Here is a 130,367-nt window from a genome sequence, read left to right on the forward strand (position 1 = left end):
GTCTCTGGTAGTGTCAGAGCGTCCATCAGTGAGAACGAGAACAATTTTGTTTTCTTTCCTCATCCGACTGATTGTGGTGATCAAAGAAAAGCCGAGGGCCTCGCCTGTGTAAGTGGCCTCAGCCAGCCAGCGCAAGCCTCTCACTTCCCTGAAAAACACAGAAACGCACACAGACACAACAGGAAGTTTCATCAACAAGATCAAATGCTTTTATGACAGCAACCATGGATTGATGAAACACATCAAACAGCTAGCAGCCTTTCCCCCAAGCTTTCACTTATTGCAAGATTGCTCTTTTTTTAGATGATGCTGCGTCAGTGACAAGGAAAGACGTGAAGTAAAGCTGTCTACTCAGATTTAAGGCATTGATGATTCAACAAACGCTGACAGCAATGCCAAGAGGAATGCACATGTACCCTGCAGCGCCCTTAACTCTGTGTCCCCTGGACAGAAAAAGTTTTTTTTAAGAAATGTAAAATTCAAATGATATAAAAAAATATTTGATATTGTTTTCATTCCACCAAGAATTTTATAACGAATGCAAGATGAGATGGCAATCTCCTCAACTAATACATCTGTAAAAGTAACTGCTTACATGTTAGACATTATTTATACCCTTCGCACAAATCAGAGCAAAAACCTTGATTGGCATTACAGTAATCAAACCTTTGTTAATCTTTATTATTGCATTTGTATGCATGTTTCCTCTGGCATTTTGACAATTTATCTGTTAATAAGCTCTAAAACATTGAGGCTGAAGTGCCTCCTAACTATCACCCTCATCCGTAGCTCTCTCCACAGATTCTCTTTCAGATTCAGTGTAGGTATTTGGCTGTACCACTCCAAAAGATGAATATTACTTCCAGTCTATAGAAACATGTTAAAATTAAATAGATAAACCTAAATCTGTAAGGTAGGAATAAATTTGGGTTGAAATGCATCGACATATATTCTTGATTGCTTATAAATGGCATAGCTACATTTCATCCTGGCATACAGAACAATATTCATGAATCGTCTAATGCCACATTTAGGCATTGAAATTTCTCTTTTGGTATTTGGTAGAAACACTCATTCTGAGCCATTTCATTTTTGTGTGCAAAATTGTTAAAAAGTTGTCAAAAGATTTACAGCTCATTGTATCAAGCTCGCTGTCACCATGTGCAGTTTAAGACAGGGTTATGTTATGGACCCTGCACTGAAGACATAATACTAAATCAATTTCTCATGATGATTTGCGGTGGCACAGAAACTAGCTGATTGATCACTTGGACTACTTTCATTTGTTAAATGAAATTTGTCAAATATTTTATATTAAATAAGTTTTTCGATAATTGCAGGATTTTTAGCATTTGTTTTCTCAGCATCTTTTTAAAGGGGCTGTGCAGTTGGTAGCTCCTAAGGGGGGCACCGCCCCCCTTAGGGACTATGCACAGATAAGCGGGTACAGACAATGGATGGATGAATAGTTTAAAAAAGAATCTGAAGGACTGTAGTCAGAGTCAAAATCTAGTGAAAACACAAATGTAACATAAACAAGGTTTATTCTCAATTTTTTTAAAAATAAATGATGCTTGTATACTATGCTAAGAAACTCTAATTAGGGTAGATGTATACATTATGTTTACAGGATAACCAGTATCCTTTAAAAGAGCTTGCTGTTGTTTTGTGGGGGTAGGCAGAACCTATCTAAGACCTTTACTCCTCTTGCTCTCAGCAAGAAAATAAAGATAGTGGGAAATCATCATAAAACTGTCTATTTTTACAAGAGAAAAGGCAGACACCTGGTAATTTAAATCACCAAGAAACCAGCGAGTCAAAATGAAAGCCACAAATTGTGTGATAAGAAAGGGTGGGGAACATTTTGTGAACTCACTGTTTAAAGTCAGCGAGGCTGGTAGTTAGTTGAACAGCTTCTTGGGCTTGCGATCCACTGTACTGGACAACACTGACGGTGGACTGGTTCGTTGAGAACTGGAAAGGAAAACATTGAAGCGTCAACGCATGTTTTGGTCTGCTCTGTGCGTGTGTGTCGTTTCTGTGAGCATTCATTTTGCTCTGTCAACGTTTTAGTGTCACACCCATTCTGACTAATTACATCCACACTGGAAGAGCAGAGTCACTGGAAAGACATAAAAGTGTGTTTCCAAGGGAGAAAAAAAAACAATGTGTTTCATTCCCAATTTCTATTCTAAGCATCTGACCTCAGAGGAAGCATTTAGTAAAACCCCAGAAAAACTATCCTAGAGGTTTATGTGAACAATTCACTCCCCAAAGGTCAAATACAAGGCATCCCACTGAGGCTTGGCAAAAAAAGGAAAGATATGAAAACTATGCTGCTGTGTGTGTCAAAACCAGAAATGTTGAAAAGTGAATTGTTCCAAGTTTAAAATCTAATCTCAACTCTATCAGGACCAAGTAAAGGTCAAGTCACAAATCTATGAGGGAAAAAGTTTAGTCAAGTCTCGAGTCTTTCACTACGAGTCCAAGTCAAACCTCAAGTCTTTGAAAGGCAGATCCAAGTCTCTTTAGAGCAAGTCTAAGTCAAGTTTCACATTTTTAGGAGAAAATCCAAGTGAAGTCACAAGTTGCTGAGTGTCAAGTAAAAGTCAAGTTTTAACTCAGTGGAGAGGTTTCAAGTCAAGTCTTTGAGGGGGAAATAAGTTGAGTCTTGAGTCTCTTAAGGCAAAGTCCAAGTGAAGTCTCAAATACCTGAGGGCCAAGTCCAAATCATTCACTTCCACATGTAAAAAACTGTTATTAAACTCTGCACATCATTTAGAAAATTATAAAGAAATATTTACCCCACTAAAAATATAAATGTAAATTAATGGTAACAAACTAGCCGAATAGAGTTCAGAGCTTTAATGTCAATGTTTTGATTCAATTAAACAGAAGGTGTTTTCATTTGTAAAGCTGTTAGTGTCTTCAGATTCAGGTATTTAACACCCGTTAACCCAACTCCCAGACTACGTAGCACATATTTATGGTTTAGAGGCTGTTCCTCTTTGAGAAGAACCTCTGTTAGAGTCACAGTCTGTGACTTATTTATTTTAAATTCCAACTTCATGTTAATGCTGAATAAAAACAGATAAACTTGAAAGCTGTCATTGACTTCTTTTACAGCCACATACCAGTGTTGTAGTCAAGTCACTATGCCTCGAGTCCGAGTCCAGGTTCGAGTCTCCGACTCAAGTCCAAGTCATTAAAAAAAATCAGAGTCGAGTCCGAGTCAAGTCCACTACTCATCCGAGTCAAGTCCGAGTCGAGTCACTATTGATCCAAGTCGAGTCCTTATTGATCAAGTCGAGTCCAAGTTCCGCACTAAAGTAAGCATAGCCTACATGTTTTTAAACAAAAAAAAAATCCACACTCCACCACATTGCACTAATAATTTAGATATTAAAATCTTACACCAAATAATATTCTTATGACATATTAAAATTATAGCCTAATGACATAAAAAAGTCGAGTCTTTTTCTCAATTTCTGAATCAGAATGATCTGAATGTAGGAGTCCGAGTCCAAGTTCGAGTCATCAGTGCTCAAGTCCAAGTCAAGTCACGAGTCTCTAAATTTAGGTAATGACTCGAACTCGAGTTCGAGTCTCGGACTCGAGTTCTACAACACTGCCACATACTGTCAAGGAACATTACGGAGAACTCACATGTACTGTGTGCATTAATATCATAAGAGCCAGTCATTAGTTTACACTATGGTAACTCAGAGGTGACAAGGTTAATTATTACTTGAATTGATCTACACTTAGCGGTTTCCTTTCACCCCCCTAACACAGGATGCATTCAAGAAAGGTGTTACCTTGACTTGATGGTCTTTAACTAGTCTGTCAAGAACTGTGATGATGAAATCTTTGGCGAGTGCAAAGTTTGTTGCACCGATACTCTCTGAGCTGTCCACGATGAACGCCAGGTCCATAGCGGCACACTTGCACTCTGCAAGAAACACAAACACACATACATAAAATCATGAAGATTAAACCATAGAGGGCCCACAGAGAACAAGACATAAGGCACAAACTCCAAACTTACCACAACAAGCTGGGAAGTGATTGAACGTGGATGGAAAGAAAAACAGAAGTAAAAGTTAATCACCTTGGAAGAGGAACATAGAACAGAACATGAGACGAGCGGATGTGAAGCTGAGCCATTAACTTACAGCAAAGTTTCATGATTATATCCAGGATTTCACATTCCTGTGGGGAGAGGTAGAGTATGGGTTACTGTATGGTAATCCACAGCTATATCACATGGCTATTTAAATTCAAAACACAGGAAGATCCCAGAGTTTCAACCTACTCTCAAAGAAAAACAGAATATGACAATGATGATGTTTTACTGAGAAGACCATGACTTCAGGGCTTCGAGAGTTCAGGAAATTGAATGTGGAGCTTGGGCTGTATCAGTTTCAGATTCAAAACTAGCACAGGCTAAAGGAGGAATTAACTGCAAGGTCCTCAGACATCTGAGAATGAGGGCAATGGTTCACATTAAATTAACCAATCTCTTTTTTTTTTTTATACTCACATCAGTTCCTGGTGGTCCAGCAGGCCCAGGAGGACCCTGCAGAAAGACACAAAATGAGCGCAATGAGGTATGACAGAGACATCCTCTGACAGATGTCTGTGTTTATCTGTTTAAAAAAAAAATGTGTCTGGTTCGACTTGGATGAGAGAGCAAGTTTCGTAAGAAGCCTTTTATTTCAGGGGTTTCTTCAGAAAACCATTACCCCTGTGACTGCGAGCCAGATTCCCACTATAACCGAACCCACATCCACACCCGCACATTTGTGTGTGTTGCTTTCGTCCTGAAGCAACCTTTTGAATCTTTCAAAAGTCTACAACCACAGCATTTTGTCTTTTTCACTCAGCCATGTGTTTTGTTTTAGCAGCTATTAAAACCCAGTTTAAGGGCATTCTTTTCTGAGACAAAGACGCCAGCACATCTCGCACAAACAAACACACAACACATGAGAGGGCGAGAAGGGCGGCGCGAAAGAAAGACACAGCTGCTGATTATAGAGAAGAGAAACCTTCCCAAGGACGCGTGATGCAAACACTTAAATATAAAAATATGTAGAGTAGAAACTAAACAGAGGAATGAGGAATGAGGAAGGAGGTAGGAGGGTGAGTAGTTATGGGTTGTTTGACAAACATTTTACATTATACGGTGCTACACTGATGTTAAAACCCATTATAGATTTTTTATTCTTCTGGTTTTGTGTTTTTGGTACAATTAAATATTTCATATCTTTAAACTAAATTTAAAATATCATGCAAAGACAACTTTAGTAGATGCAAAACAGTTTTCAAATGTTAATTTAATTAATTAAGGGAAACCAACCCTAGTCCTTTGTAAAAAAAAGAAATATATATATATATAATTTTACTCTTTGGTGAATCTTTTAAACTTTTATTAACTTTATTTTTTTGGTTGAATTTCGATATCAGCCCCAGGCCTGAATACAGCCAGACTCAGAAACCACTCAAATAGGAGCTGTCTCACATGACGAAGTAGGCTATAAGATCTTAAAAAGTAACACATCTTGCCCTCAATGAAAAAATTAATTCTTAATATTTTGTTTGTAAGTCTTGACAGGTTCTACAAAGCCATCGCTAAGGCTCTGTTACTCAGTGAACCAAAATGAGAGAACAGCATTTGAAGTAATGTTACCATCACTTGCCTCAGTTAAAGGGGACATATTATGCAAAATCCACTTTTTTAGGCCTTAAACACATTTTGTTGTGTATTAGAGGGGTCTCTAGGATTGCAGAAAACCTGAATTTAGTTTCTCCAGGTGCTGCATAGATATCTTTATTATTCTATTTGGGTCATATTTTCTGTTATGTTCTTTGAAGTATTGCATTACAGTATTTGCTGCTTGGCTGATAAACAAGGTAATGGATTTCTGGCTTTTTTTAGTCCAAGCTCAAGGATGCTGCAGCCACAAGCAGATAAGTGAAAATGTTCGGTTGTTGGGTGTATTAACCCACACAATTCATTGCCCCTTCCTCCAGCATACTACAAAAATGGTTAATACAGAGTGGAATGCTGTGCGACCTGGAGAAAGGGGTTAAGTGGTTTAGATTTAAAGAGACAGTACCAAAACGACTTGCTCTCAGAAACACCTCAGAAAAGGGGTGAAAGAAGGACCGTGAGGCAACAATGAATCAAGGAATTCAGATCACAGCATTGCAGTTCCACATTATATAGACCACAACTGAATCATTTAAATGTGAAAAGGAAGAACTGAAAAGCATGACCCCTTTATGCAAAGGCAAAAATTACACTTTTTGCCTAGTCCAATCCATTGGAGAGCTCCAAGGCCAAAACCATTGCTGACCCTTCCAAAAAAATACACGAGCTCACATTTACCAAAATATTATCAGGAGTAAAACCAACAACAGATTTTCAGAATTAAAGCATCATACTTACGGTACAATCAAGGACGGTGGTGTGTGGTCTGGGGCTGCTTTGCTACTTCAGGCCATAGAGGACTTGAGGTAATTGATGGAATCATGGATTCTCTTCTCTACCAGAGAATCCTGTCCCTGACTGTCGTCTATCAATGTTTGGCTTTAGGCTAAAACAGATTTTAGTTGTACAGCAAGACAGTGATCCTAAACTAACAAGCCCACTTCTGAATGGTTTAAAAAAAAATCCAATCAAGGTTTAGGGATGACCTAATCAAAACGTCTGGACTTAAATCTGGTTGAGATGCTGTGAGATGACCCTAAACAGGCCATTTAAAGTAAAAAAAAATTAAACACTTGCAAACAAGAGTGGGGAACAATTACCCCGCAGCAATGTAAAATACTTGCTGCAATTACAAACACTTAATGGCTGTACTTGCCACCAGTGTTGGCACAACCAGTTATTAGGTTTAGAGGGCAATACTTTTTCCAAACAGACCCAGGAGGGTTGGATAGCTTTTTTTCCCCCTTTAAGATTTTTTTATTCTATTTTTTTGCTTTGTGTATCAGGTTATGTTTGACTGATGTTAAAATATGTTTGATGATCTGAAACATTTAAGTGACATAAAAAAAAAAAAAAATCAAAAACAGAATGAACATCTGTAAGGGTGTAAAGACTTTTTCACAGCACCGTATTAGCCTTGCTTAAGAACGGTTGCCTTTCAAACACTCAGCCAAAGCCAAAAAGAACATCACCATCTTTTCCAGGCCTTATCAGGATATTCTTTGTTTTAAGGGAGATTAGCTGATTGGCTTCTCAGTAGCTGTGATGGAATCGGTAGAAAGTTCATGACTACAGGGAGGAATACATCATAGGTCATTCACTGAGGCCATGGGAATCCACCGCGCTGAAATTTAAGACTACATCCACCGACATCCCCTTTGGTTTATAGAGTACTATTTTCAAGTCTCATATTTGGACATTACCACTATGACTCTCAGCAAATTCATTTGGCTCCACAGAGCCATAACTCATGGACACGCCCTGAATAATGCATAGTGTTAACCCTGCTTTTAATTTAAGATAAGTAGTTACTCGCATTGCACACCATCATGATTAAGAAATTTAGCTCCACAATCTAAAACAGTTTTTAGGATCAGGCTGTGTTAATGAGTTAATTTCTGCTGCCAAGTCAGACCCTGTAAACAAAAAAAAAAAAAAAAAAAAAAAAAAACTAGCTATTTAATCATCCACTCTAGTAATAGCATTTTCTATGCTATTACTCATTACTCAGCCAGAAACAGCATAAGAAGGGGTTTTGCTTTAATAAAGCCACAAAACTATTGTTTAGTTGTTTAAATGTTGGTTAATCAACAATATTGTTAACTATTTTGCGCTTGAACATTTCCTTTTAACTTTCAACTTATATGAGAAATTTAAACACACCTATCCAGGGGTGAACAGCTGCTGTAAAATTAAAGGCTTTTCCAAAAAAATCTGGGCTCCTATGCAGAAAAGATTTGCAATGTTTGCCCTCGGGGGTGGGGGTGGGGGGGTGCGGTGGGGACAGGACCTGGTTGTCTGCTGTGTTTGTGCCACACAGTGAGACGCATATCTCTGCACTTCTGTTTTTTATATGACACATGCTTACCATCTGCTTTAAACCTCAGTGTGCACATTGAGGGCCCGTTCCTTTATCACTAAAACTCAGGGCTTATGTGTTGTCATGCATTGTCATGCTTGCCACATCCAGCATGCCCTACATCCCTACTTAGGGAGCCGGATGTCTGACTTTATTCAAAAAAATACATTTTCAGCTCAAGAGCAGGATTTATTTTCCCCCTGCAATGTATTATACTGCTCTTTCACAAATATGTCACTAAACCTTTTTGTCAAATACTTACTCTGTCTCCCTCAAAACTACGTTTCTGCTCTCCAACTGAACGCCTCTAGCAAAAATAGTCTCCCCTCGTTGCTTATGTCCTATTCCCGATGCTCAAACTTCCTTCCCACTCGGGTTAACCTGCTTGTTCGGGTCCGGCTCAGTGATCCTGTTGTTCTCTCACAGACCGAAGTCATAATTTTGGCAACCATCTATTCCAGCTTGTAAAATGATAGCGCGTGACTGCTGCATCGCCGCCTGCCTCCGGGTGGTTTCTAATGAGAACACGGTGGCAGTCAGCAGGCCTCCGTACAATGCATGGCTAAATCGAATCAGCTTGCCATCGTCTGGTGTGAACTCCACGGAAAACAAGCACACCTAAAAGACAGCAGTGGGATCACATTCCTCTCCTTTCATTCAATTGGTTGAAACAGTTACTAGACAGGGCTAGCACTTTAGTCTGCGACAGAGCCACAGAATCCACGAGTAAAGGGGCCAGATCCGAGTGCGCAGACTCAACTTGTGCGGGGAGCGATTTTGAGTGCCAGGAGGAAAGATTTGTGCCCACAGGCTCTCCATTTGGGTCCAGAAAGGGAATTTGAAGAGAGATCAGCTAGAGGGACTTTTTAATGGTGATATTAGAGGTTAGTGAAAGAACAGAACAAAGAGCAAGAAATCCTGCTCCTAAATAGAAAAAAAATATTTATACTTATGATATATATACCTCCATACTAAACGGGATAGAAGTGGTAGAAGTGAAGAATAGAAAGAAAGTTCGAATTGCTGCAGCTTTCATGTTGGATTGATAACCACGTAATTAAAGGAGAACAGTTTGTATTGTTTTCAAAGTGAACACTTTAAAAATAAGTCATCTTAAGATGAGTTACGAGTTTAGTTTAGAGGATTTTTACCTATTGGGAACAAGGAAATGTGAAGAAGAGGCTATTTTAAGGGTTGACATCGTGTTGACACGTGTTGACATATTCTGACAAATTCAGAATATGTCAACACAGTCAGAAGAACTGAGCCATAATGTAAAATAAGCTGAGGTGCTGTTTCTTTTTTTTGCCCTTCATCTTATTATCATTTTGGCGTTTTAGTCGTTTTGTACACAGTTTTGTTCGTGATGAAGAGGAGCTGTCTACGAGGACGTTTCTTGAAGACAAATGTGTTATAGGTGCAATAGGAACATTTTGGAAATGATTGTTTTATATGATCGTCATTTATGTTTGATCAGAGATCATAATCCAATATATTTGATGGGTCAACTAACCCCAATAGTGATAAAATTTGACTTTTTTCCATTGATTGTGGCACTCTTAAGCAAACATTATTTGCGTTATCTACATTTGTTCTCAGATCGGAGCATTTCTATTGTTATTTATCTCCATGGAAGGAGAAATATACTTATATTCACTGGTTAAGTACAAGAGTAAATGCAAGGAAAGGAACAACACAGGCTTGGGGAAGAGCCATGCAAATGCTATGTAATGACATGACTAATAGGCTCTGATGAATGGTGGCATTTACAAATATTCCTTTCCCAGTTTTTGTCTGATTTATAGGACATTTTAAAGTATCAACGTATCATGATTCTACTTGAAAGATATTTGTCTGAGGTGTGTTAGAAGCTGCAGAGGAATTCTTTGGTTGTGTGGAAATATACAAGTGACAGAAAATTAGCAATGTTGATAAATGCACAGATATCTGAGCATTTATCAACATAAACAAAGACCTTTAGGTATGGTGTTCATGTTCTTATTTCTTTACTAAACAGAGAACCAGAATCTTTTAGAATGTATTTTAGAAAATGTTCATCCAACTTCAATATAACATCATAGACTCTTTTCAAGCAGTCACAGAAATCTAATTGTAGCTTTACTTCCAGTTTTAAAGCATATACAGTATAGTTTCAACCATTCTGGGCCAGATAAAGATTCTGACACTTCTTGCGCCCAGAAAAAACAATCCATCAACACAAAGACTCGCACACTAAGAAGAGTGTTCAGGGTATTCTTACCGGTCTGCCCTCGGTTCCTCTGTGACCTTTGGCCCCTTTGGGTCCAGGAGGCCCTAGCTCGTTATTCTGTAACAAGAGAAAGAGCAGAGATCAAGACAAAGGTTTCCAACAGATTTTTTCCCCCCAATAAATGCAGTCCTGTTATGAAGTGCTGCTAAGAAACAGTCATGTTCTGTAATGTTAGACATGTTTCATTGCATTGTGACAAGTTTTGTTCCATAGATTCTTTTTTTCTTTTGCATAACATTGTACAGGATTATTTTATCATCTTTAGGACAGCAAAAAGTACCACTGGTTGCAGCCTTAACAAGGAAGAGCCTCTGTTGACAGCATGAGAGCATATTTCACTTTGAAAAATGCCAGTGGATTTAAGGACTTCTCCACTACTTTGATTTCAACAGAAAGATGTAGTGCAAGTCACTGAATGGAAAACTGGATTTGATTCTTAAGAATATTTCTTTTTTAATGAAATCTATAATGGATGCTAAGAATTTGCTGTGAGTAACCATGCTACGACGGGGCCTGAAGATGCTCCTGAAGAGGAGAAAGATCCAGTAAGGCATAAGGTTTTTCACAAATATAGCACGATGCAAATGCATTTCTACTCCTGTCAGTTTTTCACATTTCGTCACCATACAACCAAAACCCCAAAGTGAAAATTCTGCTCTATCTAGCTAAAGCCCAGTCAGACTGGATGTAGAGCCTTTGTGATAATCCTTTTTAAGTCCTGCACTATATTCTGAATTATTCTGGCTCTGCTGTATGTTCAGGGTCATTGTCCGTCTGGAAGGCGATCCTCTATCCCAGTCTCACGTCTTTTGCAGCATCTGCAGGTTTTCTTCCAGCATTGTCCTGTATTCAGTTCCACACATCTTTCCATCTGACCAACATCCCTGCCCGGGCTTAAGAAAAGCATCCCTACCATCACCACCACTATAGTTTATTCAAGAAATGTTCACTATCACCTGTCTGCCATACACATATGTTTGGGTTCCTCTCTGTGATTGTAACTTCCTATGGCCTCTTACTGAACAACAGCGGCTCTCTTCTTGCCACTATTTGTGGAGTACATGACAGTAGTCCTATGAAGTATTATCTAAAACTGAGCTGCGGCTCTCTGCTGCTCCTCCAAAGTTACCATAGACTTCTTGGCTGCTTACTAACTGAGTGACTTTTGAGGGCAGACAGCCACAGGGAATTTATTCACTGGTTTTATTTGTAAAATCATGCATCAGTTTTCCTCCGCCGCAGCTATGCGCTATACTGAGTTGAGCTACCACCTTAAATCCAAATAAAATGCAATGAATTAGGTGGCTGTCGTGTGACAACATGTGAAAACATGTCCCACAGAATTAATGCAAGACACTGTAAAAAGAAAAATGGATCAACGGTATAAAGACCCACTTGTTTCACAGAGGATACTGCACTAATTCGGCTGCTTCACCATTTAGTGGAACAAATACAATAGGAGCTTGGCTGTCCAATAATGTGTTAAAAAAGGTTTTTCAGAAGACTGTAATAAAATAACGTTTTCAATAAGTTATGCCAATCTGAAAATTGTAGACCCGTTTCAGATAGAACAGCTGCAGGCAGGGAGAGAAGTCAAACCATCTGCAGCTGCTGCGCTCGCACCGATGACTAATCTTTCTTCGCTCTAATCTTTAGTCTTTGCTAGACTGCAATCAGAACAAAAAGTTACAAACTATAAATCAAAAGAAAGAAGAAAACTCTGTCTTCTAATTTCACCTTCCCACATACAGACAAGTAGGCGATGTTGGTTTTGGAAAAGGAGCCTGGGAAATCAGAAATGTGCAATGAAACGCAACTGGTGAATCAGAGCAGATAGCCCCGCTCAATTCAAAATGGCTTCCAAAAACACATATTTCTGCTTAGTTAAGACAATTTACCTTCTTAGAAGCAGTGCAAACTCTTTGTACAGGCTCATTTAGCATGATGTTGATTGAAAAATATTCATTTCAGTGATTTGGTAAAGCAGACACGTGACTGTGCATTAAAGAACATCAAATTAATCAAACAACCCGGTTCCTTTCCTGCAAAGTCACATAAATCTTTTCAGCTCTTTGATCTGTGCAGAAAGTCGACCCAGACGAGCCGATCTGGTCTTCCACAGAACAACCATCAACCACAGCAGACACATCTGAGAAAGAGGAGACAAAGAAGGTAATGCGAACCACCTGGCTTTCAGCGCGCACACATGTCAGCTTTAAGCAGGAAAACACCAACGTCTCAGCGCCCCTTCACAAAACACGTGCTTCCAATCACGGCAAATTCTCAACTTCAAACACGCTGATGTGAAGAACATGGGCTACATCATTCACAGCTACAAACAAACACACTTCCTGACTTTGATTTTCATGCCGTCTAGCTCGATGAGCCCCGGCCAGATGATCGGCCGCTTGTTACCCTTGATCTGTCCGTGCCTAAAGTCATATTCACGGCAGGAAACCTGAACTGAACGGGCAGGAAAGTCAGAGTGGGTTTATCTTTACATTCATCCACCCCGACACATCCTGGTGTTTAACCTCCAGTCCTCTCTGGTCAGATGAAGGCAAAAGCTTGCAGAAAGAAATTAACTTTAATTCACTCTCATTTGTAAAAGTATTCATAGCTATTGATTTAATTTACATTTCGTCACCTTACAACCTCAAACCTTATTGTGTCTCTGGGATTTTCTGCGAGAGACCAAAAAAAAGCTAGTGTATAACTGTTAAGTGGAATGGAAATTGTTCTTGGTTTGTAAATCAAGAAAGGTTTTGCACAGATCCAGACACCCTGAGTCAGCATTGAACCATCTTCCACCGCAGCAACAGCTGGAAGACCTTTGGGGGATCTCTCTCTCTCTCTCTCTCTGCCAGTTTTGCACTTCAAGAGACTGGCATGTTTACACATCCTTTATTCCTAATTGCTCAACCTCATGCAGAAAATGAATTTCCAAGTTTTTCCTAGAGATTCTCAATTGGATTTATGCCTGGGCTTTGACTAAAACATGACTATGAGTTGATCTAAAGTGTTCAATTTGCTGTGATATTAATTCTGCTGGAGGAAAAACTTTTGCCCCATTTTCAAGTCAAACAGATTTGCTTCCAGAATTACCCAGTATTTAACTCTTATCAATGCTGACCAGCTCCCTGTCCCTTCTGAAGAGAAACACCTCCACAGCACCACCACCACGTGTAACCAGACTTTTCTCCGTTTGAGCTGAGAATCTCTGCAGCTCCCCCAGAGTTCTCACGGGCCTCTTCTCTGGCTTTCCTATTACTGCGCTTCTTGCCTAGCCTGTCAATTTACTGGAGAGCTCACAAGGGCTGGGTTATTGTTTTATACCCCAACTCTGCTCCATCCTTGATCCGTCATCTGCGGTTCCTGGTCATGATGAAGCTGTTCTGTTCCCTAATACTCTCTAGCAAACCTCTGAGGCCTTCACAGAGCAGCTGTGTTCAAAGTGAGATGACTCACAGGTAGACAGCATGTAATAATTAGGCAACTTAGGCAATTAAAGGAGTGGTAAATACCTAAGGACATCACACTTTTCAAAGTTTTATTTGTGCACGATCTGTTATAGTTTCCCTTCCACTTCCTAGTTTTACTCAGCTATGTGTTGGTTAATCAGAAAATCTCAATGAAAACCATGAAGCTTGTGGTTACAACATATGACAAAAGGTGGGAAAGGATAGTTCTGTAAAGCAGTGTAGCAAGAGGCAGTAGAAATGTGTGTAAAATCGCTTTAAGCAGCTGGTATATCATGAGTTTCTTCATTGCAGTGTGCACATCTGTGAATGATAGCGTGTGCTGAGAAAAAGGAAAACAGGGGAATGGGTGTAATTGGTTAATATGTTTTATATGAAAAAGATTAAAAATGGTCTCCACAGGGAACTCATTCATGGTCTGACCCAGTGAGCTGTAGCTGCAGAGAAAGTACCATATCTGGCTAAAATTACTTTTTCATCATCACCAAAATTATACTTTCTTGATTTGTTGAAAGAGCAAGCTGTCAGCACCTCAGTACTTAAGCATTAAAGACGCAGCAATTAAGCCTCGCTGCTTTATAAGACTGAAAACAGATGAACCACTCGAATGGAACAAACTAAAGGGCAATGACCGCAGCCCATTGAGACAAAAATGGTTTTGCAACATATGTGGCTCTGCTTTTTGGGGTTCAATTCACGATGCTTTCTGGAATATTTTGCCGTGTAATCAAATTCATAATATGTATTGCAATGTGTAAAAATTATGTAGTTTTCAACATTCAATTTACAGCAAACTATAAATTATAAACTATTTTCGATTTTCTTTTGCCGAATCACAACATCAGATGACCAGTGTATCATCAGAACAGGTGAAGCTGAGAAATCAGCAGACTGGTTGCATAAAACAGGGACGATGATGCTGAAATCATTGTCTTCGTGTTTCAGCAGTAGTTAACAAAGAAAGGCGTTCAACGATGGCCATGTGAACAGAAGCACAGCAAGACAGACGCTTCTATTCACGAAAAGCATCAAAGACTGACTGAAATGCTGCAGGAAATGCAAAGATGTATTTTTTTATCTGAGAAACTCTCCTTCTGATTGTTTTGGGACATCTGGAAAATCATCTGTTGAGAGATGGAAAAGGTCACTGCGCTGCAGCAACAGCGAAGAATCCTGATAAGATCCATGTGTCGGGTTGCTCCTGATCCAAAGCAGAGCGCTTCTTTACAGTCCTGTCAGTAGACTTTGCCCTGAATAAAGATCTCATAAGTCCGCAAAACAAAATTTCTTTCAACAATCCCGGCTCAGCACGTTGAGGATTTGTGTGGAACACCGAGTCAAAAGCAGAAATGTATTATGCAGCACTTCGTATTGAAAAAGTAGAGTTGACACAGGAAGTATAAACTCATCCCATAAATTTGTTGTGCTGCTCATAAAAGGTAACCTGACTCTAGCCAGATGGATTTCGCTCCGCTTAGCTCCACTCACATCCATCTAGGACCTCTCCATAGGAATTGCCTTTATTGAAGGCTGGGCCTTATCAAAAATCCTTGCATATGATTGGATAAGCCACTTGTCTGTCATCTTTATTGACGTGCTATTTCAACCACTCACACCGAAGCTAACCCGTGACGCTGTGAGAGCGACACAGGAAAAAACAAAAAAATTTTTTTTTTTAAATGTGTTTGCGGCTCTAGTGGCACGCGTTTTATTGACAGTGAGCTGACAGGAAGAGGGGGGAAGACAGGCGGCAAAGCGCCGCGCGTTGGAGTCGATCCCGGGCCGACCGCGTCGAGGACTAAAGGCCTCCTAATATGGTTTACGCTAACCGCTAACCGCTCCGCCACGGGCGCGCCCTGGAAAACAAAACTTGCCAAATCTGGTCGGGAGAAGGACGAAAACATGGTTTCCACCAACAAAAGCCTTCAGAGGCGTTCTCTGATGTTCTTTTAATGAAACAATATTAGGTAGATTGGACAACACGGAAGAAATAGCAGCATCAATGTTAACGCTTGCTTCCTCGACGAGCCGCCATTGCTATCAAAACAGTCTCACGTCACGGTCGCTTCTCAACTACATCACATCTATGAAACTCCAGCCCTGCGTCCTGATTGGCTGGACAATAAAATTGGTTGGAGAAATCACTCTCTATGGGAGAGGTCCCAGATGGACGTGAGTGGAGCTAGGCGGAGCGACATCAGTCTGGCTAGAGTCAGGTTACATAAAAGGAGCTGTGTTGGGAAAATGGGCTTTCAAAATTATGAGAGAACCCCCATCCCAATTAACTTTTTGCAGCCATCTAACAGTTTCTCATATCAAAAGCAGAACTACCTAAACTCGCTGATTTCTGCCCTAAACTGTTAAAATGCTATTCTTCTTTTAAGATTATACAATGGGTATCATTGCACTTGTTTTAGATATTATGTTTTTTTAATTTCTATCATATCCGACGATTCAAAAGTTTTAAATTTGTAATTTCACTGCAACAGATCTTCTATGTGCGCGTAATAATGTAAGTCGGGTCGCAAAAACATTTCCCGCAATGCATCATGGGCCACAGGCATAACGAGGCCATGAGGAGGATGAGTCTAGATTTTTCTTCTGCTGCCAGATGTAACACACAGATTTGCTCCACAGCAACGTCTACAGTTTAAAGTGGGAACTGCGATAATGGTAGCTGCCTGAAACGGCGGTATAAAGGGCACCGCGGTTTGTTCTGACACCAAAACCGGCTCGCGAAACGACCTGCTATCATAACCGCAGCCACACAGCTTTGCCTATAAGTTCTGAGGCCGCTTTCCTTACAGACAAAAAAGAAACAAAACTCAGAAACAAGACAGGACAATGTTTCCAAGGAGAGATGACTTATAAGACTCCCCGCATGCTGACCAATGTAAACTGAAGCAGCACTGTAAATCTAAAGCTGAGGTTGTGTGACTGCTGTAAAACAAAGGGCGGAGCTACAATGATGTACAGATGCAGGGGAAATGCATACATGTGGAAGTGTTTATATGTCACAACAGTGAAACCTTGGGAAACATAGTAATTTTACCGTAAACACACTCAGGTTGAACGAGAGGTTAAAACATGTCAGCTGCAGGAACACGCATGGTCCACACATGCACATTTACTCAGACATACACACGAGCAGAAATGCAGCTGCTGCATCGTCTGCGCTCATTTCCTAGTATCCCTGACAACGACATATACACAGCTGCATCAGCTCAAAGCCCTCTGCCCTAATGGCACACACATTCACAGAAAAATGCTCAGTTGTTCTGAAAAAAAAAAAAAAAAAAAAAAAAAAAAAGATTTCCAGCTGCAGAACAGAAGGGCCGAGTGGAAACAAGATGGATGGACACCAGAAATAAGTTAAATACAAAATATGCTAAGTATGAGCAAAAGGCAGATAGCTTAGTTGCCAAGTTAAATACCTAAAAAAGACAGCATTTAAGATTTTAATGCGATAAAGGAGAATTATTTACTTTCATAATTTAAGTAATGTGTCTCATGTCCTGTCAGCAACAGCTGCCAAAACAGGATCCAGGGTGAGAAAAAAGCAAAGAAGTGTGAGGCAGACTTACATCTAGGCCTGAATCTCCGGGCTCTCCATCATCTCCTTTGGGTCCGGGCGTTCCTTTGGATCCCTAAAGGTCAAACAGCAAATGTGCAGAGGTCACACGCATGAATATCAGCATGACAACCGATTTTCCACTGAAGTCGCTTCAAACGAGCCTGTTGGCACTCAGGGGTGCATTGAGTGGCATTAGTTAAAATCAGTTAAGAGTGAATTTAAAAGATGACCCACCGGTTCACCAATATCTCCGCGGGACCCAGGGTAACCCTATAAAAAAACACATAGACCCTCAGAAATGTTCCTCATATTCTAATTCACATAACAGACGGTTCATGCACAAAATCAAATAACAAACTGCAAGTTATACTTGGAAGCCAGGACAGCCTTGTGTGCCATTTCCTGGTTTACCAGGCTCTCCCTGAAATAAAACAAAAGAAACAAAAAAATCATAAAACAGCCTGATTTCTAGATCCATGATGGACGTCTCACATTTATCTCTGCAGAGTCTCCCAGACTTACCCTCTCCCCCATGGGGCCTCTTTCTCCTGGTGCTCCTTTGATCCCTGTCTCTCCTTTGGGCCCCTGGTGATAAAAACAAAAATTAGAAACAAGACCTGTGTTCTCTAGAGTTATCAACGGGGCAGAGGGACGTAACGAAAACCCTTACCAACCATTTTACAATGGTTTGGCAAAAACCTAAAGCAACCTTCTTGCTTTTATCATGAGGTTGTTCTAGTGGGGAAACGTTGGACGAGTGCTTAAGATTCAGTCATTGCAGTCTGATTGCCTTCCTGGCTTGGAAGATAAGCAGTGTTGAGTAAGTTGAATAGTTTTGTGGATGTAGATGCTTAAAAAACGAGATCAGATGTTTTTAATCTGATGTGGCAACTGCTCAGTGTTAAGTATTCACAGCAACATTAGCTGGTTTACATAGCTGAAGTAGAGCTTCTCTGCATTAGCCTTAGTTAATTGGGTTCCTGCTTTGTCTAAACGAGCCTTGTCCACTTGAGGAAGAGCGCCTGAATTGCGCCTACAAATTTTTTTCACCTCATGTGACATTATGACTTTACTCTAAAATCAGTGTTGACCATATAGTTCATAATGAGAAAGGGAAAACATGTTGAGCGATAGACTGGCGACCTTTCCAGGGTGTACCCCGCCTCTCGCCCATTGACAGCTGGAGATAGGCACCAGTAACCCTCACGATCCCAACAGGGATAGGCGTGTTAGGAAATGGATGGATGGATGGATGGATGGATGGATGGTAAATAAGTTTCCACACCAATGGCCTAATGTTTTTGTGCAACAGCTCTAGCATTACTGACAGCCGCGAGTCTGCGAGGGTTTGGGTCTGTAAGGTTGGCATAGCTATTTTGGCTGTGTTGTCCCATTCTTCTCAGCAGATCATCCTATGCTCAGTCCAGTCGGACGGGTAGTGTAAGTAGGCAGTGATTTTTAAATTTTTCCAGTGAAGTTCTGTTGGAATAAAGTCTGGACTCTGGTTGGGCTGCTCAAGGACAATCACGGGTAGCTCCTAAAGCCCTTGTTATCATGGCTATAGCCTTCAGGCCTTTGTCGTGTTGGAAGATTGTTACGGCTGCAGTCAGTCCTGGCCTTATTTTCCTTGTAGGGTTTGAGAGACAGGCCTTCTGCATGTGGTATGCATTTCCCTGATTGGTGCTCTGCTGCTTTAAAGCTGCTATGCATGCAGCAGAGGAGAGGCTCTCTTCCTGCTCCCCCTCCTCAATACCCCATTATGTTTGGTTTGTAGCTTATCTTATGGTTGGGTTTTGTTAGGTTTGTTCTGCGTTTGCTTATTTCTAGTTAGTTGTGGGTTTTGCATTAATCAATTTTGGTTTCTTATTTCAGGTATTCCCTCTTCAGGTTTTATTTCTTTAGTATAATTTAACAATTTTTAATTTAACCAGAAAATCCTTTGTGTAGTCTCTAATGTTGCCCCACCAAACGAGCCTGGTGGACGTAACAAAGATGGATCCTCACCTTGGTCCAGAACACACTTTAGCTGCTGCCTTTTCATTGTTACATGGCTCTCCACTGGATGCTGACACTACCATGCTTCATCATAGTAAGGGGGTTTGCTAGACGATGGGCAGTGTCAGATTTTCTAAAGAATTCCCTATTGGACTTCAAAACAAACATCTTTATTTTGTTTTCTGCAGAACAGAGATATTTGCTTTTCCTGATCTGATATTCTCTAAGACACCTTTTAACTAAATTTAAACGGGCCACAATGTGTCTTTTACTGAGAAGTGAGGTATGCCTGGCCCCTCTGCCATGAAGGCCAGACTAATGGAGTACAATTGCAACAATCAATCTTCCGGTTGGCTCTCCTATCCCCACTTGAGTCTTCCTAAATCTCCAGTAGATTCTTAGCAGTCTCTCTGACCAAGGCCATTCTTTCCAGGTTACTCAGCTTGGCTGAGTGGTCAGGTCTTAGGAAGGTCCTGGTGGTTCCCAACTTCTATAGTTTACAAATAATTGGGGATAAAGTGCTTTGTGGGATGCTCTGCGCTGCCAAAATTCTTGTGTCTCTTCCCAGAGTGTTGCTTTGATACAATCCAGTCTGCAGACGATTCCTTTGACTATATCACTCGATTTCTGCTCTGATTTACACTGTCAGCTGTAAGCCCTTATATAGACAAAAATGCTATACTCCAAATCATGCTTTATCAGCAGAATTCACAACAGTGGATCAACATTTCAGCGCTGATCATTGGAAATCAGAGTTACCAGAGCTAAATTTTGAGTGTCATATAAAGAGGGTGTGAATACCTTTGTATCTATTATTTTAAAATATTAAAAAAAAAAATCTAAATTGCCTAAACTGTCTCAAAACATGTTCATCTTCTAGTTGTGAGCTATCTTGTGTGGATTACAAAACCATACTCAAATCTATGTAATGACGAGTCTGTGAAATACCGAAGGGGTGTGAATACTTTGTGATGGTACAGTAAGTAAGAGAGGGTCTGCCAGCACCATAAATAAAGACCTCTTAAATGCAATGACAACAATGAGTTTAGGATATCTTAGGTAAAAGTAGGATTGCCAATGAGAACGTAATGAGGACAATACATCCTTTGGGCCTTTGAGAACTGGACCGGGAATGGGACCCACCTCTGGTCCCAATGGACCTTCGTCTCCCCTGTAGCCAGGAGGGCCGTTTCTTCCTGGGTCTCCCTGGAAACCAGAATTAACGAGAAAGTTAAAACACCTGAAAAGTGAAAACATTGTTATTTTGTACAATTATGAGTTAAAAAAACAATTCATATTCAGATACAAAATTATGGCCACAAAGATGGTTTGCACTGTTACAAACAATATAAAGTATCGGCCCCTTAAACAGCACCTATAAAAAAGTAACTAAAGGATTTTTACACATCCTTTATTTATCAAGATAAAAAATATTTCACTGAGAAAAAAACCCCTCTTGCAAATGGATCTGTGCAAAGATAGATCCATTTCCCTTAGCCACTCTGTAAAATGAGAAAGAAAACTTAGCATGCTATTCCTGAAAAGCAGATGTGTGCTGATCATAAGTGAGAAAATAGCTACAGAAAATGGCTAATCATCTAAACGTGCCCAAAACTGCAAGACAATCAAAGGGGAAATCAAAATGTTTAAAACCATGGGGTCTGTGAAGGGCCCGGTGGATGACCCACACTTATTAGGGGAGCTTTGTCATGATATGATGTTATGTCACAGATATTTGCTGTTAAACCAATAAACAATTCCTGATTGCTGCGATATCATCTGCCCATCTAACGCTAATTTTTACATTGATGTCAACTCACAAAAAAACAAAAAGAAATATGATTTGACAATTTTATTTCTAAGCTCTTACATGTATCAGGGGTTTAAATAAAAAAATAATTTGTCTAATTTAAAAATAATATTAATGTTCACTGTAGTCTCATGCCTGAATTTCAAAATAAAGGCGTATCTTAAAAATTATAATAGGGATTGATATGGATTGGATTGATTTAATTGGATGACTAATCATTTAATCAATATATTTCTGTAGATCGATGTATTGTTACACCCTTAATATTTATCTGGCACTCTAACCAGGATAGTAAGGGAGGTAAAAGGAAAAAGCTCAGTGTTAGAGAACTGCAGGAGAGGGTGGCATCTTGGGATCACCAAGTCTCCATAGCAACAATCAGAGGCTATCAAAAATGTCACCTGGTGTTTAGTGACAGCAGGAAAGGGACTAAGATTTTGCCTTTTGACAACAATCAAATGTATGCTCTTTGAAAATGTTAGATTCATGGCATCAAGCAGCATCAAGATATTGCTGTGAATCAGTCCAGCTTCACCTTCATTAACAGGCTTTGTTGTCCTTCTCTGCTCGATAATATATAAGAGCACCGGTACGTTTTTCTTAACATAAGAGCTAATTTGCCTTCTTGTTTACTTTCTCTATTGATTCCTGAAGTTACCATAAGGTTTAGGGACCCTTAAATCAGGTAGACAAATTATTTATGTCACTTCCTTTAACAAACTGTTTTATACTGAAGACGCCATTAAGTAATTTGCAACCTGATTCTGGTGTGAGTTTCAGACAGATTTTAAACTGATTTCTATTGTAAAATATGGTCTATGTGAAACTGGGATTAAATCTTATGTGTTCAAACTGAAACCCTCTGGTGATGTGTTCATGTAAATTGTAATTATTTCTAACTCTTGTTTACAAAGCTGGGATGCTGCGCGTGTACGTACGTGCATGTGAGTAGCTGCCACTCAGGCCTTAGCCCCTCCCTCCCCATCGTGTACATTCTTTACTTGACAAAAAGTGTAAAATTGAAGCAGACAGCCTGGTCTATTGCTTAGATTTTGGAGGTAGAGAGAGGCGTGGCTTGCCACACATCTTGTTGTGGTCTACAGACAGTGTTCAATACTGCCCCTAGTGGTGACATTCACTTATTGCTCCTTTAAAGTACATACAGTTAAGTACTCTTAGAAATATCAGAAGACTTTGTATGAAAATCTAGTGAAGGCTGACAGTAAACTATTGAGTCTTTTGGGAGAAAAAATATCACCAGACAATGCATATTTCTTCCATAGCCATCTCAGTCCACGGACCAAAACCCAGACTGTCTGGAGCATGGGTCTGCAACCTTTACAATCCAAAGAGCCATTTTGTGTTTGTCCTCTGTCCAACTAAATAAAACTTTTTCAGAACCACTAATGCTAGCTGACCTGTTGAAACAGGACAATTTATAATCTTGGATAAATATCCACTGAAGGAAATTTGTTATAATTTTTGAATTTACCGGTTTTGTTATGTTTTGAGGTTTTAAAATAAAGAAAAAGCTGAAACATTTGCAATAGAAGGATGGTTACACTTTCGTCTATGGGATGTTGAGATTTGTAGAAATCGATGCTGAAAACACGCAGGTATTTTCCAACTTAATGACGCGAGAGCAACAGATCTAAATAATATTCACTTTTAGTGTGATTCTTTTGTGGAAATTCAATCCAATTATGACATCAAAAATCAGAAAAACTGCTTAAACATGCATTTGTTATGGTATTTATATTTCTTTATCATTATAGGCAAGGTTATTAATAGCTGTTGTGGAAGGTCCAGAGAGCTGCAGGTTGCAGACCCCTGGTCTGGAGAGACCGTCCAAAGAGGAATGGACGCAGATGTATCTCTCTCTGTATGCTCCAACCTCATGAAATGCTATAGGAGACGGCTTATTGACAAAAGGTGGGTGTAAAGAAGCTATTAACGATGGCAGCAATTGTGGTAAAGGAGAGTTCATGTAGAAATGAATTGTTTTGCATAGACCTACAGCAACTGCCGTGGAATGCTTAGAAAATGCTAATTTATGTTGTATCATCAATACAAACAGCGATTCCTTAAATCAGAGTACAAATGAGTTTGGGTGCGAACATAAATGCATGCTGAGGTGACGCTTTGTACAGTGGAAGAGCTACTCAGACGTTCCGTGTGTTCTCGGCTGCTCTGATGAGAAAAGGAGTCCCGCTCAAAAGAACCATTGAAGAGTTCGGACGTCACAGAAGTTACCACTGCTAATGCTAGTAATGCCTCATTTTTATTGCTCTGCCCGGTGCCTCGTCAAGGAAACCAAACTGAGGGTTTGGCTCGAGCAGGTGGAGAGAAGAACTGAGTCAGAGGGGAAAGAGTGAGCGATGGCGCAGTAAAGAGGAGTAAGCGGAGGAGGAGTGGGCAGCACTCTGGGGCCTCAGCCAGGTTCGCCCCTGCTAAGGCATCTACCCTGTGAGCTTCCACTTAACAGGAAACATAAACGCACATGCTCGGGTGCTCATACTGTATGTCCAGACACATTAGGAAACTACCTTTACAAAGTGCTTATGTATGTGTGTGTGTGTGTCTTACAGGGTCTCCATTTTCCCCTGCTGAGCCCTCCCTTCCTTGCTCTCCACGTGGTCCTGGGTCCCCCTGCCAGGAAAAAAAACAATTTTGTAAAGTGACCTAAAATAAAACACATTAAGCCATTCTGCACACAGCTATATCAGCAGGAGCCGATGAGGAGCTATGCAAACAGCAGTTGTGTTAAGGCCAATGCGCTGGTTGTGGATTTAGCTCTGCGGCCAAGCTGCTTTTCCTCAGAATTTCAGAGAAACACAGGCTGGAGTAACAGAAATCAAGTGGGAACATAGATCTACTTTGACTCCCTCCTCATCCACGCCAGAATCACTTACGGGATCTCCTCTGGGGCCTCTTTTTCCTCGGGAACCTTGCTCCCCCTTGTCGCCGTTTTGTCCCTGCGTGGGATTTCAAAGACGTTGACACAAACTCAGACTTCTCTGGGACTCAAAAACCAAATAAGTAAATATTAACTCTGCTAACCCGTTCTCCGTCGGGTCCGTCAGCTCCAGTTGGTCCCTGAAACACACAGGGACCAGGGAATTAATAGCAGGATTGAAAAGGCATTGAAGGCTATGTTTTCGGCGTGCACAAGTGAGGTCACCTACATCATCACCGCGCTCCCCTTTGTCTCCAGGAGGTCCGGGATCACCTTTGTCTCCCTGTCACGGTTAAACAGAAATGTTTGACAGCTGCAGCTCACTCTTTGGTCACGCTTCAGCGGTTCTCCTGACTTACCGGACGTCCCTGAGGTCCATAGTTTCCAGGTCGTCCCGGCTCACCGTTCCTTCCTGGATCTCCCTAAAAGATCACCAGGGTCTTAAAAGCGGCCACCTAAAGGAAATCTGAGAATTTGTGACTGATAAATTCTTATATCTCACTCTGTCCCCCTTTTTTCCATAAGGGCCAGGGTCCCCCTTTGGTCCAGGCTCTCCCTGCTGGCCCTGGAGACACACACCAGGAAGCAGGAAGACGGTTTCAGTGAACGATGGGGAGAAGCAGCCAGAGCCAAAACGACGTCAGCCAACTGTACTTGCATGATCATTTAAGGTCATGCGCAGATTTGTTTACAGTGAGACACTGCGGCTTCACTAAGTCAGTCTGACAGCAGAAAATGTAAACAAAGCCATGATTGAAGAGGCAGGGGCTTCTGTGCGTGGGCCTAATGGGACACAGGCTCAGGGACATTCCCCAACATAAAACTGGGCCTCATAGCCTAATAGCTAGTCGTTAAACAAAGAAGCTGAGAGTTCGGGCGGATCCGGAAGTGGTTCGTCTAGATGTGTTTGTGTTCATTTCCTAAACATCTGCTGTATTTACGGTCTTTTAAACTTCTTAGTTAGACCCAGGGAACGCAATACATGCAATTTATTCATATCTGATTTACTGACATTTTAATCTTTATTTAATCTTTAGGAAGTAGGGATTTAAGTATGCTTTCATACACAGAGCCATGCAAATGTTTTCATGCTTCTTCAATGTCTCATTGCAAACAATTTCATTATCAGTGTGGAATTTTACTTGACAAATCAATAACTATGAGCTTCCTTTTGTTGACAGCCCCCAGAGTCAGAACCACTTTGTACCTTCAACTTTCACTGTAACTACAGCTACAAGTCTTTTGGAGTATGTCTCGAACAGTTTTTGCACATATACAGACAGATTTCTTTTTCCTTTTTTTTCCCAAATAGCTAAATGGATTGGAAAGCATCTGTGAATTAAAAGTTTCAAGTCTTCAGAATCATAGTTAGATTTAGGTCTGGACCTCACCTGGGCCGTTCCAACACAGGAAGATGCTTTAATCAAAACCATTTCCTCCATGCCAGAGTCAAGTCTTTTGATGCCTCGAACATGTTTTCTTCCAGAAATTAACTCTGCTTAGCTTCATCCATCTCCCATTAACTCTGACCAGCTTCCCTGATCCCCCTAAGCATAGCATCCCCGCACCATGCTGCTACCACCACTGTGTTTCCCAGTGGGGATGTGTGTTTAAATTGAGGTGCAGGAGTGTTTTGCATGTAAGCCAAAAAGCTGCATTTTGATGTTATCTGATCAGATGTGTCTCTCCCCTAGGTGGCTTATGGCAAACCTATGGTTTTCTTGTAATGTAGGCTTTCTTCTTGCCAGTTCTCCATAAAGGCCAAACTTGTGGGGCACATGACCAATCATGATATTTTCAATAGATTCTTCCACCTGAGCTGCAGATCCCTGGAACTCCCTCAGAATTACAATGGCCCTCTTGGCTGTTTCTTTGATTACTGCCATATTCCCAGCTTGTCAGTTCAGGTTTGTCCTGGTAGGTTTGTGGTTGTGCCATTTTCTCACCATGTTCAGCTGATGGATTGAACAGAGCTCCTCAAGAGGCTTGAACCTTAGGTAGTGTTTTTTTTAGTGTTGCGCCGATGCCATTTTTTGTCCCCGATACCTGGCTGTGCAGTATTGGCCGATACTGACACCATCTGTTTGAAATTGATGTGTGTGTATATATGAAGAACTGCATACTACTTAGGGTAGTAGAGCTTTTTATTGCCTACCTGGAATGGGTGACAATAGTTCAATAAACCTTTGGCTCTCAAAGGCCAAAATAGTGCAACTTTCATGAACTTATATAACATGTATAATAGTAGTCGGGAGAGAGAAGGCTGCGTTCAAGTGACATACATCAAAATGGTATCTCGATGCCCTATTTGTTGGTACTCGCCGATGCCGATACCATATTAGTGCTGGATCGGGGCCCCGTCCCATACAGGTATTGGTATGGGTGCAACACTAGTTTTTTTTATGACCTAGCTGTGCTTAAGACTTCTCCGCACCTTCATCCCTGACCTGTCTGCTTGACTTCTACCAAACACCTTTAGAGAAGCCTTTAGAGAACAGCTGGATTTGTGTGGAGATTAAATTACTCTGTTGGTGGACTCTACTTAATAATTCGGTCACTTGTAATTCGGTCGTTGGTTGCACTGCATTAGTGCAATGAATACAAACGCACGTCATCCTTTTTTATATCTTCCAGTTCATAATTATAAAAAAATGCTTACTTATACAAAACAGTTTTTCATATTTATCTATCTACAATATCCATAAGTGAAACTGTAACCCTTATCTTAATTTGCCAAACTTGAATGATCTGCTCAGATGCCACTTTGGCCACAATCATGATTATTTTATTTTTATCTGGATTTCTAGTTGAATCAGATATTATAAAGCATTTATTAGCCAACACCATAGGATGCTGATAATATCAGAAATTTGTGCTTCCTGATTGGCTACGGTCTAAACTGCCTGGTATGTGTGACACAAATGCGATTAGAGAGCAAGTCCAAACCGTAACAACAAGATGTCTCTGGTTTCAAGTCATTACACTCACATCTGATCCAGAAGCACCTTTACAGCCAGGAAGGCCAGCGAAACCTGGTTCACCCTGATGAGAATAAACACATAAACACTTCCTGAAACACATTCATTCAAAGAAACAAGAAAAGGACGCGCTGTGGCTGGTTGCGCTGCTCTTACCTTACGTCCGTCGGTTCCATCCAACCCTCTTATACCTTTGTCACCCTGAAAAGCAGGAACAGATGGAAGAAATGTAAATCAGAATGCGGATAATGGATAAAAAACATTGTCAGACCAAAGAGAAGACAGTCAAGAATAGCTCACCTTGAAGCCTTTGTGTCCCCTTTCACCCTACAGAAAAACACACCATGAATCTTACAGAACTGACCATATTCAAAATGCTGTTGGAAAACAATGAAAGTTGTTATATTCAACAGTACCTTGTCTCCTCTGGGACCGCGGTCTCCCTAAAAGCAGAAAGACACACAACAGTTTTGTCATAATCGTGCAACCTAAAGCATGGTGGACAGTGCTAAGACGGATATGGATAATTGTACTCTAGACAGAGATTCAGTTCTATCCTGTGTTTGAAAACAACAATGAATCTTTGTTTAATTCGTAGGGCCACCTCTGAATTAGACAATCATAAAAATTGCAGTATAGGGAGAGCTCAAACCCAGGGTGGAATACATTATACCAACTACATATTCTTTAACACAAACGTTTGATTTTTAAAACCTGCACTATGTTTTTGAAAACATAGTGCCAAAATCTTGATTTAAAATGGGTCTGGATTGAACTGTACTCAACTGGAATGAACTAGACCTGCTGAATTTTCAATGTGGCAAAGAGATATTATCCTATTTATGAATCGGAACCATTGCGAAATACTAATCTAAGCTAATAATCAGATATCAAAGGAAGTCACCGGTATGAAGCACAACCTGAGTATCTGTGTTTTCCTGGTGGACAATAACAAATAAAGTTATTATATAATCCATCTGTTGGTGTTAGTGTATTCAGTAGTAAAATAACACACTGTTGATGCTAGATGTTAGCCTAGCTGGCCTGTCTGATGTTTTTCTACAACCATTTCAGTGCCTATGAGTAATTTTCATGGTTTATGTTGATGGTTGTTCTTGTTATAGGAAAACCTGCCAGAGGATAGGCAATACCTCACAGACACCATCACAAGGCTGTAAACGCTTGAGCACACCTAGCCAAGTCTTTGTAAGAACAGAAAAACATTTAAAAAAAAGTTTTCATCCACATAAATCCATACAAATTCCCCACTAAGCATTGTTTTAAACATGCCGAACACATAGGGGGCAGTGTACTGCAAAGCTAAAACCTATATCAGCCAGTCAGAATCCTTCAAAATAATGGCGACATTGAACGGCATTGTGCCTCTGTATTGGGAGGAAGAGTTGGTGTAAAACAGCTGACCTCCAAGCGCTCTTTCTCCATTGCACCGCAATGTATTGGAGCATTTGGGGTTGTAAAAACAAACAGACAAAAAACGTCTAAACCAACTTCTAAACTAATGTTTATAACGTTCCATGTACGCTTTTACTTTGAAGGCTCAATTACCGAGGTGAAGACAGTGTTGTGTCGAGGTACCGGCTCCATCAATATACCTCTAATTATAGTTCCTAGCTTCTGTTCCTAGAGCTTTCACGGGCTCAACAGTAAGGACTCTATCATAAATAGGAGAGGAGCTTCAGATCGCTGTGCCGATTTCGGACATCCTTTAACTCCGACATCATTACGTGACGGAAACGCAGAGGGATAAAGCGAATCAAATCTGGGCCTGCAGCCTTCCAAAAATGAACTACAAAGTGCTCGTTCTTTTCTTTCTGGACATTCTCGTTCATTTCCATGAGGTGGGCTGTGCTTATACGTCATGTCACGCAAAGGATTGTGGGATTCCTTATAGCACCTTGGCACTGGTAAGGGACATTGCTAAAGTAGCTACGAGAGGATGCATACAGGCTCCTTTTTCTACCTCCTTCCTTACTGCACTATTCAGACAGCGCTTATCATGGCAACTTGGTGATAGCATTAATTTTTTACTCCACTGCATGGCCAGGTCTATAAACAATGTTCACACATGATTTCAGCGCCGCATTACTTGTTGCAGATTGTGACACGCAGGACCACAAAAGTTTGTCTTATCATGTACACGCGTGGGCTCAAAAACGTGAGTTTTTAAGAAATCTCTTCTTTGGCTGGATTTCTCAGAATTATTTGTTTTTAGAGATGAGTTTATGTGTGGATGAAAGGCCTAACCACATAAAAATGTATTTGTTTTCCCAGATATCCGGCTACATGTGGACTAGGCCTAAGTTTCTGAAAGTAAACATTTATCTCCTATTTTTGTCCACCTTAAGACTGCAGAACTAGTCTAATTTACCTACAAGCCACTAGATAATAATAGATATAATAATTAGAAGAAAGGGTATTGGAATTTGTCAGAGTCTTGCTCAGGCTAATGTCATCATGGTGATGTTAACTTCTAGATCTCCTTATTGAACTTTACCTTCATCCCACTGTAACCAACTGGACCAGGATCACCAACATTGCCCTGTGACAAACAGACACACAAATTACCTCACTTCGAAGGGGTAAAACAGATTTAAAGAAACGTGCTGACAGCTTCATCATTGTGCAAGCATGTCAACTGGTTAGGAAAGAAGGTGGAGGGGACCTACCACAGGGCCGATATCTCCTTTCTCTCCTGGCATTCCCGGTCGACCCATCTCTCCCTGAAGAAGGAGCAAAAGTCAATGTGAGTTTTCATGTTTTAGCCTTTCCATTGGTTTCTGTTTTAATTACAAATTGCCCACATTGGCGCCAGTATCCCCATCTGGTCCTTTTGGTCCCCCAGGAGCCTGCAATTGTCAACAAAGATAACATTTGAATACAACATAGGACAAAGATAAGAGTTCATTTTAGTACACGAACAATGCATTAATACTTACATTGCAGTCAAAGGAGCAGCACTGCAAGAGGAGAAGAGAAATGTTAAAACAGGAAAGAGCTGGAAAACATACATCAGATATTTACAATATAACTTCCACATCAAAGGAAGGGAAAAAGAAGCCAAATAGTCGCAATCTCAGCCATCTTAATTAGCGTTTCCAAGTAATTTCAGCTTCTTACATGCTTCCTTAGCAACCATTCCCTGTTTCCGGACAGTGTGAGAGTTAGACAGAGTTTGGACCTGAGTAGACCCAGGCACTGACAAAACCCAGCCTGACAAGGGAATCGCCACACTCCATAAATGGACTACTTTATCTTTATGGTTACAGAATATATCAGGTAGGATTAATCTTTAAACACAAGTGTTTAATGGTCATGTCTGGTTTTAGACTGCTACAATAAACCGATAGCAGTTGAGATAAAATAGATAATGACGCAGGAAAACTAAAACGTAAAACTTTAAATATTGTCTCCAGCCTCATCTGAGGCCCCAATCTAAGGCTGTCCTATGCTACAGAAATGAATGCCATTAATAACTGACTATAAAATACTTTCTACTAAACATTAAAGAATTGTCTACCCCATAATGTTATTAGGATAACTTACCACATCCTTGGTCTCATTTGTCTGTAAAGTACAAGAAGTAGAAACCAATTAGTTCTGTGCAAACTTGTTGTATAAAGATAAGAAAAAAACAAGAGAAATACATACAATTATATCTATGATGGTTCGAATAGTTTTCATCTTGGTGGACCTGGTTTCGTCGGCGGCAGTGAAGTTCTGCCTGTAGGTCTGGTCTGTGGCGATGAGGGACAGTCTGGTGTCCTGGTGATACCAAAAACATTTAGCTTCACATCTAAAAAAAACCTGCTATAACCGTACCTCCGTGGTCCAAGAAGATTTCTATTGAGCCTCCTCCAGTGGTAGCTTCTACATAGGAAAGCTGCAAATTGTCTCTAATCCTTTGTACGGATGTTTGCTTAACTGAACTTGCCCTGCAGGCTAAAAGTTGGTGAGCAAAGGATCACAAAAGAGATCAGAGTTTCATAAGTATACTTTGTTTGCACCAGATAAACATACGTTTTGGGTCTTCCTTACTTAGATTTCCTTTCTTCAATGGGGAACCAATAGCATGACGTACGTACAGCACACAATATGAAAAATATGATTCCTTAACCTTTGCACTGAAATCAAAATTTTCTTGAGCCCCAAAATAACATTAATCCAGCTGTCAAAATGAATGTATGGTATATCTAAGAATCATGAATGTTTTATTGTCACCATGTCTTACCATGGTGACATTACCTTTGAGGCAGACACTGACTTAGGATACACACAAATGACATGGTACACATACACACCAGACTTATTATTTACAGCCCCCCACCCACATACACATTAGAGCATTTAAGTTTGTATCAAGTTCGAGTGCGATGGCTCTGATATCAGTCCCTTTCGAATGATATGAGCCATGTTACATGGATGAGCGCTTCCTTCATGAATCTCAAGTAATGAGGTCATTTTTGTGCAGTGATCTTGAGACTTCATTTACAGATTTGTGCAATTTGATATTCCTGAGAATAAAAAAAGTGCAAATAGGCAATGAAAGTGGTGTGATTGTAACATGATGGACCACACGTTTCTCAGCAGGGGGTCAATAGCTCTCACAGCTCTTGGAAAGAAGCTGTTTCTGAGTTTATTAGTTCTGGATTTGATGCTTCTAAAGTGTTTATCTGATGGGCGAGAGGCAAACAGTGCATTGCCTGGCACCAAATTTCGTTTATCCAAGGGTAAATGAAGTGTATGAAGCAGATTATTGCTTCACTGTATAAGAAACCCCATTATCCATGTGGTGCAATGTATCACAATCACAATTGCATGAATGTGACACTTAATATCAGTCTAATCTTTTTGTTTTTGGGTGATTTCGTCTGTGTCAGCTACTCTCTTATCACCGGTATCTTATCTTTTCTCCTTCTATTAAACAAATACGATTGAGTGGAAAATGCGTTTGGTAAACCATATGGCTCAGTTCAAAATCTCAGCAGAGCAGTACATAGAAAAACAGCACCAGTCTACTCCCTCAGTGGATATTAAAGAGTTGGAAAATAGTTTTATTATTAACTTGCAAAATGACTTGGATTTATAATGATGTGGATCTGTTTATGCAGTCATTTGAATTACTTTGTTAAATAAGCTCTGGAAATTAAAAAAGCTGACATAGGTACTTTCAGTTTTCTTTGTTCTCTCAATACGTAATGTACATTTAGGATCTGTTTGAAAAAAATAACAAATGTAATAGATAAATCAGGATGATATGAGCCGTTGTTTCATCCTGTATTACTTTGAGTTAATGCTTGATAATTGGGTTGTTTCTTTCTCTTTTTGTCAAATAATGATATTAAAAAAGCTTGATGTATACTAGGCATGTCCATAGTGTGGCCCGGGGGCCATTTGTGGCCCCTGTACTGATCTTGGATGGCCTCCCATGTGGATTTCAAGAAAGATTTGGTCCAAGTGTCTAGTGCAGATGGAAGATTTTAGTTTTTAATTAGAGCAAAATTATTACAGAAAAGTTAAAATCCTACAATTTAAAATGTTAAGTACGACAAATTATTCATCTTTTAATAAACACAATTTTAATATCGTCTTTAATGTCATATTAACATCTGTCCAATGATATTAAGTAACTCAAATGCAGACTTTGGTGCATTAAAATCTGCTTTTAATTCAATTATTAAAATTCACTGTGTTTTCAAAAAGCAATTGACCCAAATACTGTATGTATACTGTGAGAGTCAAATTAAATTATTCTAAATAATTTGTAAACTGGATGACCATCTTATATATATATATATATATATTTTTTTTTTTGGATCTACAATGATTTACACATTCAATTCCTACAAAATCTCTGACTAATTTATTTATTTAAAATGATCATATTTTGCATGTACCAAAACGTTTGGTACACCCCTGATCTATACTCATTGAAGATTGTAGCAGGTTGTCAAGAAGTTCCATCTGACTCCAATCCAGAATGCATACAGTGAGAAATGCTCCAGAACAGCTGTACCACCTCTACAATCTGTCATATTGTATGACCTAAACACGTTTTTATGGTGTGTGGTTTCAATACTAAGCTTAATAAAGATTAAATAAAACTGTCTTAAAGTTCCCAAAGCATAGTTGTTAACAATGTCAACACAAGCTCAAAGAATATATTTGATCCTATGGTGAAAAATCTGTAGGTGCAGCTGAAATCAGCTCTGATCAGTATCTTCAACCTGTTTTTCCCCTTTTTTTCTTGCACTGATACACACATAGAATACAAAAACGCATTATATTGCTGGGACCCTGTCTCATTTCTGATTTGTATGATTGTTGGATATTTCTGCTCTCTTAATAGTGGAATAGAATTGTTTGATCGAATAAAGGCGTCACCTTGCCCTCCCGAGGATAAACCCCAACTTGTGGAGGGCCACAATTCACTTCCTGATCTCTTGGCTGCTTTTTTTTTTTTTTTTTTTGATTTTCAAATAATGTCATACAAGGAAGCGATCTGTTTGAGATGTTGCATTAAAATACATCCAGCGGTTACAAATTCAGAGGTATGATAATCTTAGTGTATGTAAACGTCATCTTCACTTTGTCTTATTTAATGTCAGGTTATGTTTATGCAGTGCGTCTAAATGTCTGATTTAAAGGAGCTATAAGTAAGATATTTATTGTGAAATTAACCTAACTAATTTTCATTTGTCACCTGCGATGGAAGTAACATTCCTAATAAACAATTGGTCCTCTCCCTCAACAACGTCTTAGTCATGTTTTTCTCCTTTCAAACTTAGAGGTACGGTCTAGAACTACTTTGTTTCAGAGTGTAGTCCGTGTTTACTTCCTGGTTCCTCAGCTAATCTTATGAGAGTTCCCAGGGTTCCCAACAAAGAGCACAGCATTTGGTATTTTATCTTGGCAAAAAGAGCAGCAGCCTGCAAACATGGAAGACAGTAAGAGAAACGGACCAGAAATAGAACATAATACAACATTTACGTATCCTGTGTTGGTAAAAATCCACAACAGCAACACACCATTTAAAAACAGCATATTGGATTATTGTGATTGGTAAGCTGTTGTACTGATTTGAGCCACAAGGTGTCAGTATTACTTATAGCTCCTTTAACTGTGCATTTCAATTTTCAGGTATATGCTAAATATTGGGATAAGGTATGGTTGTTGAGGAGTGTTTCATGTAAAATTGATCGATGAGCGTTTTATACCTCCTGGTCAGGTGAGATGGCCACAGCAAACACTTTAACTCCATGCTGCTTGGCCTCGTTAGCAGCCTCCTGCACACCCCCACATGGCTCTTTGTAACCCGTGATAGGATGGCCGTCAGTCACTACCACAATGTACTTGTTTTCATGGTAGTGGGAGCCCCTGCAAGAATGCAAGCACGCAGTCAGATACGACAAGAGCGTCATGTTCCACGGTGTAAGCCCACGTGTTGTGTGTCTGCTACCCAACGAGCAGCTCTGCCAGGCCCCTCTTGATGGCGCAGTCAGTGTGGGTGCCCTTGCCAATGTAGGTGATGCGGTCGATGTCATTCTTCAGGGCCTGGCGTTGGGAGCGCATGTCGCTCAGCTCTCGCACCAGGACGACGTCGTCACTGTAGTGCAGGGCTCCTGAGTTCCACATCAGGACGCGGTCACACTGGTGGATCCTGGAATAGAGATGTGGAAACTCAGGCCAGGCAGGGTGAAGAGAGGACACAGAAGCAGAGGTGCATCCAGAAAGTATCTGAAGGCCTGGCCAGATGGGGGTCACACACTAAAATTAGACTAGATTAAAGCATTTCACTTTTGGGACTAACATAACATCTAATCCAGTTTTATCTAATCCACAGTCATATTCAATACATTAGAATATGTGTCTTAAAGAGGCTTGTTTGTCAAATCAAAAGTACCTTTTGAGTTACTGTGTTAAATGAACTTTGTAATGATATTCTAATTTATTGAAAATGTCTGCAGATTATATTAGATTAGATCATATTAGATGCTATGTTAGTCCCAAAATTTAAATGCTTTTTGTTTGGTACGATATAACACAAATTAATGTGAAGAGAATAGACAAAAAAAAAATAACAATATGAAATTTTAAACTACATTTACATTGCAAAACAACAGAAAGGTATACACATTAAATATAATAAGAATAAGCAAATAAAGATGAGTTGAATAATGAAATGGGAAATATAAATACAACAGTCAGAAGAACAAAGAATGTTTTTTTTTACAGATTATTTACAGACAAGATGTAGAAGTTGTTTGCAGAAAGTTTTAATTTTACCTGTTGTAAACTATTTATAGATATAACACCAAGTGAATGTACAGATAAATCTAAAATTTCAGTAGTTTTTCAATGCTATAGTCATATATGGAGGGGGATGGGATTTACATGGGCAGGTATTCAATAAGAGTGTACTATAAATGTCACCAAACTGTCATAGTGATTAATAAACCTAGATTTAAAACTCAAAATGTACATATTTGATTGCCAGTCCAGTGGTGGCCATCACATTTATAGGTGTGGCTAATATCCCGCTACCAGCTGCCTTCTTTGGTGGCGCAACAATCCAAAAGATCTTTTTAATAAACCTGCTATCCTGGCGATGTGTCTCTCATGAGTGTTTCGTTCACATACAAGGCAAGGCAAGTTAATTCTTAAAGCACTTTCCATTAACGAGACGATTCAAAGTGCCGACTCATTTGTGTAAACAAACTGAATCGAATCACTTCAATAACTGATCCGTTACTTTCTCAGTTCAGTGAAAGTCCGCACGACCCGGTCGGGAGAGTTCTGTGACTCACACAACAGCGTCTGTTATTTCAGGTTTACGACTAAAGTTAGCCTTGAGTAAGTCAAGATTTGTCATGCCAACCTAGTTACCTGACTCCGCCAGATAGATTTGCTCCGCATATCCATCTGGAAACCTTCCGTTGAAGTAATTTTGGGAAGGGGCGAAAATACTGGTTAGCTGATTGGCCTATGTTGGTGATAGACGGGCCAAATAAACCAATCAGAAAACACAATCACAAGCCAAGCTACTCTTGCTGCTGCAGGTAAAGGCTCGTTAGCTCAGCAAAGAAATATTCTGTAATTCCGATAAAACTTGCTCGATAGCCACGCTAACGCTAGTTTCATCGGCTGAAGCCGCCATGTTCTTTAGACTGAACTGTCGCGCTTCTCGTTGCGTCACACCTCAACCCGTCTCAAAGCCAACGCTGATTGGACGTTCGTTTGGAGAACGGCTCCAAATTTTATTTAATGGAAAGTAGCCAGACTGATCTGCGAGTGAAACCTTGAAAGCTTGCGAGATCAGGATGGTCTCACGAGGCTACCAACCTAGTGGACACACAGAGAAATACTGCTGAGGAGTGAGTCACCAAGTAGTGCTGTACTGGAAACAGCACAGTTTCACTCACCCTTGTACTGCATGAATCAGTTCGTGATTCGTTTGAGCTGTGACGGCACTGATTCATTCACTCACCTACTTCACAAATCAGTAGGTGATTCGTTCACATTGTCACTGAGTCAAGATTCAGGAACCTACAGGACACACAGTACTGCTGCTTAGGAGCGATTTGCCAACTAGTACTGTAATGAAAGGTGTCCCTAATTCACTCACTCTTGTACTAAAGAAATTAGTAAGTGAGTCATTCAAAGCGTCACTGAGTCAAGAGTCCCTACTGGACACACAGAGTACTGCAGCTGAGAACTGATTTACCAGGTAGTATTGTACTACTGCTGGAAGTGGCGTTGTACAGGACAAACAAATCATGACCTAAATTAGGTAAAATTATGCTCTGATTTGTGCAGTTCACATATTGTACTGTAAGTGGTGTTGTGTCTCTTACTCACATACTGCACCAGTGGACTGAGATAGGATGGCCATGATTTGGGATAGATTATACAGTGATTTGTGCAATAGATTTACTTTCCGACGTAATCTGGAATCCTATATTTTTCAGAAGGGATCAATTTTTCATCCATAAGTCATATTTAGAGTGGTATCTTATTCTTTTTCATCTGAGCCGGCTAACTTCCAATTGCTAGAACTTCAAAATAAAGGTAAAGAGAAAGTCTGAAAAGTCCATCTGATCTTTATTAAAGGAACCAAATAGGCAATTAAAGTTCTATGAATAGCATACTTGGTGTCACTAAAACCATGCTTTTTGCCTATTTGTGTTTATGTTATTAGGAACAACTGCATGTTGTTAAGGAACAGAAAATACACTTAAAGCTCTATAAAAATAACCTTAAATATGACCTAAGCCTACTAATTGTCTGTTAACTGAATCAAAAATGTAATTACATGAACTGAGGGATTCTGTGACCAAATCTTTTCAACAAATCATTTTAATGAACTGCTTCTAGTGATTCAGTTCACTGTTGCCATCACTATGCAACCCCTCTAATATATAATATGAACAGCAATATAGATGAAGCTAGTATAGAAATTATGGGTGATAACACGGCAACACCACATAAGGTCCACAACTGCCATCATCTGTGGTGGGCGTGGCCAAATGTGATGCACCTTTACCCTTGTCCAAAGGAGATGTCAAACAGTTTGCCCACATTTTCACTTTGTTTCCACAGTGATGCTTTAATATTGTATATTGCTTGTGTCCCCATTGTCCTACAGCACAATTAAATGAGTTGAATGTATTTGGTCTCCACAGAGGTGGTCTGTGTATGTCTGAGCATCTTTGTGTGTTTATCTTACATTTCCCGGAGCTCATCTACGAAGCGTTTTGTGAAATCTTTGATCTGGTCGATATAAAAGTTGGGAGGCTTCTGTCTGAGGGCGACACTCTCAGATGTATCCAGCACAAAGAAGAGGTCGACAGGACAGTCTGTTTACAAAGCAAAACAAAAATCAGTGAATGAAAAGAAAAAATATATATACATGAGTAAAATTAAAAGTTTATCTCCCAGGGAAAAGGTCTTAAATTTTTACTCCATCCCTTTAGAGCTGGGGGTAGAGCCTGGGCATGACCACAGAAAGCCTGCCTGCAGGCCAACATATCAAGGTAGGTTTGAGCATCACTTCGGGTTTCATTGAGCTCATTTGTCATATTTAGAAAAGTTTAATTGCACTTTAAAAAAAGAAACAGACTTAAAGCACAGTTTCAGCATTGTTTTAGACCAGTTTTCACATACTATCATACATCTAGGACTTACAGGCCCACTCAGATTGATCAAATATGGTAGGGTGCCATTCGGTCCTCACTTTAATCTGCTTTTGCGCCTTTGCGCTAATTCTAGGACGCAACTGTAAAAGCCTTTAACTTTAGGAAATTTGATCTAGCAGAAAGCGTGACAACAGTGAGCAAGGATTTAGATGGGCCATAATGTATTGGACCCCAAGTAGAATAATTTTGAGTTTAGAGCAATATATTCCAAGCAGACTTACCCGCAAAGGAGGGTTTGCCGATCTGAATTTGCGCACCAGCCAGGAGAGCGCAGAGAAGCGCAAGGAGACATCGGAGAGTCTTCATGATTGAACTGTAAGCAAATTCACCTCGAAAGCCCGATCATACGACACTCCGGTACCCCCCCCAAAAACACTAAACTGAGCCTCCACGACCCAGATTCGGACTCCTCTGCAAATAATTCGGTCACCTTTTTTGGAGACCGAACGTTCCCCGCAGTTTGTCCGGGGCGAAGAGCCAGAGCGCGCAGAGGAGGACCAGAGAGCGCACGGTGAGGGAGGAGAAGGAGGAGGAGTTCCCAGGCTTACTTTGAGGAGGATAGACGGGTGTGGATGCGCCAGAGCGCGCACGGAATAAAAGTCTACAATAGATTCAAACTTCTGCACATTTCCTTAAAGCTGCCTGCGGGATTTCCCCCCAAAATCAAACTCACTTTAGATTCAGTTTGTCACCTATAGAGTTACACATCAGTAACATCCCCCCTTTTACTTTTATAGTTTATAATTTATAATAATAATAATATTGTGTTCATAATTAGGCCGAACATAAATATCCATAGAACAAATTTCCACAGAGAACTGATGACGTCACAGCAGGCAAAAGGCAAATGATCAGAGTTCTCTTGACATTATACATTTGTACGTTCCCCGTCTTTTTCCTCCTTGGGTCACATGCTTTTTATCACATTGCTCCATCAAAGGAGTTTACTTGTACTCTGCAGCAAAACATCTGTGCTGTATGAGGCAAAACTGCAAGGACTGCAGAAAAATTAGGCAAGAAGAAAAGGAAACATGAGAGGAGTCTGTGAAGAGGGACTAGAAAAGGTGGAATGGACGTTGTAGCGATCAGAATGTATGTCTAATGTGAAGTTACTCCATATGGTGTTTTAACAAGCTAAGTGATCCGTATAGATTGTGTGCATTTAGCAATCTTTACAAACAACAATTAAAAAAAGCACAGTTTTTGTTTCTTCGGGGCGCTTTATAAAAGCATTGCAAGTTGTGAGATCCAACTGTGGAAATCCATGTTTCATTACCCAGCAGCGTTTTTGTCGTTAGTGTATATTTGTTAGTGAATAGTAAACACATTGGATAGTGATGGGACTCCACTGGGATGGGTTGCCACGCACTAGAATAAATGACGCAGTGATAATGGGATTGACTACTTTAGGGGTGGACGTGACAAGTGTTAAAATCTTTAATGGGCTCAGAAGGTTATAGTCAGGAAGAGAGTTGGCTCTGATTTCACACTTAGATCATAGTTTTACTTGGATGTTTTATACAGAAAGAAAAAAACACAACTGCAGAGCTGAAAAAAGATGGCCACTGGTGTAAATGAAAAGCAGCTGAGAAACATCAAGGGCTCGTTTTGTCTTCTGGTTCTGGTAAACGGCTCTTGTTTCTTGTGGAAGATGGAGTGGGTGGAGACCTCGGTGTCCAGGCCTGACCTGAACCCAACAGTGAGCAGGAGGAGACACAGCGCCATCTAGTGCTCTGTATGTGTTGATCTTGGAATTCGGTATGGAAAAAAAATAAATCATTGGAGTTTGTGCAGAGGGGGATAAAAGGCGTGGGCGTGTTAACTTGGAAAGGGTGAGGGGGGGTGGATGCTGAACGATTGCTCTTGCCATATGTGCATGTGTTTGTGCTCCGAGTGTGTGACTGTAGGAAAAGGTCTGGCTCGGAATCAGAGTTTCCACTGAGATCACTGAAGGAAAGAGGGAAGAGAGGGAGGTAGGGCGAGGGAAAAGCGGGAACATCTGGTAATGATCCATCCGTATTCGCAGGCTCTCATAGTAAATCTGGTGGATTTTTTGCAGCTGTGGGGCTCCTTCAATGCTGTAATGCATACAGTTTGAAACGTCTCAATAAAGGCTTTCATCGTGAAACTTTTATATGCTTTAGAAAGCCTGAGGAATGTAGCCTCTCAGCTATTTATTTATGTTTTTCAGCATCTAGTGTTTCTTGAAGGCTCTCATGTTGCATTTCCTCCACATATTGTAGCTAAGGCAAACCACAAGTTGCCACAAATTTATGATATAATATAAATGCATAGACATCAGCTCCAAGGGAAAGTGTTGCAACTTTGTCAGAGCATCCAGACGTTCTGAGAAGATTTGCAGCTTCTGCGCTTCATAGAAAAGGCATGCGTCTGAGGGCAGCCAGCGCCTCCAGTCTGCAGATATGAACATCTTGCAACATTTAACGCACCGCCACATGCATCTTTTGCAGCTGCCCTTCCCTGTGACACCCATGCAGATGGCTGCATCCAAGGGAAGTGACTCAAAATGTGGATCTGCAGAATTGATCAGATGAAAAACCACAAGCTTGCACAGAAGAAGGAACTAAACTGTGAACATGAAGGAATATTATCAACCTTTACAGGCACAGGGTTGCCCCCCTTCTTGTTCAGTACAGTGGGCTACAGTTGCTCCTTATAACATAAACATCAGTTCTTTGGAACAGTTACGAGTCAAAACACGGGGAGATTGCAGGCAAATGAAGCTTTAAAAAAATGTTGGGAGGAAATTGGCCCAAAATAATTCCAAATAACTTCCCACAACGCAGCTATTTTATCCTGCAGGAAAGTAAATGTTTGATGAAAGGAGCGAGAGAGAACATAGATCAACCATTGATGGAAAAATGCTTTTTGGTTACATGCTGCCATCTAGTGAAACCCTGATTTATTCAGTGTGTAAACCCATACAATGCCTTGCAAAACTATCCACAGCCCCCTCAATCTTTCTTCTTCTCATTTTTAAACGGCACAACCACAAACTTCAATGACTTTCGTGTGGGGGACCAACACAAAGTAGAGCATATGTGCAAAGCTGAAAGGATTAGACATTTTGCATCACTTTATAAATGAACTGAAAAGTGTGGCGTGCTTTTGTATTAAGCCCTTTTTAATTTGATACTGCTAAATAAAATGCAGTGCAACCCACTGACCTCCAGAAGTCACCTAAAAAGAAAATAAGAGTCCAAGGTCAGGAAGGTAGTTATTGAGAAGTTGAAAGCAAGGGTCAGATTTTCTAATTATATTCCAATCATAAGACACCCAACGGACAACTAGTCCGTGACCTGAAAAAGGAAAGAGTACGGTACACCTAGAAAAACCTACCAAGACATGGCCACAGCTCAGGTGGGACAATCTGTTTACAGGGCGACTATTGGGCTTTCCACAAATCTGCCACTTATGGAAGAGTAGCAAAAAGTAAGACTTGGCTGAAATAAAACCAGAAGTGCCGTTAGGGACACTGCAAATGAGTGGAAGGAAGTGCTCTGGTCAAGTGAGACTGACATTTAAGTCTTTGCCCTAGATGAAAAGTGCAAATGTAGAGGAAAACTAACATTGAACACCACTCTTAAAAAAAGAAAAGAAAGAAAAAAAGTCTGACAAAATCTTGTGGTGGCATCGCAATGCTTTGTGAAAGTGTTTTCTCAGCAGCTATGGGCAAGTTTGCCCTGTTTTTTAAGATGGATGGAGCTAAACCTGGAAGGAAATTTCTCTAATCCAATCCACTTTATTTATAAAGCACTGAATTCAGACCAAAGCACATCCATGTAATAAAATGGCCTAGTCAAAGTTTAGACCTCCAATTAGGGACTCTTTGCCAAGACGTGCCGTTCAGACGCTCTCCACCCTCTGAAAGGCTAAAACCCAAATGAAGGCCATTTATCTGATTTTTAAGTGTAAATATAAAGCTATGAACATTTTTACCTTCCATTTCCACTTAATGTGGGTCTATCATGGAAAATCCCAATAAGACTGTGGGTCGCAGGGAAAGGAGGGCACTCGTACAATAATTCTCAAGCCTTCATCTATTTTTTCAGGGTAGGAGAAAAAAGACGAAGCATTAAGTAATCAAACTAATTTAATGTGAAACTCAGACCTCAAAAACAAAAAAAAACAAAAACAAAAAACAACTGAAGAAATACAAAAGGCCCACAGCAAAAAAAAAAAAAAAAAAAGTTGTCGCAAGACAGTTATTTTTACATTGTGCCTTCAGTATATATGATCTGACAATTACAAATGGAGACTTTCAATGTATTTAACGAGGCCTTTCCCAAACATACTTCTGTCAATATTACAAGTTCAGCACATATACACGATGACTGGATGGTCCACATCAAAATGCATTGCAGTGTCTGGCAGTATTGCGACAGGTGAGCATTCACTGGGTGCATGCACAACTCGCCCTCTGCTGGCCGGATCCGTAACTACACCGGGTAACACGCAGCCTCATGCCGGGTCAGAACCTGTTTGGGCTGTGGAAACTCCTGTGGTGGCTACCACTAGCTATGATAATATGGATCAGGGTTCTCTTTACACATCAGAGACAAAATAGCTTTCACTGAAGGAGTGTAAAGGTAGTTTCACCCCTTTAGTTCTCCTGGAACTCAGGAAAGTGTCACCTGGTCAACTCATGAGTTTAGAAGTAATGTAGAGACATAAGAAAAAGCTTATTAGGGGTAAAGAAGACGGTTGTTTGTGCTGGTTGTAATAGTCTGTGCTTGCTTTTGCATTGCAAAGACAAAAAGACACACTTCCACTTTCACACCGACAACCACACGGCCTCGTTCCATTATCTATATTGCAGGCTCAGTTAGTCAAATAAAAACTTAAGTACCGTTTCTTCTTTCGTATCACAAGTGCAGAAAACTAATATGTCCCGTTCAGCATGTCGCCCCCGTGCCAGACTCAGTTCATGCTGGAGTGGCTCTTCAGGTGCCTCCTCAGGTGGTTCAGACAGGTGTAGGTCTTGGGGCAGATCTGGCAGTGGTACGGCCGGACCCCCGAGTGGTTCAGCATGTGCTGCTTCAGCACGCTGCCGTCCGAGAAGGCTTTGCCGCACTGGGAGCACACGTACGGCCGCTCTCCGGTGTGCACGCGCATGTGGACCGTCACTTTGTGGGCCATGGTGAACCCCTTGCCGCATATGCTGCACTTGAAGGGCCTCTCCCCCGTGTGGGTGAGTCTGTGGGTGCGCATGGCCCCCATCTGGGAGAAAGCCTTCCCGCAGTCCGGGCACACGTGAGGCTTCTCCCCCGTGTGGACCCTGGTGTGACTGCGCAGGCCCCCTGCCGTGGAGAAGCACTGCGAGCAGTGGGTGCACTGGTAGGGCCGCTCCCCCGTGTGGGTGCGCATGTGCTGCTTCAGGTCGTAGCGGTTCCTGAAGCCGCGGCCGCAGACCAGGCAGCTCTCGGGCCGGTCGTCGTTGTGCCGCTGCTCGTGATTGGCCAGGCATTTCTCGGACAGGAAGCACTTGCCGCATTCCTGGCACTGGTAGGGCTTCTCGTGGTCCACCCTCTGGTGATACTTGAGCTCGCTGATGCCGGGGAACGTCTCGTCGCAGTACCGGCAGCGGAAGCGATGGTTGGGGCTGTACGGCAGCTGGTGCTCGCTCATTTGGTGGTTCCGGAGCAGGTGGGCCATCTTGAAGGTCTTGCCGCAGTGGGAGCACTCGTATTTGGTCAGCAGCTGCACGCACTGGTGCCGCACGCGCTCGTGCAGAGACCTGAACTGGCAGCCGCACTTGGTGCAGATGTGGGCGGCGTTCTTGCACTTCCTCTTCCTGTGGCCGGACAGGTGGGCCTCCGTCCGGAAAGCTTTGCCGCACTGGGAGCACTTGTAGGGCTTCACCGCCGTGTGGAACCGCTGGTGTTCCAGGAACTCAAAACGGTACTTGAAGCTCCGCCCACACAGCGGACAGTTGTGGGTGATCCTCCCCCCGGGGTAGATGGCCTTAACAGACATCTTCCTGAAGGACAGAGACACCGAAGAGGTGCGGTGGCTCGGCACGCTTTTGCCGTGCTTCCCTCCGCTCATCGACTTGACCGTCTCCATGTCGCCGCCTTCTTCGTGCCGCTGCTGGTGCTTGGCTAAAGACTTGGAGGAGATGAAGCTCTTCCCACACTGTTTGCACTGGTAAGGCTTGTCGTGGTCCACCTGCTGATGATATTTCAGGTCACCGATTCCTGAAAAGCCGGCGCCGCAGTGGCTGCATTTGAAAAGCCGGCTTTGAACGTGAGTTAGGAGGTGCTCCTTCAGGCCGCTGGACTTCGGGAAGCTCTTGCCGCACTGCACGCAGTCGTGGCTCCGCCTTCGCTTGGGGCAGTGGTGCCGGAACTTCTCCAGCGAGGTGGGAAAGCTGTCGCCGCATTTGATGCAAATGTACGCCGCGTTTTTACACTTGCGCAGCCGGTGACCGGCCAGCAGAGTGGCCGTCCTGAAGGCCCGCCCGCACTCGGAGCAGTTGTACGGCTGCAGGCCGCTGTGGAGTCTCTGGTGCTCGATGAGGACGGAGTGGTGCTTGAAGCATTTGTCGCACTCCGGACATTTGTGGATTCCTGACTGATGCCTCCTGCGGGGAGACGACGCGCCGTCGGTCCGTTTTGGCGATTCAGGAAAGTCCGTGGAAGTGGAGGGATTCGTGGAAAGCTCCTCGTCGAACATGACGATCTGCGGGACGTCGGTGTTTTCGTCGTCGCAGGCACTTGGGTGGGAAGCGATGGCCACTTCCAGAGACGGAGGGAGAGACAGAGACGGTATCAGAAGATCTTCTGACTGAAAAGGAGCTGCTGGGACAAAAATGAATAGGAATCCTTCAGTTTTCCATGTGCCGATTAAACGGGTAACACTTTATATGTAGGGAACATGGAGACTCACCAACAGTGGTCTTTGCCAGCTTTCCATGGCACTGTTTGCTCTGGAGTAGAAATTTAAGATCGTCCCCATTTGAGACACACTGCATGTATTCCTCTAACACAGCAGGGGCAGCACTCACCCAGGTTGCAGTCTAAAAATAGAAATTCAAGTTGATAGGGCATTTTTCATTTGCTCTGCAAACTTAAAAAAAACCAACAACAATGTTATACCTGTTTGAAATCCGGTATGGGCAGAAGCTCCTCCAGTCTTGTGAAGAACTCACACACGAGTGTCTCTAACGCTGTGTCAAAGTCCGGGCCGTACTCCACAGGAAACACATTCTGTTAGAAATAACAGCCACATCCCCACGTTAATATACAGACAATATGACAGTGCTTTGCTAGCGAAAAGACGACTTGAACTTGTTTTTCTTTTCACACATTAAAAAAAACGCAACCTTTATTTTATATCATCGACATATGCGATACACTAACACAAAATAGCTCATAATTATGTGAAGTGAAACAAAAAAAAAAGGATAGTTTTCAAAAAAAAAAAGGTAATAAAAACCTGTAAGGTGATGTGCGTATTAGGCCCTTTAATTGGAGAAACTCCAAGTACTGTTGCTGTACATAAAGATGGCCGATGCCAAGAGGGACAAACCATAGAGGAGATTAACAGGACGGGTTCCAGTCAAAACAGGCCTCACCGTGGTCCACCAAAGAAATTGAGCACAGTTGCTCAGTGTCATATCCAGAGGTCGTCCTTTGAAAACAGAGGGACGATTCCAGCCAGCGTTGAAGGTTGAAGGGATGGGGCGGTCAGCCTGTCGGTGGTCAGACCAGACGCTTCACACCGCCTCAAACTGGTCTGCATGGCTGTCGCCCCAGAAAGAAGCCTCTTCTAAAGATGATGCACAAGAAGCCCGCAAACAAGTTTGCTGAAGACAAGCAGGCTAAGGACATGGATTACTGGAACCAAAGTCTGATGAGACCAAGATAAACTTATTTGGTTCAGATGGGGTCAAGCCTGTGTGGCGACCACCAGGTGAGGAGCACACAGCCTAGTGTGTCCTGCCTACAGCCGAGCACGGTGGAGGGAGTGTCATGGTTCAGGGCTGCATGAGTGCTGCCAGCTGTGGGGGATATGATACATGCTGACGCGGTTCTTCATGCCCTCCTGTCAGAAACTGGGTGCTGGACTAGCCAAGCATGTGTCCAGACCTTAACCCCGTGGAGCATCTGTGGGACATTCGCAGTGATCAGTGCTGGGATAGAAGGGTGGCCACACAAAAGCACAAGGTGAGCATTTCCACTTAGGCGTGTCCTCACTTTTGTTGCCAGTGGCTTAGGCATACATGGTTGGGTGTTCAGTCATGTTGAGGGGACAGCAAATTCACATTATTGTAGAAGCTGCACATCAACCACTTTACATTGCATCAATCTGTGATATTTTCAGGACTGACCCATGAAAAGATGTAATAAAATACTTACAAAATGTGAGGGGTGTACTCACTTTTGTAACATGTAGTTAGAAAAGGTAAATAATGATGAGAAGGGTTAGATTGCTGTAATACCAAAAAATATTACTCCACTGGTATTTGAAAGGATTCCAAAAATATTTTTTTTCTTTACATACTTATATTTTTTTCTTCTGTTATTTAATTGTCTTTTACGTGGTTTTATCTTTTGAGAGATGGCCGTCTCCATTCCCATCAGGAACAATCTCCTTGGTTCAATCAAAATCAATCTACATCTGAATTTACCAGGGGTATGAATAATCTTGGTCTGAACTCCACATATAAACTTTGGTCGTAACATAAAAAAAAATGTGAAAATGTTCTGTATGACTTCAAATATTTTAGGTCACACCAAAAAAAAAAATTGTCGCAACACACAAATTGTCGTATTTACCTTGAGAAAGTGCTCCCTGCCATCAGTGTCTTCGATAAGGCCCTGGACAAGCTTCATGAAGTTAGCTTCTGGAGCTTCGATTACTGGATCATTTGTCTGGATGGCAAAACAAATCATCAGTCACATCATAGTTCAGCTTTAAAAAGTCCATATAGGTTTTTTTTTTTTTGGGGGGGGGGGGGGGGGGGGGAACATATCAGTATTGATCTGATATGTGAAACTGGGTCCATATTAACAGCCAATGTTTATTTCCATGCCGTCTGTGTACGAGGATCGGGATGTGGAGGGGGGGTGGGTGGCCACGTAGAATTTGTTTGGGTGTTTGGGACAATGATGTGATGCAGCGCAGGGTTGTATAGGGCGTTAAACTGAAGCCGAGAAGCAATGTCAGCAGTGTGGTCATTTTTCCCACGGTGTCCAAAAGGTAGGGAAATACATACAATATTAAAAAATACAAATAAATATCAGTTATCACAGATAACAGCCCCATGAATGTTGGATATCAACATCGGCCAAATAAATCAGTGAATGCTTACTAAAAATAATTGTTACACCGGGGCTAATTCTATTGTCGATCCTGTTCATAATTAGTGTTGCACCGATGTCAGTATGGGACGGGGCCCAGATCCAGCACTAAAATGGTGGTATCGGCATCGGCGAGTACCAACAAATAGGCATCGATACCATTTTGATGTTTTTATGTCACTTGAACGCAGCCTTCTCTCTCCCGACTAGTATTACACGTGTTATATAAATTCATGAAAGTTGCACTATTTTGGCCTTTGAGAGCCAAAACTCAGGGTTTAAAGAGATTATTCAATTATTAATGTAATTTTACTGTCTTACTGTTGCACTACTATTACACATGTTATAATTTCACGAATGTTGCACTATTTTTGGCCTTTGAGAGCCAAAAGTTTATTCAACTATTGTCACCCATTCCAGGTAGGCAATAAAAAGCTCTACTACCCTAAGTAGTATGCAGTTCTTCATATATACACACACATCAATTTCAAACAGATGGTATCGGTACCAATACTGCACAGCCAGGTATCGGGGCCAAAAAATGGCATCGGCGCAATACTACTCATAATACATATTAAAAAAACAAACATCAAAACAACATATTACTAAAATACCTAAGGACTAGATATAAGTTACCATTTTTGCTGAATTAACCAAGGAGTCAGCTCATAGTTAGAAATTTAAGGCCGTCCCTCACCTCTTCCATGCAAGAAGTTCGGATCCGGTTGAGATGAGTCTCTACGGCCTTCAGGTCTTCTGGGTGTTCAGAGCGCAGCAGCTCGAGGGTCGTCTAAAGGGAACGCAGTTATTGAGCGGCCTGCTGTGGGGTCTCTGCAGTATTTACTGTCAGACCCTAACACCTCACTCACCCTCGCTCTGAGGCCCAGCGACAGGAGCCTCCCCTCCCGCTTGCTCATCAGCTCAGGTACGGCATCCGTGACCATGGAAACAAACTCCTCCAGCTTGCCGTAGTGCTTTATGTTCCGCTGCCGGACCACTTCCCACATCACCGCCGACATCAGGCGCAGCGGTGGGACCAGGAGAGCCAGCGAGGACAGGGGGACACTGAATTCTTAAAGCAGAGACGAAGACTCATTCAGTCAAACGCAAAAACAGAACCTGAACTAAGAACCACAGGTTGCCGTCTTTTAATACAGGAAATGCAGACATTTGCTGGAAATAGTCGCCCGTGGTAGGACTTGAAAAGTTTCATCTTAGGAGGAAAGTCAGAAGGTCACATGCGCTGACTGACGGCTGGGGATGTTTGTTTACATAGGTACAGCGTTGTGCCGCCGCTCCGCCCACGTAAACACAAGCAGCCCCTCAGGAATGGGGGGCTTGATCCTGAGGTTTCCGTGCAGTTTTAAGCCTTTCAGTGCAGAGCTTCAAAATTAAGACAAACGCTTTGTTGTTTTGCACCGACAGCATTGCACACATCAGACTCTGGTTTGCATGTTTTATGGTTACGAGTCCGCTGCTTCACCAGCTATTTGCAGAACGCCGTTTCACTTGACGTCTGCCAACTCCTCTGAAATTAACATATAGTTAAATGGTCGCTGCGATGCTAAAGTTGTACTGAGTTTCGTGGATGCTACAAACATTCAACTCCGCTTTGCGGTGCGGCGTTTTGTGACACGGTAGCTAACGCTAGCATGTTAGCGCCGAGGCCGCGAGCGCGTACAGCGAAACCGGCTCGTTGCAGAGCGGAACAGTTTTTGTTCCAGGGATTAGTCGAGGCCTGCTAACACTCGCCTCACTCCGCGCTTTAGCTAGCTCGGCTAAGCACAGCGGCGCCAAAGGCAGATGATACTGCTAAGTAGCAAACGGTAATACGTACCCATATCATTCATCTTGTATTTAATCCGCAACGCCAGACATAAAAATCAATATAACAGATTATCTGGCATATTTGCGGTTAGCGTGCTAGCTGCCCGAATACGCAGCGTCAGGCGCCAACTTCTTCCTGAAACACGCAGTTCATCAAGAAGAGCGTTGGCTGGTGAAGTGACGTTTGATTTGCCTCACAGGGCAGTCCGGATGAGAACACCGCCGAAACGACAAGCACCGCTTTGCGGGACAACCGAAGAGCACATCGGCCCAAACTGATCAAACTTTTTTTTGCCATGTATGCTAAACGTAAAGATTTACTATACATTGTACAATAAATACAGCTCTAGGTTTTTTTTATTAAGTACTATGGAAGGAAGGAACACGTTACTCTTGTAAAAGAAATCTTTTGAGCTCAATGGGACAACAAACTTGATTAAATAAAGGCTATTATTATTATTATTATTATTATTATTATTATTATTATTATTATTATTATTATTATTATTATTATTATTATTATTGTTGTTGTTGTTGTTATTATTTAATTTTAGATGAACCTTTTTTACTGTAATAAATCCACAAAATATTGCCAATGATTCCTCTGCAACTTATTTATTTATTTTTATTTAGCATTTAGAGCTGTGTTTTAAACAGAATTACACTGGTATGTAGCCAATTTGCACCAGATCACTTTAAAGCTACTATTTTCCTATCAAACATTAGATATTTTGTCAACTACAGAATTTGGTCTGGTTCTTCTATTAGTTTCTATTTTTATTATGTTAAAATGTTATTGAATCAAGATAAAACGTACCCTACCAAAACAAGCTTGTACTGGGGATAAGGCATATTGCAATTGACAGACTTTTGACTGCCCTGCCCTGATTTGACTTTGATTGATTCAAACTCTAAAAGCAAAAACAGGGTTACTACACTTTATGAATGGATGGATGGATGGATGGATGGGACCTTTAGACGAGGACATAGATAACACCCTCTTAAAAAAACAAATAATTTTTTCCACACCCTATTTTTGTTTCCCATACTTCATCATCCAGATATTGCAGGAACCCTATAAAATTGCTTAATTTTTCAGACTGAGCTGTAAATGCGTCATGTGTCCATGTGGTGGCAGTGGAGGAAATGAAAAAAAACTGTGGCTCAGAGAGCACTTATCCTTAACAGAGGATTCATAGGACAAGTAATTAGATGGTGCTTCATCAGGCCATCTGTGCTCTGTTAGCCACCATGACTAAGTAAATCCCTGCACTGCATGGTACAGACAGGGAACGTCTGCACCTAAAAGGCTCTTTCTTTTTTTAATTTATTAAATTCCCTGGCTTTTATGGGTTCAGCCTTGTTCAGAAACTCCCAACTGCATCCCGCAGGCCAACAGCAATATTTTAAGATTTAATGTCCACAAATTTAGGCGGAAAACCTCTTTGCACGGAAAGGTGTTCTGGTTTATGGATGGGAACTGAGAGCCAATTACCTAATCCAAGTAAAAGATCTCACTCTCAACCTGTCAAAGGCTGAATGGCCATTTCAGACTACTTGGAAACAATTCATTTTAGAGCAAGGAAGATCATTTATGGGTGAAAAATGTACAAGAAACCTGCACATCTACCCAGGAGATGAAATTCCTTCAACGTATCACAAAGATGGCCCACTGTGCAATGGTAGATAAAAACATTCAAACGGATCTAAAACCACTTGCTATATCCCAGATGCTACTTAAGGTGTTATATGGTGAAACATATGACGCTGGTTTTACAGAAGGATCAGTTTTGAAGAGTTACCAGGAGAAGAAACATAGTATCTGAATTGTAGAGTTGCATCTGAACAAACCCAATTCTTTTGTAACAATTTCCTTTGACAAAACGGTTTCCCACAATGCACAGCTCCGTGTGTGGTGACAGCCGAAACACAAAATATCAGCACAAACATCTAATACCAATTATCATGCACAGTTGTGGATGGGTGATGATCTGGGCTTGTTTTGTAAAGCGACTGTCGTGCAACTTGACAGTGAATCCCAGCCCAGCAGCAAATAACCTGCAACAGGATCTAATCTGTAAAGAAGGAAGGTGCCCTGTTGTTGCTGAGATCTCAGAGCTATTTTCACAGGGCGGGGCTTTGAAGGCTGAGCATAAAGGAGTAATACTTCAAACTACAATTATATTATGAAGCAACGCAGTAAAGGACTGTCATGGAAAAGTTTATTGATGTATGTAACTCTGATCATACCTGCATAACTTTCCCGTGTGAAAGAAGCTCAGCTCACATGCTTACAGATTTATTATTGCGTTTTCTTTAACCAAGGAAACAGAGAGGAGATGTGTTAGATAGGAACTAGATCGTACCAGTGGCTGCACTCCTCTGAAGATTACATCCACTTCCTATGTTAACCCAGAATGTATAAAAATTTAGTGTGTCTTTTTTCTCTCGCTCTGCTAGACTGCGCTGGGGGACAGGGACATTCAAACGCTTCATGCCTTTGAATAAATTTACAAAGACAAATATGCCTCTTTCTCTTAACTAAATGAGTGACGTACTTCCCTCTTTGATAATATCATCCACAGGACACTGGGGGAAATTTCATCCACGAGATTTTCAGGGACTAAAATACAACTTCAGGGTATTGCTGCTAATAATGCTGCAGACCATTGAATCCTGAGGTGTTCTCAAAATCTTCACAAGCTAAAATGCACTAGGTTGTACTTGTTTTCAAATTCACCACTTACAGACACTGCAATGAAAATAGGTGGACAGAAAGAAAAGAAAAAAAAAGGAATTTACGGCAGATTATTTCTTTACTGTAACAATGTATCTCGGCAATAAATTCCATGCTTCTAAATCCTCTTTGCTTCTCTTTAAAATGTGACACATTTATAAGAAAGATGCATTTGTATGTTGAGAGGCATTTCTTGGACAGGATGATTGGCTTTGAAGCAATAAGACATCTTTGGAATCAAACTGATCATTTATTTAACATGCAGGGCGATATGTCATGTACAAGAGAAATGTTCCTAACCATAACAGCCAGCCTGCTCTTCCTTATGCTGGTCATCAGGTTGGTCACACACTGATGTGGGATAGTTCCCATTCTTCAGTCACTATTTGCTGCAACTCAGCCATAGTGGATGTGTTGGTCTGATGGCAGGATTAGCTTATTTAGTGGGTGCTTTTAGCTTATTTAAGTGTTTAGTGGGGCTGAGATTTGAACTGTAGGCAGGCTATCCTCTCCACTGCTAAATTCTGGAGGTGGCCTGTCGTGAAACCCACTGTTTAGGAGTGACCACTGACATTTTGTAGGACCGAGTTCATTCCCTTTGAGTTTTCTTCCAGATATGGCAAAAGTTTGTAAAAAGGTTTTAAATCAGTTAAAACTCTTGTTGACAATAAACATTATTGCAACAAAATTATTTTAAACTAAACTCAAATATCCTAATTCTTTGCTCTGTGACAAATTTTTCAAGACCCCTACAGAAGAAAGGTGAACATATTCACGTCCAATTGTTTCCTAATGAAAAAAGTGTGTGTGTGTTTTTCAAATTTTGCATCATGAGAATACATTTTTTATGGAGTGTCGCTGGCATGCTCTGTTTGTACACAGTTGATCTGCAAATTATTACAGTGACATTGCTGTGTTTTACTGCATGCTGTTACATTTTTGCAATTAGACATAGTGCCTTTCTAATCTTCTAAAAAATAATTTCCCTTACTGACAACGCTTTAATCTGCACCACATGTACAAACGCTTAAAAAAAAATTTCAGATCAATTACCAAGGCACATTGAGTCAAGTCACATTTTTTCCCCTGGCTTTTTATACATGGATCCAAATTAAATGTTGTGTAATTATGAGGATGGATTGCAAAAAGTGCATGTGATGAATTTGTTTATGCATGTAACTGAACATGCAGATTATATGCATAAGTGTGCATGCGTGTGTGTGTGTGTGTGTGTGAGAGAGAGGATGGGAAAAAAAGACAGTGTCTGTATTTGTGTGTATGTGAGTGTGTAATTAAAACAAGTGATTTTTTTTTAACATACAGATTATCCTTCTATCCCAGCTGGTCAGAGTTGGATTTGACCACCCTGACAACCAGAGAGAGGAAATCTCTTCAGGGACAAATCCAAATTGGCATCCTTGTTGATATAATTTTTTTAATATTTTCCTTTAAACCAAAAACCTGGGAGCCCTAAAACATGAACTTGAATGCATTGTTGATTGACAGATAAAAGTCCTTATGAAAAAAACTAAATTGAGAATGCAATAATTGCAATGTGGTTTAAATCAACTAACTTGCTTCTTCTGTAACATGCACTCACAACTGCAGCCCAGAAATATGAGAAAAGAGTTTTATTACAACAGAATAAAACAACCTATGAACTGGTTTTCATAAATGTGATATGGACAATCATCTTCTGAAGGATAACATATTTCATACAAAAATGAACCTATTATTTTTACGCAATCTGGTTGTACTTAGCTCTGGTCATGATGAACGACCACACATTACAAAAAGTAGCTGAAATTGGCTTTACATACAATGCCGCCTCAGACCTCTTCACAAACTTATAAAAATGTGGTTTCAGTGCATTGACTCCGCTCCAAAAATCCACATCCACCAGAACAAATTCAGCAACCTAAAGAGATTCAGGGAAGTGTGTGGCCAACGATCAAAATTAGGCACATGAATTAGGGATAGTCAGTACACACGGCCCTGCTTAAAAACAGACATGCATTCCTTTTTTGATGTGTTAAATATGGCCCTGTTTGCTGAAGTACAACTACACAGCAAGGATTGTGCTTCTTTTTCAGTCCTAAGAGAAAAGGGCATTTAATTAGATATTTTTAATGTAAATAATGTAACTTAAATATGTAATATTTCTTTGGGTTAAAAAAAAATAGGACAACTTCTCATGTCATGAACATGCAACAAAATATCAGCTTTGGTTAAATTATACCATTAAGACATTAGCTAACTCCTAATATTGGGTAGATTCCGATAACCTGCTAGCTAAAGCGGTGGTTTAAAAAAATACTTTTGCTCCTGTACCCTGTATTAAAGGGGACATATCATGCAATCTACCTTTTTAGTCCTTAAATATTTTATTGTGTACATGGAGTTTCTAGGAGTGCATAAAATTTGAATGTAGTCTGTCCAGGTACTGCGCAGAGTGGTGGCCCGATACGATACTGTTATCGGTATCGGGTTCAATACCAGCGTCAAGTACTCGTACTCGTACTTGTTAGAACAACTAGATACTCTGAACCGATAACAATTTTGTGCTTGATTTTCCTCCTGGGCTGGGCTATGCTGCAACTCAAAGGCTAGAGGCTAGATACCGCTTGATACCAGGTAGTGGTGCTATAAACCAAAAGGTCGTTTGCTGACCCTCCAAAAGAAAAAAAGGAGAGAGGATAACTGAAGCTCGAAACCAAATTCATCGCCCTTGATTATCAATTCTTTTCAATGGTCAATGCTATTGTTAAGTTATTTGTGATCTATAAGTACCAATTAATTAAAGTACACAGTATTGGTACTTGGAATCTGCAAGTATCTGAAGTGAAGTACTTGTACTCGGTCTGGAAAAAACTGGTATCAGGACACCCCTAGTGTAGATATCTATATATTCTGTTTGGGTAATATTTTTCAAGCCTTTCAGTTTTCTCTATTCTCTAATAATCCTTTTGAAAAATTATGTAAGTATTTGCTGTGGAACTGCTAAACAAAGTCATGGACTTCCGCTTACCAATTTCGCGAATCTGCCGTTTTAATTTTTTTTCGTCGCAATTTTGTAATCCAAGCTCAAGGATGCCAAAGCTACAAGTGGACATGTTTGGTTGTTGGGTGTATTAAGCAACACATTTCATTACATCATCCCCCACTATTAGGTTTATCATGATACTAAAACTTAAAATTCAATATCAATACTAAGAATGGATATACTATTGTCGATACCACAGCAACATTTCTTGAAGGCACATGTTTTTTTCTGGCTGTATGAAGAAAAAAAATAAATAAATAAAAAACATTATTTACAAATGACAAACTTAATTTTTTTTGATCTGGACAAAATCAATAAGTATGTGAACACTGTGGAGGAGGGAAACTGACAGAATTAAAGAAAAAAAGCAGAACTATATAAAATGTACCAATAAATGTATCACTACAAGGTTGCTCTTAATGATTTAAAACTAGTTTTTTTATATTGGAAATAAACAGAGAAAAAAACACATGAAGGTAAATCAAATTATAAAAACTGGTAATGTAAATAAATGAGATATTTCTTTAACAAAGACATAAAATTAATTTCATTTTTTAAAATTTTTTACATTTTATACGTATTGGTTTATTTACATATACATAAAGACATATTTCCAGTTTCATTTTTAATTCTGTCAGTTTTGTTCCTCCATACTTTCAGTGTATAATTTAAGTCCCACTTCCCTGTTTGGTAAAACAGTAGACAAGATAAGACTAATAGTGTGAGTGTTAATTGTTAACATCCTTTATGGAAGTTTTCCATCTTTGATTCAGTCATACAAATATCTTACTTTATTATTGATGCTTATCTTTAATGTGCCACTGTATGCTTTAATTTGTCTGTCAATTTACCAATGATACAAACATTTTTACTACTGAAGGACAACTACAGTGTAACTAAGGATCTGGTTTTGCAGCAGCAGCTCCGTACAACTGCATAACTGTAGCACATCATTCTCGTCATTTTGCACAATATTTTATTTAGTGATTAACCATGGCATCGGGGTTGATTGTTGCGGGTTCTTATTTTTTTGTGCTCTAATAGTCAGTTTCAAATAATAAGTCTTTTAGTATCGATTATGTTGAGGTATTTTTGACAACTGTACCTCAACATACCACAGAAATGGCTGAACGGGATGGGATGCTCTGCGACTTGGAGGGGGGCAGGACGTACCTCCTTTGCATTTAAAGAGACCGCACCAAAACAATGCACACCTCAGAGCAGGAGCAATAGAGGTCCTGGAAAAGGACTGCAGTTCCACATAAACACCACAGATTGAATGATATTAATGTGAAAAGGAAGGCATTAAAAGCCTGATATGTCCCCTTTACAACATAGTAGTAAAAACATTTTTGAAAAAGCTTCAATAAATTCTTTGGGTTGAGGCAAAATACTTTGCAATAAAGTTCAATTGATTAAGGGTGACTTAATAGTAACGGTTTGGTATTGCATAGATTAATAAATGCTCTAAAATAAATGTTTAGCAATTGCTTTCTTTTCCATTTAACAGCAATAGGCTTGTGGTGTTTTATACCACTTTATTTTATTCCAGCTTCTCCTATAAAGCTGTTGCAATGTTTCTACATCTGGAAGTGGCCATTGGTCAACACGGGTTTGAAAATGTTGGACATTGTCATTAATGCTTAATCATACATATAGTTTTTATAATCTGTCCTCAGCTCTGTAGAAGACATGTAACAAACAATTAGCCAGATAATTATTATCTTTTTATGATAAAAAAGTTTAAAGGCCTTCATTATTAGTTAGCTTTTTCACACATCATCTCTTACTACCTTCACTTTTGGTTCCGAACATTTCTGTGAGCAGATTCCTAGTAAACATAATTCATTAAAAAGTAGACTGAAACGTCCTCTAAAAATAATTTTGCAGACTTAAAAGATATTTTTCCAGCTTTGGGCTGAGCTCAGGCAAAAGCCTCCGCTCAGAGGTTACACCTACAGTTCATTGATGCACAGAAATCTGATAAATATTTAAAAATGCAGATAACAGGATCATCACAAAGGTTTTATGAGAAAACAATTGTTTTCAGTGAGTACAGAGTCACTGGAAAGTTTGAACCTTCTACATTTTTGCATGCAGAACATCGCAGGTTTTCTCGCAAGTCATGAAAAGCAGGGAGAAGGCAACCTACTCAAAGGAGATCTGAATAAAAGGAAGAAATGCATTTTAAAGCACTTTGCAGGTCGAACACCAGCAGGAATCCTTTACCTTGGAAATGATTTATGATTACAGATCTGTGCGTGCCAAATGTGTGGGGAATTTAAAGGATAACACTTAATATGAGTAATTACGTGTTTATACAATCAACAGAATGACCACCCAGTGTTTTAGTTAAAGTGCAGATAAGCTGTTTCAAAATCCTTAACAAATGATGGCGCGGTGTATGTGAGCAACACTGCATGTAAAATCTGCTGTTAGAGTTGTACTGATATCATGTCTGGCATTTAAATATTGACCTTCAGATCACTGTCAATATAAGAACATTCCTCCAACCTTTCTAGAGGGGTCTTAAAATATTATCTATAGAACCTATTGTCGATGTGAAAATTACATCTATTTAGGATCGTCTTTCTACTAAAATCGAGGCAATGAGCTCCATAAAAAATTGCATATATCCTCTGCATCTTATAAAACCTTAAAAAAAACTGCTTAATGTGTAGTATTGTTCAATCAAAGCTCGTTGCTGTGAATAAAGCTGACAATCGCTCTCCATACGGTCTCAAAGAAATGTTTCCTCATAGCTTTCAGCCGGGTCCCTGAGTTCAGGGCCTCTGGATGCGGTTCTGATTGTAGCAGAGGGGTTCATGCAGGCCCCCCAAGTAGCAGTATCGTATGATGGTGGTGAGGACGACAGCATGTCCTCCACTGTCTCTTCAACTTGAACCGCCATGGGACCAAAGTGCTCTATCATGGAAGCTATGAGCCCCTCCGTCTCAGGAGCATTCTCCACATCCACCACAGTCTCGTAGTTGATTTGTCTGTAGAGGTAAGACGCCTGCTTCATTTGCCGTCGCATCAGATGTCTCCTGTAGCACCTCTGGATGATGACTGCAGACACCTCCTCCATTTTATGGCGTAACGTGGAAGTGATGGGCTCGTGGGCGACTTTAGAGGGGTTGGTCATCATGAACTTTTCCTCCATCTGCTGTTTGAGGGTGTCCATGTCCCCTGACTCGCCCAGTACGCGTTTCGTAAACGCAAACAAGATGTCCAGGCAGTGGATCTTGTCCCCGCTGACCATGGGAAGGTCCATGGAAATCAGCTGGATCTTGTTGGGCTTTGCAATCCGCAACGGCTCCGACAGCGCGTCGGCGAACCTTTCCAGCATCGAGAACTCTATGAACTGAGTGGCCTCGGAGTCGAACTTCTCCCAGACCTCGTAAAACATTTCAAAGTCATCCTCGCTCAGAGGTTCTGTGCTCTCCTCGGTGGCGACGCTGAAGTTCTCCAGGATGATAGCTATGTACATGTTTACCACAATGAGGAAAGAGATGATGATGTAACTTACAAAGAAAGCGATGCCCACCGACGGGTTCCCACAGTTTCCTCGGGCATTGGTGCCAGTGTTAACAAAATGGATGTCGCACTCCTCTGGGGAGCTTGACATAATGGGGCTCAGGAGGTTGTCCCAGCCTGCTGAGGTGCTGATCTGAAAAAGGCAGATAATGCTGTTCCCAAAGGTCTCAAAGTTAAACATGTCGTCAATCCCATCTTGTTTCTTCACGTAGGCAAAGTTTGCCATGCCAAAGATGGCATAGATGAACATGACAAGAAAAAGCAGGAGGCCAATGTTGAACAGTGCTGGCATGGACATCATTAAGGCAAACAGTAACGTCCTTATTCCTTTGGCTGCACGGATAAGTCGAAGCACGCGTCCTATCCTTGCCAGTCGGATGACTCGAAACAGGGTCGGAGATACAAAGTACTTCTCGATGATATCAGCGAGGACGATCCCTGAAATGAAAGGAAAACCAAACAAGGAAATATGAGGTAGATCCCAAAAGGATGAAAGTGTATTTTAATCTAACAATGAAATATTAATAGAGATACACCAATAAATGACCAGAATCAGGAGATTTAATGCTGAATTGTGACTTGGTCACTGATCAACTGGACGTATCCTTTTCCCATTCAATGAAACACACTATTTATAATTTCGTGCAGGTTGTACTGACCCAACATTATTTGGAAGTCATATGGATGTTGTCACTGAGAGAAGAAGTCTAAATGATAACTAATTTTAACATCAATGGTGTTTTTATAAGTGAAGTTGGTAAGCTTCAAGAAGGAAAGAGGAAAACTGTATTCTGAACCGAGGCATGTCTGCTGCTTATTTTAAACAGGGTGAGACTTTAGCAAATAAAAGAAAGCTAAATGTACGTCAGTAAAGTTTTTCTGTTTCGTCATTTGGAGAGCTCCAGTTGTATCTGCCTGACAACAGGCTGGCTCATGAAGCATTTTGGCAATCTCACGGTTAAGATAAGGGTCTACTCTGTAGAGCTGTGCAATGCCCACTCCTATCTCTCACATACTGCATGTTGTCTCTCGTCCTAAGTTCTTGCTTGTTTGGAAAATGTTGTGCTTCCACATTTTAAGGTGTGCAATAAAATAAACTAAAAAAGCTCACTAACTAAAAAAGTTAGTGAGCTGTATTATGGTTAGTAAAGATATGTGATATGCTGTAATTGTTTTAATTATTTGTACCAATACCACTGCTGCATATCCGATTCTATTTATACTCCTTGTATTTGTAAACTCCTGATTTTATTTTACTATAAAAAAAATATTCTTGTTGCGATCGTTACCTTGTCAATGTAGCAAAGTATTTTGTTGTTACTGATAGTATTTAAAAAACAAAACAAAAATCAGAATAGGCTAAAACTGCCATCTTTACGTCAGAGCTTTACAAAATGGACCAGAAAAGGGTCTTGACCCACTGGATGGAGGACAACCGGCTAAGCTGTGATGTGTGGAGCAGGCTTTGATTTGATGATTCTTACCCACAATAGAGAGAATTATGACCACAAAGTCAAAAATATTCCATGCAACAGTGAAGAAGTAACATCGGAGAGCAAAGAGCTTAATCAGGCATTCAGTTGTGAAGATAACGATGAAGACCAGGTTGATAATGTTGAGAGCGGACTCCATTCGCTCTGACTGCTCGTCGGTTTCCACCATCATGGTCACCATGTTGACAATGATGAGCATCATGATCATGATGTCGAAGGCTTGCTTGGACACCAGATCAAAGAAGAAGGCTTGGAGAATGTTCTAAGATTGGAGAGCAAAAAGACTCGGTCTGTAAAAACCTCGCATCATAACAACAGTTCATGGTGGAGAAAATTTCCCATACAAGGGTTAACACTGGAGAATGTTAAATTTTACCGCAGGTCTTGGTATTGGCTTTTGAGGTTTCTTAGATCCCAACTTTTTCATAGCATTGTAGTATTTCTTCTGTTCCTCAGTCATGAAGATATCCTGCCCACCTAAGTATAAAAGAAAAAATATATGTTTTTGTTACACTCGGCTCTTTTCTAGATAAAAGTTAAGTAGGAGAAAAGATCAAATAATTAAACCAGTATACATTTTTATTAATTTATACATTATCTTTTAGTAGGCATGGGAACTTTTTTCAGGCAGAACTAGAGTTTACAGTAATGAGAAAAACTAAGTCCACCCCATGAAGTAGCTGCTAGGACCACCTTTAGCAGCAGAAACTTAAAGTCAGGCAAGGCTAATTTAATTGTGTAGCACATTTCAGTACAAAGACAATGCAAAGTGTTTTACATAATTAAAATATAGGAAAATTTAACAGAAGAAAAAGCAAGTTGGAATAAAATGTAGAAACAAAATAAAACATGGAAAAAGAGAACCTAAAAGCAAACATTAAAACCAGTTAGACTACAAAGTTGAACTAATGATGTTTCAGTAAAACAGTTTAACTAGAACAGTCGAAGGCAAACCCAACCAAATGTATTTTCAGTTTTAAGTAGTCATTATCTGATGACTTTAAGACTTTCACATAATTTTGAAGGAAGTTTGATCTAATCTTCTTTATAATGTTTCCTCAGTTCATTTAAAAAATCCTGCTTTTGTAGAAGTGGTCACACCGATAGTGATCATCTAATCAGGTGCATTCAATCCATCTAAGTAAGCAAACGGATTGCAGCATATGCATGTTTCTTAAACAAGAAAAAGATTTTATCCATACTTGACAAGGGTACTTTAAATACTTATCTTTCTTTTCTGCTGATTAAAATTGTCGATGATGACTCCAATGAAGAGGTTGAGGGTGAAAAAGGAGCCAAATATGATGAAGATAACAAAGTAGAGGTACATGTAGAGGTTGATTTCTCTGCTGGGTTGTTCCTCCACCTGTAAATGGTTATATAAGTTAAATGTTTGCTAAAAAAAAATTTGTTAAAATAATGTTTACACCCCGGACAAAGATGGACATACTTACTCCTCTCGAATCGACGGCAGCGTTCATTATTTCCATCCATCCTTTAAATGTTGCCTAAAAACACAACACAACCTCACTGTCTCATCAGAGCAATTTGTTAATCAATGAATCGTTCATCATGTAAATATTTTTCTGAGCTACATTATTGGCGGTTAAAATACATTAAAAACCTATTGTTAATCTATATAAACTGATCTGTCTACATGAGTAGACTACAGGACTCAATCTGGTGACTCATAAAAAATATTGTTTGCTGATTGGGCTCTTTTTGCGCTATGAGTGATTCCAGGAAGCAAAAATGGGCCTAATTAATATTAAGATTTGAGAAAAAAGAAGACTTTAACAGTAGAAAGAAACTTACCACTTGCAGAAGGGAAAGGTAGCCGAGTCCGACGTTGTCAAAGTTGACCTTCACCTTTGTCCAGTAGAACTGGGTGTCATTCATTGCAAGACAGTCTGACTTGTTGTTGACCACCGAGACACTGTGGATAAAGCCTGTTCTGTTCACACACTTCCCAAACTTGCCAGCGAACAGGTTGACTCCCATAATACTGAAGATGAGCCAGAAGATAAGACACACGAGCAGCACGTTCATAATGGAGGGGATGGCTCCTATAAGAGCATTCACAACAACCTGCAGAAAGACAAAAGAAGCAATAATTATTTAAAGTTACTACAAACCATTTACTTCATCTTATTTTTTCATGTTTACATTAAATCAATTCAGTTTATTTATGTAGTGCCAATTCACAACACATCTCATCTCAAGGCACTTTACAAAGTCAGTTCCCACTGCTGGATGTGAAGGGGTTTTAATGATAATGATCTGACAGTCTAACAAAGGAGAAGTTGTTAAAGACTAATAATCCTCTGAAATCTGTTTTATTAAAGCAATTAAAACAGATTCCAGAGAATTATCTGCAAGTTAAATACTCATTGCTTCAAAAACTCTCTAAAGAAATTATTTTGTTAAACTAAAGCTTAAAACTGACTCACTTTAAATTATGTAACTTAATTTCAAATGGCATTGGGCAGAACAAAATTGCTACCAACTCTGTGAGGCTAACTACAGCTAAATGCTAATAACAGAACGGCAGCAAAGTATCCGTTTGAATACAAAGGTGTGCCGATGACACAAGATTATTGAACTAAAACATTTTCTGGGGGCATAGTATTTAAACGATAGTCTGCAGTCTCTTTGTTCATGATATTGCCTTTAAAATCCAATTAAATCAATTTATTGTCCTTTCTTCAAGTATAAAAAAGCAAACTACAAAGCTAGAAACTCTCTGAGATCTTCAAAAAGCAGTGTGGAAGAGGTTTATACTTTGAGGAACTCAATGCTATCTGCTGTTTCTATTGTTGCTTATGACTGGGGGTGCTAATGACCTTCAGAAGCCAATGACCATTCATTTTGTCCACACAAAGCACCAGGTTGCTTTTACTGCACCATCCCTCTTGCTGTCTGACTTCCTTCCTCTATTTTGATTCACCATTTAAAAATTGAATGATCAGGTTTTCCTTATGAGTCAACAGTGTAAACAGCAATGGGCTTAGCATACAATCTTGAGTAGTCGCAAGATTCACCACAGTGGAGTTGACGATGCTTTGATTTTCAATGCGGACTGATTATAGTCAGAAAGATCGAAATCCAAAGATAAAAAAAAATGTTGAGATATTTTTTTTTCTAGTATTGAGGTCAAGATTTTTATTTAATCTGGGGAAAGAAATAATTAAATGTGTGGCTATAATTTATGAGTTGATTTAGTAGATTAAACAAAATAGTTCTAAACTTGGTCTGCACTTAAACTTAAAAGGTAACCATGGACCTCATGACATGGTTTCCTGTGAAAAAAAAAAAAAAAACCTCGGAGAATCAGGGTTGGTTGTGATGTCTCAGCCTGTACCGAAAATACAGTTTTCATACAGTAGAGCAATAAAGAAAATTGACGTATTACCTTATTGCTGTGGGTAAGAGTCATTACACAATTTTACAATACAGAATTAGTGTTAAACAGCAATGGCTTTGCACAGACAGCAGCAGACATACATTTCAGTCTCTTACCCTCATGCCTTCAAATCTGGACAGAGCTCTGAGAGGTCTCAAAGCCCGGAGGGTTCTTAGTGACTTGATGGCAGCGAAGTCAGAATATCCAAGTGAATTTGCAACCAGGCTTATCAGAGACACCTAAACAGACACCATAAAACACAAACCTCTGTTAGAGACTAAAGTATTTGAAATGCAAACGTCAGTATTGTATTTAACCCAGTGACAAGAAGCTGAAATATCAACAAGACTAAACAGAAGAAATGCATAGAATAAATAGCTGAATACTGGTTTTAATGTTTACAGAGCCATATTTGGTGTTTTTGTGCACCTTTGGGACATTCCACAGTTAGGAAGACACCTACTAGACTTTGAGGTTTAGATTTGGTTTGTCTTTTTGTCATCTTCTAGCTAATTTAAACTTCCACTCTATTCTACATCCAGAACAGACAAAACAAAATGACATTCCTCTGTTGAATGACCCATGGATGGAAGCTATACATGAAAATGACATGATATAAATGACAGACAGAGGAAACTCATGTCATGACTGATGATGACAAAACACAGACAAGTATGCACATATGGTCAACGGAGTCCATGCATGCATACTCAGCTATATATGCATATATAGATATGTATATATATCAAATAGAGGGAGTTTTATAAAGAACTTCTAAGTCTTTGCCAAATTGTTTCCAAATTTGTATTAAATTGATCAAATCTGTAAATTAAAACCAATTTAGGGCTCATAGGTAACCAATGTCCTGAATTTCTTTATAAAAGTCTATTTAGAGATGCGTTGGTCCAATATATCTAAAGAAGATACTCAATTAGTTTATCTGGAGAGACAACTTTGTCTCCAAAAGATTTCAAGAACAAAAAAATGAAAACAGAACAAAAATATGTATATATAAGTGGCATTATTACAGTCTGACCCCCAAAAAAATAGGTAAACGATTCGTTGCACAGTAATGACACAAAACAGAGAAGATATCAGTTCAACTGATGCATTCCCACATACAAAATTTATGGTGACCAATGGGTGCAAATGTGCCACAAACGGCCAAACGCGATGCACGCACGATAAACACACAAGCACAAAAAACAAATGGAAAAAAATATGCAATCCCAGAAAATAGACAGAAGCTACATGAAAAATACTGTAAGTACAAAAAACAACAGCACGCTAAAAAAGGTGCAAACTCGCTTTACGTAATGGAAGTGCACCAGACCACTAAGGGGACCACAAGGAAGTAGCTCTCCGTTTCAAAAAGGTTGGCGACCCCTGACCTAGATGGATGTGTTGACGTTCTATAATAAAAGATTACAACCACGTTACGAAAAACATGCTTTTTTTCCCCCTCAAACTTTCTTTTGGGCATCCCGTTAATGTCTTTACTGATGGTATAGTCCCATTAGACTCTCCCTAGTGGTCTGGCACACCCAGTTTTGTAAAGTGAGTTTGCACCTTTTTTAACTTGCTGTGTTTGCAGCATTTTTTAATTTTGGTTCTGTCCATTTTTCTTTGATTGCAGCATTTTTCTTTTGGAGTGTTTTTCTGTCGTATTTGTTTTTTGTACTTGGACGTTTTGGAGTTTGCATCATTTGTGTGTGCAGTGCTTTTGGCTGCTTGTGGCGAGTTCGGCTACAGTAACAACTACAGGAAAAAAAACCCCGCCATACCTTGCAAAATCATCCATAACTTTTAAACCTTTCCACATTTCGTTAAATTACAACCACTTTTTATTGAGACTTGATTTAACAGATGAAAACAAGGTAACACATAATTGGTGGTAGGAAAGTGATATATTGGTTTCAACAATGTTTTACATATATGAATCTGAACTAATAAATGAAGAAGATAAAACATATGTTAATAAATGTGGTGTGCATTTGCAATCAGCCCATTCAGTCATTACTTTGTAGAATTACCCTTTGCTGCAGTCACATCTGTAAGTGCTTTGAGATGTGTCCCTACCAGATTTACACATTTAAAGATTCAAACTTTGCCCATTCCTTTTTTGCAAAATAACTCAAGCTCAGTCAGATCGGATAAAAAGTGTCTTTGAACATCAATTTTCAAGTCTTAGCGAAGATTGTCACTTGGATTTAGGTCTGGACTTTGACCAAATAGACAAAATAGATCCATTGTAGCTCTGGCTGTATGTTTAGAATCACTGTCCTGCTGGAAGATGAACCTCTGCCACTGACTAAAGTCTTTTGCAGCCTCTAATCAATTTTCTTCCAGAGTTGGCCTCTTTTTAGCTCCACCCATCTTCCTATCAGTCCTGAGCAGCTTGAAAAGAATTGCCACATGAAGATGCTGCTATATTTCACGGTGGGAATGGTGTGTTTAGAGAGATTGGTAGTGTTAGTTTTCCAACACAGTATTTTGTATGTAGTCTTCATGATGCAACCCCGTGCAGCCTCAAGAGAACATCTGAATCTACTGAAATCAAATCACATTTAGTTGGACTTTGTTTAACAATTCAGTTACTTCTGAGGGCAACTGGTTGCGCTTCATTTTATTTAGGTTAAAAGAGGAGGAATGCAAATGTGCTTCATTATTCCTCCTGCCCATTTTGTTACTAGCTCTGGAATTCACTCCCACCAGATCTCCGTAACACAGACTCATTACCACATTTCAAGTCCAAACTCAAAACTAATCTGTTTAAAGTATCTTATGCACTGTGATTGCAAATGCACTGTCTTGTTTAAATCCTATTTTGTACTTATTTTAACTATGTAAGGTGACATTGAGTGTCAAGAAAGGCACCTACAAATAAAATTTATTATTATTAATTATATTTCCCCTCTACAATTATGCTCTAACTTGTGCTTATATGTCATATAAAAATTACCCAAAAGTACATTTGACCTTTTACTCACAAAAAATACTTTCCATCAAAATCCCTAGAAAATATCTTGACAGACCTCTTAGATAAGTTTTAGCACCTTTAGAGCAACGCGGGTTACTTTTCTATGTGGAAAAGTTGAAGGGGTAAGAATTTTGTTGCAAGGCCCTGTATAATCAGATTTCACAGCTTTATTGTACTTTGCAGAGTAAACAAGATCTTCTGTAGATAATCCTCAGTGTACATTGTTGCTGCATTTGTTTTTGATATAAAAGCCAAACAAAGAGTAGTTCTACATCAAAGCATATTTTATTTTCATCACATTTCATATCCAATCGATTTGTTTGGTGACAAGATTGAGGCCTTAATATCACAACAAAGCAGCAGTTACAAGTGAATGAAACACATAGGCTTTTGTGATGCAGATGCCAGCGTTCGATCCCAGAGCTCACACTCACCTGGGACCTGCTAACTACAACTTACCCTAACAATAGCGCGGTCTGTGGCAATCTGTGTAACAGCAGGTGAAATTAGAAGAGGTCAAGTCAGGCCTCTGGCTGCAGGCCTTGGCCACGTTGGATGTGCGTGGACTACAGAGCCACTCTAATTGAATCCTAATATGTTTTAACCATCACAGGGACTAACATTAGTCCCTTTATTGCAGAACCCATGTCAGAAACAAAGTGTTCAAGGTAATGATTGTTTCAGTGTAATTTGGGAATCAGTACTCTGGTTAGCTGCTTCAGCAACATAAAACTACTTAGTTTGATTAAGCACTGGAAAAGACAGGGGTGGCACTTTTTATAGACTCAAGACGAAAATGACCTGACAGACATTTTTGTTTTCTGACAATACAGTGCATTACAAAATAATTCATAACACATTAACTTTATGTCCTGTTACAATCACAAACCCCAGTGTGTTTTATTTGGCTTTTATGTGATGGACCAACACAAAGCATTATTATTAGCTAGGGAAAAAAAGGCTTGTACTTGTATAGCGCTTTGACTAAGCCGACGACCTCAAAGCGGTTTACACTACAGTCATGACGGTAGTGAGCTACTAACATAGCTCACCACTGTCCTTTTCAGAGGTATGAAAAGTATTCACAGTTATTACTCAAGCAGAAGTATAGATACTAGGGTTTAAAACACTTCTGTAGAAGCTGAAATATCAACTCACACTTTTTACAAAAGTAAATTTATAAAAGTACCGGTTTCACAAATGCATTTAAAGCTACAGTTGGTAGTCCTGTTCAGAAACACTTTTTGTTATGCTGGGTAAAATGGTCCTTCCATCCTGACAGTAGTCAATACATCACGCATTCAGAAAAGGAAGGCTAAAAAAATGTTATCTCTCTGAAAGATGCAGACCTGTGAAAACTTAAACCAATCCCTGCTGTTTGGTCCCAATGGCAGGGATTGGTCAGAGTTTTGTTCCTGCTGTAACCCCTCTCTGTTCCTCAAACTCCGGGGGTATCACCTTGTCTATTGGTTGTCCCACATGCCAATCATTCTGACACGCTCACGTAACGCCAGTGTGTGTGCACGTTCCTTGCTAGTTTTCGCTTGATGGCTGCGGATGCATAGCCTCGTGAGACCATCCTGATCTCGCAAGCTTTCAAGGTTTCAATCGCAGATCAGTCTGGCTACTCTCCGTTAAAGAAAATTTGGAGCCGTTCACCAAACGAACGTCCAATCAGCGTTGGCTTTGAGGCGGATTGAGGTGTGACGCAACTAAAAGCGCGACAGTTCAGTCTAAAGAACATGGCGGCTTCAGCCGATGAAACTAGCGTTAGCGTGGCTATCGAGCAAGTTTTATCGGAATTACAGAGTATTTCTTTGCTGAGCTAACGAGCCTTTACCTGCAGCAGCAAGAGTAGCTTGGCTTGTGGTTGTGTTTTCGTCGTCGCTCGTAACGGGGCGACGACGAATCTGATTGGTTCATTTGGCCCTTCTATCACCAACATAGGCCAATCAGCTAACCAGTATTTTCGCCCCTTCCCAAAATTACTTCAACGGAAGGTTTCCAGATGGATATGCGGAGCAAATCTATCTGGCGGAGTCAGGTAAGCGGATGCACACTTCTGTTTATGTATCCGGTTAGCTTAGCGGTTAGCTTCAATGTTAGCCGTTAATTGTAGCTCCACTGCTTTCACCGTAGACTTTGAACATGGCTGAGAGCAAGAAGCAAACCGCGTTCATGTTTATGAGAGGAAGAGGGAGATTTTTTCCACACGATCCCCCCCAGGAGTGGAAGACCAGGTAAGACGGTGATGTACATGCACAGTTATTCAAAAAGGGACTGGGGGAAAATCGCTGACTCTACCTTTAAGGACAAAAGCTTAGGCCACATCAAAGGGGCCTATAGTGCATCCCCCCAAAAAACATTTCTAAAGGCCATTATGACTATAATGTTTTATTAGGATGCTACTGTTAAAAATTTTGGGATAGCCTATCTGTTTCACCTGCATATATGTCCATTGAAAATGAACAATTTCAGCACAGCGCATATATACAGGAGACAGTGTGATCAAAATGAATGATTAATCCAAGTGATTAATCAAAAAATTAAAACTAACTAATAATCCTGATAGATAAATTCCTGATATGTACTATAGCTAACGCATCCATGTCAAATTTAACTTTGCACACAAGTAACAAGGCTATTTTCAAAATGTAAGGAGTAAAAAGTACAGATAACTGTAAATGTAAGTAGTAGAAGTTAAACATTGGCTAAAAAATAATTAGTCCAGTAGAGTATAGATAACCAAAATGTCTAGTTAAGTAAGGTAACAAAATATTTGTACTTTGTTACCTGACACCTATGCTTTTTTTTTAAATTCCAGTACAACCAACTAGAGGAGCTGCAGAGATTCACAGTTAATGGGAGAGAATAATGTGTAAAGTTCACCGCAAGTCATTTAAAGGACACAGTAATCACGTGGAAGAAAGTGTTTGGTATTCTTTCGTATACTTGCTAAAAATCACAATGAACACACCATTCAGAGTTGATGCAAAGATGTATAGAGATAAATATAGGCCAATACTTGTGATAGAAGTAGCAAACAACTTGAGCCTGAGGCAAAAGTTACATTTTCATGAGGGAAACAATTCCAAATATACAGCCTCAGCTACAATGGGATGGTGAAAGTGTGTTAGAATGGCCCAGTCAAAGTCCAGACTTAAGTCCAGATGGGAATATTTGGTAAGACTTAAAAAGTCTTGCTCAGAGTTACTGCTTCCAGTCTGATTAAACTTGCGGTATTTTGTTTAACTTGTTGAAAACCTGCAATTGTAACTACAGTGAAAGGTTGTTCTATAAACTACTGATGCATTACGTAGAGAGTTACAGAGAATACAAATGCCCACCGTACATTTCAGATTTTTATTTGTAATAAATAAATAAATAAATTAGAAAATCATGTATTTTTTTCCACTTATACTTCACATTTATGCACCAATTTATTTTGGAGTATGACAAAAAAATCTCACGAAAATAAAACGATATTTGTGATTGAAACATGATAAAAAAAACACTGAAAAGTTGTGAATACTTTTGGAATGCACTGTAACAAAGAAGCCACCCAGCAGCTTATTCCAGAAATGTAGCTATAGTGAGAGGAATCACAATCCAACCTGAAATACTAGTGTTGCAATTAATAACAACTTTATAACATGCAAAAAAAAATAAAATCACAAAGACGATAGTGAAATTATCACTCACGTCCACAATGAGAAAGTCGAGCCAGCACCAGTAGTTGGTGAAATATTTCTTGAAGCCGTATGCTATCCACTTGAGGAACATTTCCAGCACGAAGATGTAGGAGAAGACTTTGTCAGCATATTCCAACAGCACTTTAACAACCTTTCTCCTCTCAATGTAGATATCTTCAAATGCCTGTCGTAAAAGAGGACAACACATGATTAGATCACTGGGAGACTAAACAACACTCCAAACAGTTTCAGAAAGATTTCGTGCTTGCATAGACCCCTGGCCGGCTTACCAGGGCCCCGCTGCTGAGCAGGATCATGAAGATGATGAAGGTCTCGAACCAGCTGTGCTCTACGATCTGGTAGCAGGTCTTCCTCAGCCTCCACCAGGCTTGACCCAGCCCCCGGCTAGTGTCGACGTCACAGCACTGGCAGTGCCTCAAACACACTGTCACAACAGTGACATATTGCCACACAAACAGTATGTTAGACAAAAGTGAGCGTTTCTAGAAAACAACTAGCTTCAGCTCTAAACAAGTAGTTTTGCTTGACATGATTGATATTGTCAACACGTTCGTATAGCAATAGGCTACCATCATAATAAACGCTTTAAGTGTTTCTCCGGAGGTCAGTTCAGACCATGAGATCGCCTGTGCTTCCCTTTATGTGTTTTTACAGTGGTTACGTTCAGCTGTTAGACTATCCCACCATATTATTCCTTAATGTGAAATTGATTTTTTGTTGTTGTTGCATGTTTCTCATGTGTTTCAGAACATCATACAAACTTACATATCAGTCAAAGACAACACAAGTAAACACAAAATGCAGTTTTAAAATGAAGGTTTTATATTTCGTCATTTTGGCCACCACGCCCCTCCGCGTGGCTGAAAGTTTCTGCTCTGCGCACCTAGAAAAATTCCTAACCACACGGACATTCCAATGTGGGAAAACAAAGCGGACGAGCAAGCGCTCTCTCTGCTGGAGGTTCAGAAATATAGACATGTTTATGATTCAGCCTATAAAGGTCACTGGGATCAACAATTTTTTTATAATTCCTGGTGAGAAATCTGCATCACTCTTGGAAGAAAGGAAGAGGCTTCAAAATGTTGGAAACAGTTACGTTTTCCAATTTTTCCTGTAGTGGAGTGTAGTACACTTGGCGTAAATGCACCACACTGCCCTCTAGCATCTAGGAGAAGATTAAAGGAAAACACTATGGAGCATAAATGCTACAGATATTGTGCCCGTACATCTAATTTCTACGCGGAACATGCATCAAGCATGAACCAGCCTTTGACTGGAAAAGACTCACTGCAGTGCTGTGGAGGAATTTTGCAGAATTATTGTAATTCAGCCACCATGGAGGATTTTCAAGCAAGAACGCCTTTTTAAGGTCATGACACAGCATCTCTTTAGGATTCAGGTCCGGACTTGAACCAGGCCACCACAAACTCTACATTTTGTTTTCCTTCAGCCGTTCAGAGGTGAACTTGCTGGTGTGTTTTGGATCATTGTCCTGCTGCAAAACCCAAATTCCCTTCAACTTAAGGTCACAAACACATGGCTGAAACTTCTCCTTCAGGGTTTTTTGGTAGACAGCAGAATTCATGGTTCCATTTATCACAGCAAGTCTTTCAGGTTCTGCAGCAGCAGAACAGCCCCAGACCATCACACTACCACCGCCATGTTTTACTAGTTTACTTGTATTATGGCTATGATGTTCTTTTTCTAAAATGCAGTGTTATTTTTACGTTATTTTTTATGTTGTTTTCAAAATTGTTCAAAGCTTACTCACACTCGGGGAAACAATCCTCTGGCTCCATGGTGTCATCTTCCAGCTCTGACAGGTCATCTTCCTCCTCTCCAGGCTTCCTCATGTCTACTGTGCTGCCCTCCGAAAGGCTAATCTTCTCCTGGAGACGGAGGTTAGTCAGTGTTACTATACAATTCTCTTAAAATGAACCAATAAATGCATAACATACAGCACAACGGTGATAGGATGTTATCAATTTACATTACAGAAAAACCTGACCTGTGGGAGCCAGTGAAGTTTGATCTCATTAAGACTGGCATGCCAAGTTGCTTAGCTCTGCCTTTCAGACTCATCTAGGCTGTAATACAATTTTGATGAGATTTTTCTGCTTACTAAGGGCAACATATTTTTTGAATGGTGAGGTGCAGAATCAATCCAATAAAAAGGTATGAAGTTTAATCCAGCAATACCCACAGGACCTAGGGACCTAGATTACTGGCACCACCAATTTTACTGTTTATAAACGGAGCTAGAACAATAGTGTTGTGACAACAGAGCATATTACAATAGGATAAGCAACAGTGATATGTCAAAAAATGCAATTATCAGACTGTAAGAGTTTCTGCGGCTAACCAATTACCAACCATATTCCAGTCAATTGTGTGTGCACATAATGCTGTATTCATGCAGAATTCCTTCCTGTTTTTACTGTGAGCAGCTGCTGATGTACGGATAAGCTGATGGTGAGTTGAAGGAGGGTCGTGTGATGTGGACCACAGACAGCAGGCTGTTCGTGTTCGGCTCAGCCTGGCCTCGTCTGGCTCTCCTCAGCTGCGGGAGCTTAATCTGCTCTACAAAGCCTGGCTTCACATCTGGCCCGCTCCTGTCTGCTAGCCAGACAGACAGACAGGCAGGAAAAGGAAAAGGAAAAGGAAAAGGCATAACCTCCACCTTAAGACAAACCACAGGCTCTGGATTCCTTTTACAGCTTTCCAACGAATACAACATACTTTTAAATCTAATTGGAAAGCGCAGGTGACGTCATGATATGGGATGTGTCAAACAAATAGGCCTTAACATGTTGCATTTATTAAAGGAATAAACAAATAGATTTAACTAAGAATTACATTTTTAAGTACACAATTAAACCAGTCCATTTGACCACGACAAACAGCAGTGCTCGTATTGCCAAAGCTTCTCAGAGTCCTCTCACAGGGCTCTTATCTCAAACTAAAAATTCCTGTCAAGGAGTTTTATCTTAACTGATTCAGATAACTGCTGGGATCAACTCTGAGTTAATACACAACATAATTTTTTTAATCTTTGTGAAGAGATGTGGTTGACCCCTTTGCTAGGTGTCATGCTTTCTTCTAAGAGCTGTGATTGGTTGATACAAGATACAAAGAACAACACAAATGTGCTCCTTGTGTTCAGAGGAGAAGAAATTAACAGATAAGACTGGATTAAGAAATGTGTGACATGATGATGAAACTTAGCTACATTAAATAATTGGCACGGCATCAAAATGTTTGAATGTACTGCATTTACATCATCGTGATTATTTTGATTTGCTTGTTATGTTTACTCACCACACTGGTCACTTTACTACTTCGTCTATTTGATATTAATGTGTTCTCATCTGTCAGCATTTTACGGGGATTGCCTGCTTGTATAGGTGCTTTGATTTGGCCAAACGGCCGACATAAAATGAAGAAAAGAAGGTTGAGAAAATTGAACTGGACAGAGGAGCAGCGCATCTGTTAGCGCAGCTCTGGAAGGAGATTTGAGTAGCATTAAATCACGGCGCAAAGAGGTGGACTTTTACGCGCCAGCCTGAAAAGTCAGAATCAAAAGCCAGAAAGGAGACAGCGTCACAAAGTGAATTTTTATATGACCATCTAGGCTTAGGATACTGACTTTGTACAACAAATACTTTTTCAACTGTTTTACTGTCATGATCTCGGCACTGATGCTGGTCTGATTACTCACTCTACACACCTTCACACTTTCTCCGCCCTGTTTCTAAATACCTCTCACCCGATCCACTTGCACCTGCCAGTATATAACCAGCCTTCAGACCAGGCACCAGTGCCAGATTATTTCCAGCCATCCGGTGAGACTTATTCCAGCGTTCTGTATCCAGACTTCTGATTGCCTGTTTCCTGACCTGTTCTGCCACTCGACCTCTGAGCCTGCCTGATCCCTGCCTGACCTGACTGCCCGTTTGATGTACCTGACCTCTGCCCGATCCGGACCCTGTCTCACCCCTGCCTGCTCGGACTGCCTATGTACCGGGCTAGACCTGCTACCTGACATCTGAGCCTGCTTGACCCCGTTCTGATCGTAAGCCTGCCTGTGTACTGAACCCTGAACTGTGCCCCGACCTTGTCATGGATTTCCCTCTGGCGCTTCATCGGACATCTGTCCACCTGGCTCTGACCTCGGACCTCGTCCCCAACATCAGCTTCTAGTTTGCCCTCCTGATCATCCTGCCTGTGATAGTCTCAATGGTTCTGACCCTCTTCCTGTTCCCTGACCACTGTTCACCTGCAAGAGCTCCGTTCTGGGACTTCCTGAGTTGCGTTAACAACGTTAACACGACAGTCAGCCGGCTCAAACCTACACTTGTGGTTTCCCCCGGACTGAGCACAGAGAAAAGGTTAGTGACCATTACGTTTGTGACTAGTCCTCACTGCAAGATAAACGTGGTCACTAACCAGCTGTCTCTGCTTTCAAAGGTTCCTGCCATAGATGCTGCCGCAGCCTGCCGCAGTTTAGTTTTTAATAAACATTTTTAAATCATACACACTTTTTTCTGGCTCGAATTCTGGGTCTGTATATTCCGTTCTTAACATTTACGTCTTTCCTCTATCTACATAGAGTGTATATTACTGTACTTTATCTTGTCTGGAGTGTGCTTTGTTTTGTATGTTTTTTCTGCAACTTTTTCCCATTTCTCTTAAAATGTTTATTGTTGTAAGCATTTTACAGGCTACAGATATTAAAATTCCTCTTTACTATATTTTTTCGTAATTTTTTTTCCAATATTTTCCTATTTATCTATCCTCAATAAAATTGCGATGCTAGAGCACCTTTAACCCATCCTCCCACTGAAACTAATTAAAATCCCCCGTTGGGGATAATAAACATTACCTTATCGACATATTAATAATTGTATGATTGTTAAAGAAGTCTATGTTGTATATCTGGAGCGTGTAATGAAAATAATTTCCCTCTGGGATTATTAAAGTATTTCTGATTCTGATCTAATGTGCTCATTTTCTCCACTGTTAGATGGTAGATCAGCCAATCGGCTCTCTTTGTTTCCACCATCTTCCTGCTTCAGACGTCTTCTAAAGGTCCTTCTCACTACTCCTAATATTTTCACTTTAGGAGCTCTCTTAAGGCCTAAGATGCTTTTTGAATCTTACAGAGGTGAAATTCTAAGAAATATCATAGAATTTGGGAAATTCTAAGATTTTTCCTAAAATGATGTCACTAAGAGCTACTTTTGGTCTTAAGATTCTTTGTGAATAATTGGGTATGTTGCTACCAACCATTCATATCTGGAGACAAAAGTTCCTGCCAGGATTCTTTGCAAAATAGCTTAAGCAGAAGGGTTGCCTTAAAAGCATCCGTGAACATCAATTTCCATGTCTACATAAAAGATTCAGAATTTGATTCACTGGAGTTTAACTGGGGCATTCTAATAAATGAAGGATTTTTGATCCAAAACATGGGATTGTCTGCCTTGTCCTGCTGTAAGCCAAGTCTTAAAGTTTTTTTTCAGTATTTCCCTGCCTTAGCTTTATCAATGCTCCATTTAATTCTGACCAGCAATTCCCAAAAAAGCATCCTTACAGCAGGATGCTGCCACCACCACCATGCTTTACCAGGGGAGTAGAGTGTTTAGGGAGATGTGCCATGTCAGATTTCTTCCAAACAAAACATTTTACATACAGGTCAAAAAGTTCAGTTTTCATGTCTCTCTCCTGATAATCTCTTATGTCTTTTTTCTTTCAACGACAACAACTCCCGAGCCCAGTTTTAAACTCCTCTGGAACTTTATCCCTGTTGTGTTCCTTGGTCTTCATGATGCTTAGTATTGGAAAGTATTGGAAATATACTTAGATCAAATTATACACATTAGGTGTATTTCACGCAGAAGCACCGTGGGGTGTTAGTACAAATTTAAGCCACACTTTTCAGAATTTTTTTTAAAGCTTATATTCTTATTTGCTCCAAAGTGCATACATCGTTCTGGAACTCCCACCACCTCTTGTTTTGCAATAAAATCAGCCAACTGTCTTCTGTGTCTCTCATCAGCACAAGTTTAGGTCTAGTCAGCCCATGAGCCTTGCTTAGTCTTAATGGGAGATCCTAAACAGACTATTCTTGACTCAGGGTGAGATTGATTTTGAATTACAAAGATCATCATTCCCCACAATAAGCACCTCAGGTCAGTCATTATTGGCATGTCCAGGACAAGTTATTCACAGAAGCAGAGAAATGTGAGTTCCGCTGCTTCACAATGTCATTTCTTGGCTTTATTATTTCCCAATATCAGATCTCCATAGACCCTGAGAAGGTCTCGCCAGTGACTAGTTGGTTGGAAGTCACATATATGAAACAACTACAGGGATTTCTAGGTGATGGCAACTTTTGTAGAAGGTTTATTAGGAACTATAGCCGAGTTGTTGCTCCTCTTCTTGCCCTCATGTCTTCCAAATCCAAGTCAACCTGGAATGAACAAGCTGATCAGGCATTCAAAACATTAGCTAAACATTGTGTATCTGCTCTAGTTCTTCATTATCCAAATCTTAGACATCAGCTCATCATTAAAGTGGACACATCCGATATTGGTGTGGAAGTCTTTTTCAGTCCAAGAAGCAATAATGTTCACCCATATGCTTTCTATTCTAAGAACTTGCAGAAAGGAAGTATGATGTTGGAAACCTGAAACATCAAACTGCCTTTAAAAGACTGGATACATTGGCTAAAAGGAACAGAGACACCCTTTCTCATCTGGAAGGACCACAAGAATTTGGAATAAATTAAGTTCACCAAGAGACTGAACCCACGTCAGGAAAGATTGATATTATTTTTTTAGTTGCTTCAAATTCAACTTGTCTGTTATACCCAGGACCAAGAATATCAAGCCAGATGTGCTCTGCAGGACCTTGGAACCCTCTGCCAATAACAGAACAGTAACAAGGAGGGATTCATCCTTCCTAGATCTGTAAAGCTGGCAGTCATGGACTTTATCACAGTTCTATACCCATGTGATTGCCACATGGTTATCCTGACCCTAGCTGATGGATTCTCCAAGATGATTTACCTGCTTACCTTGAAAAAAAAAACTATATTCTGCCAATGGATCCTGGCCCAAAAGATGTTCCTTCTTAATGGAATACCCTGTGACATTGTCTCACAGTTTTGGAGAGAGTTTTGTGACCTGCTTGGCATCTAGTTGAGCCTTCTTCTTCTTTCTACCCACAGACTGATAGTCAGACAGAGAGGTTGAATCAGGACATGGAAATCATGCTTTGCACATTTTCCGAAAAAAATACTACCAAGTGTTCACAGAATCTCCCATGGGTCAAGCACACCATCAACTCCCATCCATCCAGTACCACTGGTCTGGGCCTTTTACAGACTGTGTATGGAATTCTATCCACTGGTGTTCGCCATCCAAGTGAGAGTCCACAGTAGCCTCTATTAATGCAGCAGCCTTACGGTGCCTACAAATCCGGAAAAAGGTCAGAAACAGTCTCTCAGGCCTGGTGTATACTCCATGTCAGCCAACCATTAATGTACTTCAGCTCCTCAATACATTGTGGGTCAGAGGGAATAGCAACCCACTGGGGACATTTTCAATTCAATTCAATTTTATTTATATTGCGCCAATTCATGAAACATGTCATCTCGAGGCACTTTACAAAGTCAGAATCAGTCAGATTATACAGATTGGTCAAAAATTTCCTATATGAGGGAACCAGTTGATTGCTTCAAAGTCCCGACAAGCAGCATTCACTCCTGAGAAACGTAGAGCCACAGGGAGAGTCGTCTGCATTGTCCATGCTTTGCAGCAATCCCTCATACTGAGCAAGCATGAAGCGACAGTGGAAAGAAAAACTCCCCTTTAACAGGAAGGAAAACCTCCAGCAGAACCGGGCTCAGTATGAACGGTCATCTGCCTCGACCGACTGGGGGTTACAGAAGACAGAGCAGAACTCTCAAGATCACTCTCAAGATGGACTAGCATGAAACTTACCCTGTGTTTCATTGGTCCATTTCTCATCTCCAAAGTGATTAACTGCCTGCAACTCCCCAGGCTCCCTGCATTAATTCCACCCTCCATGTGTCACAGGTAAAACATCACATCCTCTCTAGACTTGTGCAATTCTCCAGATGCCCTCTTCTCACCCTGTCATCAATGGGGCACCAGCCTATACAGTCAAACTCCTGTTCAGTCATTGATCCTGCCCTTCTGCTTCCCCGTTTCTTTGACTGTTCATGTTCACTGACAACCAAGCTCATTCAGCACACCTCTGACTCCTAATTTCACTCATGCCACTGACATGTTTCACCTGGTACCTGTTCCTTCCAGCCACAAACTCCTCAACAGATTATTGAAAGCCTTAGTGTGAGTAAATGTCACACTATGTAGAAAAAATTTCTAATCTGTGGATGTGCCTGGTCTTTCAATCATCTTGTTACTGAAAAGTGCTATACAGATAAACTTGCCTTACCTTGATCACTGCTGCCAATCTAGACTTTGTCTACATATTTAGTGACTTTTCAGATCTAGCAACGTTTTTCAAAAAAGTGAATGGCTACGAATCAATCTACTTTTTTCTGTTATTGGTGACTTCCCGTTAAAGCACCAATCGTTATGCAGATCAGCAGCAAGGGCTGCTGTCAGCCCCTTCCCTTTCCCCAGGCGCTGTCTAACAGGCAGTTGCAGCTGCCTCGTCCTGAAACCCCTGTCTGCAGTCACAGCAAAGAGAGCAGAGAGAAGATCTATTCCGTTTCCACATTGCAAATGTATTCCGGCTTGGATTACAAAGCGGGATAAAGTAAGTTTTTATTGTAGTCTTTTTCTTCTCTGATACTGTTGCATTAAAATAATTCCCTGAATTTGATTCATACACAGCTTCAGTCACTTATGGGATCGATACACAGGGAGAGACAGATGACAGTGACTAATGGCTTTTATCGCCACTGCGGTAAAGACTATTCTACAAAAGAAATATACAACTGGGTTCATCCTATATTACTGACAAGGGCACAGCAAAGAGAATATCATCATTTTAACGACACACCTTACAGCTGATCCAGATAAATGGCTGTAGTGCCAAGCGACAGTTACAAAAGTTGAACATTTCATGAAGTTCATTTGTAGATCCAAGCAAATGTATTAATTATTGAGAAATAAATATGTTCACTAATTTTTTCCCCTGAGATTTAATTATTAAACTAATTTAACAAAAACAAACATTTATTATGGCATCATAATCGTTGGCCAATTGATCGGAACACCTCATCAACAGTAATATTGTCACAAAACCACAGCAGCCTTGATGTCCAAAATAATGCAAGCAAAATACACCAACACAGCAAAAACAATATAGATGCCATTTAGTGTTGAATTAAAGTTCATTAAGCAAATTAGAGCATTGAAATTAGCTAAAGCCTATTTTCTTGAAAAACTCTATTGAGAACAAAATATAGGATGACAGAGAATCTGAGCTTACTGGTTTGTTGTCTTCATCCTCTGATGACTCTGAGTTCTCTTCTTCAAGAAACTCCACATCTGACTCTCCAGGAGCGATGGGAACAATAACAGTCAGTTTCGGGTTGGTCATGTAACTATCCTCTTCAGGAACTATGTACTTTTCTCCATAGCTTCCAATAATTCCTCCGTTGCTTTCTATGTGGTTTCCAACTATTTGCTCAGCCTGACTGGCCTCTTTGGCCTTCTGCTTTTGACTTCCCAATCCATGGCTGAAGAAGTCCCCAACACTCCGAAAGAGCCAGGATATGCCGCCGTGGATGCGGCCGATGGCAACCTGAATGTTGTTCAAGTCGCCATCTTCTTCCGGAGCGGAGAGGTTGTCGGAGCTGAAGGAGCTGAGCAGCAGGGCAAGAAAAAGATTCAACACCTGTGGAAGGACAAACATGTTATTTTACACATGGATTCAACGCTTGGTTAAAACAAAACACTCAGATGATTATTCACCATTAAAATCCTTGCAAAAAACATCCATAGGCCTTGAACTTTTCCAAGATTTTCCCACTTTATAACCACAAACTTAAATGCATTTGGAGGGAGGGTATGTAATACACAATGTTTAGAAAAATGCTAGATGGTTTTCAAATAAAAAATAACAAAATATGCAACCGATTGTCTTTGGAAAACACTTTATTACTAGAGACCAGAGAAAATGAGTGATCCAACAGTATTGTCGAAACTAAAGAACACAGTTAAAAGCAAAACCTATGATCTACATGGTGTAATGCAGCAGAGAGGCAGGAGACCAAAAATTCAAACTGGACATGCTGTTGTGTTTTGTAAAAAGCTTTACCAGCAAAAACCAGGATGACAATAAGAGATCTTCTGCAGGATCAAGTAAGAGATCCTGCAGAAAGGCAGGTAGATCCAAGAGGCAAGGTTTGTAGTCATGTGAACAGCCCAGGTCGTCGTTCAGAGAAAATCCAGAAAATGTGGTCATTGTCAGAACACGCATTGAGAACACTGAACTACTACTCACTGAAAGCCTTCAATAGTCTGGCACTGACTGTCTGTGAAGAGCTTAAGAAGAGCAGGAAACAGGTGTGTGGAACAAAATTGATTGCAGGGCAGCAGAGAGACAGGCTTGCAGGTGCAGTGCTTGAAGCGTAGTTAACATAGCATGGGAGGAGTGACAGGATGAAGACAGCAGACAGGCCAGATCATAACCCAAACCAACCCTCCACATCACCCTGAACACACAATCTCCATGGTGATGTAACGCAGTGCAGCATCATACTGAGGTGAGGCGATCCTCTGCAGCGACAGAGAAAGATGGAGGGAACTAAATACGGGGCGATTGTGGATGAAAACTTGGTTAAAAGCTTTAAAAACCAAGGCAGGGTGTGGTGGTGGCACAAGGGTAGAGCCCATGAACCTTTGCCAGATGGTTCCCCTCTCTCAACCCCATTTCCTGTAAGCCTACTCTCAAATAAAGGCCACAGGTGCCAAAAGAATACAATTAAATAACAGTAAAAAGCAGCCCCCCCCCCTCAAACACCCCTAAACATACAGGCAGAGCATGAATGGAGTGGTTTAGATCAAAGCATATTAATGTGTTAGAATGGCCCTGTCCAATTGAGATTCTGTGACAAGATTTGGAAAATCTACTTGGCAAAGCAGAATGTGGAAAAGGTCAGTTTTATCACTGCAATATAACAAAATGTGACAAAGCACAGGGTACATTAATATATTTAAAAGGCACTGTGCAATTCTTATGTAAAAGCACAGCATGAAACAGCCGTTGTACAAAAGGATAAGTAAGAATAACACCAGACCTGTACTATATATTTGTCAACATTAGTAAATCCTGGCTGGTAATTCAGAAGGATATTCAACAACATTGGCTCAAAACCCATAGGATCAGCAGTTACAGCCCCCCTCAAGTCAAGGTTTAAAGCATATAGCTCAAAAGTAATCTACTGGTTTATTGTGTGTGGGCTGTTTGCACGCTCATTCTTCCTGTGCACATCTCTCTGGTGATATGCACAGTTGATAAGGATCATCTTTAGTTGCTCAGCCAGTCCATGATGGGAAGCACAAGCAGATGATTTGTGATAAACGCCCTCTTGTCGCCCCAGGCATCCTGGATTATCCCTTAGATAGACTGCTTCCCCATGATTATCATGTAGAGAAGGTTTCTATGCAATAAATCCAATAAGAGCACTGTTTTGATTAGGTTTTTGACCTAACATGGCAGCGGTAAGGCCATAAGGACATCTGGATATAAAACTGTAATGCAATAGAAACTACTAAATGCTGTTCAAGTCTAAAGTATTTCCCAGTGTTTACAGCTGCTTTATAAGCTGGTCACACAAACTATAGACTACCACAGTTGGTCAGCCAGGGGCATAAGCAGTAATGTGTCTTTGTTAAAACTGAGAGAAATGCTGCAAAAAATCTGCCACTTATATCTGAAGTATTATTTAGTTTAATATTATTGACTGAGTTGGAACCTGACCAGATGTTGTCTACCAAGATAAAAAATAAAAATGTTTTCTTTAGTGTAGGGAGTCGATGACATTGACTGCAGGCTGGATTTTTGTGGTATGTGTGCCTTCTCAAACACACAGGAACTGGATATGGCTGTAACATGGGGTGAGGACTGCAGCGGAGATTAAGCATTTTTCATTTAATTTTCATGGTCGACAATGCCATGATATGTTGTGCTTTTTTTCTCTCTCTTATTGCGTCTTTGCTCTGTCTTCTGTAACCCGCAGTCGGTCGAGGCAGATGACCGTGCACACTGAGCCTGGTTCTGGTTCTGCTGGAGGTTTTTCCCTCCCGTTAAAGGGGAGTTTTCCTTTCCACTGTCACTTCATGCTTGCTCGGTATGAGGGATTGCTGCAAAGCCATGGACAATGCAGACGACTCTCCCTGTAGCTCTACGCTCCATCAGGAGTGAATGCTGCTTGCCAAGACAATCTACTGAGTTTCCTTAGATAGGATTTTTTTTTTTTTTTATCAATCTGTATAATCTGATTGAATTTGACTTTGGAAAGTGCCTTGAGATGACATGTTTCATAAATTGCAGCTATATAAATAAAATTGAATTGAATTGAAGACAAGCTGATAGTGTATAGAGACTGCAAGCTTTGGGACGTTATGTAGACAAATGTGTTCTAAATCATATTCGAGTCAACAGAATTTTAATGTGTGAAAAAAAATGGCTTTTGATGCTCATCCTACAGTTTTTTCCTGTTTACAGTCTTTGTCCAAAGAATATTGCTGTTACAGACCACAGTGGTTAATTGAAGATTATTTTAAATGTTTTAAAACTACAAGGAGAGAATAAGCATTACACGTTTGTGCATATCACAGTTCAACCACATGTAATTTGTATCTGATGAAGCTTCTTCTTGTTTCCTTAAAATGTAAACAAATGCTGCTTACTACTCAGTCACACAAGCAAAAGCCAAACATTTTTTCACAAAATTACATCTTTTCACATCAGGTTTTATATAGTCACAGGTGGCATGCTGCCTCCTAGTGATGTTTCCCATGGTAAATACAAATCTATTGTAAACTTAAAGATGATTTAAATGGGCATTCAAATCATTAAAATAAACAGCTTTCTGGACTTTGAGATTGAGGATGTTTTAAGATGGTAGATATCTGAAGATGCCCAGAGAGTTACTGCAGCCTGTCTGCAGAACCTCATTTCAAAGACCCTAAACTGTCACTTGAAGGGAGGTAAATGTATGTTGTGCATGAGATTGCAATTTCAGTATTGCCTAAAACTCACATTCTAAGTTATCTTGAGTTTGAGAATAAGTTAAAAAAAACAGATAATTATTGACATGGTTCAGAAGTGCGTATGGAAGCAAGCGCATGGTGCAAGATTGAGTCAAAATGAACACAGCAGTTGTCACTGTCATTGAACTTACCACCAGGTTCCCTATGACCATGACCAGCATGAACACCAGGATGCAGATAGGCTGCCCAGCCACTTCCATACAGTCCCACATGGTCTCGATCCACTCTCCGCACAAAACCCGGAAAACAATCAGGAAGGAGTGGAAGAAGTCCTTCATGTGCCAGCGGGGCAGAGTACAGTCAAAGGAGATCTTACACACACAGTCTTGGTAGTTCTTGCCAAACAGCTGCATGCCCACCACCGCAAAGATGAAGACAATGATGGCCAACACCAGTGTGAGGTTTCCAAGGGCGCCCACTGAATTACCAATGATCTTGATCAGAGTGTTGAGAGTGGGCCAGGACTTCGCCAGCTTAAAGACTCTTAACTGATGAAAAAAAAAATAATAATAATTTATATGTTTTAAGTACCATCAGTGCAAAGCTAAAACAAATGCTACATGATCTGAGAGCTAAATATTTCTTATACCAGTCTGAAAGAGCGCAAGACAGAAAGTCCCTCTACAGTGGAAAGGCCCAGCTCCATCAGACTGAGGCAGACAATGACGCCGTCAAAGATGTTCCAGCCCTGTTGGAAGTAGTAATAGGGGTCCAGGGCGACGAGCTTCAGCACCATCTCAGCTGTAAAGATCCCTGTGAAAACCTGGGAAAAACACGGAGGGAAAATATGTTAGAAATCCTTTAATCGCACATCTATATCTGAGAATACAACAGTCACCTTTTAGGGTTCATGGCCAACAAAAAGTTTACAGATCAATAGCACTTTATTGTTTTTAAACATGCAACCCAAGAACTGCTAATAAGAAATTAAGGGATAAAGTTACTGCCTTGAACAATATAAAAGAGAACCACTCAGTAGAATTTTGCGACTTGGGGCTAGGAGAGTAGAAAGCGTGGTAAGGCACACTTCAGTATACCTGAAGTGAGGTAATGTTAAAAGTTGTAAGGAGACAATATCTTATCTGCAGTAACTACATCTCTTCATGTCTTTATTAAGTACAAATCCAGATTAGTTGGTTCCCAAGGTAGACGGCAATAGCTAGTCCGAAAGTGGCCAAGACTAAAACAGACTTCAACCCTCTTGAAACAAACTCTAATCTTAAAAATGTCAAAGTGGGTTAGGCACACTACGCCATTCAGTGATTTATAGAGTAACAAGTATTTTAAAGTCTGTTCTCTGAGATACAGGAAGCCAGTGTAAGGACTTTAAAGCTGGGGTGATGTGCTCAAGACTCTACCCCAGCCAAATGCCTCTTTTTCAAATGTTTCTAAGTTTTGGCTAAAATAGGTCTTTAGTTTTATTCCTGACAATTTAAAACAAAGTTTAAACTTTCACGTTTAGACCAATTACCAAATAAAGGTCTATGGGCAATTTAGATACCGTTAAGAAATATTTGTAGCAATTTGCTTGTTGGGTATGTTCTGCATGTAAGATATAAACTACAATGTCCTAAAAATATCTGACTCCAACTATCCCGTTAATGTGGTTGCTCGCCACATGCCCACCAGATGTTATCGCTACATGCCTAGCATTTGAAAAGGTTGATGATATCTTCTTTTGAATCTTTAGCAGTTAACATATTTTTTAAACCTTATGACATTGACCTTCCAGTGTATAATTATCTTTTACCAGAAAATATCAACATACAAGTGCACAAAATGGGCCCCCCTTTCCTAATATAACATTGCTACTTGTGAGGTAAATTTGTCAACAGCCTCTTTGACACAGTATCAGTGTGGAGGCTAAAAAAAACATTCATGTTTAGTGTTTGAAATACAATAGCTGTATGAAAACCATTTTCCTCTTCAGCCTGTTCCTATGCACTAATCTACCACCTGACAGCACTTGAGAGAAAGTGGGTTAAATGCAGGAAATGTTCCTGTTCTTATCATCAAAGAGCCTCTTACCAGATTGCCCACTGAGAGCATGGTGTTGAACTCATCAGTCATGGGGTAATGCTCCAGGGCCATGAACAGGGTGTTCAGCACAATGCATATGGTGATCCCGAGATCCAGGAAAGGATCCATCACCATTAACTTCACATACTCCTTTAACTTTAGCCACCAGGGGCAGCAGTCCCATATCAAATACTTCTTGGCAAACAAGTACCAGCAAGGGGGACACTTTTGCCTTGATTCCTCCAGCTCTGCGAAGAGAAACCCAAGTGTAGATATCTAGTGAAATTTAAAACAATTGTAATCAGCCCCTTTTACTCTGGGTTCCACTGTAACCAACTGTGTGTAGAAGTCAGTAAATAGTGACAACTTGTATGCAATTCAACCATCAGAGGTTTGTTAGAGAATACCGGCGAACGAACATTGTCATGAAGACCTAGGAAGACCACAGACAATTGTTTTAGGTTGTAAAACAAGATCCCAGTCTTTGAACATCTCATAGAGCATTTTTCTATCTATTTTCTGCACACAGGACGAGTATGGTATGAGTGCACAACAAAACATGATCCACTAAACCTGATATGCCAGGCAAAAAGGCCATCACTCAGAAAAGCGTTTAGGTGTAATATTCAGCGCCTCTGTCTGTCCTGGTTGAAAGTTGCCTGCAGTGACGTCACTCCCTTCCTGCTCTGCACAGCGCCTGCAATCAGCACTGAGCAGCAACACCTGCAGCGGCTCCAATTATGGGTGTCGCTACACCTGTGAACCTGACTATATATTCCTGCCTCTCACTTAGTCTTGCTGCCAGATTGTTGAAAGCCATCGTGTGAGCAGACCCTATAACGTTCTTGGTTTGCCTGTCTGATATCGACCAGTTCTGGTTTGTGGATTTCTGCCTGTCTGCCTTGCTCTTGTCGGGCTCTCGGATTCTGAATGTCGAAAACCTGACTCGCCCTCTGAGCAAGCCTGTTTTGCCTGAGCCCTTTGAAAACCTCTGCCTGTCTCTTCATTAGCGTGTATGAGCCAAGCCCGGATTACGGATTCCCCTTCTGCCTTAGCCCCACAGGCGATTCTGTTGCCCGTTAAAGTCACATGCACACCTGGAGCCCGTGGATCACTTAATCAGGACCAGCGCAACTTCCCGGCATCTGAGGAGTTTGTCTCGGCCACTAACTTTTCTCTCTCCTTTACAGTGCTTTCAGGGTGTGGTCCACCCTGTTTCCTATCCTGCTACACCTATTATTCAATAAACCTTTTAAACCGCCCCTGTTGTCTGACTGAATTATCGGGTCACCAGTTTCAAAGCTGTTACAGCAAATCTGACCTTCATGGAAGAGTAATGAAGACAAAGCCAGTTTTAAAATTTAAATTTTGTCTGGTCATATGAGATAACAATTAAGCTTTATGCCTTCATGTAAAACACTATGTTCTGTGGTGATTAACACACACATCAACTGGTACCACAACAGTCCCACAATGGGACATGGCGGTGGCAGCATCATGCTGTGGGAATGCAGAGTTGGGAAGTCAAGTAAAGAGGCCAGTAAATGCAGGGAAAGGTGGTTCTTTAAAGTGCTGACTCAGAAGCTGAATGCTTATGTAACCTGCTGTTTTCAGAACGTTTTGATAACCATGTTTAGTTTTTGTTCTGAATCAGTGAGTTTGTAATAGTTGCCCCTTGTGGTGGTTTTTCGTTACTGCAGTTATATACCCAGGTTTTTCAGTGTGCATACATACAGCACAGCAGGCTATACCACAGAGAGTCAGTTGCTTAAAAATCCTGGAGCGGAACCAACAGTGAGTATAAGCATAGTTGGTTCTTATTGTTGTTTCTTACCCCTCCGTTTTATTTTGTAGCATTGGAGGGAGCTGTTTTCAAGTTTTAAAACCGTGCTAATAATGCTAATTGCGAAGCTAACCGCTAGCGTGAGGCTATTTAGGATGCTAAGGCTAATTAAGTTCACTGTTGAGCTTCATATTTGTTGTGTTGGTGAACGTGCTGCATTTTGTTTGATGATTATTTCTTGTAATGTAACTGAGTGTATTTACAGGAATTTAAACTGCTAAAGTAGTTTATATATCTAAAATGTAATACATTGCATATTTCTTTTGTATTGCAGTTTTACAAAAATTAACTGAGAAGGTTCAGTAAAGCAGCCTCAATCAAATCTACTGGGTCTCTCATTTTGTTCGCTATCTGTCAGCCAGGACAGAATAGTTTTCCTTCCACTTCGCAGTAAAGCTTTACTTGTTAGTCTTTCACTCACAATTCCAACAAAAAAACGCTGAAATTTATGGTTGTATCATAACTTATAACAATGAAATTTACTCATTAATCATTGTATCGTAAATGAAACAAAACCAAGGGTTATACTTTTGCATAGTACCTTGAATAGGGATAGAAGGTTCAATCAATAGAAGGTTGTGTATCTCTTAACCAGTGTTGGAAACAAAACATGCAAAATAACAGAAACATATTTTTAGGCTGAATTATTTACAAGTTGTCACCATTTACTGACATTGAGAAAACTTAAAAAAAAAAAAGTTCACTTCCCTGCTTTGTGTTGAGTTATAAAATCTCAATAAAGCACAATGAAGTTTGTGCTTCTGATGTGACAAAATGTTTATTTTTTGTTTACCTATAATGTGTAAATTAATTTGTGACTTTACCAAACACTAGCAAGGAGTACTTTGACTTTTCTGACTTCTGAATGGATTTCTAGGATATTATTCTAGCAAAGAAAAGGACGCACCCTCCATGGCATCGCTGAAGAAGCTGAAGGAGCTGTGAGCTCTTTTCCTGCGCACAGAGCATTGCTCTGAGACTGTGGGCGAAGGCTGCAGGAGAAGTCTGGGAGCTGTGTCCACTCCGCTGCCAGGCTTCTGGTAGACAAGAAATATATGTGATGCTTTCTGAATTTGCTTTGGTCGATATTTAACATGAAAGAGCTTCCATTTAATGGAAAAGCGTGCATGCCTTTTATCTCTTCCAGCATGTCCTCATCACAAGGCCTGCATACTCACAGTTTCTTCCCTGAATCTCTCCATGCTGTGAACCGGCATGGACGGGGTCAGCAGACCCATGGTGGTGATGCCGTTCTGGTCCAGGAAGATGTTCAGTCGGCCGTTGACGTTGAGACTAGGCGTCAACACTTGGGAGCAGTGGCTTCTAACGCTCCCCTTCCTCTTCTTCCAGGGCGTTGCAGTCGAACTGGTGCGACTCCTGAAGACATCCCCGTGGACGCTGTACTCATCGTCCCCGAAGTCAGCCTCTGAGTTTTTGCGAGCACGGACAGAGCTGAAGATGCTGTTCTGGCTTCCTCTCCTGGTGCTGAGGGGGTGAGAGGAGAGCGTGGCCAGCAAAGGGTGGAATGGCAGGGGGGACAGAGGAGGCTACAGACAGAGACACAAAAGAAGGCATTAGCTCCTATAGTGCACAACACCAACAACTATGTAAAAACTGCTTGCTTGGAGCTGTTTTGTACCACAGCTTCATCCACAGGCTCCAGCTTCTCCTCAGTGGCTTCAGCTGTTGTCTCCTCCGAAAGAGTCCTGTGAGATCTTCTTCTTCTGCTGCTGCTGCGGCGTATACTTCCTGCTTTCACGCAGAACGGCGAAAGCTCTGGGGACACAACGGAGTCCGTCTCCTGTGTTTGTCTTTTGGATGCCATCTTCAAGGAGACAGAAATATTGTGACAGAGAATTAGGAGTATTTATTGTCTTCTGAAGCTGAAAGCACACACACACACACACACACACACACACACACACACACACACACACACACGCACACACCCAGGAGGACCCTGCGCCTACTCTTTGCTCTTGTCTGAGATGCTCCATGGCCAGCTGAAACTCCCTTTCTTTCTGCCAGGCTTCAGCAATGGTTGCCTGATTCTGCTCCTCGTAGGCCATGGCCACCACGGCCAGGATCAGGTTCACCAGGTAGAAGGAGCCGAGGAAGATCACCAGCACAAAGAAAACCATGTAGGTTTTCCCTGCAGAGCGCAGAGTCTGAGGACAAGAAAGATGTTAATAACAGTTTTATGGTCATTATCAGTGCAGAACAGATAATCCCTCATTTCACCCACAGAAAATACTGAAAAATATAATATCAGGAATACAATATCTTGCAAAAGTATTCTTCCCAATTAACCACCCCCTCCCCCCATTTTTAAGTCACGGCACATTATTTTTTAGAAGAAAGAAAATTATACATGGTTTTCGAATTCTCTTACAAAACAAGACTGTGGTAGTTGCATTAAGTCCCCATGGGTCAATACTTTGGAAAATTATCTAGGGCTGCAAATATAGCTGTAAGCCTTTTAGAGCATAAATGGTTTTTACGATTTGACTGTATAGTCTCCTTGACTATACAGTCAAGCTTAGACTGATTGGATTGAGAATGTCAATAAACAAGATATTTTCAATTATTTTTTAGAATATCAGTTTGATTCAGGTCCGGCCAATATCTTTTGATCAAATCCATTCCATTGTCGCTCTGACTGTATGTTTAAAGTATGTTTCTTGGTCTTCTTGCTAAATTAAATTACACATAGGTGGGCTCTGGTTACTGATTAGGTGACTTCTGAAGGCAAATGGTTGCACTAGATTGTATTTGGGGACATCAAATTAAAGGGGCCAGAACTCATATGCTCATCAGTTTTTTTTTCTGTAATACATTTTAAAAACTACATATTGTAAAAGTACTTTTGCAGGCCACTGTTTAGATTGGATTTTTCATATACAATTTTTCATGGACAAACAATGTTCTTTTTTTATAACCTCAAAAATATCAGTATAAAATAACTTTGCACCGGAAGGACAGGTGCAAAAAAAAATACTTCTTTGTGTTTGGATTAAATTTGATCAAATTTGTATAAACTTTCTTCAATGTACAGCCGCTGTACCTGGTGGAACAGCTCCTCCCAATAGTCTTGGGTCATGAGTCGAAACAGTGCCAGAAAAGCCCAGCCGAAGGTATCAAAACTGGTGTAGTCGTAGTTTGGATTTCTTCCCACTTTGAGACAATCAAATCCCTCTGGGCACTTCCTGTGATGGATATAAAAGGGGGGAGCAGAAGACAGACTATTAAATAACAGGGCTGATAAATCAGGAGCCATCAGGACAGATACTGCTCCGTCGGCACTCAGGCTACTTAAGAGTAAAAAAAAACATCTCTCGTATCTACATGTTCCCTCTGAGCGTTTGACTGCACAAAGAAGCGAAGCGGAGATGATACAGTAAGTGCATGCAGTGCCTTTAACACCATTTTTCTTTTTTTTTTTAACTGAATACACCACTTGAAACCTGTTTCAGAATGAACCTCTAAAATGCACCAGAGTTAAAGGGATTACACTCGGCCAGATGGATATCAAATAGCAGTTCCAAAAATGTTTGGCTCCATGCCCTGATTTTCATTGTTAGCACAGTGGCATTACAGCAAATATTTAAGTCCTGAAGCAGAGAACAAGCTGCGCTTCCATGTTAATGTGAGAGTGGAATAATTTCATAATGGCTGGCAAACATCTGGGCGGTAGAGCACGGCTGTGAGAACAGCTGCAGATCTCACCAGGATGCTAAGCAGGAATTCTGACTGACGTCCAGAGCGGGCGAAGTATGTGTGAGGCTGGAAACATTTTCCTGTCACGCCGCACGGTTTTACCTGGTCTCCTATTTATTCTAATATAGCTGATGCTACAGATATGGAAAGAGCATTGATTGGCAACCCACCAGTTTGGAATGTCTTTTGTTATATTGTTAAAGGCAGTTTTCTTGAATCTCCAAGAGGCCTTAAAAATATGTTTTTTTTATTGTTCTTTTAACGGAAAGTACAAAGTCCCAGTTGTGGTTTTTAATCCCGTTTAGAGTTTTTGCAAATGAGCCGTATGAGGGAACCGGACAGAACTCAAAGCCCGATACTGACTGCTGGTGTGCCATAATTTGTGTCAGCCACATCTGTGCTGTGTGGCCCCTTTTTAAGTGATCAGTTCATAAAAATCAGCGCCTTATTTGGTGTGCGTGGCAGAAATAGATTAAAAACTGTTGATATTGTGATGCTGGTGTAACAAATCTTGGTTTCAATTTAAGAGTTTTCAACATTTTACAAAGACGTTGATAGTGAAAGAGAGACTGTTTTGGCTGATGTAGCTCCCAGTCTGTCTGTACCATGTAGCCTGATTTGCCTGTGTTGGTGGCTTAAAACACCAAACCTATTACAGTAAATCAACATGCTAGGTTTATGAAGAACACGGAGAGTAATTATGTTTCTGTACATTTTGCCCACAAATGATTAACTTGAACTGTACTGAAATACATTATTGACAGGTCATATCAAAACAACAACTGCACAGGCTAGCATTAGCCTAGCACCCTCAGCAAACCGCTGCAGTTGAAAATGTCAGCAGGGCACGAGATGTGAGTTTACTAAAGACTGGAGCTGTCAGATTTATTATCTGTAAAAATAACTAATAGAGTTGTATGCATTCATGTGCTGTGTTATCTGAACATTACAGCCTGATGTTGAGTTTGCCTCTTCTTGAAGCAGAATAATAAGAGCGTCATGAGAACCAGGGTGCCATGCAAAAAGTTTTATTAGGGAAAAAAATGCAGTGTAGCCGCCAAGAAAATGAAAAGCAGAAATGCAGCATCGTGCACAATGTTGATGAGTAAGTTAAGTTTTACTGAATCACAACACTGAAGTAAACCATGTAAAAATGATGAAACGGTGTTTTTATATGAATTCAAAGAAGTATCAAACAGGGACTTTGTATCTGCAAATGTCTACTCAGATCGGTAGGCTACTATCCCTATTTTTCTCATTTCCAAATAGTAAATAGTTTTTGGATAATCCCTGTTTATTCAAGCTCTCCATGCCTTTTTATTTACAAATGTTTCTATGACTTCATGAAATTTATCAACAAGCTCAAATGTGCTAGAATGTTCTAAATTTAGAACATTTAGATTAGAGCTGGGCGAATGATCAAACTCCTATTTTTGGAGTGCATAACTAATAATACATAACTGTATATACATAATACATAATAATACATGCATAATAATGCATAACTAATAGTCTCGTCAAAGTCTCCCTTCTGGATCGTGGATCTCTGCAGCTCCTCCAGAGTTGCCATGTGCCTCTTGGTTGTTTTTCTGACTAATGTTCTCCTTCCCCTGCCTGTGAGATTACGTGCATGGCCATGTCTTGGTCGGTTTGAGGATGTACTAGCCGCTTTCCATTTTCAGATGATAGATTGGACAGTGCTCTGTGATAGGTTTAGAGCTAAAGGATATTATTTTGTGACCTAAGCCTACTTTAAACTTTTCCATAACCTTATCCCTGACCTGTCTGCTGGGTTCCTCAATCAGCATTATGCTGTCTGTTCACTGTTGTTCTCTAACAAACCTCTGGGGCCTTCGCAGATCAGCTGGCTTTACAGTGAGCTTGCATGACACACGGCTGGACTCTGCTTAAAAATTAGGTGCTTTCCAAAGCCATGGTTGCGTAAGATTTTGTTTAGGGGTATCAGAGTAATCTTTTTTTTTTTTACTTTTCAATTTTGTATTTGTAAAAGATATTTAAAGCCAAGCATTATTTTTCCTTCTGCTTTACAAATATGCACCATGCTGACTTGGTTACCTTATTATTGCTATTTTATTTCAAGAGTTCAAATCAATACCATTGCAGTTTATGTAAAGAGTAGCAGTAGAAAATGCAACTTTATTTACCAGGGAGAGCTAAAGCAGTGGGTTTCTATGCTCACATCAGCAAAAGTTGAAAATGTCTGTATGATCAGTAATAATCCTAAATGCACACTGGAGATTAAGATACAAGAGGATGAGCACAGGCCCAAACGCTACAGTAGGAGCGATGAAATACGTCCTGAACTGTTAATGCAAATGACATATAACAAACTTTGTGACCAGACTGAGAGAAGCATTTGAATTAGCACAAGTCTGTGTTTATGACCGCTCAGTAGTGTCTGCTTCAGCGCATGCGTGTCACAGTGTGTGTCATCATAACGTATCCAGAGCTTTAATTTGGAAATCTACTCAGGGATTACTTGTTGGAATACACTCAAAAGATTAAGCATCCTCTATGTTTTACGTCCTCCGTCCTGACCTGCTTAGTATCTTGCCCGTCTCCACAGCCCGCCGCAGAAAGTTGCGTCAGAGATGCCACATAAGTTAAAAGCCTTCCGCAGAAATTTGCAAACAAACACATAAGCTACCTTATAGCTCAGTTGACCTATAATCTGTCATCCATGTTGTGGCTCTGCGTTGTGTCATTTGGTAGCTGCTTAACAGCTAAAAAAAAAAAAAAAAGGAAAGAATGCAATATACGCTGCATGTCACTGCTGATGTTACTGTAATGTTAAAATCAAAGCAAGATGGCAATACTAATTGATAAAAAATCAGAAAATCAACTGATGACAGGTCCAAAAAAAAGTTTAGCTGCAGTGAGTCAAAGGTGGAGCAGCTATTTAGCTTGTTATGATATTGATGTTGATATTTTGATCTCATAAGCACACTTTAAATAGCTGTGTGACATCACTTCCACCCAAAAAGGCCCTCCCATGTTTCCTCCTTTCACTCTGACCTCAACAGAAATTACTGGATCAGATTTTCCTTCTTGAGGGGATTAAGTTCCTATGTTTTTTTTGGGAGGCTGCTGCCCAAGTGAGATTAAAAACTGCAAAGTTGTTGGTCTCTGATGAGTGACAATTGTGTGACTTACTACCTCCTTGGGGTCTATAGTAAAACAGCAGCCTTTACTGTTCTCTGGCCAATATATAGGGTAAATCTTAGCAGCTGTAGTTCTTCTTTATTATTCTTAATAAAGAATCTTCTAGAGTAGATAATGAAATCCCTTTGAATATTGTGTATTTTTTCACAGCTCAAGGAACACGGCAGACATATATGAGGATGGTTAAAGCAGAGGGAGCACTTAAAGACGTTTAAAGCATGCTCACTCCTCCTGGATGAGCATGTAGCGATGGTGGACAGTCGCTTGCATTGCGCCGTTAGCTTTGCAGCAATCCCTCATACCAGTCATGTATGTAGCGACAATGGAGAGGAAAACTCCCCTTTAACGGGAAGAACTCCCCAGAACCAGGCTCAGTGTGACCGTCCATCTGTGTGTGTATATATATATATATATATATATATATATTTATTCTCTTATATGATGTGCCTTTAGGTTAAACAGTTGAAATAAACTTATTTTTCAGACACACCAAGTGGTATTTAAGTGCTCGGTAGTAGTCCTTTCTTTCAGAATTTTTGAAAGTTAACAGCACGTTGATGCTTAGTAGAGGTCAATCAGGTCACCCCTGTGATTAAGTTGTGTTTAGTTTGTCAGAATCTTCTTTCAGTTTTACTTCTAAAAATATCCGGAGCAAAAAGTCAACCAGTGACTGTAACCAGAGAACTTGTCTTAGACTGAATGACTGATTGAGTCGTACCTGCGAACAGGTCACACTGACAACAGCCCTCTTCTGTGTGGATGCTGACACTGCTAAAGGAAGACTCACAGCTGGCTGTTTTCAGTCAGCTGTTAAACAATGAGGTCAGAGGAGGTACAGCAATGTAAGAAGCTATCTAAAGAGGAAAGTTTTCCTCCTGTGTCGTGCCAAAATACAGTTTGTCTGTGCTTAATTCAAGCTGCAATAGTGTGAGCAAGAGCGAGACTTTTAGTAGATAACAGGAAGGCTGAATGTATTAAAGCAAAGTTGACCTGTTTGCCTCTTTTAGCTTGTCTTTAATGGAACATGCTGTAAGGATCTTTTTTCTCCAGGCCATAGAACCAGATACTGCTTTTTACACTCAGTGATGCTGGCCACACTAAGTAGGCAAATCACTAATATAGGACACTAAACAAAGTTAACTTGGTTATCATTTTTTCTTTCTTTTAATATAGTGACACCTTACAGTTCTTAAAGAGAAATTTTAATACTAGCTACACAACCCATGCTAACCTCTAATATAAAATGGCAATCACAGTTTGACATGCCAACTCTATAATCATGTTGTACCTGGTAAAACCCTGGTTTACGACAGCTCCTCTCGCACAAAGCGGCATGATGCATCTGCTCTACTGCTAATATAAAAAACATAAATGACTACCGATCACTCATGGCTGGAAGGCTAATACAAACATTTTGAATCTTATATTCTTATTGTAGTTCTAGTTGTTAAATAATATCCGAATTGACTAAAATTTGTCTCAGGAGATCCAAGCTTAACAAGTTCTAATCACCGCACCTTCAATACTTTCTACAATGACCACTTTCTGACCTGTGAAGAAAGTGTAATAATGACACATTTGTACCAGTTTCTCATAAGCATCACCATCCTGGTTTTTATTTGGTATCCCTCTCTATCATTTGGTCCTAACCAGAACACCTCATGAGGGCCGACTGTTGCAGCCGCAGGCTTTCACATTCCCACAGATGGATGTTTAGCTCACTATAACCCTTCGAACTAGGGCTGGCAGAGGGAAGAGTCGCTCTGTTGTGCTTGTTTCAAAGGCATTAGGATTTGCAGGATTATTCAGTGCGTAGGCTGAGTGGCAATATCTGGATGGCCACACACTGCACCTTCGATTAGGAACACCATCGACCATTCAAAAGGGAAAAAAGGGTATTTACATCTAGATTTAAATAAAGTTGTTTGGAACGACAGGGTATATATAAATTAAATCCACTATGTCAAATAAAGTGCTGATTTTAGATTTTAACTGGTAATAGTAGTAAGTACAGCATTAGTCCAAACACTAAGGTAGCACAATTGTAAAGGGATCTGATCTGTTACAGTTAACCTAATTATTTTATGTGGCTTTCTGGACGATACAATCCGGCAAGATAGCTCTCTCCAGCTGTCAGCTTTTCTAAGTAAAGGCAGAGAAGACATGATTATCCACACCATATGCAGCTTTGTTCATGGTACACCCGTTCCTCTGATGAGTTCACGGCCCTATACGTTAAGCCTCACAGGGAATGTAACGTTAAAACCAACAGGAAATCCGCTGTTGCTGCATTCTCCTGCCACTGTGAAAACTGTGAAACTCTCCGCTTAACTCAGCGCACAAGCTTCCATGTCCCATTGTGCACACGGCATGCAGGGGATCAGAGGCCATAATGGTGGTAAACATTTTATCATTATGTAACAGCCTACAGCTTGTTAATGAGCACAGATTCACTTACCCTGCATCGCTTCCATAGCCACATATTAAAGCATCCTTCTGTCCTTCAACTTTGTAAAAATTATCTAAGGAAAGAGGAGCAACAGTTCAGTAAGTTCAGAGCTGTGCAGCGGTTTCAGACAGCAGTCACATTTGTTCAGCGCTGACCCTCATCGCTGAGAAAGTCCGCTGGTGAGCTCCAGGTCCTGTTGTTGCAGGTGAAGGTCGTGTTTGGGCTATATGAGGAGTTGATGCAATGACTGAGGCTCCGGACGCACTTTTGCCGCAGGAGACCCATGAAAAGCTGCAGGCCAATGAGGGCAAACACGCTGAGACAGAAGACGGTCAGGATCATCACGTCGGCCAGCTTCCTCACAGACTGGATCAGAGCGCCAACGATCGTCTTCAGACCTGGATGGAGGAGGAAATGCAGAAAATCATCGGTGAATGCAGATGTTTCATAGTGTTAATTGCACTATAATGGGAATAAGAATAAGACAGGGGACAGAGAAAACGGCCTGACGGTCGCCTCACCTGGAATAACTGAGATGGTTTTCAGGGCTCGGAGCACTCTGAAGGTTCTTAGTGCAGAGACATTTCCAAGGTCGACAAACTCTGTAACATATCTAGAATTTGGTACAAAGAGTGGAAGAGGTGGGGGCTTTTAGGTCATACAGGTTTATCACAATAGAAACAGAAGAGGTGTAATTTCAAGATGGACTGCATTAAGAGTTTACTTTAAAACTCAGTTGTATAGTTGTCCCAGCTTGTCCAATTGTGTCTTTGTTTTATTATAATAAATCATTACCAGTGCAGAAAACCATGAGGTAATGTACAGCAAAAAATAAAATTTAATAATTCTCAAAAATAAATCAAGGATTTTATATAAGAAGACAAAATTGTTTATGGCCAATAAAGCAAAAACAAGGCAAAGTTCTTCATTGCTTTCTGGGCAAAGTATACCTTCCGATAAAGTAATATATTAAACAGATTTGATTAAATTGAACTTGATAAATACTATATATATATAAAGCAAATTCAGATGCTAAAATGAACAACAGGTTTTTAGTATTTTTAGCATCCAGTGAACGAGATTATACAGTCCTGTTAAATATATCTCCATCTGTCGCTGCTCCAGTTGGGACTGAAATTATTCATACCCCTGACAGATTTAGGTTCAAATTAATATTTTAGTTTACCAACATGTTTCTTCCAAAAGACAGTAATATTAACATTTTGGAGTGGCCGAGCCAGAGTCTCCCATCTTGAATTAGATAGATAGTGCTACTTAAAATATTCATGTCAACAAAGATAAATCACCAAAATACCAGTGGAAATATGCAAAAACCTTCTCAAAAATGGAAAAAAGGTTTTGTTGTACTAAATATTTTTCCAATGATTATTGAGAATGGTATATTTTTCAAATTGCCATTTTTAATTAATTGTAAATAAAAACTGTTAAATTACTTTTTTCAAAATGTGCTCCTTTTACATTGTTTTTACCTTTTAAGGCTACCTGCCTCCTTTCCTCACAGAAACAAACTTCTTAGTTGAATAGAAATTATTTTAAAGGGGTCATATCATGCAACGTCCATTTTCTTTAGACCTTAAATGCATTTTGTTGTGCAGTTGGAGGCGCTAGGAATTTGAATGCAGAAAATTTGAATGTAGTCTCTCCAGAAGCTGTGTAGATATATCTCTATTCTGTTTGGGTCATATTTCTCAATTCGTTCAGTTTTCTCTAGTCTTTATTATATTTTTTTAACAATTGCGTGACAGATTTTACTTCGGAAATGCTAAACAACGTCACGGGCCTCCAGTAAACCTATTGCACAAAGCTGCTATTCTTATTTCTTGCCACATTTTTGTAGTGCAAACTGAAGGATGCTGAAGCTGCAAATGGATAAGTGAAAATGTTAAGATATTAACACACACAATTCACTACACTGTCCACCAGCATACTGCTAAAATGGCCGAATGGGGTAGAGTGGAATGCTCTACAAACTGTAAGGGGGCGGGGTGTGAAGTACCTTCTTTAAATTTAAAGACACAGCACTAAAACTAATTGCTCTCAGACTCAGTTCAGGACAAGGTCAAAAAAGGGGCTGTGGGGCAACAGCGACGAGGAATTCAGACCAAAGCATTGCAGTTCCACTTTATATAGACCACAACTGAATGATTTCAATTTGAAAGGAAGGATTTGAAACCATGATATGTCCCCTTTAAGGCAAAATCTGTAAAAACTCATAGAACTTTGGCTCCTCCCTGTGTTACTGTAGCTGCTGTCACAATATTATTTTATGTTGTCACATGTGTTTAACATGTGCCCAAATGTAAAAAAAATATTAAGTACATCATCCTCCTCATCATCTGGATTGTTCATGAATTATATGAATGATTTATGATGCAGTTAGTTACTTCTGCTGTGATGCCATGTCTCAATAGATTTTTCCACACATGCCTACTTAATGATCACCTGACTATCTTGGGCTAAAAGTTTAATACTCTCTAACGGTCAGTGTGCCCTAGTGCTCAAATAGATATCCGCCAAACTACTCAGAAGAAAAAGCTAACTCCGCTGCAGTGGGAGTTACTACAGGCAAATTTCCATCAGTGCAGACAGTGCATCTACATGGCGTAGCATGAGATTAGGTAACATTATTAACAGATCACTGATGTATTTTTTTGTTTTTAAAACAACAACAAACCAAAAAAGCTATGGAAGCATTGTTTAGCAAGCGATCACATTACATACGATGCAGTTTCAGGTGTGTAGAAAGGACTTGTGGGAGTGTTATTTACTTAAAGCCGTATATTTCCAAAAGGCATAAAAATATACAGCTGATATGCAAATAGTGTTATGATAGTATCATTTACCTGGTGAAGTCTGCCTTCTGTGGCCAAAGGCAATGATACAACCCCACTAATAGTGTTGCTGCTGTTTATCTGTGACTATCATCTTTAACATACGGTTAGTAATGTGATTTACCATTGTTTGGTATCTGTAAGATGAAGCTATTTAGCTGACTGGTTCATAATGAATCAAAATCTCTGACTGTACTAGCAGCTGTCAGTCTATTTAGATAAAAAAGGGATTTTGTCCCTTCTATTTTATGTAAATAAAAAAAGGGGATTTAGTGTCGCTGTTATCAGACAAAGCCAATGTTCAGTCTGGAACAATTGATCTCAGAGAAATTAGCAACACTAAGCAATCATAGATCTAATGTACATCCTGCATCACAGATCCTTTTTGTCATGCTCATCTTTCCAGGTTGTACTATATCGAGATTATTTGACTAAACTCTGCCTGTTTCAGTGTCAGTGTGCAGCAGCAAGTCTCCATTCACTGCCAAAGTCAAATGGACTATCAGCGTTTTGAAACAGCTACTCACGCCATGACGATGACGGTGAAGTCGAGCCAGTTCCACGGGTCTCTCAGGAAGGTGAACGGCACTAAACAGAATCCTCTCGCAAAAATCTTTATTGCCGACTCGAAAGTGTAAATGCCAGTGAAGGTGTACCTGGAAATCATTAGAAAAAAGGTCGATGAACATCCCGTCTTAACACTGAACGCACACAGATCCCTGCTTTAAAATGAACAACAACAGCAGCAGTGTGGCCCGACGAGACACCGACAAATAATATGTAAAGCAACAATTATGATGAAATAATAAAACAGCCAGAGAAGAAATAACATGCTGAAAGAGTTTAGAACAAAAAGAATGCCTGTATGGGACACTGTTACATGTATAAATCTGTTTTCAGCTTTGGAAACACAACATGGAGCAGCAGCAGCATGTGGGTGAAGTAAAAGCATGAAGCCTCCCCCAGCAGCCAAACATTTGCTTGTAGTTGTAAGTTTACTTGAAGCTAAACCAAGTTTGACTGAATGTGCAATTATATATATTTTTATAACATAAAGATGCTACATGAAATTTTCAAGCGCAGAATGTAGATTTTAATCCCTACGAAGAAACTATTTTGTATTGCCTGTTGAAGAATGAATATCTGCTCTAAATCTGATGCTTACAATATGTTTTTAAAAAAAAGATGGGCTATTAGCAACAACCTTCTGGAAAATTATCTCAAAATCAGAAACGTTAAGCAGTAGGGATGGAGGATGCATTAATGTCTCTGTGAAAGAGAAGGGGCTCAAACAGTTCAACAATTTAAGATGACTGTTTTCCAGTCCATAACGTACAGGATTTGTGGATTTGTGGACAGATTTGTTGCCCTTCTTGCGAAATATGTGTAAAAAGACTTATAATAAAATATCTTTTGTAACAGTAAAACAATAGAAAACAATAGATGTGCTTAAATTAAAATCTTTAATTTAAGCACATCTATTTTAACATGTACTTGTGCTAAGAAATAATTTGTGTTTGCAACAAAATCAAATTTGGCACTACTGTTGTACCCGTATAGTTTATACCTTTGCAGATAGGAGACAAGTTAGTCTTCTCCTGTAACATTTCTGCCTGGCACAAACAGAGAGAGATCTTTGCACTTTGGAAGAGAAACAGGGGCTTTTCCACGTATTCATCCCATGTTTTAAATCAGATCAGAGAGATTGGTGCTGGGAAGCTCAATCTGAAAAGTTTTTGTCAATCTGACAAAAAAAACTGTATTGGTCTTAATCAAGCTTAGTGGATAGTAGCTAATAGAGAGCATATTTAGCCTCCAGAGAAAGAGAAATTCAATAAAGGTTCTTAGAATATCTGCAAGTGGTTAAATTAATAAATGCACAAGGTCCATGTATTTTGAAGGAATTGTTAGGGCCAACAATTATTGTGCCATTAGTGATTTTGTTAACCTGGCCTGACAGTTGGCTCCTTTATGTTGCTGTAAAAATCAGACATGTAATTATCAAAACTGCCAACACCTAAAAAATGCAATGACCTCATGAAAATGACCTCTTCACTTTCTTACTAGCAGTGATGATCAGTAAGTTACAGAAAAAAATACTCTGGATGTTTCAAATCAAACTAACTAGCCTGCCCTGCTCTGTTTAAAGAATGAAATGTTAAAACTTTGACTCTCAGGTTTGGTGGGCAAAAGGACATTTCCAGTATCTCTGGTCTTTGTAATCTTGTCAGCAGTTGAGTCCTGTAAATTATTGGCTACCTGTCCATTTTTATCTAAACCCTTGGGAATGTTTTCTCTCTTAAACATGTAAAAGAAAAGTTGTTTTTAATGTCACAAGTTAAGAATCATCTGATGATAAATGGTTGAACTGAATCTTTCACATCATGCACAGCATGGTGGTCCTTCAAACATGTTCAAAGCTTTTCTCATTCCACAGCATGCCGATGTGGTGTTCAGAGCTGCATGAACATGACATGCATCACGTGTAAAGTACACATACTTACATTTTTTTGTAATTCTGCAGAAGTCACTGATAAATCAACAGACCCCAGCAACTCCCCATTAGAACACATATAGCAAAGCATGTGATCAAGAAACACCTTGAGCAGAGAGAGAGCGAGTTGAAGCGTACTTACTCCAGGTATTTGGTCCATGTTGGCGGATCGGACATGGCCATGAAGAAACAGTTGGTCAGGATGGTGAACATTATGAAATAGCTAAATAATGTGGAAATAGTTCAGGAAAGTGTGGCGTGGCACAGAAAGACACAACATAAGATCTACGTTCATTATTCTATAATAAGCTGACCATCAACCAAAACATAGTGGGATAAAGACATTGTATTGCAGTAAATTAATATTAAACTAGGTGAAAATATTTTTTTATGATCGCCTACCATACTGGACAGTGTCTTGCAAAAGTATTCATACCTCTTTAACTTTTTTACATTTGTTGCGTTACAAACTCTGATGTGTCTTATTATCTATGTGATGTATCAACAGTGCAACATAGAAGTGAAAAGATACATTGGTTCCCTATTTTTTTTTTTATAAAAATCTAAAAAGTGGAGTATGCTTTTGTATTTAGGTTCTTCAGGTAATTTTCTGCAGAACAATTTTATTTTCAAGTCTTGCCGCTGATCCTCAAGTGGATTTGGGTCTTTGTTTGGCTGCTGAAAGGTGATCCAGCGAGTTCTGGGTCCTCTCCAGCATGTCTTCCCAGTAGGGCATGCCCAGAAATAAAGGAACATCCTGATCAGATGTTCAAACCACCACAACTGACCCGTGTCGATGCAGAGGCGCAGCAGCTCTACTTTGAGCTTTTGATCCTTTCTCTAAGGCTGAGCCCGACCCCGGCCCATTGGAGGAAACTCATGTCTGCTGCTAGTATCCAGGATCTCGACCTTTTGATCATAATGAAGACCTCGTGACCATAGGTGAGGGTTGAAGTGTAGATGGACCAGTGAATCGAGAGCTTTCCTTTTTAACTCAGCTCACACAGTAGACCAAGGAGAAGCATCAGCATCCTCTTGTTCCATCCTACCATCAGTGGTGAAGAATACACTGAAATTCTTAAACTTGACGCGGACACTGACCCCAAACCCAAAGGGTGCAGGGGATAGCATGTTCATGATATTGTGCAATCTTAGGTTTTTAGTAAATGTAGCATTTTACACATGGACTGAAAGTTCATTTGTGGCTTTATCTGACCAGAGCAACTTTTTTTCTACCTGTGCATGCATGACTACTAGTCAAAAGACTTCCTCGCCTGTAAGGAACTCCTGTAGAGTTATCGCTAGCCTCTTGATTGCCTTCTTGACTAACACCCTCCTTCCCAGGCTGTCAACTGAGGTGGATGGCTCAGTTGACAGCTTGCAGTTGTGCTATAGTCTGGTCCCCATGATTGTTCAATCGTTCTAATAAATCTCTGAGGCCCACACAAAACAGCTGACATTACTGAGAACACTGAGAACAGCTGTAAATGTGTTGATGGTTTTTCAAGTTACGTTGAAAAAGGAGTGTGAATACATTAGCAAGTCACTGTATGTCTGTCCCCATGACTAAAATGATTGTAGAACACTGAATAAGATCAGTGCTTTTTAAAACATACTGAGGGGGAAGGAAATTAACCATCATCTATTACTTATAGAGCACAGTTTCTTTGGAGAAAAAAAAACAGACAATACAGGGGAAGACCCCACAAGTCATTAAGTTTGAAGTTGGATTATCTCGCAGAGAAAGACATTTATTCACATAAGACACAAAGTGTCACATAAGACACAAAGAACAGTTTCATCTTCATTTTAGATTTAACTTCAGAGACAAGATGTCAAACTCTGGTTCACATTATCGGCCCTGCTTGCCTCAACATCCTGTCCTGACTCATAAAAGCATATCTTAATAAACAGGGTTACAGAAATAAAATAAAAAAAAATCTATCTATATATCTATATCTATATCTATCTCTCTCTCTCTCTCTCTCTCTCTCTCTCCATATATATATATATATATATATATATATATATATATATATATAAAAGCACAGACATGCACAGACACTAGTGGACCAGCCAGAAAGGATATGCATGGACTAAAATCTTTATGGCGATTGATCTGATGAAGTGAAAAGGACTTAATATGTAAAGTGCAGACGTGGCGCTGAATCTGAAGAGGGCCTTCCCTTTGTTAAGTACTATAAAAGTCTGCAAAGAGAAGCAAAGGATAAACATCACTGTTGGGGGAAAAAGATTACATTTTTGAACGTTGTTCTTTACATAGGAAATCTGTTCAGCTAGGGCCACAACACTATCAGCAGTACAGAGAAGCTAAACATCAGCCGTTCTGCTGTTTCATTTTCCCGAGCGGGGATGATAGTACATCCGCAGCGTTGAGTTAGCCTCTCTGCCTACCATCTGTGTTAACTTCCACTACAGGCAGCCATCGGAGCAAGTTGAGATAATGGAGGCAACTCCAAAGGGGACTGAATGTTTAGCCAACAGATGTGGCATTTATTTAAATATTTCTCGGCCTTTGGATAATCCTCCCATTCCGCAGCTCATCACATGCCAAAACAAAGAGACCCTGAGAATGGCTGCCATGCCCTGTTTTCATCTCTCCATTAATGGGCGGCAGCCTGATCTACTAGCTCAGCAAATCAAAACTTGCTAATCCTATTTGAGCGTCCTCCAGAGATCTAAAGAGATGCAGACAGGCCGTCTTAGTCCCAGTGAGCTGCCCCCAAGGAATGATGTGAACAATCACCAACATTTGATGTTCAAAAGCCCAAAGAAAGGTTTTATTTATTTTCTCACAAACAAAAACTAGTTGTCTCTAAATGCATTTCAAAATTAAACTTTACCCCTGGTTATTTGTATTTTTGATTAAATGTATAGAAATTGTTATCATATATCAACAAATATGGAATTAAAATTTTGTAGAACTATATTTGGGTTATATTAACAAATTAATATTGACTGTCATGTTTCTTGTCTCATTGTACTTTCAATATGCGTCCTTGACATTGACAGTTTTTCTCTATTTGTTTTTTATCTGTTTTTGCCCGGTTTAAAATTTTTAACTTACTATTTTAACTTTAAAGATTTTTCATCCTATTTTGTTTTACAATAGAAATCTTGTTTTTGAAATAAAAAAACATCTACTTTTAAAAGTAAATTTCTATTTGGTGACCTGTGATTGATCAGTGTGATGGGAGTCAGATCAAAGGTGGTTTATGGCTAATTTTAAGCAGCAACATGAATTTTTCTTCCAGTAATTAGATCAGCTGATTATATCACCCTGCTGGCAGAGGTTATCATCTGCAATTTGCCTTGATGGAACATTCTTCTACAATTTTTAAACATGCATATCTTTTTGGAAGCACATTATTAATTAATCTCATTTTTCTGTAGTCAGACATTAGATTGTTGTAATGTACGTGTGGTCATCACTTTTTTTCTGGGCTTGGGGTTAGGTTTAGGACTATGGTGTCAATTAGCTTTAGGGTAGGGTTAGGTATATACTGGTAAAGGTTAGGGTTAGGGTCAGGGTTAGGCCGTAGTGTTGTGCCATCAAGCCATGAGGAAAAATCAGAATGGGTTGTATGCAAAGGAATTTCACACTGCTGCATCCACGCAGGGACTGCCTCCCTCAGCAGGGTGCCCTGCTGTGAAGCCAGGCTACACTTCACTTATCTTTCTTCTTGCCTGTGGACTCTCAAGGAGAGGATCCGCGCTGGGGAGACCAGCCACCCATGTGGGCCCCATGGGACTCAAAGACTCACAAGCATCTGCAGGGTCGACCAAGCTGAGTAAAATCTGCTTTCTGTGAAACTCAGTCCCGTTGTTCCTGCCTGGAGTCACAAAAGGGGGATTCTCTTCGTCCAGAGGACCTGACCGGGCTCTGAGAACTGCAGGCTGGATCAAAGCTAAGCCTGCAGTCTAACTTCTGTGTGCCCAGATGCCGAAGTAATAGAATTCACATGCCGAAACCAGCTTTGTTTATTTTTCTCATCTGTTGCAGGAAAACTGACTCGAGACGGCGTGGAGCTGTCTCCTTTTCTCACCAGGCCAGGCTGAGACGAGAGACTGATCTGAAGTCGGCCGCTGCAGGCCTGGGTTTCACATGGCGGGACCACTATGACCCGGGAACACCTTCTAACAGCTACGTTTCGGCTAGCCCATAGCCGCAGAGCCGCATGCTAGCCGCTGCCCGTTGCTGAAATAACCAACTTTCCCTTGGAGTAATTCAACTGCTTCCAACTGGATGCCCAAAGTGAAGCGAACTGACACAGAGGCACCGACAAGTTGGCAGAGAAATAAACAGGGAAAGTTAAATGGTTTATTTAGAACGGTTTACTTAATGCATTTTCACAGTGTTTTTGAAACACGTGGATCTTACAGGGTAGATAACAAACGTTATCTCCACAAGGGTGTTATACATTGATGGGATATTGATGTTTGCGTTAGCTGGTCCGCTCATTACGACCAAAAAAAAAGCCGAAGCTTTTTTAAATTAGCGCACAATGTCCATTAGCCTAATGCTATTAGCTTCCGGTAACTTCCACTCTTCCTGGATATGTAACTACAGTTCGTTTCAAACATAAGGTTTGTTTCGTTTCGCTCCGCCGTTGTTCGATAGTGCTATGAATGTTAATTGCCGCATTAATATGGAAAATTAATGTTGATTTAATGGTGTTTTTGTATGAGTTTAGGATCAACCGATTTTAGTGACCGATCGCTAGAACGACCCCTAGGTATGATCGCATTAATAAAATCGAGCGTTTGCTGATTTTACTGAGAAAATCATTCTTTAAAACGTTATTTTATCAAATAATGTTTTATCTTCATGTTGCTTAGTAGTTTTAGTTAAGTTTCACTAGCCTGGTAGAGAGGATTTAGTGATTGAAATATAGTGTTAATTCAGATAAACAGCATTCTATAGTGATGTTCTCTGGATGTTCATTCTATTTATGTTAATACATTTTTGAACTGGAAGAGAAGTTGTCACTCCTTTATTCTATATGTGTGCAGAGTTTGCTGTTAAAAGAATGCCAGTGCTCAAATCATTCCTTTCAACTATTGTCCTAATATCAGCTCTTGAGCTGATATTCACCAGACAATACCTAACAGAGAGTTATTTATTAAACATTAAATAGCTTTAAACACTGTGTAAAAGCACAACAATAGAAAGGGTTTAAAATTAATAGAAGTCAATAGAACTCAAGACACGGTCCTCACAGTGTACTTTAAACAAGGTTGTGTGTGTGTTTCAAATAGACCAAAAAAACTGTAATCCTAAAAGTAATCTAAAGTAAAGGCTCACTGTGTGTCCTTTGAGCCATTTCTACTATGAATGAATCATGGCAATGTGAACAAGATTAAGATTTGTTGCTAATACGATATAAAAATAAACTCTCTGTTTAAGTAATAAAGCTATTCTTTCCTACATATTCAGACAAACAGACACAGAGACGACAAAAGCTTTCACCTTCTGGTTCTTGTAGTAATATGGATCGATGTCCTCCAGTGGCACCCCGACAAGCTCTGTAGGGATGTCACCAAAGATGCGCGGCAGCTGCTTGCCCGCCTCCAGGTCGGGCCTGGGTTTGTTTGCCTCGGCGTTCTTCTGAGCCTCGGTGCAATCCTTGGAGCTCTTGGCCTGCTCCTGCGCAATCCGCTGCTCCAGGGCAGCCAGGGATTCGCGAGTGAACCGCCGCAAGCCATCAGGACCCGTTGGTAACAGCATGGCTGCCATCTTTTCATCCTGATTGTCCTGTACTAGAATTTACTTATTCTAAGAGAGGAAAGGGGCAGAAAAAAGACAGATATGGAAGGTCAGAAAGCATGATCAAAGAAAGATTTTTAAAGGTCTAAGATGTACCTTTGAGAATGTCTTCTTCCATTGCACGGCCAAGCTCTCCTTTGAATGTGTTTTCATATCTAAAACTCTGTCTGTGTCTGCCTCGGTTGAGTTTCCTGTTTAGTAGAGGAGATCCAATTGATGCAAATTGCTGGTTTTACTGAGGCCTGTCCAGCCGAATTGATTTCGTTGACACATATAATGTGACACTTAAGAGAAAAAAAGTGACATATACAGGAAATTATTTAATTACTGGATCGTTCTCATTTAGGGCTCCATCCGAATACCCTTAATAATAGCTTTTAACTCCGTCTTGTAAAGAATTAATCACATCCAGTTGCAATTCTCCCAAGTTCTTTACCCCGTAAAAGTGGTCTTCTTTATTGTAGACTTTTTAGTAAAAAAAAAAACATGACTCTGCTCAAACAGAAATCATACTTTAACATATTTAATCTAACAAGTCAGAGGAATGCTACAGCTTCAGTACTGGACTCTCACACATAAAACCATGTGGGCAAGGTAAGATCCGCAAGTGAGAGCGTCTAACCTCTAGCTTATGTCCGCTTATATGAATCAGCAAGGACCTGCTCCAGGATTGGTTGATCGTTCCCATGTCGTCTTTGGGATACATGTCATTGTTAGACTGTGAAATAGCCTGGCTCCAGGGAAATCCATGGATCCATTCTGCCCCGATTCAAACCCCTCTCTATGCAGGCCACATCTGTGAAGTCCTGGGCGTCCGGGACTTATCTGTTGTTTCCAGGTAACTACTTTCTGCAGCTCCAGCCTCTGTGATCCCATAATCCTTAGCATACTCCTAGCTCCTGGTCCTTGACCTTTCTCTACTCTATCTTGGGTAGGAAAAAGCTTCGGACTGCTGTGCCGATTTCAGACAGCCTTTAACTCCGACATCATTATGTGACGGAAATGCAGATGGATGAGTCGAGTCAAATCCAGGCCTACAGCCTTCTGAAAATGAACTACAAATTGTGCGCTCTCTTCTCTCTGGACATTTTCTTTGATTTCCATGGGGGGGCTGTGCTTATACGTCATGTCACGCAAAGGATTGTGGGATACCTTAAGGCTTCTGATGTTGCGGGGTTCCTAGGCAAAACTAGCCACGAGAGGACGTATACAGGCCTCTTTTCCTAACCTGGCCAGCCAGATCAATAATGTGTAGCACTCTACGTTTGGCACATTATCAACCTGGGACAGCTACTATCGAATCTATTTGGGTAAAGGAGCAGAACTCGCCAAGCTCACTGGGTGTAGCGGCATCTAGTGCCCACCTATGAAAGATTGGTTTTAGCCTATCATGGTATCAAATTAAAACGTAAGCAGCACCTTCATGTGAAACCTCAAGAAGGTAAGCTAGTCAAGGCACTTCTTGCTGTTCTTCTTTCCAAAATTAAATGGAGGATTCTTACAAAACCGATATGATAGCAGCAGCTAGGAGTGCGTCCTCCTGCGCTGCCATGTTTACTTTGGTTTGGCTGTGAGCTCAGCAGCTCCTGCTTTCATCACACAGGAATGTACCGCCTTAATCTCAATACAGCAAAGTATTAGGCCTGAACCGTTTTTGGTTCGGGTCTATTACGTTTACACAGACGGTAATAGGCCAAAACGAATGAAGCCGTTCAGTGGTACAAGATGGATTCTTGTGTGTTTGTGAATGCACAAATGCTGCAAGAATTCATCTTGCAGGAAAGGTTATCCTTTTCCTTCCTCCTTCCTTACTGACTACACTATTCAAACAGCACTTATCATGGTGACCGCTGACGCACTTCCGCTTTGGCCAGAGTCCTGACTCAGTCAGAGTATTCGGATGGAGCCTAAGCGTAGATCCTAAAAATGGTGGGAATTTCAAAGTTTTCATGCAATTACTAAACAAGGGGTAGATTTGCCTTTTTAGAGTTTGACCTGCAGATCACCAATCAGAGGCGAGCAGAGGAAAGTTTGTACATTTCAAACTCTGCCATTAGGTCTATAAAACTAACGATGATAATAATAATAATAACTTCTTGGAACTTAAATAGTGGGGGAAAAAATCAAAATAAGCTATTTCCACTCCTTTGACTTATGAAATGTATTTATTAGTGTAATAGATTTAACAATGTAGAAAAACAACTAATAATGCAATAAGTCTGTCACACCTGCTGCTGTGCTTTGACTTTCACACCTGAGCGTCATCACCATGATCAGCAGCTGCTGCCATATAAGGACGGATCCTCCTCCTGCACGCCGTCATATTGTTGTCTAACCCCACTGGTGTCACCCTTCAGGCCATTTGTTCTGTTTGAGTCAAGTTTGGCAGATTTCTAACCGGCCTGTTTCCTCCCTTGTCCATTTCCTCTGCTTGCCTGAACCTGCTTCCTCACCGACCTCCTTGGATTCCCTGACTTTGACCTCCTGCTTGTCTGACACTGATTACAAGGATTGCCCAAACGCTGACTGAACTTACACATCTGACCACTGCCTGTCTGACCAAGAGAACCACAAAATAAATTCAACCTAACCTTGCTAACTGCTCAGTCTCTGCGTCCATCTGTGCCTGAAGTGTGACAGAGTCACAGACATCCTTTGAATACAAATTAAATAGTTAGATCCCTGCAAATATGATGTAACAAGCTGCCTGAAATATATATATATATATATATATATATATATATATATATATATATATTAAATCAATACACATTTTGGCATCACTAAGACCCTTTTCTTTTCTGTCTCCTTATGTGATGGTAATAAATCCTCTGAATGCTGAGGCTAAATCACCTCCTAAACCAAGGTCAATTACCACACATCCACAGACTCCTCTGCGCTAAATGTATCATTGTAAACGAAACCAAATGTGTGACATATTTAAATTGTTTATATGTGTATTTCAGGAAAACAGAAATCAAGAAGTGTTTCATGTGTATGTATTAATTTTATATTTCTATACACTCAGTGGACATGGGGTCTCTCGTTTCTTATTGTGTCGGTCTCGGCTAATTACTCAGGGATGTGGCTAGCTGCGCAGTTTGAAGCCTGAATTATTTGTGGGCCAGGAACTGGAATAATGAGATGGGCAAGATTAGAGCAGCAGAGTGACAAGACATTCCTCAGCCAGATAACTAGAAAAAGGTGTTATGATTCTGGCCCGACTGTCTGTTCTCTCACTCTCCTCCTGCTCCTCGTTATCCTAGTTTCAGATGTATGTGCACAACACTTTTTTGACCTTTGCTCTTGTAAACTGCTTAATAAATAAATATGGTATGGTATCATAGTGATCTGCTGCACCTGTGATTTTCCTCTTGCTGCACCACAATTAACCTGATTCAGTTCACCTGGTCCTCCTTCTTTATATACTGGACATCTACAGTCAGCCTATAGAAAACCATTAGTGAGGGAATGTCCAGCGCTGGTTCCTTGCCTGTCTGTCAAGTTTCCTACCAGGTTTTTGGGTTTTGGATTTCCTCGCCTCGCCTTGCTCTTGTCGAACACCTCATTGGTTTTCTGTTTTCCGGACTTGGACTGTATCATGACTATGAACCTTATCAAGCCCAGGGAATCTGTCAGCTATCACGTCACAGGCCCTGCCCAGAGCCGTCAGCGTTTTACCAGCTTTTTTAAACGCCAGGTTCATATATCAGGTCCTCTGTTTGGAAGGAATGTATCCCTCTTTTGGAGCTTTTTGTTTACAATGTACACTCACGATTTATTAAGAACCTTTTGTGTTGTGGTTGCAAAGCAAGCCCACATCTTCCGCTCTCCACCCCTGTGCTTGACGGCTGGTATGAGGAGTTTAGCTTTCTCTCAACGTGGTGCGGTACATTACACCTGAACATCTCTACTTTGGTCTCATATATCCAGTAGTTTTGTGGTTCGACCAAAACCACAAAACCGTGACTTTGCAAACCAAACTCTTGCTGCCATTTTACTTTTGGAATGGGGATATTTTCAGCTGCAAACACTGCCAAACAACCCATGTTTGTTCAATCATTTCATGATTGTACTGGTGTGGACTTTAACTTATCCTGTTAACTGAGGCCTGAGTCTGAAGTGAGGCTCTTTGGTTCTTAGCAGTTTCTCTGAGCTTTGCACGCTCTGATGTTAGGGTCAGCTGTCTGCATTGCTTCCCTAAGTCCCTTGCTGATGTCTGTCCATCTTGGCATTGTGTCAACACAAACCTGTATTGTCTAGTCCAGCAAACTGTCAGAACTTCTGCTTTTATAGAGGTGGTCCCACTTGCTGATAATCATTTAGTTAACTCCATGTAAATAGCAGCGCCTGGCTGCGACGTCCTGCTCATAAATTCTATAAAAGCAACAACGGTGTACTTAGTTTCTCAGATGCAGCTATTTCAGTCTGTTTCTTTAAAATCCAAGAATTGTTTGATTGTGCTTCTCTTACCAGGAATTTCATTGGGAAAACAACAACACTGACAAAAAAAACAAAAAAAAAACAAGATCACAAATGTGTTTTGTTGTGGAATATTATGAATTATTTGTAAGGCTTTTACTTTGATTGTTGTTTTCTGATATTATTTTTTCTGTAATGTTAAGTAAGGTGTACACAACTCAATTAGTGCTTTGTAATAAATGTAGCCACTTTTGTCTTCTCTTTCAGTTAGAGGATATGAGCTGCACAGTTGCAGCACTACTGCCTTGTAGCAAGGAGGTCCTGGGTTTGAATCCCAGTCTCTCTCTGCATGACATTTGCATGTACTCCCTGTGCATGCACAGGTTCTCCCCAGGTACTCTTAGATTAGGTAGGTCTTAGATTAATTAATTAGGGTAATTGGCCTGTGTAAATTTCACTGAGCGTGTGCATGCCTGGCTGTTAGTCCTTCATGTCGTTGTGTTGCCCTGTGATGATGACCTGTCCAGTGTGTATCCCACCTCTCGCCCAATGACCGTCCGTGAATATAATTGAAGGTTGGACAGATTACAGGAAGCCAGCCTGTTTTGTTGTCTTAGCTAAACTATAGATGAAGCTCTACGACAGTTTGCAGGTCAACAGAAGGTCCATGGCAGGTTCACATCATGCCATGAATTCAACAGTTTAAGATCCTCGTGTCTTGAGCCTAAAAGCAGCACATCTGGCCTTAAGGCAGCTTTGATGTTTTATGATTATGAGGAATGTAATCTAAAAAGCCCAATATTAAAGTGCTTCCCCCTACTAAAAATTTACTCCAGCATTTGAGTCACTCACAGCATGATATTTCTGTGACTGGGAAAGCTTTCCAGAGAGGATTACATCTCTGTGTTCCCCCTTTGACAAAAAAAATAAATAATAGAATACCATTGTATCCTTTTCATGTGGACTAAGCTCCGTGCCTTCCATCTCGTTCTCTCCTGAAATGCATTGATCCCTTCACACGTCCAGCCAGGCGCTAGCTATCTGCTCTCTGTTGATCTGCTTAGTTGGCCCAGGTTGATCTCAGATCAGCTCATCTCATACACTGACGTTGTCTGTCACGCTTGCTGTCACAACATACCTTCCCAATGTCACAGAGCAGATAAAATGTGTTCAGTCTAATGGTATCTCTGTCCTGATTGGAGACGGTGTGATGACCGATTCAGAGAAACACAAGCCCAGCCTTTATTTGGCTTCGTAAAACGCAAAGCAGCAACAGCCAGTCACGACGACCCAGTCACACAGTCAAAGCGTATAATTAATCGACTTTAAAATGCACAGAGAGGAGTCCTGCCAGCATGCACAGCTTACTTGCAGGAGAACATGCATAGTATTAAATTCAACAGAGGGGGGTTGGAGGGGGAGGGGGTTTTAGTTGAATGAAATTTAATTCCCATAACAGCCAGATGTGATATGGTCATCATCGCCTCAAATAATTAATATAATTAGATTGAAAGTGGAGCTAAACCACGGACTGCGCATTTAGATGGGACCATACAGGATACAAGCAACTGTCTGAGGGGAGCACACATTAAAACTTTTTGGATTTTTTTCAGACAGCAAATAACCAATACCATATAATTTTAAAACTCTGCTGGCGGTATGAATAATTATTTTTAAAGTCGTGTCATCATAAATAATGAAAATTTCAATCATAGCGAACTACCGACAGTTTTAACGCTCTAGACTATGGAGCAGTATGATGGAGCATACGACGGTAGAGTGCACACCTACCTACTTGATGAGTTAAAGCTGGAGTGCTCACACACAAGTGAACATCTGTAATGCTCACGCCTTTGTCAAGTGAGCTCACCAAGTAGAAGATGATTCTGTCAACTCCAGGTACATCTCTCTCCATATGTCTTTCAGCATATTGAGCTTAACGTGGCCTGTTTGCATGTTTACATGAATGCACGGCTTTTATTTTCCGTCACATGTCACACTCCTCTGCCCGGGGAAGCCTGATGATGGGAGGAGAGCCATTTTGTCGAAAGACTGCAGATCTCTTCTGCTAGAAATCCCTCCGGGAGTTGATGTCTTGTTTCTTTGGCAGAGTACATCTGCCCCCTGTTCAAAAAAATTCCCCTGCCTTGAGCAGGCTGGGCCAATCACAGCGCTCCTCTCACATGGGGCAGGTCGGACACGCAGCTGTGCAGAGCAGCGCTGCTCAGGTACTTCCACAAACAACCGAGATCTCTTCCTCTGCTGTTAACATTAGCAGGGTTTTTTTTTTTTTTTTGTTATATAAAGACCGGGATATGTTATTTTCCTTCACTCTCCAGTCAAAGTGGTAAACTGTTCAAATGTCTGGAGATGCTTTTGTCTAGACTAGAGGCCTTTCTTTCACTCTGCAACTTTCTAATCCAGGAATTTGAAGGTCAGAATTTAACAATAAGGCATATTACTGGCACTGGCAGGAAAAGGTTTACTCCTGAAGCAATAAGCTGTTCATCTGCATTTCTGTAGTCTTTTCTTTCTTAATAATCCACTGCCCAACCTCTGCCCATGCACAGATCATGGCTCCCTGTTGTTTTTTGGACAGCACTAATACAAATACAGCTATAAAAATGTGAATGTCAAGAAAATTTTCCTTTTTTTTGTCACTCATTTCATAAAGTGAAATTTATAATTTCGTGTTTTAACAAAATCAACTTTCAGATACCCAGCACATCAGCATAATCAGCATTCTGACCATCATCACTCCTACTATTGGACAAATGTGTCACTTTTTTAAATTTTTATCTGGCTTGGACTATCACTACTTCATTAACTGAAGTAACAAGTGTACATTTTAGTGCAGGTACAATCGGATTTTAAATGTTTGGAATGTGAATTTCTTTGAGAAACACAATTCAGATATACATTGTTTTTCTTTGACACAATGGTGTTTTCAGATATCTGAAGTGTTATCTGAATATGGAAACAAAGGCATTTTAGTCAGCCCAGCATATTGTGTGGAAATCTTTAATCCACCGCACAAACTTTTTTTTTATCTTAACTTTCAATTTTCAGATGTAATTTGAAATTTTTTGAGATATCAATATGATTGTTTAATTTCATATATCCTAATGCCATTTCTGAGAAGTGCAATGCCTCGCAAAAAAAAAATAAAAAATACATTTGATATCCCTAAAAGTCTTTTTCAATTTTACACGTTACATCCACAAATTCTAAGGTGTTTGATCAGGATTTTCTGTGAAATTCACCAATTATCGCTGGAGCTCAATCAGATTGGCTGGAAAGCATTTGTGGATATTGGTTATTAAGTTTTTGTCATGGATTCTTGAGTGGATTTAGTCCAGCACTTTGACAGACTAGACTCCAGTGTAGCTCTGGTTTCATGGGGTCGTTGCCCTGCCTTTACTTCTTTTACCAAATAAAGGGTTTAACTCTATGAAATATTCAAGGCTTGAGATAGTGTTCTGTAAACTCACCCTACATTCTAATTAGGAGACTTCTGAAGCCAATTGGTTACACTAAATGTCATTTCAGCGTGTCAGAATAAGAGGGTTAATTACAGAATCACGCCATACTTTTCAGCTTTTAATTTGTAACAAAAAACAATATAAAACAGTCACTCATTTATTTAAGTAAACTTAATCATCATTATTCCATTTCACAATTATGTGCAACTTTGAGTTGGTCTGACCATTACACACCCTGATATTTATGGTAGTAAACTAACGTAGTGTAAAACAGTTAAAGGGGTCTGGGTACATCTGCTAGGCATGGTGTTAATACTATTTTGACAGAAAGAGATTTGATGAAAGAGATGAAGCATGGTTTAGCTGTTCTGCGGTTTGAAAAATGACCTGCCCCAGAACAGTTTTTTTTCTGGTTTTGGTATGTTATCACACTTTAATATTTGAGATGATCCAAATTATTTTAAAATCAGACAAAGATGACCTTAGTAAATACAAAAAGCTGATGGCTATATTTATTCAGGGGGAAAAGCTGAAAACCAACCTCGCCCCTGTTTGAAAATATTATTCCCTTCCATATTAAATCATTCAATATCTGTAATTAGCCACAGTTTTTGTTTCAGTTTTACTAGTCACACCCAGTTCTGGTTACTGCTCGACCTAGAAAATCAAAAATTCCCTTAATTAGAACCTCACTGACAACACGAGGTAGGCTAAAAGATCTCATAAACAAAGCAAGACACCATGCCCTTCTGCAAAGAATATCAAGAACAGACGGCAAAAAAAGTCATACACCTCTATCCACCTGGAAAGGGTTATACGCCTGTTTCTAAGCTTTTTAGACTTCAAGCAACCAAAGTAAGAGCAATAAGAAAAAGGCTTTGGCAAAACATCCTGCCAAGAATGAAGCCCCTGCTGACCAAAATAACACAATGGTCCGTCTCATGTTTGCTAAAAAAAATTCTTGCTTTTCCCCAAGACCTTTCAAAAAGATTTCTGTGGACAGATGAAGCTGAGCTGTAATGTCTGGAAGTTGTACATCCTGTTACTTCAATAAAAAACTTCAGAAAGGGATCATACTGACATTCAAACATGTGGTTTAGGTGTTATGGTCAATGATCGCTCATCTGCAGTGGAACCTGAATGACTTTCAGTAACTAATGGAAGCATGCATTGTGATCTCTAGCAGATAATCCTGAAGGAAGATAACCATCAGTTTCTGATCTGAAGGGCAGAAACACCAGCAAGTCTACATCTGAATGGCAAAAAATAAAAAAAAATACAAAAGAAAGGCCTTGGAGTGGCCAAGTCAAAGACCAGGCTTAGAATTCATTTGATATTCTGTGGCATTACTGGCAGTAGTACGTTCATATTTTCACATTGGGCCAGGTTGGTTAAATAGCTTTTTCCTCTGATGAATTAAATTATTATTTTACTTCTTATTGGTTTTACTCCTGTTTTCAATTTTCCTAACACAAAATGTGTTTGCTGATCTGAAACATTTAAATGTGACAAAAGGGGAAAAGATGAAATCTGTAAGAGGGGAGAATACTTCTTTATTTCGCTATACGTTACAGTGGCCAGCCATAAACTCTGCACTGTTCTGTGGTCATCTTGGGCAACTAAGCTTTGAGTTCAGACTGTCACAGCAGATGAAAAAAAAAAAACAGAACATCTTCCAGCAGCTTAGTATTTATCAAAGAGAATGAGGGGATCACAGACACTTGGAAAAGGTCCTTTGAATTTCACATCTCAGGTTTTTCTTCTTGCAGTCTTCAACCACTTCATCTATCAAGTGACTTCCCAATTCCAGGACTGGCACCAAATGCCTTTAAACTACTTAAACTCTGCTGTGGTGATGAGATCTGGTCACTTCAGATGACAATGGTTAGAAATTACAGGTTGCAGGTCCACAGTTACAAAACCCGTGTTTACCAAGATCAATAAACCCCCTCATGATCTACTGTATAATCCAAATGTTTGAGCTTGTTTTATAACCGCAGGCTTTAAAGGATAACAGTGATGCTATCTCAGAGAGTAAAAGACAATAAGACATCTGGTAACAAATTAAACCTGACGTCTGACGTGTTTTACGCAGAAAAATGGGCCATCCATTTTTAGCAAACAGCTCACATAAAGGTGTACGACGACAACTGACACCCCTTGAACTGTTTCACGTTCTGCCAGGTTACAGCTGCAAACCTAAACGCATTTTAAACAGAGTGAGTCTGAACATCAAATTTCAAGCGTCACCACAGATTCTCAGTCGGGTTTAAGTCTGGCTTCTGATTCCAACACATGTATAAGCATTGATCCCAAGCATTCCAGTGTAACTCTGCCCCCAGGAGTCTTGTGCAGCCTCTGACAGGTTTTCTTCCAGGGTTGTCCCGTATTTATGTATCTGAGCCGCCTCCCTATCCCTGCTGAAGAAAAGCATCCCCGCAGCATGACGCCACCCCCACCATGTTTCACAGTAAGGATCGCTTGTTGCGGGTGATGTGTAGCGTTAACACACTTTGAATGTTGTCCAAAATGTTTCATTTTGGACTCTTCTGTGTTGTTTTCCCTATAACTTGTGACAATCTCCTGTTTGGACTTCGGTCTTCTAGCTTTCTTTGAACAATGGCTTTCTTCCCTGTACTCCTTTATAGAGGCCAAGGTAGTGAATCCAGGACTCCTAATTGCCATCTCAACCATCTCCTCCAACTGTACTGTGGATCTCTTTTAGCGTTACCTCGCACCATGTGGCTGCTCCTATGATTATTGGGTCTGCACTCATGCCTTACTCTATTTCTGAATCTAATATGATGTACTCAGTAAGTTGTTAAAATTTTGGGATATTGTTTTAGAATATAATTCTGTCCTAAACTTTCCATAACTTAGCCAAGCCAGGACTAGTTTATTGTTAAAACACTTTAAAGACAACAGGTAGCGACCAAATTGCTGAACAAAGGAATGAAGTATTTAAAATAAATAAAAAACATAAAAATTTAGAACAATTAACATGAAAATTAAAAGTAGAAATAAAATAATCCAAGTAAAAGTAGCAACATGAAATACAACACTGGCAAGAAGAAAATAAAAAAGTTGACGAACACCTCACATTACTTCAAAACCCAAAGAAAAGAGGCGGATCCTGAGAAAAGACTCAATTCCCTGAACTGTCTGCTGTATTCCTTGGTCTCCATGATGTTATGTCTTCATTATTGCCCTGTTTCTACTGAGATGAAGTACTGAGGCGGACTCTATTATTGAGGCAACTTCTGCAGGCAATCAGTTGCAGTTGTTTTTGATTTCATTCTAGGGTCTAAGTTAAGGCGGCTGTACAAATGAAGGCCACACTTTCCAGATTTTTATGACATGAATTTTCAACAACCTTGTATCATTTGTTGAACCACTTTATAATTATGCACTTTTCTGTATTGGTCAAAAGCAGCCCAATAAAATATAATGAAGTCGCGGGATTCAAATGCGGCAAATATGAAAAAGTATTTTGCAAAGGACTGCAGTTAATATTGGGGCGGAAAAAAATAGACGAACTGTTTCTATAAGCATTTTCCCCTGAAAAGTGCTTATATAAGGATGAGTTTACAAACGTTATTATCAATATCAAAGATCTGTCATTCTGTGCCAATCAAACTTGTGAATTTAGAATAGAAATATTTCCTGAGTAAGCATACTGTGAGTTCTCACTTGGCCATGTTAGGCGTGTTTCGACCTCACACTTTCAGCCAAGCTGCTCTAGACTGATGACCTACTTCTCTGGCAGAAACCTTTTAAAGTAATTGCAGACAGCTTAAGTACACAAGTTTCAGAAGGAATAGGCCGATAAAACGAAGCAGTTTTACGAGACAATTTTTTTAAATGATAAAAGGGGCAGCTATTTGTTGTTTCAAACACCCTAACATTTGCCCTGACAGTCAAAGAGTAAACAAGATGGATGCAAGGAGCTTTAGTCTGAGATGGTACAGATGGGATAAATCAATGGATCATACAACACAGTGCGACTTTACAATTCTCTATGAGGCTGTAAACTAAATATTCATCACAGCATTACCTGCCGTGTTGCTTCAAATTTTGTTTTAGCAATAACTTGTTGTTTGTTTGTCTAAATGAAGAGGAAAATAAATGTAAAAAAAAAAATTAAAAAAAATAATGAGCCAAGCAACAAACAGTGTTAGGCACTAAGAGGATGGTTTCCCTGGCCTATAAACAATAATCCTCACATGCACAGATACTTACATACGAAACTCTGAGATTCACAGCATCGTTTTCAGAGTTAAAGTCTTCGGGTTTCAGCAGAAAGATCGACCCAACCCTCCGCGTAATATCCATGTCTTCATTTCAAGGTTCGTTCCTCCCCATCTTGAACCCAAACTCCAGAGACAGCTGACCCCTGAATCCAAAGTTTAGCGCTAAAAAAAACAACAACACTTTTTTTTTCCTCAAGTAAACGCCGGTTGCGCGATTAGCCTGTGCTGGACATTTTTGTTGCGCTGCCAGAAGTGCGGTAAACAATTTATCCGGTTCTGCTCCATTCACATGGCCCTGGTGCGCTCATCCCAAATTGAAAAAGGGTCCCAGAAGCCGGCGGAGAGCCCGGAGGATGCTGCGCTGTCTTCAGCAGCTGTGCGCAGCGGCGGCGTCCAGTGGCGCACCTCGGTTTGCCCTTGAGCAGGAGAGAGAACATGAGGGAGGATGCAGCTGGAGAGAAGAGGATTACTGCTGCTGTGGACGCGTCCTGCCGCAGTAAAACACGGAGCGGGGATGTAGGCTAAGAGTGCTTGGCAGTATTAGCCCATCAACAAGTTGATGTTGAGGGATGGAGTTGTTGCTTTGCTGGGGCACTGGTTTACCTGCGGAGTTGAAGAGGTGTTGTCGTTTGTTACCCAACCTATAGACGACAGGATGCTTTCATGTAATCTCGTTTAATCCAATCCAATCATGATGCTTTTCAAATAAACAAGGAGGCTGATAACAGCGTGCACTTTTTTTTCCTTTTTTTTTTAACCAAATACGCCTCGTATGTTTGTTGTGGGGTTTCATTGCAAGGCTATGAATTAGCCGAGTTTGGATTTAAAGAACTGTCTATTGGCCTACTTAATGCTGCATACATCTGATTTACCATGGAAAGAACATAATAAGACACTCACTGCCCCCCACCTTCCCCTCCCCCGAGTATACAGCTTAAAAGGTCATACTCCTTACAATATCAAAATTATTTCCCAAAATCATTAGGTAGGATTTTATCTCGCTGGGGAAGAGTGCATGAGTGTGCGTTTTTGTGATGAAGGTCTGTGTTCATGCTTCGGATGACCCCCGTCTCATACACTCAAAAAACTGAAACGTTGACTTTAATTAAAATATTTTTGTTAACAGGTTCCACGTAAGTGTTGTATGTTAGTTAAAAGCAAAATTGTTAAGTTCATCTAACTTTTTTAATTTGTATTAAGTTAACACAATGTGAATTGACCCAAATAGATACAATCAATTATAAACAACAAGAGATATTCAAGTTAATCCAATCTAATTCAGTTATGTTACATGGACATAAATAATATACTTACAGGCTACATATTTAACATTTGTCCTTTAAACGTGTATCTAATAAGTACGAGTAAAATAATAAATTTAAGTTCAATTTATTAAAAAAGGTTTTCATCCAATTTACTTTATATTAATTAGTGTGACCTAATTCTAGTTTGTCAACAGGTTCCACACAAATGAATTTAGTACACCCAACATATTTTTGGCATTTACTTTATTCCACAATATTCATTTAACATTTTGTTGCTACTGGGTCCAAAATACAAGCCGCAAATAACCCTAACAGGTGCAGCATAACACAACAGCACAACACCAACAGTTTTACACTGCCTTTATGCAGTCCAACACAACAGGCTACGTTTTGGTCCACGTCTGGAAGGATATATGCCTCCCTCTAGTGGCCAATAACATAATCTCTATTGGCGCATGCCCTAATGAGATCAGGCCGATGTTGACCGTTTCAACCTCCCACCTCCTCACTAACACCACAAACGTCAGTTTTAATGTGATAGACCAACACAAAGTAATGCATGACTGAAATAAAAGGAAAAGTGGGAGTGGCTGGCTAGTGGTTTCACAGCCGGGCGTTTGTGACTTGGAGAGCCCCCAAAGGTTGGCAGTTTGAAACTCAGTCGATCTGTGTCCCTGAGTAAGACCCTTAGCTATGATCCACTCAGTGTCTGCAGCACATTGCTCCCAAGATGCGAAGGGAAATTCAGGGACAAACTTCCCCACTGGACTACAAAGGGAAAATTGTTCTTAAAACCACGGATGGACGTCAAAATTTCTAAGAAATACAAATGTGAAAAGCACAGCATGCATTTCCTTTCAGTCTCCCTATAAAACAATACTTTGTATAAACACCTTTTTTGCTGCCAGTCTTTTGAGGTAGGGGAGACCGGGTATGGTTGTAACATGGGGAGAGTTGTAACACCACCAGTTCCACCAATTAAGGATAAGATAGGAGTCGCATGATCATTTCAGTGTTTACCCGTTTCCTCCCCAATCCCATATTGTGATTGTCAAGGGAAACAGGCACATGCAGATACTAAGGAGAAAAAACTGATTTTGAGGTAAGAAAGTAAATTTTTTGACCATGACTATATTTTGTTTAGTACTTATACTGTTGCAGATAAAACCATATTTCTTACATTAGATGAAAGTGTAATTTCTCAGGCAAAATGTGATGCATTTTCCTGTGCTAATATCAAACCGCTATGCTATTACAGCTAGCTAAACATGGCTGACAGGGTTGGGGTGGGTTGTAACACATCTTTAAAAAGTGTTACAACCATCCCCTTACAAACAACAAAGAACATTTTGATTTTAATAATTTTACAGAATGCCTAGGCAGTGGATACGAAAGACTGATAGAGGTGTGCCTGCAGATTTTTAAAAAAAGGCATCTGATGAGGTCACAAAGAAGAGCAAGTCAGTCAGATCAGTTGCGAAGGCGCATGGGATCTGCCATGTAACACTGAGCAGATACTGCAAATCACTGCAGAAGCTGAGAGAACAGGGGTCCAGTGATCTTCCCAATGTAGGTTATTGGAGCAGCAACAAAGTCTGTGGGTAAAATGTGCCCTATGCAGTCTCTGGGCCCACCAAGCCTGCACTCCTGGGCTACAATCATTCGTTTGTCACCACTGTGACTCTGATTAAGGAAACACACACATAGACACAAACACAAGCACACACACACATTTTTGTTATACCTACATGTTTGTTCAGTGTTCATTAAGCATACATTATACATGTTAAGGAAGTTTGTTCTAGTAGAATAATTTACACACATGCGCACACACACAAACAGAGTATATTTGAGTTATGGTCAGTCACAGAGAGAGAGACGTTGTTCTTGTATTGTTCTTTTAATTCAGTAAACCTCTTTTTGAAGCATATCACATGGTGTGGCCTCTGTTTTTGCTTCTTTTGTCTAATTGTTACAACTTACCCCAGCAGGTGTTACAACCTACCCCGGTAGTGGGGCAGGTTGTAACAAAGGAACACCATGTATTTGACATGAACTCATGAAGTCTGTGATATTCTTGCAGAGGTTTGAATTGGTGCCATTTGTAGTAAACAAATGTGGGTATTTTGTATAAAAGTTTGAAAACTCCAGCTCAAATGTTCTGTGAGTTAAAGGCTCTGGAGCAAAAAGTGTTACAACCATACCCGGTCTCCCCTATAGTCACACAATATGCACACATTTGCAATCAGCCCTTTCTAACTGGTGTTTTTCCTGACAAAATTTAAATGGCCAAAGTATTTCCTATTTCTAAAAGCGGAGACAGACATGATTCAGTACTTCCAAAATTTTCTAAAATATGCAAAAAGTTATTTGTAAAAGACTTGATAGCTTAACACATTAAGCGAACGTCAATACGGTTTTCGGTCGAATAGATCCACTTCAATGGCCGTCATGGACCAGTGGAGGCAGCGTCCGCATCATTTGACGGCAGAGAGTGTACCGTTAGAGCTTTTATTGATCTAAGCAGGGCCTTTGACACCATAGACCATTCATTGCTCTTAAATAAAATGGAAAGATATGGAGTCAGGGTTATCTTTATGACAGAGACCAGTATGCACATATGAATACTGTAAATTCTATTAAATCAAAAGTACTGTAACACACGGAGTACCGCACAGTTTGTCCTGGGACCAAAATTTTTATGTATATAAATGATATATGTGAGGCTGGGGAAAATGACATTGAATTTGCTGATGACACCATGTATTGTTCTGGACAAGATCTTGAGTTTGTCTTGGAAGCAGTGAGAACTGAACCTAAAATGCTGAAAAAAAGAAAAGAAAAAAAGTGGTTTCCAACTGTAATTATAGCTTAATAAACTATCATTGAAGTAGGAAAAACACAATACCTTATCTTTGGTAATAGAAAAGTACAACCATGTCATCTCAAAATTGGTGATTGGCTCACTGAAAGGGTGTTTGCTATTAAGATTTTAGGAATCAATTTTGACGATAAGCTCAACTGGAAATTGCATATAAATACTTTTGAAACTAAAATTTCCTAACTTATTGCCATATTATGTAAAGTCAAAACGTTTGTAAATCAAGTAAACATACATTAAACATATAGTTATTGGAAGTGTTTGCGCTGTTCTAACATGCTGTATGTACCTGCTGTATGCATTGGTTTCATGAGTATTATGTTAAAAAGGATTTAGAAAAATGTTTCTTCTGCCTAAATTTGTTATGCTGAAATCATGTAATATTGTCATTTGACCGTTTTTTTAAATATGATTGTAGCCAATCAAAGTTAAGTCATCTTGGTAGAGCTGCATATCATTACCACAACCAAATCTTTTACTGAGGAGGGACATTTGAACTGACAAAAATAACATTTTAATTAAATTCTTTAGTGAAATAACATATACAGCAATATCAACTACGTGAAATGGTTTATACTGTGATGTCATGGCACCCTCAAATTTAAGGAGGCTAAATAGTTGAAACTGCAAACAGAGCTTCTTATGACTTTCTTTCAGCGATGGCTTTCTTCTTGCCAATCTTGCACTAAGGCCAGATTTGTAGAGTGCACAACGCCAAATAGTTGTCATGTTAACATCTTCTCCAACATGAGCTGTGGATAACTGCAGCTCCTCCACTATTACCACCTGGCTGCTTTTCCAAGTAATGCACTTCTAGACAGTTTTTGGTGAAAAAAAAAGAAACAACAAAAATGTGTAACATTTCTCCTTCCACTTAATGAATAAATGAAGACGTTGGTTAATTGAACACAACTCAAACAAAATATATAGAATTTTGTGGTTATAGAATAAAAAAAACATGATAAAGTGGGTATTAATTCCTTTACAATCCATTATATATAAACTCCAATGTTGAAAGTTAACTATTGTAGTTGCTGTTAATGTAATGTCACTTAATTTTAATGAAAGTATCCATCAAAATAAAAAATAACTTTTTACCCAGCACCAAAGTGGTTTCTACAAAAACTTGCTGAACAGATACTAAGTAGGAGGACAACTCCTAAAAAGTAAAAAGGTGAGCGCACGAATTAAACCACATTACCCAGAAAGCCCGGGTGTGTGTGTTTTCCTTTTTCCGGATGTAGCATCACGCCAACTGACTGTCAACATGCAAGATGGCCACGCATCACAGGCAAAATGCTGCTGGGCGGAGGAAAGTACAGGTACATTCTGCTAAGTGCAAACGTGCAGAGCGTATGGCAGCGACAACGACAGGGTCCCCGCGTTTAAGAAGTGTTTTAGAAATACCCGAGTGTCGGTAAAAAGCGACTCCGAGAGCAGCGCTGCGGCTATGACTCATTGGCTCAAGCCGGCTAACGGAGCTAGCTTAGCTTACGTGAGCGGTTAGCGTCTGCTGCTAACGGCTTCGTGCGAATGCTAACACCTTCCGCTGAAAGACAAACCACAAAATCTCTGTTTTAACGAGCGTTAATGGAGACAGAAATGTTTGCAAACCAGCGCAGGCGACTGACGCGACCTTTGAGCGCTGATTTGACGCTTACGTTATCTGAACGGTAGCTGAGGTTCTCCGGCTGCGTCTAATTGCTGGACCGTGCCCCGGCGGTTGTGTTGTGTACGCCGCTTGTTGCGGCGTGTTAGGTTGAAACGAAAACTGCGTAGCGATACTTTCCTGAATTGTAGTTTGTTCAGCTTGTGCATGTGCTTAAATAAAACAAATAAAATCAAAAAGAGATGAGCGCACACGTGAAGCTGCAGCTTTGAGCTGGGTATGGTGTTTGCGGGTTGGAGCAGAAGTTTCCCGGCCAGGAGACCGACCACTCTCCTTTGTGTCCCAGGTTTCCTACGTAATTAGAGACGAGGTGGAGAAGTACAATCGCAATGGGGTGAATGCCCTCCAGCTCGACCCTGCTCTGAACCGGCTCTTCACCGCAGGAAGAGACTCCATCATCCGGATATGGAGCGTCTACCAACACAAAGTAGAGTTTCAAACCGCAATTATCAGAGTATAACATGTTCAGCTGTTTCCACTCCTCCCTGGCTGTTGCTGGCCGTGGAGCTGTCCTAATCTTGGCTCTTTGTCACTGCAGCAGGACCCATATATTGCGTCTATGGAGCATCACACAGACTGGGTTAATGACATAGTTCTCTGCTGCAATGGAAAAACATGTGAGTTTCAACCACTACCGGGAGTGCAAGGAACTGTGCAGTCTGGCTGTCGGTGCTTTGTTTCCTTGCTCTGACACACATCTCTCTCTTTGTAGTGATATCAGCGTCATCAGACACAACGGTGAAAGTATGGAACGCTCATAAAGGATTTTGTATGTCGACGTTACGGACGCACAAGGACTATGTCAAAGCTTTGGCGTACGCTAAGGACAAGGAGCTGGTGGCGTCGGCCGGCCTAGACCGGCAGATCTTTCTTTGGGACGTGAACACGCTGACGGCGCTCACGGCTTCCAACAACACCGTCACCAGTAAGTGATGATGTTGTCTGATGTTTTGACTGTGAATATATATGTGTGATTGGGCCCGTTAGGACTTTGTGGCCTCCGAGCTCTGGTTTTTCTAAAACGTTGACCTGCCAGTGTTGATTTCACTTTATGAGCTATATTATAAGAAGTTTTTATCTTGCCTTCGTGCCTTTAGCAATCGTAAATTATGAGGAGAGCTGAGGAGACAGTAATGCAAGTTTTTGTTACTTTAAAACAAGTTGACATTTTTCAGCTCGCTTTGGCATCTTATGTTAGCGATTGCACATACGGTGTTAAAGTAACACACAGCCTTCATGTGTACAGGTACAGCTAGAAAGATTTTAATATTTGGGAAAAAAGTGAATATTTTGTGTCGCTCATTTCAGGAAGTGAAACTCTTATAGAATCAGTACGCGTAAAGTAAAACAGTTCAAGCCTTTGTTTGTTTTAATTTTGAAAATAATGGCTTGCAGATGTTGAAGATCCAACCTTCTGTGTATCAGAAAATGAGAATATTTTGGGAAATAAGAGCTAAATATCGAAAACTTATTGTGTCTCACCCTAAATCGGTATTTAACTCAAAGCACCAGCCAAGGTTTCCTGAGCCTCTAAATGGTCTCAGTCTGGGTCTGCAGGGGAAGACTGCTGACTGGACAGAGGTCCAGAGGTAGGTCACTGGCTACCTCTGCAAGGAGGGGAAGCCACAAAAGGTCAGTGCTAAACAAGCTTATTGTTAACAGAGAGACATATTGAAGCATACAGAGAAAGCTGAGTGGAAGGAAAAAGTGTGGAAGCAAAGGTGCAACAGGAATAACCACTTTGTTGAGAGGTTTGTCAAGCAAAATGAATTAAAGAATTTGGGGGAGCTCCACAAGGAGTCAGCTGAGACTGGAGTCAGCGTATGAAGAGCCACTACACGCAGATGAACCCTAATCATGATCTATAAGCTTCGTGTCAGGTCATTCCTGAACAGGAGACAACACCAAAAGCGTCTTACCTGGGATAAGAAGAAAAGGAACTGGACTGTATCCCAGCGGTCCAAAGTCCCTGTTTCAGATTAAAGGAAAGTTTCAGTTTTATTTGGAAATCAAGGTCCCAGAGTCTAGATGAAGAGTGGAGAGACCCAGTATCCACATTCCTCAGGTCCGGTGTGAACTTTCCACAGTCAGGGATGGTTTGGGTGCCGTGTCATCTGGTTATGTTGGTCCACCGGGGTTTTCTGAAGTCCACAGTCAATGCAGCCGTCTTAGACCACATCATGCTTCCTGCTGTGGAGAAGCTTCATGGAGGTGTTGTTACATTTTCTAGCAGGACTCGGCTTCTGCCCACAAAGGTACTAAAAGCTTTGTCTTATATTCGCAAAATGGTTCAGTGACCATGGTGGTTCTGTTCATTATTGGCCAGCAAACTAGCCTAACATGAACCCCCACAAAGATCCCATAGGCTGTTGTCAAGAGGGAGGTGAGAGACCCCAGACCCAACAGGGCAGGTGACCTGAAGGCAGCTATCAAAGCAGCCTGAGCGTCCATTACACCTCAGCAGAGCCACAGGCTGATCGCCTCCATGCCACGGCACATAGATGCAGGAATTCATGCAAGAGGAGCCCCCACCAACTACTGAGAGCACAGGAGCCAAGACACTTTTTAGAAGCCTGAATATCGTTTTTTTTATTGAGCTTATGTTATATTCACATTTTCTGAGGTGCAAAACTTTGGGTTTTCATGATCAATGAGCCACAATGACAAGGAATAAAAGCTTAAAATATTTATCTCTGTGTAATGAATCTGTTTCATTTTCTGAAATGAGTGACCAAATCTCCAGAACGTTTTCATGCTGTCCTGGTTGCTTTAGATGCATAGCCTCCCTCTAACTCTGAGATTTCCAAACGACCAGCAGCATTTCCAAATCCTGCCTGTTCCACGAGAGCAACTAAAAGCTCAAAAGCAAAAAACCAGCTTTCCTGGTGTCTGCTGAAACTTTTACTCCCACTGCCTCACGGTGTGTGTGAGTCGCTGACAGGACCCGACATGTTGTAGTTTCCTTTGTAACATCTGGCTCCATTAAGCTCCTCACATACTAGGAAAGGCTGACTCTGCGTCTGCTTCACCAAGTGACGGGATCCTCACTAGAGAGCGTTGTTGTCCGTGTGAAATGGTCGTACCTGCTAGGATGAGCTCACTGACTTTTCATTTAAGCTGAAATGCTCCAGAGCCAGTAACCAGCTGGTTTCCCAGGTTTTCTCTGTTATCGTGTTGTTTCTGCCGACCGTGGCAGAGTGGTTTCCCTGGAAGAAAGCTGTTTGCCCACATTTAGACTGACTGCAGTTTGTCTCACCAGCTTCGTCGCTGAGTGGGAACAAGGACTCCATCTATAGCCTGGCTATGAACCAGATGGGCACAGTTATTGTCTCTGGATCCACTGAAAAGGTCTGTTTGCTACACAAACTCATGGAAAACACAGTTTAGGCATAAAACAAAGCTCCTGTTTCTACTGATGTGCCACCTTCTTTTTTATGTTAATAAAGGCAGGACTACATGTTAATAAAAAGAGAAGTTAATACCTTTAAAAGTAGTTTTACAGTAAACTTGAACATCTCCTGAACTGCAGTGATGCTTTAAAGGAGCTTTAATCAGTTTCCCATTTGTTTGTTTCTGTTTCAGGTTTTGAGAGTGTGGGACCCTCGGACGTGTGCGAAGCTTATGAAGCTAAAAGGTCACACAGATAACGTCAAGTCATTGCTCTTGAACCGCGACGGCACTCAGGTGACCCCCCCTCCTGAAAAGCACCCAGAATGTGGCCGCCGTTTTCAGGGGGCACAGGTCTGAGCCCGCTTTGTTGTTCTGATCCATGCAGTGCCTGTCGGGGAGCTCAGACGGGACCATCCGCTTATGGTCCCTCGGGCAGCAGAGGTGCATCGCCACATACAGGGTCCACGACGAGGGAGTCTGGGCCCTGCAGGTCAACGAGGCCTTCACCCATGTATATTCTGGAGGCAGAGACAAGAAGATTTATTGTACCGACCTGCGAAACCCAGACATCCGCGTGCTCATCTGTGAGGAGAAGGCCCCGGTGCTCAAGGTAGGAAGTCAGACCTCGAATTTAACGAAAAGTTAATGCCACGCCTTCATCTCCACAGTGCACACTGAAAAGGCGTGAAACAAAATGAGTTTGTTGGTATTTAAGTCCTCTGACCTTTGATTGAAAAGGGGCTAATGTTTATGTATTCATAATTTTCTTTGTTTTTACTTCTCTGCTTGGATCCTTGTAAATTATGGCCACCTTTTCCCCCGCTTTGTTACTCTTAACTCAAACTCTTAAGCCACTCAACCTTTGTTTTTCTCTTTTGTTCAGATGGAACTAGACAGATCTGCTGACCCGCCTCCAGCGATCTGGGTTTCCACCACCAAGTCATCTGTGAATAAATGGGTAAGCATGCGTGACATTTCTTC

The 130,367-nt window shown here is 40.4% G+C and overlaps 4 protein-coding genes across 6 annotated transcripts in view; 1 reads left to right on the forward strand and 3 right to left on the reverse strand.

Annotated features, from left to right (window-relative positions):
* The window catches only part of col6a1 (collagen, type VI, alpha 1), a 42,504-nt gene extending 3,652 nt beyond the window's left edge, over positions 1–38,852 (reverse strand). Inside the window, exons 1-32 of the mRNA XM_012868338.3 lie at positions 38,568–38,852; positions 37,878–38,007; positions 34,611–34,811; positions 34,369–34,528; positions 30,803–30,916; positions 30,698–30,718; positions 30,091–30,111; positions 29,956–30,000; positions 29,821–29,874; positions 29,649–29,693; positions 27,550–27,576; positions 27,434–27,460; positions 27,290–27,334; positions 27,144–27,197; positions 24,658–24,720; positions 24,515–24,577; positions 24,385–24,438; positions 24,260–24,295; positions 24,112–24,174; positions 23,786–23,848; positions 20,533–20,595; positions 17,917–17,979; positions 17,765–17,815; positions 17,629–17,664; positions 17,405–17,467; positions 10,333–10,398; positions 4,544–4,579; positions 4,176–4,212; positions 4,049–4,057; positions 3,819–3,952; positions 1,877–1,974; positions 1–148 (exon numbers count right to left, since the gene is read on the reverse strand). The exon at positions 1–148 is cut by the window's left edge and continues 39 nt beyond it. Coding sequence (XP_012723792.2) covers positions 1–148; positions 1,877–1,974; positions 3,819–3,952; positions 4,049–4,057; positions 4,176–4,212; positions 4,544–4,579; positions 10,333–10,398; positions 17,405–17,467; positions 17,629–17,664; positions 17,765–17,815; positions 17,917–17,979; positions 20,533–20,595; positions 23,786–23,848; positions 24,112–24,174; positions 24,260–24,295; positions 24,385–24,438; positions 24,515–24,577; positions 24,658–24,720; positions 27,144–27,197; positions 27,290–27,334; positions 27,434–27,460; positions 27,550–27,576; positions 29,649–29,693; positions 29,821–29,874; positions 29,956–30,000; positions 30,091–30,111; positions 30,698–30,718; positions 30,803–30,916; positions 34,369–34,528; positions 34,611–34,811; positions 37,878–38,007; positions 38,568–38,652 — 2,175 coding nt within the window. The 5' untranslated portion in view covers positions 38,653–38,852. The remainder of the gene's footprint in view (positions 149–1,876; positions 1,975–3,818; positions 3,953–4,048; positions 4,058–4,175; positions 4,213–4,543; positions 4,580–10,332; positions 10,399–17,404; positions 17,468–17,628; positions 17,665–17,764; positions 17,816–17,916; positions 17,980–20,532; positions 20,596–23,785; positions 23,849–24,111; positions 24,175–24,259; positions 24,296–24,384; positions 24,439–24,514; positions 24,578–24,657; positions 24,721–27,143; positions 27,198–27,289; positions 27,335–27,433; positions 27,461–27,549; positions 27,577–29,648; positions 29,694–29,820; positions 29,875–29,955; positions 30,001–30,090; positions 30,112–30,697; positions 30,719–30,802; positions 30,917–34,368; positions 34,529–34,610; positions 34,812–37,877; positions 38,008–38,567) is intronic.
* Positions 38,853–43,162: 4,310 nt separating this feature from the next.
* On the reverse strand, positions 43,163–49,685 carry LOC105930236 (zinc finger protein 665). 2 transcript variants are annotated; one of them, XM_021319439.2, is made up of 7 exons: positions 49,510–49,685; positions 48,542–48,744; positions 48,370–48,462; positions 47,148–47,243; positions 45,465–45,575; positions 45,256–45,385; positions 43,163–45,167 (listed from the first exon to the last, which is right to left on the reverse strand). In XM_021319439.2, the coding sequence occupies exons 1-7, from the start codon at positions 49,520–49,522 to the stop codon at positions 43,288–43,290; spliced, it is 2,526 nt and encodes an 841-aa protein (XP_021175114.2). In that variant the 5' UTR covers positions 49,523–49,685; the 3' UTR covers positions 43,163–43,287. The 2 variants fall into 2 exon arrangements, with proteins under 2 accessions (XP_021175114.2, XP_012723793.2); XM_012868339.3 differs by having other exon boundaries at positions 43,163–45,164; positions 49,510–49,684.
* Positions 49,686–57,053: 7,368 nt separating this feature from the next.
* On the reverse strand, positions 57,054–121,146 carry LOC105930265 (sodium channel protein type 4 subunit alpha B). The gene is made up of 29 exons (XM_036137994.1): positions 120,171–121,146; positions 108,124–108,218; positions 107,731–108,036; positions 104,329–104,447; positions 102,382–102,471; positions 100,273–100,401; positions 97,415–97,506; positions 97,049–97,291; positions 96,903–96,966; positions 90,609–90,750; positions 89,515–89,712; positions 89,184–89,369; positions 88,723–89,091; positions 88,452–88,581; positions 85,711–85,949; positions 84,272–84,445; positions 83,814–84,170; positions 79,892–80,299; positions 72,177–72,294; positions 70,675–70,829; positions 70,395–70,568; positions 67,152–67,178; positions 63,829–63,951; positions 62,125–62,397; positions 61,764–61,817; positions 61,538–61,675; positions 60,686–60,790; positions 60,301–60,571; positions 57,054–59,254 (listed from the first exon to the last, which is right to left on the reverse strand). The coding sequence occupies exons 3-29, from the start codon at positions 107,995–107,997 to the stop codon at positions 58,020–58,022; spliced, it is 5,880 nt and encodes a 1,959-aa protein (XP_035993887.1). The 5' UTR covers positions 107,998–108,036; positions 108,124–108,218; positions 120,171–121,146; the 3' UTR covers positions 57,054–58,019.
* A 4,397-nt stretch (positions 121,147–125,543) lies between these two features.
* LOC105930238 (WD repeat-containing protein 48) lies at positions 125,544–130,344 on the forward strand (the record flags this gene model as incomplete). 2 transcript variants are annotated; one of them, XM_036137995.1, is given in 8 exon segments in its annotated part: positions 125,544–125,649; positions 126,283–126,423; positions 126,535–126,613; positions 126,709–126,921; positions 129,256–129,344; positions 129,579–129,680; positions 129,772–129,996; positions 130,270–130,344. In XM_036137995.1, coding segments are annotated over 8 exon segments (972 nt in total), but the record flags the coding sequence as incomplete, so codon positions are not given.
* Between the last annotated feature and the right edge of the window lie 23 nt (positions 130,345–130,367).

This window comes from Fundulus heteroclitus, chromosome 6 (genome assembly GCF_011125445.2).
Source record: "Fundulus heteroclitus isolate FHET01 chromosome 6, MU-UCD_Fhet_4.1, whole genome shotgun sequence".
NCBI lineage: Eukaryota > Metazoa > Chordata > Actinopteri > Cyprinodontiformes > Fundulidae > Fundulus > Fundulus heteroclitus.

Coding starts and splice junctions, on each gene's coding strand:
- LOC105930236 (XM_021319439.2), bottom strand. Junction 47,244..48,369: donor GAACTTCTTGCATGGAAGAG/GTGAGGGACGGC, acceptor TTTGCCATCCAG/ACAAATGATCCAGTAATCGA. Junction 45,576..47,147: donor GCAGGGAGCACTTTCTCAAG/GTAAATACGACA, acceptor TATTTCTAACAG/AATGTGTTTCCTGTGGAGTA.
- LOC105930265 (XM_036137994.1), bottom strand. CDS start 107,997: ATGGCAGCCATGCTGTTACCAACGGGTCCTGATGGCTTGCGGCGGTTC. Junction 89,092..89,183: donor AGCCTGTGGATGAAGCTGTG/GTACAAAACAGC, acceptor CTCTGTCTGTAG/CCTCCTCTGTCCCCCCTGCC. Junction 80,300..83,813: donor TGGTCATAGGGAACCTGGTG/GTAAGTTCAATG, acceptor GTCCTTCCACAG/GTGTTGAATCTTTTTCTTGC.